The sequence below is a fragment of the Heteronotia binoei genome, chromosome 4 (genome assembly GCF_032191835.1).
Source record: "Heteronotia binoei isolate CCM8104 ecotype False Entrance Well chromosome 4, APGP_CSIRO_Hbin_v1, whole genome shotgun sequence".
In the NCBI taxonomy this organism is placed as follows: domain Eukaryota; kingdom Metazoa; phylum Chordata; class Lepidosauria; order Squamata; family Gekkonidae; genus Heteronotia; species Heteronotia binoei.
The window spans coordinates 23,915,456-24,030,486 of NC_083226.1; the positions used below are offsets into that span (position 1 = coordinate 23,915,456).

The window sequence follows — 115,031 nt, forward strand, 5'->3', positions numbered from 1 at the left end:
TGTGAAGGGTTACATTCCATTGTTGCCAGACTTCAGTGCAAATGATTGCTAACGAACATAATGAGCTACCCAGGTTAATCTTTCCTGTGGGGTTGGAAGCAGTGGAAGCTGAAAGGGAATGATGCAGAATTGATAAGTGTGTGGGAAATTAACTGTAGGGCAGGGCTTTTTCTGTAGCACAAACTCCTTTGCACATTAGGCCACACACCCCTAATGTAGCCAATCCTCCTGGAGCTTACAGGGCTCTTAGTACAGGGCCTACTGTAAGCTCCAAGAGGATTGGCTACATCAGGGGTGTGTGGCCTAATATGCAAAAAAAAAAAAGTCCTCTGTGGGGTATGTGTTGGATCCTTCCTGGACTTCTGCTGGCAAAAGAATACGGAGGTGCCACTTCTTACCAATGAAAAGGATATGACAGCAATTGTAGGATTACGTAAGGTGGACAGCTCCAGGCTGGGAAATACCTGGAGATTTTAGGGAAGAGACTTCAGCGGGCATAATGCCATATGATACAGTCCACGTTCCAAAGCTGCCATTTTCTGCAGATGAACGTATCTCTGCTCTGTCTCCTGGAGATCAGTTGCAATCCCAGGAAATCTCCAGCCATCACCCGGAGGTTGTCATCAGTGGAGAGAGGGACCACGGAGGCAAAGGGAACTGTGAAATAACAACACTCACACTCAGCACAGAAAAAATTTTCAATATAATCCACAATTTGTTTCTTCCAAAAATTCTCAACAGTGATACAAACAAAAAACCATCTATTGCCCACAACACGCCCATATAAAAGTCCAACGAATCATAAAAGAACCGATCCAAATTCATTTCGGGAAGACCCTTGGGAAGTGCTGCAAGGATAAGGATTGGCAGTGGCCAGTTTGGTGTAGTGGTTAAGTGTGCGGACTCTTATCTGGGAGAACCAGGTTTTATTCCCCCACTCCTCTTCGGAGTGGAGGGCGGGATATAAATCCAGTATCTTCTATCTTCCTCTTCTTCATTCCAACAAGAGACTTTAGATGAGATTATCAATGGGAAAGCCAAGATATGAAAAATGGCACATCGACACCACAGAACCCATAAAAGTAAAAGACGGTCCCCTGAAGAAGGGTCTTCCCGAAACGAAATTGGACCGGTTCTTTTATGATTCATTGGACTTTAATAATACATGATTTTTCCGGACAGTAGGCGTGTTGTGCAATAGATGGTTTTTTGTCTGTATCATTGTTGAGAATTTTTGGAAGAAACAAATTGTGGATTATATTAAACATTTTTTTCTATGCTGAGTGTGAGCACTGTTATTTCACATCACCTGGAGGGTGGCAAGTTTAGATCCACTTGGACAAAACCCGCGCAGGACAAGGGGCTGCAGAAGGAAATCAGAAAAGATTGAGGAGGAAAGTTGTTAGGATCCAACCCAAGCGACTAATGCATGAGAAATGCTGAAGGTTCTTACTGTGAAAGCAACTTAACCACTTTAGGCAACATTTGGACATAAATTGTTTTTGTTTACAGATCGTGATTTGTTATGCCATGTGAGCCATCCTGAGCCTGCTTTGGCGGGGAGGGCTGGATACAAATGAAAGATGATGATTATTATTATTTGATCCAACCCATTTGCTGCGTGCCCTCTGAAAACAGAAAGTCTAAGAAACAAGGAGATGTTCATTATTGTCAAACTGGGATTTCAAATGAGGCTTTTAAGGCAATTTGTTAAACACAGTTTGTACTGCGCTGTGGTTGGCTGGGACACTGGAATTTGCAGATGGCTGAGTAGCAAGTGGAGTTGCCAAGCTCCAGGGGGTGGTTGGAGACCTCCTAGGATTACAACTGATCTCCATGCAACAGAACTGATCCCTGGAGAAAATGGCAGCTTTCGAAAGTGGACTCTATGACATCCTATCCCATTGAAGTCCCTCCTCTCCCTAAACCCCGCCCTCCTCAGACTCCACCCCCAAAATCTCCAGGTATTTCCCAATCCGGAGCTAGCAACTCTAGTAGCAAGTGCTCCATCCATACACCTGAACACATATAGCAATATAGGATGCACATCCTCCCTCTTGGGTTAAGTGATATAGTTAGTTCAGTTCCCATTGACCAGTTTAGCAGAATGCTTTAAGCTACACATGCAGCAGCTTCTTTGTTCCAGGTATCCAAGCCAAGTTACATAGTTATCCAGAGCCATTCTTCAGTATGAAGACGAATCATGGCCTCTTTATTTAGGAAATACATTCTAGCTAGAAAATCGTAGAGGTAGGATAGTATGAGAGGAGCATCTGCATCATAATTTCAAGATGAAGATAGTGTGTCCTCCCTCTTGGCTTGTGGAAAGAGAAGTGTGCTATGGGAGAGGAAGGAAGGAAGGAAGGAAGGAAGGAAGGAAGGAAGGAAGGAAGGAAGGAAGGAAGGAAGGAAGGAAGGAAGGAAGGAAGGAAGGAAGGAAGGAAGGAAGGAAGGAAGGAAGGAGTTCCCTGAAAGTAGCATTCTATATATCAAAGGGACGGTGGCAGAAGAGTAAAGACAGGAAGAAGGAAGAAGGGTTGCCAGGTCTTGTCAATGCTCTGGTGGGGGGTGGGAGGGCGCCTTCTTGGAGTGGGGTGGGGCTCTACTCCAAACAGCAGCATCGCACAATGTCTCTGATGTGATGACGTCAAACAGAAGTGACATCATTACATCGGGGACGTTCGCACAATGACATTCCAGCTTGAGACAAAACTCTACTAATTGATACGGATAGTTTTTTTTTTTAATTGCCTTAATCTATTGTTATTGTCATGATCTTGGGTGACTTTGTAGCCCACCCTGAGTGGGGAGGGGGGGGGACAGAAATAGAATCAAATAAATAAATAAAATTGCCCTCACACCATAGAGTTTTGCCCAAAAATACAAGCGCCATGCAACATTCCCGACGTGATGGCATCACTTCTGTGTGAGGTGATGGTGTTGTGGACATCACTACATCGCCACATGACATCACTCTTTGGGCATGGGGCTGACTGGTAGTGGGCGACCCCCCCAAAAAACTGTGGAATCTCCTGCCCTCCTGGGGAATGGGAACCTTAACAGGAAGGAAGCATAGCCTGACTATTTAGCTGTCTGACTCTCTTGCCATGCAGTCTGGAGGCTGAGACAAGAGACAGCGACCAGCCCTTCAGTTCCAACACTCCCTCCCGAGAAGCAGAAAGCACACAAGCAGCACACAATCTGGGGATTTACACGCAAACTGGGGATTTGCCGCCTGCTTCCAGAAGACTCATCAGAATTTGTTGCACAATCCACGGTGTAAGCCAAGTGACCATTTACCTATGATGTCTAAATGCAGCCTGAGTCACATGCATCGAAGCACAAAAATGAACCAAAATGTTCTTTAAGCAGAGGTGCTGGTAACGTTCCTACGTCAAGGGAGGTAATTGGCATTTGAACACAACCAAGCTATTTCTGAGTTTTTCAACAGTTAACATAACCGTGCCATGGGTCTGAATTATCTGCCTTTTCAGCATGTCGCAGCAGAAATCTTCTTCCTTGCTTAAAAAAGGAAGTGGCTGCTTTGCAGCTTGACATCCACAGGAACAGGAAATGGTTATTCGATAACCGGGCTTTCCAGCCTTTCTTTTGCCACCATTCTGGAGAAGTGGTCACTGTGGCTTGATTTTTTTTTCTTGTTATTTCCTTCTTGAACCCTTGGAGGTTGGATTAGGGAAATAGCATTGGGCAATGAAAAATGTAGCTTTTATTCTCTGCTGCACTCTGTCTCAGATTACATCATCCCACAAACGTGGGGGTGGTCCAGATATCTGTATTTTTCCTAAGTGGGACGGAAGGAAGGGAGGGGGATGGGCTCAGGTAACTTCAGCATATTCCCTTCAAAAAGTTGTGTTCTTCAATCCACAACCTGCTTTATGGCTCCTGACCCCCAGAATGTTCAGCAGGCATCCACCAAGATCAGGGCCTTTTTAGTGATGGTCCCATCTTGGTGGAACTAGCTGTCAGACAGATCCTGCTGGATGCATCTAAACTCCAAAGAACCTGCAAAGCAGAGCACTTCCATGTAGCTTTTCACTAGTCGGGTCTGTTTATGCGGACTGCTTTTTAGTTTTATTTGTGTTATGTTTTTAATTGATATCTGCAGGGCTTTTTCTGTAGAAAACACCCAGTGGGAACTCATTTGCATATTAGGCCACATCCCCTGACACCGAGCCAGCCAGAACTGCATTCCTGTGCATTCCTGCTTTAAAAAAGCCCAGATATCTGTTAATATTTTAGCTGTTGTTAGTTGCTTTGAGACCTCTGGGCAGTGAGAGGCACCATATAAATTTAAGAATAATAATAATTTAATGATGATGATGTTCCCCTCCACAAATGTGAGACTTAAACAGGAAAGGGGAGGTCTGTGTGTCTGGATTCTGAAAGGGGCAGTCGTCATCTGTGGAGGGGTTCATTCAGGGGTTTTTTTTGTAGCAGGAACTCCTTTGCATATTAGGCCACACACCCCTGATGTAGCCAATCCTCCTGGAGCTTACAGTAGGCCCTGTACTAAGAGCTCTGTAAACTCTTGGAGGATTGGCTACATCACGGGGGAGTGTCCGGACATGCAAAGGAGTTCCTGCTACAAAAAAAGTCCTGGGTTCACCCATTCTTAAACCAGTTCACCCTTTAAACTGCCCAGGGTGAGTTTTAAGGCAAAGATGAAATGCACACACACACACACACAAACAAACAAAAAGTGTGTACCAAAGCAATTCACTCAGAACAACAAATCCGCACAGGCAAATCAGTACTGACATGCAAAGTGTGCGTATTTCTTTAATTTGTAGTGTGAATCTCTTTAGTTTTAAAGGAGTAGACATGGAGGGAATGGGAGAAGTTTCCCAGTTTCCTTTTGGATGGTTCTTCTGGGACTTTTATTTGTGTTCTGAAAGAAGAAAAAGAATATATTATAAGAAGTTTGCTTTGTGCCAGGCAGGGAGTATTCTAGCTGCAAATATCATTTGAAAGAAAGGAATTTCTCTGCAACATTTAGACAAAATGAAGGTGATGCAGGGACAGTATCCTTGTTTTCTTCTGAAGTGAAATCCACTGAGGGAGGGGGCTGAGGACTTCACTGCAGCAGTGACAGAGGAGTGCTCACAAGATTTGGGTTTCCCTCCAAAAATTGCCTTCCTAAAAAAAAACTTCTTTCCTGGAAAGGGAAGTATCTTTATCCTGCAGGTACCTGGGCTCTAGGGGGAGATTCTTTGTTCTTTGAGGTAGGCATCACATTTTCAGCACAGCATCCAATGCCTCTCCTCAAAAAAACCCTCCAAGTTTCAAAAAGGTTGGACCAGGAGGTCCAATTCTATGAGCCCCCAAAGAAGGTGCCTCTATCCATTATTTCCAATGGGGGGCATTTAAAAGATGTGCAGTCCCTTTAAATGTGATGGCCAGAACTCCCTTTGGAGTTCAGTTATGCTTGTTATAACCTCGCTCCTAGCCCACCCCCAATTTTTCCTGGCTCCACCCCCAAAGTCCCCAGATATTTCTTACACTGGACCTGACAACCCTGTTCATAACTTTATTGATCCAGCCAGGCCTGATTTTTTTTACCCAATCAGGATCCAAAATGGCTTAGAACATTGTTCTCTCCTCTTCCATGTTATTCTCTGAACAGCCCTGACCGGTAGGTTAGGCTGAGAGAGAGTGACTGGCCCAGGGTCCTTCAGAGTGCTCCCACAGAAGGCTGGGGATTCCAGCCATAGATTTCCCCCCAGAACTACCTCAACACACTACAACGGCTACACTATGCTGGCTTGCCCTGATGAACAAGTGAATTCTCATTGCTAGTGGCAATAAAGCTTTGAGTGAATTCTCATGGCTTTATTGCAGAACCCAAGAATTTATGTGAGGCTTTGCTTAAGTAGCAACGGAGCTTTTTTTGTAGAAAAAGCACGGCAGGGACTCATTTACATATTAAGCCACACCTCCTGACATCACATTGTTTCACGCAGGGCTTTTTGGTAGAGAAAGCCCAGCAGGAACTCATTTGTATATTAGGCCACACACCCTTGACATCATCATTGTTTCGCATGGGATGTTTTTGCAGGAAAAGCCCAGCAGGAACTAATTTGCATATTAGGCCACACTCCCTGACATCACCATTGTTTCACTCAGGGCTTTTTTGTAGAAAAAGCCCAGGAGCTCACTTGCATATTAGGCCACAGAGCTTTTTTGTAGAAAAAGCCCGGCAGGAACTCATTTACATATTAGGCCACACCTCCTGGCATCACCATTGTTTCACGTAGGGCTTTTTGGTAAAGAAAGCCCAGCAGGAACTCATTTGTATATTAGGCCACACACCCCTGACATCGCCATTGTTCCACATGGGGGTTTTTTGTGGGAAAAGCCCAGCAGGAACTCATTTACATATTAAGCCACAACCTCTGACATCACCATTGTTCCACATGGGGCTTTTTTGTGGAAAAAGCCCAGCAGGAACTTATTTACATATTAGGTCACATCCCCTGACATCACCATTGTTTCACACAGGGCTTTTTTTGTAGAAAAAGCCCAGTAGCAACGCACTTGCATGTTAAGCTACACCCCCTGGCGCCAAGCCCACCAGAACTGTGTTCCTGTGCATTCCTGCTCAAAAAAGCCCTGAGTAGCAAAATACATTTGAAGTCCCTGGACTGGTGTCTGATGAGAACACAGGACTAGGCTGGTAGAAAACAACACGATGGCACAATTGAACACACCAAAGCCGAATTAGGGGAAGTGGTGGGGCTGGAAACGCTTCATCTCTCCTGGCAGCTGGTCAAGAGGCACAGGTCTCAGGCACCTCATCCCGCACCCAGGAATTGCACAGCACTTCATTTCCCCTAAGCAGTCTCCATCCATCTCACAGTCGGGAGCCCTGCAGAGACTCGGCGGCTTCCGGAGTCCACGGTGACGATAGGCGTAGTAGTGACGGCCGAAGCCTTCTCTCGACTCGGAGCGGGACTCTTCAGAGGAAGAAGAGCTGAACCCCAGCTTGAATTGGGCTTTGGGAAGTGGGCCAAGGGGGAGATACCCATCATGAGGTTTGCTGTGAGAAACGTGTACCAGGAAGCCCACAATAGGACAACGGCCAGGCTTTGCCATCACAGTGGGAGGCCCTATGGTCAAAACAAGTCCGGAACAAAAAGTTACATTTAATTTATTTGTTTGTTTGTTTAGTAGGCTTCTATTCCCCCCCTTTCCCATCAGAGCAGATTACAACATAAATTGAACAATAAAAACAATACAATAAAAACCAAAACAATAGAATGAAATAAAATGCATCATCGGCGGGAAGGGCACATTTCACAAGATACAGCAGTTTTGGGCCCAAGAAAAGTGATGGTATTAATAATAAAATTCAGCACCATAATAAGGCTGTAAAATATGATGTCCCAACAAGAGAGGCCAACTGATGGAATAGTAGCTGGGATAGGACGCCTGCTGCCTCAACCAAAAGCCCGGCGGAGTAGCTCCGTCTTGCAGGCCCTACGAAATGGTAGTAACTCAGGTAGAGCCCAGATCTCCATAGGGAGTTGATTCCATCAGGCAAGGGCCAGAGCCAAAAAAGCTCAGTACTATGAGGCTTAGAAGGACTCAGTTGAATGGGCATATATGGAATATTGGAAGCCACCAGAAATTGGGGCCTAGGCTACTTATGTCACTCCCATCTGTGTATTTCCTCACCCCCAATATATTTGTTCAGACCCATATCTAGAATTAAAACTGAGTTTATAGCCTGCAACAAACTCAGGGCTTTCCCACATTCTCATTTTCCTTGCTTGTAAATTCCTGTAGGGTTTTTTGGGGAGGGAGGGCTTGGGGGGCTTCGACTTATGTTTCACTCCCTCTAGTGGTTGATTCAATATTACAATGCATAACTCCCTGCAGATTTAAACAGCAAGTTTTTATGATGGACATAAAGCTGTGTGATATCAAATTGACCACTAGAGGGAACAAAACAGGTGTACAATAGAACCCCCCCCCCACCAAGAAACAGGAAGTTATGAGGAAAATGAGAATGTGGGTAAGCCTTTAGTATAGTTGCATGCAGAGTTCCTCTAAGCTGAGCTCACAGTTTTTTAGCCTCCAGCTCACACACTGCAGTCTTTGCTCAGGGAAAAATGGCCCCAGAGCAAACTAATTAATGCAGTAGCTCACAACTTTAATGCCAGTAGCTCACAAAGTAGAATTTTTGCTCACAAGACTCCACAGCTAAGAGGGAGCATTGGTTGCATGCTAGGGGAGGAAGCCCCTATGTCCCTGGAATTTTTTTGTAGGTATGGAATGCGGTGGTAATTATGAAAATCAGGACCAGTTCCAGATTTTGGGGGGCCCTGGGCAGAGAGTTCCCAAGAACCTCCTTTATGCCTACTCACCCATGTGTCTCACTAGCTCTGTGGGCATCCTTCCTGTGCCCATGCCCACCACCATTGGCACTGCCCACAGCCCTTTCCCTGATGGCACAGTAGCATCGGTAGGGCATTCTCAAGTGAACAAGCAGGGATAGAGCATGTTGGGAGGCCAACAGCAGTGGCCCCACCAGAAGCCGGCAACTGCCACACCCAGCTCCTTTGCATATTAGTTCCTTTGCATATTAGTTCACACACCCCTGATGTGTGAACTAAAGCTCCTTTGCATATTAGTTCACACACCCCTGATGTAGCCAATCCTCCAAGAGCTTACAAGGCTTTTTTTTTTTTGTAAGCTCTTGGAGGACTGGCTACATCAGGGGAGTGTGGCCTAATATGCAAAGGAGCTCCTGCTAGAATTCCATCCCTGACCACACCTGAGCATAGATGGATGCTAGCCCTTATGAAAATGATATTTTTGTAAGAACATTGAGGAGAAATGCAATTCGGATGCGGAAATGCGGTTCCACTCAACTTGTCTGAGCTAGTCAGAAATAAGGAACTTGGAAAGACCACAGAAGAACTTGTGATATTTACTCCCGAGTGGTCAAAGCCCTAAAAAAAATAGATTGGGAAGAAATAGATTGCTGATGGCAACTAGTTTTGTGTTTCATGCAAAATGGGCCCTTTTAATTCAGATTTCCACTGAAATCAGCCTTTGCAACACTGAAATTCCCCTCTCCCCCCCCCCAAAAAAGCCCCACCAAATTTAAATTGTGAGCTTACTGTGTGTCTGTGCTGACGATCCCATAAGGAGTTGGAATTTGGTCTCTAGGGAAAAGTTTCAAAAGGGAGAGAGTGCAGTTGGGAAGAGTTCTATTTCATTCATTCATTCATTCATAGCCCAGTCCCTCTTAAACCGGCTCAGGGCAGGTGACATCTTATAAATATGCAATTAAAGGCTTCCTAAATATAATGTATAATTACTCATAAAAACCGTGAAAGCAATAAAAGCAATACAATAATTTTTGTAAAAAACCAAGATGGCATAAAAATCCATACCAGGGGGTAGTATGCAGAATGACTAATAAGAGAAGAAGGAGGAAACGGGGAGAAGGGAAGGCAGGAGGCCAGACTCTAGCTATACTCGATCAACTAGGGGTCTAGTACTGCCCTCAACTGTAGGCGTAGCAGAGCAATTCTGTTTTACTCAGGCCCTGAGGAATTGTACCAGATCCCGCACGGCTTTGATCTCTCCTGGAAGCGTGTTCCACCTGGCCCGGATCAAGGACTACTGGATGCTCTTTGGGCCAGGGATCACCAGCAGATTTTGATCACCTTAGTGGTCTGTGGGGGACATACCAGCAGGGGTGGAATTAGAGCAGGAACTCCTTTGCATATTAGGCCACATTAGGTCTGATGTAGCCAATCCTCCATGAGTTTACAAGGCTCTTTTTTGTACGATTAGCTACATCAGGGAGGTGTGGCCTAATATGCAAAGGAATTCCTGCTACCAAAAAAAAAAAAGCCCTGGTTTTTCTGCATTCTCAATTTCCTTGCCTGTAAGTTCCTCCCCTCCACCCCAATTCTCAACATGTTTTGCTCCCCTTAATGGTTGATTTAATGTTATACCAATATACATTTGGAGGGAGATATGCCAGACATAAACCAGTATAATATAGAATTAACCAGAGAGAGCAAATAGGGTTGCCAATCCCCAGGTGGGGGCAGGGGATCCCCCGGTTTGGAGGCTCACCCTCCGTTTCAGGGTCATCAGAAGGGGAGGGAGAGAAATAGCTGCTGGGCACCTCATTATTTCCTATGGAGACCGATTCCCATTAGGACTGCCAAGCCCTCGGTCCACACTGGGCAGGCGGGGAGAACCTCCCTTGATGTCACCAGTGCAATGACATCACCCATGAGTGACATCGTGCCAGTGACATCGCACGCTAGCTGCTCTAGGTGTTTCCGGGAAAACTCTATGGTTTTCCCGTATGCTCTAGCAATTTGGGAGGGAAAACTCTATGGTACAATAGGTACCATAGAATTTTTCCCTCCCAAAATGCTAGAGCGTCTGGGAAAACTCTATGTTGGGGGACTTGGCAACCCTAATTCCCATAGATTATAATGGTGAATTGATCTGCAAATATCTGGGGCTCTGGTGGGGCTGTTTTTCGAGGTAGAGGCACAAAATTTTCAGCATAGCATCCATAGCATCAAAAGATCCTCCAAGTTTCAAAAAGATTAGACTAGGGGGTCCATAAGCTCCCAAAGAAGGTGCCCCTATCCTTCACTATTTCCAATAGGCCCTGTAAGAAGAGCCCTGTAAGCTCTTGGAGGATTGGTTATATCAGGGGTGTATGGCCTAATATGCACAGGAGTTCCTGCTACATCAAGTTCAACTTCACAATCAGATGGTATGGCTCTAGGATTTTACTCAAAAATACAAAGGAGGAATCTACAGCACCAAAGGTCAGAAAACCAGACAGTGTGGAAAGTGTGTTTAAAAAAAAAAAACACTTACTGGTAGTGACTTCAGTCAAAGTTTCCTCAGTAGAACTGATAGCATCTAAAGAAACCAAAGGAAAAGAGTGATTCCTAAATTCTCGGGCCAGGTGGGGGGGGCTTCATGGCCAAGAATGAAACACCACTGCTGGAGAAGAGGACAATTCAGTCACTGATGTGGGCTGCTTTGAACAGTACGAAGCATGCTGAGAGGCCCTTGGCACATTGTATGTAGCAACCAAACACTGAAACTCAAAGCTTACCTCCAGGATGGTTCGTTGCATTAAGAGCACTCGAAGAAAAAATCCCTGCAGACATTGAGACAAAGGATAATTTTCAGATCAAGTCAGGGGGCTCGCATCCCAAATAACCATGGTGGGAGGCCCTTAGCACATTATATGTGCAACCCCAAGCACATTCTGAATAAAACTATGTTGGTTTTAATGGTGCAACTTGATTCCTACTTTGTTCTACTGCTTCAGACCAACATGGCTGCTCACCTGGATCTATGTAGCAACCAAACACTGAAACACAAAGCTTACCTCCGGGATGGCTCGTTGCATTAAGAGCACTAGAAGAAAAAATCCCTGTAGAAATTAAGACAAAGGGTAATTCTCAGGTAAAGTCAGAAGGCTCACACTCCAAATAGCCATATCCAGGGCTTTTTTGTATCAGGAACTCCTTTGCATATTAGGCCACACACCCCTGATGTCGCCAATCCTACAGGAGCTTATAGTAGGCCCTGTAAGAAGAGCCCTGTAAGCTCTTGGAGGATTGGCTACTTCAGGGGGGCATGGCCTAATATGCAAAGAGTTTCTGCTACAAAAAAAGCCCTGGCCATGTCACACACAACCAAACAAAAACAAAAATAGTGTGGGAAAGGTATAAAATAAACACTACAGACACGAAATTTGCTACATTAACCCTTGCAGTGGCCAAATACCTATCCGAACAGTGTGCATAAAGATGCGGCGAGGACTCAGAGCTGACATAGCCGTGAAGAATGAAAAGACCCTGGTTCAGATGTTACCTTCGCTACTGATCGGAGGGGAGGGGAGAGGCTCCACATGCTGTTTCTTGTGTGTAGCCAGGGCTCTTTTTTTGTAGAAAAAGCCCAGCAGGACCTCATTAGCATATTTGGCCACACACCCCTGACACCAAGCCAGCCAGAACTGAATTCCTGCTCAAAAAAAGCCCCGGGTAAGTCTATGGGGAGATGTCTCACAGCGTCATTTATGGCTGTATTGGAAGGGGGGAGAGGCCAACACAGTAATCCTAAACAGAGTTATACCCTTCTAAGTCAATTGGCATCAATGGCCACTGTTTCTTCCTCATAAATGCACTTCCAGACCCTATACTGGTGTGCAAAGTTCCTTCAAGCCACAGCTGACTTATAGCAACCCTGTAGGGTTTTCAAGGCAAGGGACATTCAGGGGTGGTTTGCTGTTGCCTGCCTCCGTGTAGCATCCCTGCCCTTTCTTGGTGGTCTCTTCTTCAAGTACTGATTCTGCTTAGCTTCAAGATCTGGTGAGCTTGGGCTAACCTGGGTCATCCAGGTCAGGAAGCCCCTCTATTAGCACTACACCAAAACCCAAGACTGGAAATGCTTTCCCTAGTACCTGCCCCATGCCTAATAGAGACCTTTCTTTCAAGTGAGCCATAACCAATGTTGCAATCAGCAACTGGTAACATGCACATGTATAATGGGCAATCAATGAACATGTATCTGTGATCCAGGACTCAGACCAATTTCCCACTAACCTTACCTCGCTCTCGCTCTCACTCTTCTTCTCAGCGGGGCTTCCTTCAGATTTCACACGATCTGCCCCGGGGCTGCAACTGGCTTCGCCTTTTTTGCGCGGCAAACAGAAACTGGTTTTAGATGATCTGGTTTGCTGCACAAAAGGGGCAGCTTGTGCAAAATCCAACGGAAGCCCCGCTGAGAGAAGAGGTGAGTGAGAGTGAGGTAAGGCTAATGGGGAATTGGTCTCAGACTGGGGATGTCAGGCTTCAGGTAAGATGTGAAGATCCCCCAGCATTACATTCATCTCCAGTACAGAGATCTGTTGCCCTGGAGAAAATGGATGCTTTGGAGGGTGGATTCTATGGCATTGCACCCCACGGAAGTCCCTGTCCTCCATTCCCAAATCTCCAGGAGTTTCCCAATCTGGGTTGCTCAACCCTATCCCCCCATCCCCTGCCAGGAGCCAGGGGAAGACATGGCCACCGTATTGCATACCTTTGAAACCCTATTGGTTCTATGGACTCACCTGCCCCCAGGAGCAGTAAACAGGCCACAAATGGAATTCTGGACATCTTGAAGAGGAGACGGCCGTTTCTGTAGAAGCTTAGAGGGACTTCTTTCCTTATATATGTTCCAAGCAGTTATACCTGTACCCTCTGGCATTAAACTTCAGTTGCATAATTTCAGGAAGCCCATCTCTCCACTGTAACTGCCTCTTGGGTAATTTTGTCTGGCAAGTGACCCATAATCCCTTGATGTCCAGTGGTACCTCGGACAATAGCTCAGGTGTTCTGGAAGGTACAAACTGTTCATTAAATGCAACAAACACAGCTGTGTATTGGGCGGCTGAGCAAAACAAAACGGAGCTTGTTAGAAATTAATTATTTTGAACCAGGTTGTGACCTGTTCCTTGTTCCTGAAACGTGTATACCGCAGTAGATAGGACATCGACAGATCTTCAGAGCACAGCATGCGGTGTCTATTTCATGCCATTTCTGGTATGATAATAATTGCTGGCACGATAGTTCAGTAATTGTCCTGCACATGGGCTGAAGGTTCCGGTCCCACTCACTCCTCTGCACCAAGGCCTCTTATCTTTGGAGGGATTATATCTCAATGGTAAAGTAGATGCCCTGACCAGGATGGCTGAGGCAAGCGCAATCTCACCAGATCTCAGAAGCACTAAGGAGGGTCTGCCCTGGTTACTACTTGGATGGGAGACCACCAAAGAAGTCCAGGCAATGACAGAACCACCTCTGTTAGTCTCTTGCCTCTAAAACCCTGCAGAGGTTGCCACAAGACAGCAGTGACTGGACAGCATTTTTCTCCACTACCAGAGTGCGTGCATATGGTCCCAGGTAGGGTTGCCAGATGGTTTCAACAAAAATATTGGATGCACTTTTTTTGTAGCAGGAACTCCTCTGCGTATTAGCCTACAGTAGGCCCTGTACTAAGAGCCCTGGAAGCTCTTGGAGGATTGGCTACATCAGGGGGTGGGGTCTAATATGCAAAGGAGTTCCTGCTACAAAAAAAGCCCTGAGCACACTCAATTAAAATTGATTGACTGCCTCCCACACAGCATGCTTGTACTTTAGGGACTTACTTCTGAGGAGACTTACATAGGATTTTCCCCTCGGTAAAGTAGGAAGGCAATGGCAAACCACACTGTTAAAAAAAAAGTCTGCCAAGAAAATGCTGTGATGTGACATCACCCCATGGGTCAGTAATGACTCGATGTTTGCACAGGGGACTACCCTTACCTTTTTTAAGTAAGCTAGGCTGAGAGGCAGTGTTCTGTCTAAGCTGAGTTAGTGTGAGCTAGTTCACCATTTTTAGCCTCCAGCTCACACATTTTTTGTCTTAGCTCAGGAAGGATAGCCCCAGAGGCTCTGAGCAAACTCTTTTATGTAGCAACTGAATGGCTCACTCACAACTTTAATGCCAGTAGCTCACAAAGTAGAATTTTGGCTCCCAAGACGCCACAATTTAGAGGGAGCATTGCTGAAAGGATGTGACTGGCCTGAGGTCACCCGGTGAGCTTCCATGGCAGAGTAGGGATTCGAACTTGGGTCTCCCAGGTACTAGTATGTCTCTCCAACCACTGCACCGACAGGCTCTTAGTTTTAATGCTCTTGGCAGCAGTACTCTGCAAAGAGAGCCCCACAAAACTGCTATTGCCAGCCCAGGGTTCCTTGGAGATGTGAGGCTAGCTAAATTGGTATAAATCTGAGCATAGGTTTGCCTTTACTCCACTAGGCCCTACTCCCAGAAGCTGATCAGGGTGATCAGGGTGGCTGGGTGGGGGGAGACTTACCAGGAGAAAGAAGGGCCCAGAGGAAAGATGAATGAATCTAAAGGATTTTTGACAAGTTGTTGTCAGAGACTTTCTTCAGTAGGAGATGCCAAGGATGGAGCCTAACATCTTGCACATGGGGGAGTGGGGGGAATCAGGGGTCATTGTGCAGAAAAGGAGGTGCCGGAGCTCATTAGCACAACTCATTTGCATATACAACTATATTTAGAAAGCACATTCATAATATCAGGTGGTGAATCACCAGGTGCTGTTCCATGGCAATAAAAAGGATCATGCAAATTTGCTTTTGGCAGGGCACTTTTTTTGTAACAGAAACTCCTTTGCATATTAGGCCACACCCTCCTGATGTAGCCAATCCATCAGGAGCTTACAGTAGGCCCTGTAAGAGCCCTGTAAGCTCTTGGCGGATTGGCTACATCAGGAAGGTGTGGCCTAATATGCAAAGGAGTTCCTGTTACAAAAAAGCTCTGCTTATGAGACTGAGCTGAACACAGTGCAAAGGAAAGTGCTTACCTCTCTGGCTCCAGTGGAAGGCGTCTCTAGCAAAAGGTCACTGCATGGCAGCTACCGGGGAGCACTTCCCAAGGCAGGGAGGGACAGTCAGAGAATAGGGTCAGCCACAGGCCTCCCATTCCATTGGTTCCTCTTGGGAAACAATGGAAAGGGAAGTCTGTAGCTGGCATGTCCCTGTTTCCCTTTCCTTCACCACCCCCAACCACTCCCTATTTCTCTACCACCCCAGCCATCGGTTGAGGCCAGGGGTGGAATTCTAGCAAGAGCTCCTTTGCATATTAGGCCACATACCCCTGATGTAGCCAATCCTTCAAGAGCTTTCAAGGCTCTTTTTTGCAAGCTCTTGGAGGATTGGATACATCAGGGGTGTGTGGCCTAATACGCAAAGGAGCTCTTGCTACAATTTCACCCCTTGTTGGGGCAGTGGAGGGACTGGAATAGGGAATGGTGGGGCTAATGGAGGGAAGTAGGTACAGCAGGGACAGGGGTGGGTAGGTTAGTGGGAGAGGGTTAGTGGGAGTGCAGGAGGGAAGAGAAATGGGGATGGTAGGGGTAGTGAAGGGAAGGGAAGAGGGGATGAGGAGCAGTAAGAGTGGTGGGAGAGAGGAAACAACACACAGTGGGGATGGTGGAAGTTATGAGTTAAAGGGACACGGTGGAGGTAACAGATTAGAAGACACGGCAGAGCTAATGGGTCAGAAGACACGGTGGAATTAACAGGTTAGAAGACACAGTGGTGGTGGCAGCCAAAAAAGAGATATAGTTAGTGGAGCTAGATAGAGACAGGAATTAGTGGAGTAGAGTAAGGGAAGTGGAGGGGACAGAGTGGGAGACCCCAGTTCACTGCCTCTTCCTTGCACTCTTTGCCGATCTTGCAGTTTCTGGAGCCTTTGAAACAATAGAAAGAAAACGACCATTATAAAAAACCCATTCAAAGTCACCATGAAAAACTCCACTTTGGACTGTCAGCCATTCAAAACGAAACCTGTCAAAGGCAGTCCTTCAGTAAAACTGTCTTCAACTGCCTCCTACCCACCTTCTGCTTCACCACCTCCGGCCTCCTTCCAACCATCCTTCCCCCCCACCAACTTCCACTTTAAAATTCATCATTGGCCCTCCAGATGACTTGCCATTCGCCCAACGGTGGGCCTCTCAGTTTTCATCCTCTGCTTTGAATCCAGCTGCTTTTTGCCTCTGCTTTGAATGCCACTGCCAAGCTTCAAGCCTGTGTCTACATCTCTGTCTCCCTGGAGCTTTGTGATGCTGGCATTGTGACATCAGCGGAAGGAAGGCCCAGCAGCATCTGGGTCACAGGGACTGGTCTCTGCAGCATGGCAGGTGGGGGAAGGAGGAGGAGCTCATGGGTCAGACATTGCCTCCCACTCCATCAGTTCCTCCTGGGGACCAACAGAAGGGTCAACTGTGTTGCTTAGATAGTCAAGAGAATGGACTAAGGAATGGTGGGGAGAATGGATGGAAGGGAACTGGAGACCTTAAAGGTGGTTAAAGGGAAGGAAAACATGTAGATGGCATGGTGGAGAGTAAGGAATTGGCGGCTATGGTGCTTGTGAAGGGAGAAGAAGCTGCCACTCATTCATATATCAGGTGATGGGCTTATGGGCATTGTTGAAGGGTTATGAAAGTCCTCCTTCCCTTTCATGAGAACTACTAAGAAAAAGGTCGTCCTCAGACTCCTAAACCATCCTACCATCTGAGGTCCCCATTTTAAAAGGTAGGGTTTTGCTTTGTGAATGGCTTGCTCTTGGGCGATGATTATAGAAAGGATGGAACTGACACACCAAAGAAAAGTTACCAGCAAGGAGCTGATCTCCACCTGCCTTCTGCCTCCTGAGCTCTGCCATCTTCCCTCCAAACACACTTCTGCAGACTTCTTGAGATCTCCTGCCTGGAATCACCTTCTTTGACTCTGGAAGTTGATCTCTAGCCTGCTTCATCCCTGGTCATGCTGCATATCTCAGCTTCCTCCAGATGTACGGTATATCCACATGGGCACGTTTGAAGAGAAGCCCTGGAAAATATTTCAGAAGAACTGTTCTTTGGGAGAAAAGCCTGCTGTGTGTGCACTCCCCCTCCCATAGATATGGATTCATTAGCATGACATACCAAACTTTTCTTCACCAACCTCGACTGTTAGTTTTGCTTTTTCCCAATGGAGTGATCAATATTCTAGCAGCCGTCAATAAATTCAACACTGAAATCCTGGACTTGTTTGGAATAAACAATTGTTCTGCTTATTCCCCAAATAAAGACAGTCCATCCAAGCCAATGGGTTGCGCTGGGATGTACTAACTGATGCCGATCTGGGTCATAATCTTGCCCCCTCCAGTGCGGGCACCATACCGACCAGCCTGCCTGAGGCATGCCATCGTGATGGGCTCCCATGCTCTGGCCGTGACCATGAAGCAATGATAATCCCAGAGATTTTGTTGAATGTCTTTACAAAACCCAAAGCATCAGTGACCTTTCCAAAGGGTACCAAGGAGAGGCCAAGTGCTCTTAGAGATGAGACCAGTCCCCGTGACCCAGATACTGCCAGGCCCTCCTTCCACTGATGTCACAATGCCAGCATCACAAAGCTCCAGGGAGACAGAGATGTTGACACAGGCTTGAGCCTTGGCAGTTGCATTCAAAGCAGGGGCTGAAAACTGAGAGGCCCGCCGTTGGGCTACTGGTAAGACATCCAAAAGCCCAACAATGACATTTAAAGTGGAAGTTGGTGGGGGGAGGGATGGTTGGGAGGAAGCAGGAGGTGGGTTGAAGCCAGTTTTACTGAAGACTGCCTACGACAGGTTTAAGTTTTGAATGGCCAGCAGTCCAAAGTGGAGTTTTTAATGGTGAATTTGAATGGGTTTTTCAAATGGTTGTTTTCTTTCTGCTGTTTCAAAGGTTCCAGAAACCACAAGACTGCCAAAGGGTGTGCGGAAAAGGCAGTGAATTGTGGTCTCCCGCTCCATCTCTGTCCCCTTCTCCACTAACACTATTCCTATCTCTATCTGACTCCACTAACTATATCTGTTTTTTTAACCACCGACATCATTGTGTCTTCTAACTTGTTAACTCCACTGTGCCAGGACCTGTCTTCAAGCCTGCTCATGCCATACCTTGCCACATATCCTGCAGCGGTGGTGCTTTTCTATACCCTGTCCTATCTCCTTCACCTGTGACCAGTGTTCCCTCTAAGCTGAGTTAGTGTGAGCTAGCCCACAGATTTTTAGCCTCCAGCTCACACATTTTTGTCTTAGCTCAGGAAGGATGACCACAGAGCGCATTAATTTATGCAGTAGCTCACAAAGGAGAATTTTTGCTCTCAAGACTCTGCAGCTTAGAGGAAACATTGCCTGTGACAGGTGCTTCATGTTCTGGACCCACAAAACACGTCTCTCCATCCCTTCCCCTTTGGATTAACTTGTGCGTGGAAGCTCTGAACCTGTGTAGATATAGCCTGGTCTGCCTTCTTTGGCCTCCCCTTTCCCCTTTTTGAGCAGAATGTATTGCACAGTGTGTGAGTGCTTTGGAATATCTCACTCCTTGGAGTGAGCTTTCTGCTGTGAGAGGAACACTTGATGTCTCTGACTGCTTGAGTCTGTGCTTTGGAACCATGTTTTTTGTATTGTTGTGGCACCACGAATCCATGGATGCATGATTTTTGTGGTGCTGGCAATATACTACGACATGGCCTACGGTATGATGATGGTTTTATTTCATTTCAGCGTAAAAAAAATCATATGGATTAATGAGCATCTGTTTAGATACAACTTTTACTTTCCCTAACTATGACTCATAAGTAACAAGGAATCAGCTGGACCTCACAATGCACTGCTGTGGCCCCAACAAAGCCCTGGAGGTGTGATTTTTGTGGGGCTGCCTATAGACTAAGCTCCAATCTACAGTACAATGATGGTTTTATTTCATTTTCAATGTCAAAATATTCCACACTAGACTTTTAAGCCTGGTTCCGCCCTGTCCCCAACCTGATTTCCTGCCCTAGAATCACAGAATCATAAACTCATAGAGTTGGTTTCTCTGATTCCATAATTCCAGTATAGAATGACAGTTCAATTTCAATTTCAGACCTTTAATGGCATACCATAAGATACAGAAAAACAGAATGATAGTTTGGGGACAGGGCTGAACCAGGATTAAAGGTCTAGTGCAGAATTGGCATAGGAATTCCTGAGGATCAGTCTAAAATCCTCTAGATTTATAGGAGAGCCAGTTTGGTGTAGTGGTTAAGTGTGTGGGCTCTTATCTGGGAGAACCCAGTTTGATTCCCCACTCCTCCACATACACCTGCTGGAATAGCCTTGGGTCAGCCATAGCTCTGGCAGAGCAGAGCTGTCCTTGAAAGGGTCCTCTCAGAGTCCTCTCAGCCCCACCCATCTCTCAGGGTGTCTGTTGTGGGGGAGGAAGATAAAGGAGATTGAATGTGAGCCACTCTGAGATTCAGAGCGGAGGGCGGGAGTCTTGTGAGCAAAGATTCTACTTTGTGAACTACTGGTATTAAAGTTGTGAGCTACTGGCATTATAAAGTTGTGAGCTATAGCATCAATTATTGTGCTCTGGGGTCATCCTTCCTGAGCTAAGACAAAAATGTGTGGGCCAGAGGCTAAAAATCTGTGAGCTAGCCCACGCTAATTCAGTTTAGAGGGAGCACTGGCCCAGTGGCAGTGAATCCCGCCGGCTAACGCGGGCTGGGCGCCCAAACGCTGCCCTTCGAGTGACCCCCTCCCTCCCGGGCCCAAGTTTTCCCTCTGGGCGAGGCCTCCCAGAAAGCAGGCGGATCGAGTGGGAGCGGGCGCGGGGGTAGGTGGAGTTTCCCGGCCAGGCCCTCTCGCCCGTCGTCCGCCCGATTCCCACCTCCCTGCGTGCAGCGGCCGGACTGCACCAGCCCTAGTTCTCCGGCGCCCTCGCTCAGCTTCCCCGACACCATGGCCGGGCTCCGGCTGGCCGCTTTCGGCTTGCTCTTCTCGGCCTGGGCCGGCAGCCGCGCCCCGCTTGCCCAGCTCGACGCCGCCTCGGCCGCTTGTCCGCCCTGCGCGCCCGCCCAGTGCCCCGAGCTGCCGGCCCGAGGCTGCCCGCTGGGCCAGGTGCTCGACGGCTGCGGCTGCTGTCCGCAGTGCGCCCGGGGCGAGGGCGAGGCATGCGGTGGCGGGGCCGGCGGCTGGGGTCGCTGCGCGGCCGGCCTGGAGTGCCGTCGTCGGCGCAAGGGCCTGCCCGGCTCCTGCTTCTGCAAGAGCCGCTACCCGGTGTGCGGCAGCGACGGCCTCACCTACCCCAGCGCCTGCCAGCTGCGTGCCGCCAGCCTGCGCGCCCAGAGCCGAGGCGAGCGCCCCGTCCAGCAGCGCAGCAAGGGGCCCTGCGAGCAAGGTAGGAGCCAAGGGGTGGCGAGAGGCGTGGTGGAGACACCCTAAGGCTGCAGTCCCATGGAAGGGGGCACGCTTTGCACTGGTGTCAGTCTCATGCAGCGGTGGCCAAACTTACTTAACGTAAGGAAAAGGAAAGGTCCCCTGTGCAAGCACCAGTCGTTTCGACTCTGGGGTGACGTTGCTTTCAGAACGTTTTCACCGCAGACTTTTTACGGGGTGGTTTGCCATTGCCTTCCCCAGTCATCTACACTTTCCCCCCAGCAAGCTGGGTAATGTAAGAGCCACACACAAAACAACACCAGATGTTTGAGAGCTGCAAGACATGCATGTCAGGTTTTGAGAATTGTGGTGTTGTGGTAAATATTGTGGTGTTGGAATACTTGAAAGACCACCCCACCCCTTTGACCAGGCCAGCAGCTAAGATCCTCTTCTCAAGCCCTGTTCTCTGTGCCTCTCACTTGAAAAGGTGAAGCAGGTGGTGCATGGCTTTTGCAGTGGTGGCCCCCTTCCTTTGGCATGTCCTCTTTTGTCTTGCCCAGTGCTTCTCTTTATTGTTCAGGGTTTTCACTGAAATGTTCCACTTTTTTAAAGCTCTTCTTAGGATGGTAAGCAGCCAGATGCTTATAGATGCCCAAAAGGGCAGGGTGTGGGGAGAAAATAGATCAGGAAGAGCACAAGCAATTCAAAATTCTGTCAAGTAGCACGGAGGAAAATCCTGTGAAATAAACACATTGGGTGCATTCACACTACACTGAATAATACGTTTTGCAACTGGATTTTTGCTGTTCTCACACAGTAAAAATCCAGTTACAAAGCATATTATTTAGTGTAGTGTCAATGCACTTGTAGAGCCTAGAGCAGATCTTTTTGTGACCTCCTCCTGGGTCTTCCGGGGGATGTAGAAGCGACTCTGCAGTGGTCTGATTCTTTTCTCCAGCTGTCAAAGTTAGTGGCCGGTGCTGCTCCTGCTGCTGCTGAATCCCCTGATTGCATTAGGAGTTAGTCACGAAATCCTTCCCGTTGCCTCTCTCGAATTGCAGCCATCCAGCTGCCCTACTTTCCAAATGTCGAAATAAGCTGATACTCTTCCCATGACTTGGCATTCACAGCAGCAAGAAAACACCAAAGTGCTCTTTGTACCAGAAGGGAGTTCAGAATTGTTCCTTCTAGAAGAGAAAGCAAGTCTCCGGAAGCTCTCATGGGATTTAGCTAGCACTGTTTCCCTGACTCTGCATCTCCAGTGCCTTTTCTCCAGGGCCCCAAGAATCGCTGCATGTTTATCTCTTGGCATGTAACATCTGTCAGTACTGCTGGCCCTTAAAACTGCCTTACAGTTTCCAGGCTCTGGATTGGGAACCTTTAAAAAATAAGGCAACTGCTATAAGTACTGGGGGATTGTACTGACAAGCCACAAGCAACTTATGGCAGTCTGTAGCATTTTGAAGGCAAATTTCCAGGACGGGCACTGAAGTCTTTTCAAAAAATAAGGTTAACCAGTTCCATTAGCTATCATTCACCCCTCTAGAAGGGAGGCTGTGGAGAAAACACAGGCACTGAAAATATTTCAGATTTCTACCAAGCAGTCCTGCAGAGTTAATCCAGTCTTCAGAGAGCTGCTCGTCACGGTTGCCTTTTAGAATTTCCAGTCCCTTTGCCCTGACTTGACAGGCAAACTTTCTGTTGTTTTTGTGATGCTTTTCTCTTATGCAAGCCGTTCACTTTTTGCACCCTTTTGTCATTCTGTCTGGAATCCCATCTTTTTTAAAGAACTCTACCAGGGAATTTGATGCCCTCCCCATTGGTTTTTCATGCATCCCTCCACATGATGAAGGAGGTATTGCCAAGAGAATTAAAGGGGAAAGGGAGGAGTAAGGGAACCTCAAATCTGATTGGTGGATTACAATTAGCTGAGATACAGCAGAAAAGGGGAGAGTGTTGTTTGGGGAGAAAAGTGGGGTATAAATGCAGTAAATAGCTAAAATTAAAAATGTACTTCTACGTTTAATAGGGGCAGGAGGAACAAGGGGGAGGGAAGGTGTGACAGGGTACAGACCTATCTTCCATGGGGGAAGGGGATCCTCAAATGTGCCCCTCACACACAAACACGGTCCAGGCATCCCCAGTTTTGCTACGGAGCCATTGTGGTACAGTAGCTGGGGTATCAGTTGAAGATTTGGGAGACTCGAGTTCAAATCCCTGCTCTGCCATGGACATTCCCTGGGTGACCTTGGGCCAGTCGTTCTCAGCCTGGCCTACCTTCTAGGGTTGCCAGCTCTTGGCTGTGAAATAACTTGGAGGTTTTGTGGGTGGATCCTGAAGAGAGGAGGTTTGAGGAGGGGAGGGTCTTCAATGGGGTATAATGCCGTAGAGTCCAATGTCCAAGGTGGCCATTTTCTCCAGGTGAACTGATTTCTGTCACCTGCAGATCAGTTGTAATAGTGGGAAATCTCCAGCCACCACCTGGAGATTGGCAACTCAGCTGCCAAGTGAGATTATTATAAAGTTATAATAAGGAAGAAAGTACCACGTATGCTGCCTTGAGCTCCTTGAAGGAAGGGTGGGATTAAAAGGATACTAAATACGTGACAGATTCATTGAAATCAGTGGTCACAGAGGGCAGAAAGTACTAATGGAGGATTGCCATAATGAACCTGTGAGTTGGTCTCCCGCTTAAGGCATCTTGCCTGACTGCCAGTATTTCCCCACCCAGAGCCTGCTACAAAAGGACAATTCTACAGGCACTCCCCCCAACATAGGTGCGCCCTGAGTTGAGCACTGATGTCTGGACATGAGACAACAGCTGCCTTTTCAAGAGCCCGCTCGCATAATTCTTTGGAACTTCTGTTGCTCTGCTTCTTTTCCACAGGAAGCATGACGAACGGGCTTTCAAGTGCAGAAACCCTCTTTTTTATGAGAGCCAAATTGTTGGTTTTTTTCTTTTCAGTATGTTGATCATGCTATGGATTTCCAAAAACAGCTGGTGCTGGAACAAGGCCACTGAACTCTCAGAAAACAGTACTTGGGGGAAAATACATTTTGTCTTGAACTCTCCTCCTGTTAAAGACTGTGCCCTTGATTTTTAGCTGATCTGTCTTTTAACGAATCAATCCATTAAGTCTAAGCACATGGGCATGTTATCAAAGCTTCCATTTAAGCAATACCCCCTCTAAGCTGTGGAGTCTTGTGAGCAAAAATTCTACTTTGTGAGCTACTGGCGAAGAAGAAGACAAAGAAGTAGTAGTAGTTCTGTTTTCTGTATAGCCGGTTATATCATGAACACGTTCTTTCTTGTTATGATATTGTACATTTGGCTTGAGACAAATGGTTTCAGAGGAGGGGAGGGAAACTTGCTGTCCATCTTAAGATGTACATAGCCAGCCCTAATAGAAGATAGAAGAAGATATTGGATTTCTATCCCGCCCTCCACTCCGAAGAGTCTCAGAGCGGCTCACAATCTCCTTTACCTTCCTCCCCCACAACAGACACCATGTGAGGTGGGTGGGGCTGGAGAGGGCTCTCACAGCAGCTGCCCTTTCAACAACAACCTCTGCCAGAGCTATGGCTGACCCAAGGCCATTCCAGCAGGTGCAAGTGGAGGAGTGGGGAATCAAACCCGGTTCTCCCAGATAAGAGTCCGTGCACTTCACCACTACACCAAACTGGCTCACCAAACTGGCAAATATTTGTGCCATTTGCATTTAGGGAAGATAACGGATCTTTATTTTATAAAATGTAGATGCATTAGCCCATGTACAGTTAATAAGCCTAGATATGAGCCTGAGGAACTTGTGTACAAGACCTTCTGTCTTGGGGGTGGGGATGAATATACTATCTGCTCCATGCAGAGCATAATCCTTGAAAATGAAGTTTAAGCCTTCAAAAGCATAACAAAACGAAATCAAAAGTTTATGAATTATATTGGTCATGCCTTTTCATCCATGGCTTGGGAACAATGAACTCAAAGGAAAAAGGTGGGTGGAGAACCACACAGGCTGGAGAGTTGCTTTAAGGTTGCAAATGAAAAGGCTTTGAAAGGTCACTGAAGAAACACTTGTTGGTCTGCATGGGCTGCCACTCATGAGGCAGACCAAGAAAGAGAAGGGGACTCCTCATTTCGGCATCCCAGAATGTCTTGGCCCATAGTCAGAAGAAAGTAGGAGTCAGAAAGCTTTTGATAAAGTTCCTCATCAAAGGCTCCTTAGAAAGCTTGAGAGTCATGGAGTAAAAGGACAGGTCCTCTTGTGGATCAAAAACTGGCTGAGTAATAGGAAGCAGAGAGTGAGTATAAATGGGCAGTCTTCGCAGTGGAGGATGGTAAGCAGTGGGGTGCCGCAGGGTCCCATGCTCTTTAACTTGTTCATAAATGATTTAGAGTTGGGAGTGAGCAGTGAAGTGGCCAAGTTTGCGGATGACACTAAATTGTTCAGGGTGGTGATAACCAGAGAGGATTGTGAGGAACTCCAAAGGGATCTGTTGAGGCTGGGTGAGTGGGCGTCAACGTGGCAGATGCGGTTCAATGTGGCCAAGTGCAAAGTAATGCACATTGGGGCCAAGAATCCCAGCTACAAATACAAGTTGATGGGGTGTGAACTGGCAGAGACCGACCAAGAGAGAGATCTTGGGGTCGTGGTAGATAACTCACTGAAAATGTCAAGACAGTGTGCGTTTGCAATAAAAAAGGCCAACGCCATGCTGGGAATTATTAGGAAGGGAATTGAAAACAAATCAGCCAGTATCATAATGCCCCTGTATAAATCGATGGTGCGGTCTCATTTGGAGTACTGTGTGCAGTTCTGGTCGCCGCACCTCAAAAAGGATATTATAGCATTGGAGAAAGTCCAGAGAAGGGCAACTAGAATGATTAAAGGGCTGGAGCACTTTCCCTATGAAGAAAGGTTGAAACGCTTGGGACTCTTTAGCTTGGAGAAACGTCGACTGCGGGGTGACATGATAGAGGTTTACAAGATAATGCATGGGATGGAGAAAGTAGAGAAAGAAGTACTTTTCTCCCTTTCTCACAATACAAGAACTCGTGGGCATTCGATGAAATTGCTGAGCAGACAGGTTAAAACGGATAAAAGGAAGTACTTCTTCACCCAAAGGGTGATTAACATGTGGAATTCACTGCCACAGGAGGTGGTGGCAGCCACAAGTATAGCCACCTTCAAGAAGGGTTTAGATAAAAATATGGAGCACAGGTCCATCAGTGGCTATTAGCCACAGTGTATGTGTGTATATAAAAATTTTTGCCACTGTGTGACACAGAGTGTTGGACTTGATGGGCCGTTGGCCTGATCCAACATGGCTTCTCTTATGTTCTTAAGTGGCGCCTTTAAGACCAACAACGTTTTATTCAGAATGTAAGCTTTCGTGTGCTAGAAACTTTGTTGGTCTTAAAGATGCAATTTGACTTCTACTTTGTTCTATTGCTTCAGACCAACACAGCTGCCCACTTGGATCTATCTATCAGGATAGGCAGCGCCATAATTTCAGGCCAGGGAGAACCTGACCTGCGTGGGATATTTTTAAAATCAACTAGAAGTTTTAAAGTCAAAAGAAAAAGTTCAGGAGGCTACATGACAATCGAGGCTGCGACTAAGAAAATTAGCTCTAAGTGTTTGTGCGGAAGCCGCTCCTGTTTTAAATATTTACACGAAAGGTCATGCGTATTTCCTTTTCTGAAGAGAAAACAGCTAGTGGCTTTGAAGGGAGCATATCTCAATTTTATTATTACACAGATCTGTTTCCACTGCTGGCTTTTTCGCAACCGTTACACTGCTGGTCTCCTGCAGTACAGTTCATACCTGTACCAAGGAATTCTGGATCATGGCCTCTGTTTGGGCTGGGAAATACCTGGAGATTTGGGAGAGGGGGTGGAGCCTGGAGAAAGTAGTGTTTGGGGTGGAAAGGGATCTTAGCAGGATACAATGCCATAGAGTTAGTCCTCCAAAGAAGCCATTTTTACCAAGGGGAACTGATCTTGAATGCCTGGAGATCAATTGTAAAAGTCTAACAGATGGCCAGCTCAGGGCGGCATCAACAGATAGACAGCTCAGGGTGGCATCAAGCCGACCCAGAATTGAGCTGACCAAAAAAGGAGCACCCAGGAGCATCCCAATGGCCACAGAAGAGGGACTGGCTACAGGTGCCTTGGGGAGCGTCTGGACCAATCACACGCCCTGTCTGTGGCTCCCCAGATGCTCTCCAGGTACTTCCCAGCTATCCAGACAGCCAGGGAGGCACCTCAGAGGCGCCCCAGCGAAAAGGCAACATTTTCATAGTGGTGCCTTTCTGAGCTGGCTCCCAGCAAGCCAGCGATGGCTCAAGGGTAAGACAGGGACAGCAGGTAGATGTGTGTGTGTAGATGTGCTTTTCAGATCTGCCTGTCTGCTGTCCCTGGGGCAGCTTTAACCACCTGTCTGTAAGCAACCTAGGTGTCACCTATCCTGTCCTATTTTCCCCATAAACTTATAAACTTCCTTCCTTCCGAAAATGAGGGCTCTTTTATGTTACCATTGTTCTCAGAGTGTTGAACTCTGGGCCTAGGCGAACAGCTTCCAACTGACCTAGCCCTACATTTCACCAGTCTGTCATGTCCTATGGGGCTAGGTTGGGGGGCTAAGTGAGGGGTATCATGTATAGGGGAGAACATTTTTCCTCTGTACTGGAAAATTGGGGGAGGGGGTTCATCACTTTGCTCTCTTTGCTTTGTTTTCACCCTTGTCCCCTTCACAAATGAAAGCTTCCTTGCAGAATGAGGCTGAAATGGGTTCCCACTTCCTCAGTCACATTTCCTAGTTCCTTATTCACAGATTCTACTGCAGACATTGATAATACTTGAAAAGCTCTGCTACACCTCAAAATAAGCTTAGAGTCACTGCAAATCAAACAGGTTTTTAACCTGCTGGAAGAGGAGTGGCGGGATTGCCAGCCTCCCAGAAGTGGCTGGAGATCTCCTGTTATTACAACTTATCTCCTGGTGACAGAGCTCAATTCATCTGGAGAAAATGGCCGCTCTGAGAGGCAGAGAGAGAGGGAGGAAGGAAGAAGGGAAGGAGGGGTAGAAAGAAAGCACCTTTAACTTCAAATGCATTCTCCAAGCCACCGGCTGGCTTGGCGAAGTGATTTAAAGAGACAAATGCCTTCTCTAAGCCAGCCAACGTGGTGGTGGTGGTGGGGGCTTTGAGAGCTACACAATGTGTGTGAAAGAGCCACTTGCGGCTCCCAAGCTGCTGTTTGGCCATCCCTGCTCTGTAGCATTATAGTCCATTGAAGTCTCACCCTCTCCAAGCCGCACTGCTTCAAGCTCCACCCCCCAAATCTCCAGCTATTTCCCAACGCAGAGCTGGAAACTCATAAGTAGAGAGCCTTAACCTTTTGAAAGGCTTCCAGCTGCTTCGTAATGCTATTGGGTCCTGGTCACTAGAGGTTGTAGTCCCAATAATCCTGTAAAACTGTGAGTTAACTCCACATGTAATCATTCCTGATTTAGGACTTCAGAATTACACCCACTTTCTAGACTCCTTAGGAGCTAAGGAGAGCCAGTTTGTAGTGGTTAAGTGTGCCGACTCTTATCTGGGAGAACCAGGTTTGATTCCCCACTCTTCCACTTGCAGCTTGGGTCAGCCATAGCTCTCACAGGAGTTGTCCTTGAAAGGGCAGCTGCTATAAGAGCTCTCTCAACCCCACCTACCTCACGGTTTCTGTTGTAGAGGGTGGGGGGGAGGTAAAGGAGATTGTGACCACTCTGAGATTCTGAGATTCAGAGTATAGGGCAGGATATAAATCCAATATCTTCCAATACCCAAGATTGCACTGCCCTTTCTTTGCCTCATTTGATCCATGCTGTGTTTTCCTCATGATGAATAATTTGGCAAAAATAGAGTTTAAAAAGAGATAAGAAGCAAAGAAATTTGCCTTTCTCTGCTCTGCGAGGCAGCTGATCTTGTTTGCACAAAAGCAGTTCCATAATTAGTTGAGGCTGGGATAACCCCAACCACCACGGTCTAGTCTTGCTGTCTTTCCACCCAGTGGCACATCACAGGAGAGCGCTGTGATGGACTCGACCTCCCGGGTTCCACAATGCGATCTATCCATCACAGGACCCTGCAGATTAATCCAGGCGCTTGTGTTGTCTGTGGGTCACATGATTTTGCATGCTATTCTTAGGTGGGTGTGATTCTGGAATGAAAACTATGAAAAGTTCCCAGGAATCTGTTGTAGAAGAAGTAAGCAGTTTGCTGGGAACGTCTCTCTGCCTTCAGCAACTGGAGTTGATTTGCCAGCGATTTTTTTCTTTTTTGCTACTCCCGCTGAGAATCAGCAGCTGAGAGGGGGAATTCCAAGAAAGATTACTTTGCACCACCTGCAAATGACTTCTAGTTGGGTCTCTTCAGTTTCTTCAATGAGGCATTGTTTACACTAGGATGATGTGTCTGGTTGCAAGATCACATTTAGGGTTCACATCCTTTTAATTTGAATATGATATCAGTTTTCATTGATATAAAAAAAGCTTACAGGGCTTTTTTTGTAGCAGGAACTCCTTTGCATATTAGGCCACACCCCCACTGCTGTAGCCAATCCTCCTGGAACTTCCAGTAGGCCCTGTACTAATAGCCCTGTAAGCTCTCAGAGGATTGGCTACATCAGGGGTGTGTGACCTAATATGCAATGGAGTTCCTACTACAAAAAAAAAAAAAGCCCTGGATATCATTGATGTGTTTTGCACTAGCTTTTCGCCAGTTTTGATTTTTCACTTGAAAACTGGCATGATAGAAGTTTCTCCTGACAAAAGATTGTGCCAGCATTTACCAGTTTGGTGTAGTGGTTAAGTGTGCGGACTCTTATCTGGGAGCACCAGGTTTGATTCCCCACTCCTCCACTTGCACCTGCTAGCATGGCCTTGGGTCAGCCATAGCTCTGGCAGAGGTTGTCCTTGAAAGGAGAACTGTTGTGAGAGCCCTTTCAGCCCCACCCACCTCACAGAGTGTCTGTTGTCGGGGAGGAAGGTAAAGGAGATTGTGTGCCACTCTGAGACTCTTCGGAGTGGAGGGCGGGATATAAATCCAATATCATCTTCTTCAATATCTTCATTTCAAAAATGGTTGAGCCCGATTGTTTCCCTTGGCGCCTTCCTTTACCCTTCACAGTACCTAACTTGATCTCGATCTCGTCCAATCTCCGAAGCTAAGCAGAGTCAGCCCTGGTTAGTGTATTTGAATGAGAGACCTCCAAGGAATACCAGGGTCAGATGCAAAGGCAAACAATGGCAAACCCCCTCTGAATGTCTCTTGCCTTGAAAACCCTGTGGGGTCTCCATAAGTCAGCTGTGACTTGATGGCAAACCCCTCTCCCCCCCCCCAAAAAAACCCCTTTTCTCTTTTGATTAGTCATGTGAGTGATCCCACCCAATGAATAATCATCTGATGTGGAGATTATCTCTGAGGGTAAGTAGGGTTGCCTTGTCCCCTGGCCACCCATGGGAGATGGGGGTAGGGTCACCAGATCCAGGTTGGGAAATTCCTGGAGATTTGGGGATGGAACTTGGGGAGGACAGGGCCCTCAGTGGGGTACAATGCCATGGAGTCCACCTTCCAGAGCATCCATTTTCTCCAGGGGAACTGATCTCTGTAGTCTGGAGATGAGCTGTCATTCCAGGGGATCCCAAGATCCCACCTGGAGGCTGGCATCCCTAGGGCACTAAAAACATAAACAAATATGTACGGAAGGAGTGCCAAAAATCACCATAAATGAGAGGATTTCTTACATAGTATTTTAAAAATAAGCTAGTTTTTGCTTAGTGTTGCTTTCTACTAAAAGCTTTCAGCCGTAAGGATTTGGAATTTATTTGAAGAGTCTGCTTTTCTCCCCTCTGCCCGTAGTGAAATTAACTGTCTTGGATTAACTTTATGTAATGAAAGTTGTCATATGAGAAGGAGAAACACAGAGTCTGTTGTCTGCTCTTTGTCTTGGTACAAATCCCTTCTGTTGAAAAAAATGAATGGAGTTTTCCAGTTCATCAGAGGAGCTGCAGGGGATGATAGGAAATGACACCCCCTGATCTTGGTATCTTTTTATGGGACTTTGTCATCACAGTGGAGCCAGGGAGAGTTTTTCTACTCTTGCCTGCAGCATCTTCCGTGGCCCCAGCCAGAGACATAATTTCAGGTGGTAAACTTTCTGCCTCTGCCTTTGGAGTGGGAAATAATGTCTGTCTACTATGATAAGTATGCCGTCTATTTTTCAGGAAACCAATGGAATTGCCCCATCTATGCAGACCACCTCTAGCTCCTTAGAACAGGTATCCCCAATCTTTTTGAGCCTAAGGCACCTTCAGAATTCTGGCACAAGATGGTGGGCACAATCACAAAATGGCAACGTGCAGAAGGTGGAGCCAACTACAAAATGGCTGCTGCAGGAGGTGGAGCCAACCACAAGCTTTCAGAGAGTGAGGTTATGCATAACTCTAATAGTAACTTTTTAAGATTGCAGGAAGAAGTTCTGCTTAACAGGATGCCTTTCGAAATGAATATAGTTCTTAAAATATTTTCTTGCATATACACAGTTTACTTTCAGTCACAAAGTAATGATCCTTGTGATGTGGTGACACCTGCTGCTGAAGCAATTTATTTTAAAAAGCTCCACAGTCAATCAGATCTCCAGTGGCCAATGAGAAGCCCTGCTGGGCAAAAGTCCCACCTGTTCCTGCCCACCTTCTAAATCCACTTGGTGGGCACTGGGAAGGGTGTTGGCAGGCACCACAGTACCCACCATGGGGACCTTCACTTTAGAGAAAGGGGAAGAATATAAATAGGGAGGCTGAAAGCATCATAATCTTTCCCAGTTAGGCGCACCTGACCTCAGACAATTCAAAACAATGGACATGAATTGGCTATGCATTCATAGGATGGTAGATAGGATCACCCTTATTTCTGGGACAGCCTGGGACTGATGGCTGCAGAGTTGGAATTTGGCATTCCTTCACTCACTTGGTTGGCATCATCCATTGTGGAGGCAACCCATTCAAAGATGGATCATAGCTCTCCTGGCCCTTAAAGGGAAAAACAGGCACCAGCAGGCCGATTCACAAGACACACGTCAGCTGGACCAAAAAGGGGCTGTTTCCATTTCCTCTGTCCTACAGCAGAGCAGCCTGCATTGTGGAACAGTGTCGCCTTTCACAGCGGGACTTTGAGCACAACCCGACAGGATGCACACGCTCCGCTAACATCCTGTAGATTTTTGGACTGTCTCATAGACACAGACTATAATTGGCATTTCCTGTCCCATAAAGATACTCAAAATGCTTTCTGACGCATGGAAAAATAGCTCCAAATAACGTCTGCATCATTGTGAACTATTTTGATGACATATTCACTTCCTTCAAAGTAGACCCATATATTTCTATATATGAGGAGGAAACATACTTATAAATAATCATAATAGCATCCAGGGCTTTTTTTTTGAGCAAGAACACACAGAAATGCAGTTCCGGCTGTCTTGGCCAGGGCTCCAGCTCAAAAAAAGGTCTCCAGCAGAGGGAAGGCACTAGGCAACCACGTGCTCCCAGATCATGCCATCTGTCCTCTCTGCCGCCTCCAGCCTCCCAGATCATGCCCTCTGTCCTCTCTGCCGCCTCCAGCCTCCAGTGGACTTGTGAAAAGAGCAAGAGACATGGAGCCACCCATGAGCGCCCCCTCCTGGGAGAAGCTGGGCCTGTCGCTGCCCATTCCACAGCACATTGCGCGCGCTCGCTCGCTCTCTGTGGCCATGTTTTGGGAGGGAGCAAAACAAAGTCTCTCGTTGGGCTGTGTGAGAACATGCATTCATGAAATACAACTGATGCCACTGTACTGTTCTATGTCAGTATCCAGAAAGTAACTTACTGAATGGGTGATGTCGCTTCCAGTGATGTCCGGGGGTGTGGCCTAATATGCAAAGGAGTTCCTGCAGGGCTGATAGTATAAAAATACACTTTATTGCAAGAGTCAGCTTCTCAGGATCCAATATTGGAACTGGTCAAATCTTCTTCTCCATCAATTAGATTGTTTTCTATTTTTTTTGTTTAAAGTAAGAAGGAGACAAAACACCTTTTGATAACAGTGTACCATTATGAAAATAACTTCCCCCACTTTCCAGCATACACAACGTCCATTTATATTGTTCCATCCATCTTCAGCCTTCTTTTCAAAGAGCAATGTTGATAACAGATTTTTTTTTTGTAATAATGAGGGGATACAGAGAGAGAGAGCGTGTAAAAGAAGAACGTGGAAGATTAGAGAAGAACCAGGGTGGCCAAGCAGGTATATTAACAGCCAAGTGTATGGTCAAAACATTCCAAAACAGGATTCCAGATTCTTTTTCTCTCTGAATATTTGTAAAGTTTGTCTACTTTCTGTAAGCAGTCTGCTTCTCAAAAGCCAAACATACCATTTCCACTCCCTCCCCACAGAGCTGGGTTTCTGGGGGGTCCTGGCTGGGCTTCCCAAGCTCTAAGAACCAGATGTTTGGCAGGAACGCCAGCAGGCCAGCACCAAGCCATCAGAGAGCCCATCCGGTGCCCACGCTCTTGGGACTATAGCTAATGGTCCCGATCGTGAGTTCGTGGGATCCTGAGACCATGATGCAATTCATTTGCTCAGCCTCTTTTGATACAAGTTTCCCAGGGACCCCACAGGACTGGAAGAACCACATGAAGGACAAGACACTTCCTTTCACTGCATTGCCAGGAATTTGACAGCAGTTGCTGTCTTCATGTATGCAGAGCTGGGAACCAGTGAATGGACATTAGGACGGATGCCATGGTTTTGTCTCTTTCCCATGGCAGAAGGTGCCTTCCCCTGGTAGTGTTAGGCAGGGGTGGAATTCTATCAGGAGCTCCTTTGCATATTAGGCCACACACCCCTGATGTAGCCAATCCTCCAAGAGCTTACAAAAAAGAGCCTTGTAAGCTCTTGGAGGATTGGCTACATCAGGGCTGTGTGGCCTAAAATGCAAAGGAGCTCCTGATAGAATTCTACCCCTGGTTTTAGGTGAGGAGCTATGTTGAATGTAGCTTTGACTCTTTGAAGCTCATACCCTGGAAACCTGGTTGGTCTTTAAGGTGCTGTTGGACTTGAATGCTTCTCTTCCTCTGATATCAGTGGCTTTTCTGGACATCTATCATCAGGGGTCATCTCCTCACCCTGCACCTTCAATAATTTCACCAAAATGAAGATGATGATGATGTTGGATTTATACCCTACCCTTCACTCTGAATCTCAGAGCAGCTTACAATCTCCTTTACCTTTCTCTCCCATAATAGATAGATACCCTGTGAGGTGAGTGGGGCTGAGAGAGCTCTCCCAGAAGCTGCCCTTTCAAGGATAGCTCTGCGAGAGCTGTGGCTAAACTATTCCAGCAGCTGCAAGTGGAGGAGTGGGGAATCAAACCTGGTTCTCCCAGATAACAGTCCTTAACCACTTAACCACTACACCAAAGTGGCTCTCGAGGTTTGGGTAGGTGCACAATCCAGGTGTGTTTCTTACCTGTGGGCATAATCGGTGCCGACTGTTTTATTGCTATGTAGAGATGAATTATTTGTTTACTCTTGTCTTGGCTTTCCAAGAAAAAGTAGTAGGCAAGAGAGTCCATTTGTAAGACAAATGCAGACTCCTGGAGTTAACCTGCAAACCCACAACATCCAACTTGTCTTTGCAGACCAGAAGTTCCGGTGGGCTCAGTTAAATAAAGCACCACACCCCCATTTTGTCCTTCATCACCAGCAATTTTTTTCTCAGCTCAGGCTATATGCAGAATCTCTGTATACTCGGCTGGATTGTCAACCAGATGAGACTGCTGGTCGCAGCAGGGCAAGAGAAGACTCCAGGACCTCAAGGGAGAAAAAGATCACAGTGTCCATCTTGCAGGATGCATTTGTTTCCCAGTGTAGATAATTTCTCGATTTCCCAGATATTAATGTGGATTTGAGTTTCCCAGAGGGGTCCCATCAAGTCCGCATTCCTTTCTGCCTCCAGAGAGCGAGAGAGACATGCTGCAGAATGAGGGTTTCTTGCAGTCTTGCAGGGGAAACGGAGCCTGGGGGGTCTTTGAAGTTTTTTAAGGAACATCCTTAGCTGTCTGAACCTTTCTGGAGCTATCAGAAGTTGCACTGAAGCTGATCATAACTGAAGAATGCTTTCATGTATAGTTTTTCAGCAGTTGTTAGAATTTCATGACCGAGGGAGGGGTTATCCTCTCCTCCCGCCCAAACACAAGAAAGCAAAGCCAGCCTGGGGCAGTAATTATTTAAGGGACAATTCCCAGTTGCTGTTGCATTGTGTGGGTCTTCAAGAGGGGCCTAGTGACTTAGCATCTGCTTTTCACGTAGAAGATCCCAGGTTCAGTCCCTGACATCTCCAGCTAAATAGATCAGGAAGGAGGTGATGTGAGAGACCTCTGCCCAAGACCCTGGAAAATCACTGCCAGTCTGAGTAGACAACATTGGCCTCGAAGGACAAAGTATCCGATTCAGCAGGGCTTTTTTTGTAGAAAAAGCCTAGCAGGAACTCTTTTGCCTATTAGGCCATGCCCCCTGAAACCACCATTGTTTCACAAAGGGCTTTTTGTAGAAAAGGCCCAGCAGGGACTCATTTGCACATTAGGCCACGCACCCTGATGCCAAGGCAGCCGGAACTGCGTTCCTGTGCGTTCCTGTTTTAAAAACCCTTGCAATTCAGTATTAGAGAGCTTCATGTGTTCACAAAGGGGATTTGTTTGATGCTTAGACACAAATGACTTAGAGTGTTAGACACTCCTTCCAGTAAAAGTGCACGTACAGGGGCTGCATTTTATGTGGAAATGTCTCAGGCCATCCCTGCTTGCAGGATCGATCACTGTTGGACTGCTGACCATAACAGAGTTTTCGAAAGTGGACTGAAAAGCAGTCAGAAATCTCTCAACTTGCTTCAAGTTAGCCAGACTCGTAATGGCTGGGAGGGCCCAGAGCTGGCACAGTGCTTCCTCGTGGGGAGAGTAAGCCATGTCTGACTTGAGTCTGAAGGTCTGTTTCTTCCCATGGCTATTATGCACCCCCGGGGACACATTTCCTCTCCAGCGCTAAAGCAGTGGAACAAAGGGTCACAGCATATTCAGCTTCAGCTCGCCAGAGAAAGACGCCTGCAATTCTAGCCCGAGATCAAAACTGCAGCAGAAGCCATTGAGCTTGCATAACATCTGGGAGCAGTGCATTGGCCCGAAATGGGGCGTTCTTAAGGTTGGAAATACATTATCGGCAGGCCGGTAGCTTGCATCGGGAACAGTCTCCTCTCAGGGATGGCATTAAAGCTAAGGCCAGGTTTCCCCTGCTTGAAAACTGCAGTCTCTCTGTCTGATTCTTCTCTATGGGTTAAAAAGCCCTATGGGGGCTCTCCCCTCACACCACATGCAGAGGAAGATTGTATCTTGGATTAGGTCAGCGGCCCAGTGGTGCTCACAAACAGGAAGCAGCTGTTTCTCAGGCCACTGCCACTTGGATGAAGTTGACATTTTGGACCTAAGACACTGTTAATTTTTTTTTCCCAGTGCACAAGCAGGGGTGTTTCAAATTACAGTGAACACACTGTACTCCAGGGTCTCAAAACCACCTTAAGATCCCTGGACCGAAAAAGGCTCAACTGTCCACCAGAGCCCGAGCGTTTTCAGTAATAGTCCCTGCTTTGTGGAACAAATATCAGGGCCCTGTGGGACCTGCCACAGTTCCACAGGGCCTGTAAGATCTAATTATTTAAACTCACTTTTAATGGTTGAAGGGAGATAGCTATTACTCCGCAGCACCGATAATCCCACTGAATTATTATAACTGAAACAAGAACATCAGATTTAAATCCCGGTAGGCAGCCGTGTTGGTCTGAAGCAGTAGAACAAAGCAGTAGACAAGTGCACCTTTAAGACCAACTAAATTTTATTCAGAACGTAAGCTTTCGTATGCTCTTAAGCAGACTTCATCAGACTTACTTGGTGGTCTCCTGTCCCAAGTTTTAGCCAGGACCAACCCTGCTTAGCTTCTGAAATCAAAAGAAATTGGGCTAGCCTAGGTCATTCTGATCAGGGCCAGAGAAACTAGGCCAGTGTTATTTGAAATTTAACTATAGTTAATCTGTTTGTTTGTTTGTTAAAACATTGCTGTCAGCTGCCCTGGGCAGTGATCTTAACTGCTGCATTCTGAACCAGCTGCAGTTTCCAAGCTGCCTTCAAGGGAAGCCCCAACATAGAACAGGTTACAGTAATCCAACTGTGAGGTTAGAGAAGCTGCGTGACAGTTGGTGAAGTAGACGAATCTGATAGATGTTCCTTGCCACTGCACTGATCTGCTGCTGATATTTGTTGCCTGATCATCCCTTTTTTTTTTCTAGGACCATCCATTGTGACGCCCCCTAAAGATATCTGGAATGTCACTGGGGCACAGATTTACCTGAGCTGCGAGGTCATTGGAGTTCCAACCCCAGTACTTACCTGGAACAAGGTTAGTTGCCTTCAGGACAGATTTTGAAAATGATCTATCTAGAGATGAGTTGAGATCCCCATCTTCTCGCACCTGCAGGTGATTTGAAATTTTAAGAAAGGGTACAAGTGTTGTCATAAAATGGCTGCCATGGTGGTGGAACCAATCACAGAACAGATGCCAAGCCAAATGTCTGAATGGATGCTTCAGGAGCCCTTCTTTAGTACTGAGGAGAACTGAGTTTCAACTCTTTGGAGGAAGAGAACCTGTTTGGTTTTTTGGTTCTTAAGAAAAGAGGGGTCTGTCTCCCTTCAAAGATTTTTAAGGCCAGGGATATTACCAAATCAGAGGATCATATATCTGTATATCTGTCTTTCTCTCTGCCTATCTAATGAATTTTTATCATGCCTTTCCTCCAAGGATCTGAAGGTAGTATTTGTGGTTCTCCTGTTCCCCATTGTATCTTCCCAACAACCCTATGAGACAGGTGCACCTGAGATAGACTAGTCCATCATCATCCCATGAACTTCATGGCAGAATGGAGATTTGAATCGGGATCTCCCAGATCCTGATGCAGTGCTAATCACCATACCGCACTGGCAAATGGCTGTAACGCACCAGGCTGGGATGAACTCTATGCTTTTCTTGTTAGTCAGCTGACAGGAAGTGGCCCAATGCTTGCTGTTTTCCTGTCCCATTCAAGATCCTTCAAGTATTATCTCAGGACTCAAGCTGGTGTCAAGAAACATGGCAGGTGCCATGGTATGGGCCCACTGATCTTGAGGTCCTTTTCTGCAAGCTCCGTTGAACTGAACAGGCATTATACTGGAACACTACCCAGCTCTGCTGCACAAGGATCTGTTCATTTCAACCGGACTTTATCAAGCCAACAAAACTTAATGGTGAATTGTGCCCTTGTAGCAGCACAGTTTTGAGCTAGAATTAGGTAAAGATCATAGGCTGAGGAGCAGGAGAAATCAGGCAGCTGTAAAAATAATTAAGCTGTCACTCACAGCAAGAGCATATCATAAAAGCATTCTGGTTACAAGAAGGGAAGGGATTAAACAAGTCCAGGGAGGGGAGGTATCAAGTGTAAACTAAATGCTCCCTCAGGGCTTTCAAGAATAACTATGATGTCTAGAGGGAGAAGTTCTTAAAAACAGTTATCAGCAAAATGAGAAGTAACAGGATTGGGTGGTGTTGTGTATCAGCACAAGGGAAGAAATCTCCCTTTGCTTTCTGGCTCCCTTTTTTCCCCCCTCAGCTCCCTCCCCCCTTCTGACTGCCTTGCCCTCAAGCTTTAGACAACAAACTCCATTGCACTTTACCATATTAGGCCTCAGCTGGGAGAGGAATGTGTGTGCTCCAGCGCATTTGAGAGATTTTGAAAGCATTTTAAATACCCAAGGCAGAGTTCTAGGCAACCTTCACTGTTCTCTTGGGTGTGTGATAGTGTGAGGGGAAAGGAGGAGGAGGAAAAGGTGGGAATTTTTTGTCACTTTGATTTCTAGCAGAGAGGCTGAGAACCTAACTTGCGTCTTGGGAAATCCCTGACTTTTTGCTCAGCCATCCTTGTTTCTACCATGAACTCATCAGAAGATGCTTCTCTCCCATCCTTGGCCTCTCGGTCGTAGTGTGGGAGAAATATTTCCAAGGGAATGGGAAGGGTTTTATGGCTGCAGGAAGCAGTTCTGTAAAACATAACCAGTGCCTTTTAGTGTCGGCTTTTTCCCAAGGGAACCTTATAGTAAGTAACAAGAGGGAGCCACTGATACACTGATTCCATTTGGACATCACAAACTAACTGGAGTTGACTATGAGACATGCAAGCTTTCTTAACTGCCAGACTTGTATGCCCCTATCTTTGTCCCCTACTCTGGTGTTCAGAGACAGAAGATGGAATCCAATTTGCCATGATGCTCCAAGCTTGGCAACGAACCAGGTTTGTGCTTCTCACAAACCAACAACAGTTTGTAAGATCTGACCAGAGCGGCTGTCCCTGGCTGTAACGGACTTCATTTTTAAGAAGCTTAGAAGTGCTGCGCAAACAACTAATGGACTGTGAAAGGTCAATTCTTCACAGGAACAGAGAGCCTTAACTGACAGGCTGCTCCAGGCAATCTGATTGGTTAGAATCAGCTGAGCAGAGAGAGACTTGAGAGCTGCATGCTGAGGTGAGAGTTAGTCAGATTTCTGCCTTGACTGAGTTGAGTCTGATTTCAGGCTTAGGTGAGAGCACACAGATGGAGAACTGAGGGAAAGTTGGCAAGGAAGTTTGGGAAGTATGCAAAAACTAAGAGAGGGACTAGATCTTCTAGTGAAAGGAGAATTTCCCTACTTAGTCAAATAGAGAGTTAGCGCAGAAGAGTGCAGAGATCCCTGGTCTGGGGTGGTTAGAAACAGCCTAGAGACCTTAAAAGTTAGTTAAAAACTCAAGATGAGTACTGATGGCTCAAAAGAAGGAGTTTGGTACCAGAAAGAGTGCACCAGCCTTCTGGAGACCAGAAGTCAGTACTGGAGTTTTTGCAAACACTGGCACAAAGGCCTCTCCTTTTAAAGATTATAAGCATCTGTGAATAACTTAAGAAACTCTCAGCCTGAAATATAAGAGCTAAAGTCTGTGCTGCCCATGTTCTGGTCTTACGTCAGAAATTTCAACATCCAATTTCACCAATCTTTTCCCTCAGTGTTAAATGAAATATTTTATTTTTGAATTTCAAAATACCTTGAACGCCATTTAAGTTTAAGTTAAACGGAGCTCCTGATCCTTCCCTCAATTTCCTGAGCTGAGCCAACAGCCAAAATATTGTACTGTGACAGGGTGGGACAGCCAGAGTTCTTCAGCAAAGAAGAAAACACATTACTAGGGCAGCTCAGTCAGTAAGGGGAAGAAAACAGAAAATCTTGCCTCTGAAGGAGGGATATGGACGGGAAGTGTCATACTGGCAAATAGCTTTATTATATTGTGTCTTACTTTCAGTGACAACAAAGCTATTGGAAGGAACAGTGGCTTGTAGTTTGGTCTTCTGCATTGCCTACTTCCTTTCCTTCACTGCTGAGGCAACAGGGCTGTCCTTTGAAAACAAATCCTCATGGGCTGAGGGAAGTAACTTCTCAGTTCTTTGGAGAATCTGTAAATGTAAACTTCACCGAGACTGGAATTAGGTTGTCGTTGAACATTTGGAAGAAAGCCCCTTAGATCTCAAAATATTTGTTAGCTTGTTCATATAATTGGGCACTTACTAATTAGAGGGTCCCTTCCTTGAACCCTGCCCCCTTCTCCTTCTGTGCCAGATAGTGAAGGGCCAAAGGACAGAGCTGCTGCCAGGCGATCGGGAGAATTTAGCCATCCAGACGCGTGGGGGTCCGGAGAAGCATGAAGTGACAGGCTGGGTATTGGTAAGTACTGGCTCCCTTTCTAACTAAGGCAGTTCTGTATACTTGTGATGGACTGCTAGTTCATTTCAGGGAAGCAGTTGATATAGCAGGTTTGGGGACTAATTAATGACACAGGGATATTTTAATAAATGAAATAAATAAATAAAATTCATACTGGAAGGCAAGTTCCTGCATTTCTTAGTCCACTGGATGTCTACCTGTGAGCTGGTGTACTTTTTTTGTAGCAGGAACTCCTTTACATATTAGGCCACACACCCCTGATGTAGCCAATCCTCCAAAAGCTTACAGTAGGCCCTGTAAGAAGAGCCATGTAAGCTCTTGGAGAATTGGCTACATCAGGGGGGTGTAGCCTAATATGCAAAGGAGTTCCTGCTACAAAAAAAAGCTGTGGCAGCTCATGTCCTTCTAGAAACGTTTGACGTTTCCCTCTCTTTTTTCCCCATTAAGTCACAGCAGACTTGTGGTGACCCCCAAGGGTTTTCAAGGCAAGAGACTTTCAGAGGTGGTTTGCTACTCTGCCTCTGTGTCATGACCCTGGTATTCCTTGGTGGTCTTGCATGCAAACACTGAGCAGGGCCAACCTGATTGAGCTTGCCTGGGCTATCCAAGTCAGGGTTTCTTCCACTGAGCATTATGCAAAGTTGTGGGTGGGAGGAGATAACAAAAAACACCAGATAATCACCAGTTCATTTCAGATCACATCTTACAGAGTTTTTCTTGTCCTGGTTTTGCTTTTGTGTCCATCCGGCACTTCCTGTCTTACATTTTCAGCAGGTTTGATCTTGTTCTAAAACTAAGATAACGATGGCTGCTTGCTCCACTAGAACAAGGTTTGAGTCCTTTAGGACCAACAAAGTTTTATTCAAGGTATATAAGCTTCCGTGTGCACATAGTCTTCTTCAGATACATTGAAATGAAAGTTACTCATACATATAGGCAGAAGGTGAGGAGAAATGAGCCTCAAAGAGCACTCCAATCAAGTTCACAAAATCTCCTCATGATCCCGGGGCCAAAAGAAGCTCGACTGACCACCACTAGAGCTAGAGACTTTTCGATAGGAGCCCCTGCCCTGTGAAATGCCATCCCCGAAAACATCAGGGCCCTGCAGGACTTGCCACAATTCTGCATGGCCTGCAAGACAGAGTTATTTAGGCTGGCATTTAACATCTAATGGGGAGGTGAGCACTATTCCACCATCCCACAACATTGGTATTTGAACTCATCCCAATATAAATGTGAAGCACCAAACAACACCTAACATCATTATTATTACGTGTAGCGCTCAGTAAGAACTAATGTAATGTAATGTAATGTAAAATTTTATTTATATCCCGACCTCCCCCGCCAGAGCAGGCTCAGGGCGGCTTACAACATTTAAAATGAACAATACAATAATAAAACATTAAGAACACATTAAAACCAATCAGTGATTAAAACATTCCTAGACTAACAGTGGCGGTAAGCATTATTAATTTAGCAGTAAACATTGGTACCATCATTAGTGAACGCCTGTTTGAAGAGGGCGGTCTTGCAGGCCCTGCGGAACTGATCTAAGTAACCACGCCATCCTGGACTCTAGGGAATGAAACTGAAAGGATTGTTTTTAAATTGTACAAAATTGTATGAAATGTTTTTAATGATTTTATTGTGATCTTATTTTAGCACTGTGTTGTTTTATTTGTTGTTCGCTGCCCTGAGCCCATCAGGGGAAGGCGGGATACAAACGTAATAAAATAAAATTAGCATGCATCTTAATAAAGGTGTGTAACAGATTGGAATAACAAGCTTAGTTTATACGGTCATCATTTGTTTGGGTTTAATTCCAGGGGAGGACATAATGAAGGAACTAAATATATCAAAATCAGAAATTGATGGGCAGGTGTACCCTTCTTAATTGCAGAATGCTGAGAGTCATTAACTGAGACCCTGCTATAAGGCTCCATCCACCTCCTTTCAAGCATGAAATTGATCAGTGGTCAGTTTTTATGTTTTCCTGTAGTCTCCTCTGATATGTAAGCTTCATTTACCCATGTTAAAAACCTCTGCTTCCTCTGTGCTTCTTCAGTACAAGGAAGTTTCCTTCCCCCATCCTTTTTCTTCCAGGGTATGCGTAGCACAAATAAAACCTTCTGCAGATTATTATACGCCCACATGCGGACATCTGGCTGGGCAAGTTCAGCCAGCGGTGTGTGGGAATAAAACACAATCTTCCCACCCCACCCCACCCCAAATCAATCTCTCTCTGTTGTGAAATTTGCGCAAAGTGACTCCTTCAAAAAAAAAATTCAGTCCCTTATGAAATGAAACACCTTTTTTTTTTTTTTTTGGTAGTATCACTGGCTTGCAAGCCACACTGATTCCACAATCCCTTATTTGGCCTCAGCTTTTGTTAAAGCCAGTGGCACAGTACTGCAGTCCTAAACTCTGCTCATGACCTGAGTTCGATCCCTGGTGGAAGCTGGGTTTTCAGGTAGCTGGCTCGAGGTTGACTCAGCCCTCCATCCTTCCGAGGTCAGTAAAATGAGTACCCAGCTTGCCGGGGGGAAGTGTAGATGACTGGGGAAGGCAATGGCAAACCACCCTGTAAAAAGTCTGCCATGAAAACATTGTGAAAGCAACGTCACCCCAGAGTCGGAAACAACTGGTGCTTGCACAGGGGACCTTTCCTTTCCTTTTCCTTTCTTAAAGATGGGTTCATTTTCATCTTGGTTGAGAAGTCATATATACAACAATCAATTTTCCTATCCTGGTTTGTAGGCTTGCTTTTGTTAGATAGACAGACAGACAGACAGACAATAGGTGTCTATGAAGCTACCTTATGCTGAATCAGACCCTCAGACTGGCAGCAGCTCTCCAAGGTCTCAAGCTGAAGTCTTTCACATCACCTACAACCTGATCTTTTCAGGCTGGAGATAGCAGGGTTCGTATCTGGAGCCTTCTGCATGCCAAGCAGAGTGCTCTACCACTGAGCCATGGCTCCATCCATCTCTCAATGAGCCCCTGGCGAGCTAGAGTGAGCCCTTCTTTTCAAAGCACCAGCAGTCTCTCATTGACGGAAGCTAGCCAGCCAAGTTCAAAGCTGAAGGAGCCTTCCTCTGATGGACAGAAAGTTTCAAACTTGGCTGCTGGAAGTGGTAGGAGAGGAGCCAAGGTTTCTGGCCTAAGCCTGCCAATTCCTTCACAGCCAACATTGCTTCAGTCTGAATTTGTCTTCGCTTAAGAGCACAATCCTCAACCGTATAATTCCAGTTCTTATCAAACGAGTACCAAGTAGCAATAAGCTCCAGACAAAATACAGGGCGTTTTGTTGGCGGTATGTTTCATAACAGTGGTTTTCAAGCTGGTTTACCTGGAGGCCCAGAGACTCTGCTTTAGTTATTTCTTAATAACAAGATTGTTAATTGAGAAGAAACTTTTTTTTAAGGATTGGTTTCCCCCCCACACACACACTACTGTACTTCCTTGAAGAGCACTGTGCAGCCACAGAAGAGCCCTGAGTGCACTCTAAGAATATAAGAGGAGCCATGTTGGATCAGGCCAGTGGCCCATCCAGTCCAACACTCTGTGTCACGCAGTGGCCAAAAAAAACAAGTGCCATCAGGAGGTCCACCAGTGGGGCTAGAAGCCCTCCCACTGTGTCCCCCCCCCCAAACATCAAGAATACAGAGCATCACTGCCCCAGACAGAGAGTTCCAACGATACGCTGTGGCTAATAGCCACTGATAGACCTCTGCTCCAGATGCTTATCCAATCCCCTCTTGAAGCTGTCTATGCTTGTAGCCGCCACCATCTGTGGCAGTGAATTCCATGTGTTAATCACACTTTGGGTGAAGAAGTACTTCCTTTTATCAATTCTAACCTGACTGCTCAGCAATTTCATTGAATGTCCATGAGTTCTCGTATTGTGAGAAAGGGAGAAAAGTACTTCTTTCTCTACCTTCTCTATCCAATGCATAATCTTGTAAACCTCGATCATGTCACCCTGCAGTCGACGTTTCTCCAAGCTAAAGAGCCCCAAGTGTTTTAACCTTTCTTCATAGGGAAAGTGTTCCAACCCTTTAATCATTCTAGTTGCCTTTTTCTACACTTTTCCTAATGCTATAATATCTTTTTTGAGGTGCAGTGACCAGAATTGTACACAGTACTCTGAAGAAGTGTGCTTGCACGCAGCAGCTTATAACTTGAATAAAATGCTGTTAGTCTTAAAGGTGCCACTGGACTCATACTTTTGTTAGAGTACAACATAGTTGGTCCATGACCAACTATGCAGTTCCAAAGACTTCTAGGCACTTCAGAGGGAGCGGCAGATTTTGCTATTCCCCCCCTTCCCCGCCAAAGCCCCCTGAAATTTTGTTCTGGGTAGTCAGTGAACTCTCAGTGTTATGGACATCTCCAATGGAAAGAGGAAATTAGCAGAAATCACCATCTTAAGAAAACGTTAAGTGCCCTTAAGCAATGTTCCCTCTGAGCTGCAGTCTTGTGAGCAAAAATTCTACTTTGTGAGCTCCTGGCATGAAAGTTGTGAGCTACTGCATAAATTAGTGTGCTCTGGGGTCATCCTTCCTGAGCTAAGACAAAAATGTGTGAGTTGGAGTCTAAAAATCTGGGAGCTAGCTCACGCTAACTGAGCTTAGAGGGAACACTGCCCTTAAGTACTCTGAATTGTGGCTGGACGCAGGCCAGTTTTGCATAGGCTGTGAACAGCTTGAGCTATCGAGGTTGGATGCACTGCTTTCATAGAAGAGGCTCCTTGCATACATAAATGTCGTCAAGTTGCAACCGACTTCTGGCGACCCCAGCAAGCGGCTTTCAAGACAAGTGAGAAGCAGAGGTGGCTGGCCATTGCTTTCCCCTGCAGAGCCTTCCTTGGTGGTCTCATGTGCAGGGGGGATTTTGTAGCAGGAACTCTTTTGGTTTATTGACATTCATTACAGAGATCTCATGATCAATGCTTTGCGCCTAAGAGCCATAGGAAAACATGAAGCAGCTGGGCACTGTGAGCTTCTGTACAGAAGCTGCTTCATGTGCTAGTCAAGAACATGTGAAGGCACCATGGCACAGACTGAGGGCTATTTGCTTGTCTACAAAACTATAGACTTCCTCAGAAAAATAACTACAACTCCTACGTGGCAGTGCAGGAATAGAAAGATGGCCATGTACAGTACTCAGTATCAGCCTACTTACTATCTGGGAAGTTTAAGTTCAAGATCACCAATCAAAGGAAAATGCGAAAGAAAAATCAAGGGAAATTTGCTGAGTAAACCTGGGCTGCACACACATTCTCAGCTTAATGGTGGCTTGTTATTGCTCTTCTAAATAGTTCACGTGCTTTCCTATGAGAAAGACTGGAGGGCATGAATAGAGTGAAAAAGAGGGCAATCCAGTTGTACTCATAATAAGCCCAACAAAACTCACTCTCTGTGTAGCGAGGCAAAAAGCTCATACCTTCAATAAAATGTTGCTAGCCTTAAAAGTGCTTTCTTTGTATCTCTCCCTATGCTGGGGACTGGGCATAGGAAGCTGGAGCTCTTTCCTTCCTTCCCCAGGGGTTGAGAGGGAGGAGCTTCAACCACTAAAAGGAAGAGAGGCTCGGCTCAGTAGCTCTGCAGGATGGTTGGCAAATTTAATCAACACAGAGCTATAGAGCCAAGCTCCTCATTGGCTGACGCTCCTACAAAAATGAAGCCAAGTCATTTAGAAAAAGGTTAAATAACAGTGGAGCTAGAATGCATCCCTGCTTGACCCCCACATTTATTGGAATTTTGGGGGTTAGAGTCCCATTACAAGACCATCTAACCTGGCATGCTGTTATGGTGTAGCTTTTTGATCAGAAATAACAGTCTCCTATCTATCTCAAGGGCTATGAGTTTTTTCCAGAGTAATTCTCTTGAGACAGAATCAAACACACCCTTAACATCCAGAAAGGCCGCAAATAGCTTAGAGCCCTGTGCTTTTTTATATTTACTGACAAGATGATCAAGAATTATGCAGTGGTCTAAAGTAGATTTCCAATGAGAGAACCCAACTTGTTTTGGACCCAAAATTTGGCATTCTGTCAATTGTGCTCTGAGTTTGTTAGCCAAATGTCCTGCATAGAGTTTCCCAGCGATTGGTAGGAGACTGATAGGCCTATAATTGCCTGCTTTGCTGACTGACTTATGGCAACCAGACAAAGCAAGCAAGGGAGAATGAAGCAGACAATAGCAAGTTGCAGGAGGGCCTGATTGGAACCCTCTGGGGGCCAGATCTGGCCCACGGGCCATATGTTTGACACCCCTTTATTAGAGCAGCAGTATGTGAGTGTTAAGAGAGGCAGGCATGCACTGCAGAAGCCAGAAGGAGCATCAATCGGGAAGCAGTTCCTGGAAACTCAGTAGGATGATAGAAAAATGGAAATGTCATCTGAGAATCAGCTTCTAGGGAAATTGGGGCTAGCTTATCTAAAGGCAGCTCACTGCTATAAATTGGGTTGAATAAAGGTTAGGGATAATGAGAAACACCGTTTGCTAACCATGGTTGTGTTTGGTAGATATCCCCTTTGAACAAAGACGACAGCGGAGAATACGAGTGCCACGCATCGAATTCTCAGGGAGAAGCAACAGCGTCGGCGAGAATTACTGTGGTTAATTCCTTGCAGGAAATACCCACTGTGAAAGGTAGGCGGGTGGTGCGTTCACACTGCTTTGTGTTAGGGCTGGTACAAAGAGGAATGGAATAGAGACACCAAAGGGGTGTGTTTGGCTGCTGTATAGTGGCCAAACTTGGCACGGTTCAACTTTAAAGTTTTGGACAAGACTTTAGAAGATGTTTGCTAGGGCTTAAGTGGACATTTCAAAACTCAGGCGCTTGTAAACGGACAACATCCATAATGGACCACAAGGCTGAGGAGACGAGAGAAGTGGGAATGACTTCCGAGGTCTGTCTCTTCACACCCTGTGTTTGGAGCCATCTCCTTTCTTCCTTGGCCAAGTAACTCAATGAGAAGGAGAAGGAAGCTGGTAGCCTCAGCACCATCTGTCAAATACAGCCTTGATGACTGCAGTCTGGCAGGAGATTGCCACAGACTTCCCCAGGGCTTTTTTGTAGCAGGAACTCCTTTGCATATTAGGCCACACACCCCTGATGTAACCAGTCCTCCAAAAGCTTACAGGGCTCTTAGTACAGGGCCTACTGTAAGCTCCAGGAGGATTGGCTACATCAGAGGTGTGTGGCCTAATATGCAAAGAGGTTCCCGCTACAAAAAAAAGCCCTGGACTTCCCCAAAAGAAGAGGAATGCAAGAATATTGATTTGCGTAAGATTCAGTATTGCTTGGTAGGCGCCCCAGGTAGAGAAGATCTATATAGGGGCTATGAAGCTGTAGGTCTTTGATTTACTACTCACAGGTGTAGAAAAGAGCAAGTGTCCAGTAGCACCTTAAAAGGCTTTAAAAATGTGTGCAAATTTTTTGTCTGTAAGGTGCTACTGGACGTTTGGGCTTTTCTGCAGCTACAGACGGATTAACATGGCTACCCATCTCGATCTACTAACAAGCAGAGCTTTTTTTGTAGCAGGGACTCCTTTGCATATTAGGCCACACCCCCTGATGTAGCCAATCCTCCAAGAGCTTACAGTAGGCCCTGTAAGAAGAGCTGTGTAAGCTCTTGGAGGATTAGCCACATGAGGGGTGTGTGGCCTAATATGCAAAGGAGTTCCTGCTACCCAAAAAGCCCTACTGACAAGTGTGGGAGGGTTTGAGAGTTAATCATTTTTATATCTTCCAAGAAACACAAAGTTAACTAGTCCTTGGGCTTCTCTAGAGTACGTTTCAATGAAAAACATGGCTGGTATTAAGAGACCTCCTGAATTTCTGAAATTGTGCCATCTTCTGTTGCAGGTGGCGAGGCCGAGCTATGAAAAGCAAACAATCTCTGTCGTGTGCAGAGAGGGAAGATGCTCTCATCTACATCAGCTTCGGCTAGTCTTCCAGAAGTCTACAGCTTCCGTTCTTTACTGCTCCTCTGTGACCAGTTATTCTTCTTCCATAATTTTTGCTAAGGTGCCAACAGTGGGAAAGGGGTCTATTGTGGGGGATCAAGGGTAATTCTTGGGACCAGTATTTCCATGGGGATTTCCCACACTAATGAAGAACAGTGCCACGGTTCAAATATGCACATTATTCAGTGCCGTTCTGGTTACAAATATGGCAATACCCTTCAAGATCAGCCCCCCCCCCACAAGGCCAAGTGTCCTTCCTTGTGTAGGTTTAATAGTGTCCTAAGAGGCAGACAAGTAAGGAAATATTATTGCCTGCAAAGGTCTTCTTAGGTGATGGTTCACAACTTGCTGTGGCCTTTTTGTTTTTTGCTCTCTCCACGTATTCCGCTGTCCCACCCCACATTCCAGTCAAAGTACTGCCTTTTCTATTAACTTTGGTGAGAGTCCTGCCAGACTGAGCTCGGCATTCCTCAGGACTTCGGAAGGCCTAGTCAAGATACACTTCGTGTAATGCCGTATCTCCCTGCATTGTGCTATCTTATCTCAGTTTGCATATTTCAGTAGCAAAGAGATTCCACGCTAGTTCAGGGTCAGAACGCCCTCGTTATGGCTCTGGCCTTTCAGCAGTCCCCCGACTTAGTTCACTTCAGCTGCTGTATCAGCTGTTGTCTAAACAGTGAGTTCTATCCAGACTGAATTGGCAGTTTGTACCATTCCTTTCAGAGCCCCGTGGCGCAGAGTGGTAAAGCTGCAGTACTGCAGTCAGAGCCCTCTGCTCACGACCTGAGTTCGATCCCAGTGGAAGCAGGTTCAGGTAGCCAGCTCCAGGTTGACTCAGCCTTCTATCCTTCTGAGGTTGGTAAAATGAGTACCCAGCTTGCTGGGGGGAAAGTGTAGATGACTGGGGAAGGCAATGGCAAACCACCCCATAAAAAGTCTGCCGTGAAAACGTTGTGAAAGCAACCTCACCCGAGTCGAAAATGACTGGTGCTTGCACAGGGGACTACCTTTACCTTTTTTACCAGGGGTGACCAGTGGTAGCTCTCCAGATGTTTTTTTTGCTACAACTCCCATCAGCCCCAGCCAGCATGGCCAATAGCTGGGGCTGATGGGAGTTATAGGCAAAAAACATCTGGAGAGCTACTGTTGGCCACCTGTTTTTACCATTCCTTTCATCCAACTGCAACCCACCCCCCCCCCATATAATTTCTCAGGGTCCAGGTCACCCAGGAGCAGTATTTTGTGGAATTCAGTGGGGTGTTTTGGGATTGGGAAGCAGGACAGTTCTGGTATGCTGATGGATAATTTAGTCTGCTTAAACTCACTTTGTTTACCTTATCAAAAAGAATAGGAGTGTCTTAAATTCATATATAAATTACAAGTATGCACAATTAAAAAAATTTTGGTTATGATATTTTTAGGGGTGGTTGTCTTCTTTTTGGGTAAATGCAGTATATGCTAATGGGGAAGGCCATGGCAAACCACCCCATAAAAATTCTGCCCTGAAAACGTTGTGAAAGCAACGTCACCCCAGAGTCAGAAATGACTGTTTGCTTGCACAGGGTACTACCTTTACCTTTTAGTATATGCTAAAGATGGGAATTCTTATCTGGGCTCTCAGTACATCAGAAAGGAAAGTGGGGATTGTAAGAAGATTCAGGTGGAGTAAAGTGGGATATAAAAACCTGCTCTTTCTATAAAGGATGAACTGACAGGGATGTATTTTTTATAGCGAAGATTCACAAAGCAAAAATATATGTAGTAACTGGAGATCTATATGTACTGTATATGCAATAAACAAACTATTCACATGTGGTGCATATAGGTCTAACAAGGATATAGGTTACATGCCTATCTGTTACATACCTTTGTGGCCCAGATCCAAGAGCGCTTGTATTCCTAAATGTCCTTACTCTGGGCTATGGAGGCCTGTCAGTAGATGTGCAAGGCCAGGTTCAGCACTCCTGTGTTTGTCAGACTTTATCCCCATACTAGCCTCTCACCATAGTGCCCTGCAACTACCACACACCCCGGAATGTGTAAGGTCTCTTCAATGTTATATAGCACTCTTGTGATATATAATTGCACTGGATGCCTGCGGTCTCCAAGCACTTGAAAGAGTTCGGGATGGATGAGGAACTTAGGTTACGTAATTATGTTAAGAACATAAGAGAAGCCATGTTGGATCAGGCCAGTAACCCATCCACTCCAGCACACTCTGTGTCACACAGTGACCAAAACCCAGGTGCCATGAGGAAGTCCATCAGCAGGGCCAGAACTCCTCCCATTGTTGCTCCCCAAGAATACAAACCATCACTGCCTCAGACATAGTGTTCCATCTGCATCTTGCAGCTAATAGCCACTGATGGACCTTTGCTCCATGTATTTATCCAGTCTCCTCTTGAAGCTGTAAATGCTTGTAATTTCTAATGGTGGGACAGACTTTGTTGTATGAAAGGACACCTTTCCATCAGAACACTGTCCACTCAGGACTTAAAAACTTATCAATGGACTACTGAGCTTATCAATGGACTACTGATTTATTGACATCTGATTTATTGACATCCATTGCAGAAATCTCATGGTTAATGCTTTGCCAGGGGAAAACAAATATGTTTATTCAGATGGGAAGATACTTTTTTTTTAAAAAAAGGTGATTCCTATTCGCATGGACCAAAAGTGGCACAAGATTTGGGAATATTGATCTAATGTTAGCAAGAGACATATCAGAGGGTTGCTGGGATAATGTAGCCATGCCAGATGACTTTTAAGGTGAAATTGGCGGGGGCCGCCTTGCATTTCAGGGACACCATTGGTTTTGCCTCTTAATTTTCTTGACATGGCTTTAGTTTCTGTGTTTGTAGGAGTAAGGATATGGACAGAGCCCTAGGGATGTTTTAAGAAAGAAAATGCCCACCAGAGATGTAATAAGGCTGAAAGGCCTGGGGAAATCTGTCTCCAGAGATTGTAAACCAGTGGTATCCACTAGGACAGGAGTGTCAAATGTGCTGCTTGAGGGCTGAATCAGTCCCCTAGAGGGTTCCTATCAGGCCCATGAGCAACTCACTGTCATCTGCTTCCTTCTCTCCCTCTTGCTTCCTTCTGTGTCACTTGCTTTGCCAGGCTTGCTTAATTGCACAAGAGCTACAGAGCAAGACCTCTATTTTCTCCATTGGCTGGCCAGCACACAAAGCAACTCATGTACAAAAGCTCACAGTGACCACCCATTTCATGTTTTCCCCTGGCAAAGCATTAACCATGAGATTTCTGCAATGGATGTCAATAAATCAAAAATAGGTTTGCAACTTACAGGCACACACCTGAACAGCGTACTCAAGACTGCTACATCACAGACATTGTCTCCAGATTTTGATTCAGTAATTCAGAGCAAGAGGTGTCAGTTATCAGAAACTGTTAAATAAACAAAATATTGCAAGAGTGCCAATCTTTTAAACATATTTTAAGGTGTTTTTTTTAAAAAAATCTGTGTTTGTGTCCTTTATAAAGTTTTTCATTTAATTTTATTTGATTTATATCCCGCCCTTCCCACCGAGGCGGCTCAGGGCGGCTTTTATCTCCACTACCTGGCATTATATTTTATGACACACATGGCCCAGCCCAACAAGGTCTTATTTATGTCAGATCTGGCCCTCATAAGAAATGAGTTTGTAGGCTCTTGCACCAGGAGGTTCTTTAATGAGATGAGACAGCTTTCCAAAAAGAAGAGAATGGCAAGGCTTTTGATGCCAGGCACGACAGATCAGACACAGAGATGAAAGAGTGGCCATCAACATTCTGTCTGGACTAGAGCACAGTCACCCCAGGAGGACCTGGTGCCATTTTTTAACCTGCGTTCAATAGAAAGAAGCAGAGTTGTTTCCCCTTTGCAGTGTTTCCTTTTGGGGATGGGAAATGAATATAAAAATGAAGGGTAGCAGGGTGGTTTGCAGAGACAGAAAAAGGGCAGAGAGAGCCATAAAGGATTGGGAATCATAACCAAGATGACATCAGAGAGCTGCTATAACACCCCACCTCATGGATACTGTATTGGGGTGGAAAGGGCTGCCAAGTCGCATTTGACTTATGGCCATCCTGTAGGGTCTTCAAGACAAGAGATGAACAGAGGTGGTTTGCCATTGTCTGCTTCTTTACAAAAACCCTGGACTTCCTTGGTGGTCTCCTATCTAAGTACTAATCAGGGCTGACCCAACTTTGCTTCTGAGATCTGGCTAGTATGAACAATTTAGGTCCAAGAATGATACTATGGGTGAGAGCCAGTTTGGTGTAGTGGTTAAATGTGTTGACTCTTATCTGGGAGAACTGGGTTTGATTCCCCACTCCTCCACCTGCAGCTGCTGGAATGGGCCATGGGTCAGCCATAGCTGTGGCAGAGTTGTCCTTGAAAGGGCAGCTTCTGCGAGAGCTCTCTCAGCCCTACCTACCTCACAGCGTGTCTGCCGTTTGGGGTGGGGGAGAAGGTAAAAGGAGATTTTGACTGCTCTGAGATTCAGCGTATAGGCGGGATATAAATCCAATTTCTTCTTCTACACTAAATAATGAGTTTTGTAACTGGATTTTTGCTATGCTTACACAGTAAAAATCCAGTTGCAAAAAATGTTTAATTTAGTGTAGTGGGAATGCACCCTATATTAAGCCTGGGTAAATTACTAATAACCTCGTGAGTTGAAGTACAGTGCTGTGGCCTTCCTTGGTTTGAGAATCCACTGGGTCAACACTGATTCTCAGGAACTGTCCCCAAGACCCCTTTCCCACACAAATTTGACAGGCAACTATCTGACCGAACAGTTGTTTATTTGTATTTACAAAAACATAAAAACCAGTTTGAGACCCTCAAGCCACAAAGAATTGTCATGATTTTCAGTGAACACGCACATCTCAGAACCACCACAAAGGTAAAAGTCACAGCAGCTAACCGGAGGAGGAACTTCCAAAGGCTACATGCTCATCATCCGAGGTGCGATGCTCATCGACATCAATTCCTGGAAGAGGAGCTTGCAAGCGTATGGCATTCTCACCAGAGAAATCTGAAAAGGGGGAGATATTTTGTTAAAAGTATCCGTAAAAAGAAAAGCATTGCAACAGAATGCTAAGAGCAGTCACTGACAATCCTATCCAGTACTTCTAAATGAAATACTACCTTGAACCTGTATAGAGTGTTTAAAGTTTCACCTTCGCTTTAGTAACACCCTTATAAAGTTAGTGGTGCCATTAAGTCACAGCTAGCTTATGGTGACCCCGCAGAGTTGTCCAAGCGAGAGACACACAGAGGTGGTTTGTCATTGCTTGCCTCCAGGTATTCCTTGGAGGTACCATCCAAGTACTAACTTAGGGCTAACCCTGCTTAGCTTCTGTGAGCTGACAAGATTGGGATATTCAAGTCAGGGCCTTATAAAGGTACGTCAGCCATATTCCCCCTCCCAGACTGCAGATGAGAGAAGTCACGATCCTACTCCGAGAAGTGACATCAGACATTTTGGACCTCATAACTCATGCTCTGCTTTGTTCGACGTGACATCTGCATTCTAGCAAATGTATCATGGAATAAACTTTCACAGGCTGCAGCATACTTCATTGGATGCATAAAGCTGAAGAGGCGTCTGCGAACAGCACAGCCAAGAGCCCCTGTGCATTTTGTGGCCTTTGGGCTCCAGGTTTTCATTGGGCCTTCCACCAGAGGATACTGTTTTCTATGTCCGCTGAAGATTCCAGCTGGAAAACCAGACCGTGACAAAAAGACGAATCCTCTAGAAGCAATACAGTAGGATAAACGCTAACAATTACCAGGGCTTTTTTGGTAAAAGACCAGCAGGAACTTATTTGCATATTAGGCCACACCTCCTGATGCCAAGCCAGCTGGAACTGTGTTCCTGAGCATTCCTGCTCAAAAAACAAAAGCCCTGACAATTACTATACATGCGTATAGTGAACACTTAATGCATACACAGGAATATTACATAACGCTGCAACAATTCACCATCCTACAGCTAGAGAAGCAGTCTCCAAAAACAGTCCCAAGCACTCCAAAACAATATTATAATCCAACGTCCCTTTTTTATTAAGTGTTTGCTGCCTTCTCTGGACTTGGAGACTTGTCTCCCAAAGTTGAGATGCAGGAACCTTGAGCTCAACGATCATTTCATCTCTGTCAAGAGCCGTGGCTCATCCTGCTATATACAGCCTCTTTAAAAATGTTTACATTCATTTCAAAACTGAACAGGATGAAGCCTTCACTGTTTTCAAATACTGTACTGCACGTTCTTCTAATCGGAGATACATTGGATTATAATATTGCTTTGGAGTGCTTGGGACTTTTTTGAGACTATTTCTCTCTACCTGTAGGATGGTGTTGCTGCATTACGCAATATTCCTGTGTGTGTGTGTTAAGTGTGTTCACTATATATGTAGTAATTGTTAATGTTTATTCTGCTTCATGTACCGCTGGAGGAGTCCGTCTTTTCGTCACGGTCTGGTTCTCTAGCCGGCTTTGTGCTGCACGGAGCGTGTTTCCCTGTGATTGGCGTGCCTCGCCAAGGATTCTAGCCGATGGAAAGCTTATACTGTGAATGAGTTCATCCCTAACAGACCACGGGATTGTTACCAAACTAAACAGTCTGCTCTTCAGGATTCTTTGTGCAAAAAATGTACAAACACTTTGCTGTGCTGTTCTGAAAGAAGGAAAGGTCCCCTGTGCAAGCACCAGTCGTTTCCGGCTCTGGGGTGACATTGCTTTCACAAAGTTTTCATGGCAGACTTTTTATGGAGTGGTTTGCCATTGCCTTCCCCAGTCATCTACACTGGGTACTCATTTGACTGACCTTGGAAGGATGGAAGGCTGAGTCAACCTCAAGCTGGCTACCTGAAAACCCAGCTTTTGCCGGGGATTGAACTCAGGTCATGAGCAGAGCTTAGAACTGCAGTACTGCAGCTTTAACACTGCGCCACTGTGCTGTTTGAAACCCAACTTCAAAATGATGCCAGTACTTTTCTTTCGACATACCTGAGTCTTATTCCGGCAGCCCCGACACTCATAGGTGTGTGTCCTTGTGTTTGCGATGGCCATCAGACCACATAAGTTGCACACGTGAACCTGATAGGGGTCTGAAGCTTCAAATAATCTTTCCCTTAGGAACTGTGCTGCACCGTGAGCAATCTGACAGTCACGCTCCATCTCCCCAAAACGAAGGCCACCATCACTGTGAGAGAAAAATATATATACATTTCCACATTTTTCTGAGCTGGCAGCTACTGATCAGGCTGATTTCCACCCCCACTCCCAATATAAGCAAAAAACCCCGGAGCAGAATCTGAGTTGTACACAATAATACTTCGAGGAAAAAACACAGTGAAGGCCATTTTCAGGTCATACGCTAGACACAACTTTAGTCTCCTTTGTGCTATTTGTGCTATCTGTGAAGTTGCTGGTGCAGGATAGAATGCCAAAGAAAAATCTCTGAAATATAGTTTTATGATCAAATTATAACTATATACACATGCCATGATTTCATGGAAGAATAGAAAAGCCACAACCTGGCTTCTTAAGAATGGTACTTTTTTATTTTTAAAGCAAAGATTCTAGACTTTATGAATATATGCTTGAAAGTTTTCATGGCAAAAGATCATGACCCAGAGAGGCTGGAGTAAAATTTCTAGTGATGGCGGATCAGTCTTCAGGGTTTATGCGGTTCCTTCTCTTTCCTTATGTACAGCTAAAGCAGACTGAATTCTACAACACAGTCAAAATTGCCCAACCAAGTATGCTAAACAGATATATGCTATGAACCTGCATGATTTATTCAAGTTATAAAAAATGGCTTTTGATATCCCATTTGTTTAAATGTGGCACAGAATACTTGGGGGCATGTAACTGTAAATAGGCACACTGGTTTAAATACACATAAACACACTTTCAATAGCCAAGGGGAAGAAACGGACACAAAATAGTCAACCGACTTGTAAGGCTCCCTTGAATGGAACTTTTCTACAGCCGTGCAAACAGTAGTCATCCTCCTTGCACATGCTTCTGTCATGGGTCCTTTTCAGCATCTTGACAGAAAGAACCAACCAACCAACGAACCTCACTTTTTCTGTCAACAAAAGCTTCTATATCTGATCCCCTGAAAAAGATTCTGGCTCACCTCAGGTGAGCGGCTACAGAGAACAAGCCATTTCATTTTGAGACTCTTCCGTTTAGATTGCTAGTTGCCCCATTCTGGGTTAGTGGGATAGAAATTTTTTTAAAAAATAAGATCCCTAACTTGAATACTGAGCACTGCCGAAAAGCACCTGAGCCGGCATCTATTCTTACCGAGATCGACCTTCCATAGGCTGCCTGTTAAGGATCTGAATCGGCCCTCTTGCTCGAGAATGGATTTTATCGTCCACCATGTGTTTGAGCCGCTGGTAGTAAGTCGGGCCAATGAAGATTTGTGATGTGATTTTGCGACCAGTGAAGCCATTGTACAAAACCTGTAGGGAAAAAGAGGGTCAGCAAAACCTTGTAGAGCCATGCCCAACACGGAGAACAAACAACCTGGGCTCGTAACCTGCCACTGGGAACATGATGTACCTCATTTCCTCTCAGATGATAACCGTAGTCAGAGAGCAAATTGGAAATCTTCTGCACGTTGACGGCGTCGTTGAAAGGCGTGGCATCACCTATTTCTCCCTTGTTTGCAGATACCTAGACGGAAAAAGGTTTCATGAATGACAAATGTTTGCAAAATGTACCTTGGGGAAAAAATCTGTAACATTTGCTATAACGACAGCCTATACATCCACTAGTGGAGGAGAGCTAGTGAGAGCCAGAGTGCTGCAATGGCTTGAGTGCTGCATTAGGATCTGGAAGACCCAGGTGTGAATCCCCATTTTGCCATGGAAGCTTTCTGGGTGGCCATGAGCCAGTCGCATATACTGAGCCAAACCTACCTCACAGGGTTGTGAGACTAACATAGAAAAGGTGAATGATGGAAGCACCTTTGGGTCCCTGCTAAGGAGAAGGGTGCGGTATAATGAAGTGCATTAACTTGTAGGCCTCTCCTGCTTCCTCCTCCCATTGCAGCCTGCAAAGCCTCTCAAGATTTGCTCCTAGAGGGGTGGGCCAACAAAGGGAATAAAGTGTGTGTGGGGGTCTGCAGTGGAAAAAGAAAGAAGTAGAAAATCACCACCCCTACCAGCAATGGAAGAGCCTGTCCATCATTGGGAAAGGGGTAGGTTTCAAGCCACTACCAGGAACTCAAGCCTGGCTCACGCATGCAAGAGAATGAGATGATGAAAAGAGCTGTACCAATCCAGGCCACAGGGCATGGAGTCTTGCTTGGAAGGTCACTTTGCCTATAAAAGCCTCCATCCAAAATGAAAACCAGGACAGCAGAGACAGAAATCACTTTCCCCCTCTGCTAGTTGAGCGGGTTTTCCAGATGTGTTTTTCTAGCCAGTTTTTAGGACAGATGCATTCCAAACTGTGGTCTTCCACAAACAGCCGCACCCACTGCTGCATAATGCCTGGTGGGTTGCTGTGCTGGTCTGCAGCAGAAGAGCAAGATTCGAGTCCAGGAGTTTTCCCGGGGTAAAAGCTTTCAAGAGACAAAGCTCCTTTCATCAGGTATTGCTTGCCTTAGACCAAGGGAACCCTGGCTATCAAAAGCTTATTCCCTGGAAATCTTTTAAGTCCCATTCTCATATGCTTGCATGAACTAGGCAGTAGAAGAGTTTCAAATACAATTACAATGCAGTGGACAGTGCTGGATCTGGACTCAAACCCCTGTCCAGGCATGAAATGCACTGGGGGACTGTAGGCCAAGCACTCACACGTTCAGCCTAACCCACCACGCAGGCAGATTCCTAAGAATTCCTTTCTCTGACCAGCTATGTGACTGTAAATCCAGCGACTTGGGACACTATTTGGCATCTTTTTAATAGATTGTATTAAGGCTAATTTGGCTTGTGATAATTACAATCTGTATCCAAAAAATTGGGTTCTGCCACAAAGCAAAAGGTTGTAGCAAGATTATTAGCAGACACTGATCCAAATGCGACTCTGGCAACTGCAAAATTTTTGTCTATAGCACTTAATGCTATCATTTCCTAATGTAAAATTTTGTATTTATGTTTTCCATACTGTATATCTATGTTCTCTATACTGGTTGTATATTAATATAATCCTTTTGTACACTTACAACTTGTTGGTCTTCAAGCATTAATAAATGACGGAGGTACTCAAGAAGTTCTCCATACAAGTAGCCACATGTCCTTACCTTACCTTGCAGACACTCAATCAAGTGACCAATGGTCATACGCGAAGGGATGGCGTGGGGGTTGATGATGATATCAGGGGTGATACCCTCACAGGTGAATGGCATGTCCTAAAGACAAGAAAGGAAGAGCGAGGTGTGTTTTCCCACTTTCAAAGTAATCTTGATTGCAGTAATTTCTTGAAACTGTTTGAACTGCTTTCCTTCATATTTAACTTCTCAAATTGATTACCACGATACGTTCTAGACGTGACTGCCCTTGAAGCCTATCCGATGCATCAAGGTTACTAAGAATTTTTCTGCCCAGTTCTTAAAACAGGGATTGGCTGCAAAAAATGTATTAAACCAATTCTTTTATACACCCTCCCCCATCACAGTGGCTTCCTGTGCATCTCTTGGTCCAAAGGAAAATGCCCATTGGCCACCTCCACTGCCATCAAAGGAACAAGGTGCAGTGTACCAGCAAGGCAGTCCCTTTCCATAGGAATATCTCAGTCCTGAGGCTTTCAAGGAGGTTGTACTCCAGGATGGGTGGTATTGAGGTGGGCCCTTATCAGCAGTGGTGCCAATTATGGAAAATGCTCCCCGGAGAAGCCCGTCAAGTGGCCTGGAGGTTCACATATGCCAGTATCATTCAGACCAGTTTTCTGAGATTAAGCCAGGGCTGGAGTTTTGAAAGCTACTGTCACTGTTTTTATAAAAATGATACAAAAATATCTCTCCCCTTAAGACGGGGTGGCCAAACTGTGGTTCGGGAGCCACATATGACTCTTTCACACATATTGTGCGGCTCTCAAAGCCCCCATTGCCCCACTGGCTGTCTTGGAGTAGGCATTTGTCTCTTTAAATCACTTCTCCAAGCCAAGCTAGCTGGTAGTTTGGAGAATGCATTTAAAGTTGCTTTCTTTCCACCTCTCCCTATTTGCTTTCCTCTCTCCGTCTTGCGGCTCTCAAACATCTGATGGTCACGTCTTGTGTCTCTCAGAAATCTAATGTTCATATTTTGCGGCTCTCAGACATCTGACGTTTATTCTATGCGGCTCTTAAGTTAAGCAAGTTTGGCCACCCCTGCCTTAAGACGTTAGAAAGGCAATTGATGCATTCTAAATGGGAAGGTTGGTAACTTGTTTCTAACATGCTTTTGTTAGAAGTTCTTCATAGCGCTAAGTTCTCTTACCTCTTGCCTATACTGGATACCGCAGGTACCTTTCTGACCGTGTCTACTGGCAAATTTGTCTCCGATCTGGGGGATTCTCACAGAACGCACCTGGAGGCAAAAGCAGACATTGGTCAGCTCCTCAAGCCATTCCGGAGCATGGGTGTTATTGCCGTCAGCCAGCAGCACTTACCCGAATTTTGCAAAACTTGTATCCCTCCTGGTTCAAGGTGACCATGACCTGATCTACGATCCCGGTCTCGCTAGTCCGCAGGAAAGTACTGCAGTCTCTCTTGGTGTAACGACGATTGGTGCCCTCCAGCTCATCTTCGTTCTCGGGTAGGGTCACCGTCTTGCCGATGATGACATCGTCTCCAGACACGCGTACGCCAGGCGCGATCAAGCCGTCATCTTCCAGTTTGTCATAGATGGCGTGCCGCATCCCTGGAAAACAGAAATGGGTTGGAAGATTAGATCAGGCAGACATAAGCCACCAAGCTGGAGACAGCCCACCTAGCCAGTCCAAGCAGCCCAACAAGAGGTTGATAAAACTTCTCTGAATTCATTTTGGGGACTGCTGAAATGTACACTGGGTCGGGCTACATATAACTGCAAGTCCGACAACTTGTGTAAGTCTGATCTAGTCTCTTTAATTAAGTCAGCACGGTGGTTCTCAAAGTTGGTACTATCTGGGATGTTTCCTTATAGCAGCTGTGCGGCATAGCACATAAAAGGCTTTGAATTCGAACTTCGCTTCCGCGTTTTTGTCCCTGATTTAACCACATCATGGTACAGGACAGACCCATTCGCACATGTGGGTGTTTTGCAGTCACTTCTGCTGCAGCCCCTTGCACTGCTGGAGAGGCAGGCTGCTGATCAGTTTCCAGGCCTAAACAATGTGCACTTTCCCCCAGCAGATAAGAACACGGAGGAGTCAGGGAATTATTACTGAGTAGCTACCCATCAGCTCAGGCTTCAAAAGTTGGTGGTAGGTAGTACCTTTGGGGCATTTTTAGATCAGACAGAAAGAAGACTGAGATGGAGAGAAACTTTTCTCCCTCTTGCATAATCCTAGAATTCAGGGTCACTCTGTGAACCACAGATGGTCATTCTCACTAAGTAGAGCTACATATCCACGGTATTCCAATGTATTTCTCTTTTAGAATAGTGTATCAGAATAATGATTTTTGTATTAACATACTCAAATAAGGGATATTGGCTGTTTATTTCATTATATATACACTAAACCCACTTTCACAATATTTTAATGTATTCTTTTTTTTCCTAACGGGAAACGAGAATTATATTTATAATGTACGTTACATGTTAAAAAATAAATTAGGTGGACAGGAACATCACTAGGAAAAACAAGTCCTTTGTTTAATCCAGACTTGTAAGCCATACCATACCAAACCTTTAATGGCATAATAGATTCAGATAAAAATACACAGAATATGAAAATTTAAATACTGGAGATAAAATCAAAATAAAACCGAGCTTACAGATGCATTCAAACATGGTCAGAATTAAATTTAAGGATGTCAGCCAGAAATTTTGCCGCAGCCTCACTAACCACCCCCTCAGTATCACTCAATACATAATAACAGGGTGGCAGAATAGACAAATCTGGAGAAAAAGAAAGCTTGCCAAATAAATCTTTACGGAGGTTATGGTATAAAGAACAATCAAGCAATATATGCTGGATTGAGTCAGGAGTATTCGCTCCACAGGAGCAAAGTCTGTCGGCTAAAGGGACAGACCTGTAAGCAACAGAGCAATTAACAGGCAGCTTTTATTACCTTTTATTGGTTTCCTACACAAATGCTATCCAGGTCAAATGTTCTTTCAATTTGTTCATTTCACTATTTTGCCACTGGATTCTAACTTTGTACCACTTTGCATTTTTAACCACTGCCCACCAGCTATATCTAGCTCCGCTCACTGCACCCCATTCCATTGTCTGATGAACGTCTGAAGTGCAGCTTTCATGTATCAGGTTTCATCTTAGCCTGCATGGATGCTAGCCTGCTAGATTTACTTCAGGGAGCCATCATGTGCAAGGGGAAGGACTATCTTGGAAAAGTCTTAGGTAAAACTGTGTGTATTTTCCAGCTTGGTGGTGAATGTTGTGCAGAGAGACTCCATCCCCACAGAAGTAGACTATGAAACCAGACAGGGAGTTTATTCCATCTGTTTGCAGCTGGCAAGGTATGTGACAGACTTGTCAAAGGTAGATATATATAGTAGTATGTATATAGTAGATATATGTATGCACTTCATACATGCATACAAAAGCTTACATTCTGAATAAAACTTTGTTGGTCTTAAAGGTGTTACTGGACTCCTACTTTGTTCTATTGCTTCAGACCCACACAGCTGCCCACCTGGATCAAGGGTCACTCTATGAAACACATTAGCTGGAGATTCAGGATAGATATCGAGATGGATATTTGTCTTGGGGAACTCATTGCAACAAGATGCTCTGCCAGTTTGGATGGACATCAAAAGCAGGCATGCAGACAGCATGCAGGTCTATCTGTGGCTATTAGCCATGCTAGACGAACGAGATCCTTGAGTTGTTGTCAGGTACTCCTGAGAAATCAAAAGAGCTGCTGTCTGTCGGGCCCTGCTCGTGGGCCCCCTGTGGCACCCAACCGGCCACTGTTGCAGACAGAATGCTGGAAAGGATGGAGCATTCATCTGATCTAGTGTGGCCTCTTGCATGTGCTGCCTATCCTTACCTTGACAAGTTTCCCGTGTTGGCTTCTCAAACACTTCTTCCTGATCAAAACCCTTTTTCGACTCTTGTTCTTTGTAGGAACGATAGAAGACAGATCTAAAGGGGGGGGGGAGTGAAAACAGCCATCAACTACAAATTCCACACTGCTCTTCCCATCGGGTGGTAAAGATCAAAAAAGGAGAATGCAAGGCTGGCATTTCAGTGAGCTGAATGGAGTGCAGAAGTCAGCAACTGGAGGCCCCTCTCCTGTAGTGCCAAGAGGCCAAAAAAGGGTGATGAAAATAGCATTTATAGCAACTCAGTTTAGAGGAGACAGCGGTACTGGCCTGCCGTCTCTGCCTTCTTGACTAGCCAAAGGGCTCCAGAGGCATATAAGAAACGCCCCCCTTTGCAAGTTTAGGTCATAGCAGAGGTGCTGCTCTCCAACTAAGAATCAGGAAGGCCAACTGCACAAACCTCACAGCACTTGTGCAGACAAGGCACGCTGCCCACAATGCTGCCAGTCATGTCCATGCAATTGCAGCTTTGCCACAATGTCATTCTCCCCTCCAATGCCTGGTCACACACACAGAACACGAAGACTAAATGCTTAAGCAATGGATTATGAAGGAAAGGCGACAGCAATTCCCTTCACCTGTTTTTTCTGTTCTCACGTGCCCCGCATCAGAGGGTTTCCAGCTCTGCCCCTGAGATCCCCAGATGAGACAGGAGTTCTCTGGCAAGATCAGCAATGACGGGCAGTTTCTTTGGCCAAGAAAGCCAGATTGACCTTCATGGCTGATCTGTGCAGTGGCAGGGAAGCACTGGGAATGCTTTAAGGCAGCGATACTCAATGGTCCAATGGTCTGAATGTGCCACCTGTGGCTCTTCTGAGGTCCATTTCCCAATGTGGTACACCCATGTTACGTTTCAGGAAAGCGGACAAGACCCTTGCCTGCTGGGTCATCTTGACTGACAGGTGGTTCCCACCTTGAAACAGCTGCCGCCAAAGGAACAGGTAAGCTGGAAACATCCTTTAGAGGTAGGCCTCATGCCAGGAATGGAAGCAAGTACCACTGTTTTAAGGGGTACTCTCAGGTTACAGTAAGCACTAAGCAGGACTCACCAAGAGCCCCAGATGTCCTTCTGGGACACTGAGGATTTCCTAGCATGTCCCACAAGCCTCCAAGGCACAGCAGCGCAGGAAATAACCTGCTGATTCTAACGGTGACAAAATGAACTCACAGAAGATCATGGCACTTGGTGAGCCCCACCTGAAAAAGCCTCTGTCGACCGCAGAACGATTCATGATGACCGAATCCTCCTGATTATACCCGGTATATGAAGCGATGGCCACAATGGAGTTGATGCCTGAAAGAGATTGAGGAATGTGTGTCACCCATCATGCATCCTGTGTCCCCCTCTGCCTTGGCGTTGCTCTCGTCAATGTTTACTTGGCATTTCTGCACTGCCAGATGTTCTGTACTGAAATGAACATTTTCCTAACATGCACCCAGAGACACCTGGTGGAGGAACACGGTAGTGTCACTGGGAAGCAGAAACTCCCAATTCTTCTTAAAAACTGAAGTTTGCTTTCTGCTACTCCAGTGCTCCTTCCGCCCGTTTTTTCATACAGCCCTACTGGCCACCAGTGTTCCCTCTAAGCTGAGTTAGCGGGAGCCAGCTCACATACCTTTGGCCTCCAGCTCATACATTTTTGTCTTAGCTCAAGAAGGATGACCCCAGAGCGCACTCATTGATGCAGGAGCTCACAACTTTCATGCCAGCAGCTCACAAAGTAGAATTTTTGCTCACAAGACTCTGCAGCTTAGAGGGAACATTGCTTGCCACTCACAGTCCACTTGGAACCATAAGCCAAAAGAATCTTGGCTGATCGCTGGCTGAGTCAGTTTGGTGTAAAGGTTAAGTGCGTGGACTCTTACCTGGAAGAACCGGGTTTGATTCCACCCCCCTTCACTTGCAGCTGCTGGAATGGCCATGGGTCAGCCATAGTTCTCACAGAGCTGCCCTTGAAAGGACAGCTTCTGTGATAGCTCTCTCAGTCCCACCTACCTCACAGGGTGTCTGTTGCGGGGGGGAGGAAGATAAAGGAAATTGTGGCCGCTCTCTGAGATTCAGAGTGGAGGGTGGGATATAAATCCAGTATCATCATCATCATCCTCAGAGATCTAAAACCTGTGCAGAACTCAATACCCAATGTTGAACGATGAACAGGCTTCCAGTGCTGCAGAAGCGCAGCCCCACAATGCTTTATTCGTTACCTCTCACCCAAAGAAATATGTTAATGGCCAAATGCTCACCTGTCCATGATTTCCTTTCTGATCCTTTTGTGCCAGAAGTTAACAACTGGAGGCACCACGAACCCAATTCAGCCTCCCTGAGCCTACCCTGACCCAAGTGCCAATCGAGAAATTAGAAAATCTTTGCGCTGGGCAGGTGGTGGGAGACTGAAGCCTCATTCCTGTCCCAAAGCAGTCCTCCAGGGAATTCTGCATTTATCCATCCACACAAGGGAACAATATCTCTGTCAATTTATACCCTCCCACTGCATATAAAAGAGCCCCGTGGAACAGAGTGGCAAGCTACAGTACTGCAGTCCAAGCTCTGCTCACGACCTGAATTTGATCCCGGCGAAAGCTGGGTTCAGGAAGCTGGCTCAAGGTTGACTCAGCTTTCCATTCTTCCAAGGGTGGTCAAATGAGTACCCAGCTTGCTGGGGTTAAAGTGGAGATGACTGGGGAAGGCAATGGCAAACCACCCCGTAAAAAAAGTCTGCCGTGATGCAACATCACCCCAGAGTCGGAAACGACTGGTGCTTGCACAGGGGACTACCTTTACCTTTTACTGCATATAACCTTCCTTTCCCTCAGTGTTGTTTCCCATGGTTTGTGGATTCCCCACCCCTGCCCCAAAACAACACTTTGTGGACTTTGGTAGGATACAGTGGGAAAGTTCTGGACTGCTGTGTCTACAGACGGCTGGAAGGAGCTGGACAATAAGGAGCGCTTCTGCAACACTAAACAGCAGCCTGGGACATACCTGCGGGCAACTCCCTGAACCTGAGGTACTCCATCGAGCGTGTGGTCACCAGGGGTTTCTGAGGATAATACAGGACGTGGGCGAGGGTGTCCATACGGACGTGGAAATTGGTAATGTAAACTCCCATAGCCTGTTTGCCCATAGCGGACTGGTATGTATTCCTGGGAGACTGTAAAAGTCAAGAGAAAAGGGGGGGGGGGGTTAAGGAGAATAAATGTCTATTTTAACAGAGAGACCAGGCCAGACAGGCCTCTGAACATATGAACATATGAACATATATATGAACATATGAAGCTGCCTTATACTGAATCAGACACTTGGTCCATCAAAGTCAGTATTGTCTTCTCAGACTGGCAGCGGCTCTCCAGGGTCTCAAGCTGAGGTTTTTCACACCTATTTGCCTGGACCCTTTTTTGGAGATGCCGGGGATTGAACCTGGGACTTTCTGCTTCCCAAGCAGATGCTCTACTACTGAGCCACCGTCCCTCCCCTCCAGCCATGAGCCTGATACACCAATTGCAAAGCAAGTCCTACAGACCTGATTGTGATCAGGGAACGGGATGATCGACGCGCAGACGCCTAGGATCATGGACGGATGGATCTCGCAGTGCGTGTAGGTCGAGCAATAAGCAACACCCTTCTCCTGCAAGTCATCTGGCGTCATGGCCAGCATCACGGTCTCTTCTTCGAGGGTGTCGATGTACTCCACTACGCCGCTGGCCACCAGATCCTGCCAGCTGAACAAAGGGCCTTGCTTAACTGAGTTGAAAAAAACTACTCGTTATCAAAAACAGACCCAGCCCATTTGAAGATCTTACTGTCTTTTGCTTTGTAGAGGTAGCAGAGTTCTATGAAGACTGACTACATGAGGGTCTTTCGCAAATGAAAAGCAGAGATGAGCATCGCCTGAATTTTCTACATCTACTCCTGAGCCTTTTGGCTACCGGCCATCTCTTTAGCAAGAGCCTATAGGGGTGTCAAACTCGTTTCGTATGAGGGCCGGATCTGACATAAATGAGACCTTGTTGGGCCAGACCATGTGTGCCATAAAATGTAATACCAGGTAATGGAGAAATAAACTTTATAAAGGACACAGATAAACACAATTTTGTATCTCTCCTGTGGGGTTGAAGGGACTGGGCAAAGGAAGCTCTGGCTCTTTCCCTCCCTCCCCAGGGGACCAGGAGGAGGAAGAGCCTCAGCCAATAGAAAGAAAAGAGGCTTTGCTCAGTAACTCTCCTCTGCAACTGAGAGAGCCTGGCAAAGCAAGCTCTTCCTGCCCCCCCCCCTTCTTCCCCAAGGGAGGACACTCAGCCAATGGAAAAAATAGAGACTTTGCTCTTTAGCTGCTGTACAACTGAGAAATCCTGGCAAAGCAAGCTGTGACACAGAAGGAAGCAAGAAAGAGGGAGAAGAAAGCAGACTTGCTAGTGGGTCTGAAAGGAACCCTCCAAGAGTCTAACCTGTCCCCATGGCTGCATGTTTGACACCCTTGGCCTACATGATTTCTCACACCCAGCTGCACGTAAGACCTGTGAATTGGAGCTCTGGTGTTAGAAAAGAACAGGGCATCTCCGATTCTCCTGTGGCTTCCATGCTCTCCATCTCTCTGCAACAGTTACAAGAGCACCACATCCATCCAGGCTGCTATGCTAAACCTGTGCTGCAAGAAAAGAGCTTCTATTCCTCCCTAGGATTCAATCATTCCTGCTGGGCCAGTTGGTCTTTCCTACATAACACGCCTATCACATGTTTGGAAATCACCTCTGTGGCCAGCCTCCTCTTCCGCAGCACAGCCAAGACCCTTGGCCAATCCTCTCCTCCGGAAAGCACAAAGCCCCTAGGGTACGTCACCTTGACCTGATACCCTCGGAAGTCACTCTAGAAAATCTAGAAGCACACATCCTTATAGAAGTACTTCATAACCCCATCCACTGTGTGAAAAATTTGGTGGGTGACAAGAGATGCCACTGAACATTAGTCCAGGGCAGTATTCCCTCTAAGCTGAGTTAGCATGAGCTAGCTCAGAGATTTTTAGCCTCCAGCTCACACATTTTTGTCTTAGCTCCGAAAGGATGACCCCAGACCACACTAATTTATGCAGTAGCTCACAGCTTTAATGCCGGTAGCTCACAACTTTAATGCCGGTAGCGCACAAAGTAGAATTTTTGCTCACAAGACCCTGCAGCTTAGAGGGTACATTGGTCCAGGGGGCATTGCCACCGTTAAAATCGCACACAATGTTTTGCCATCCTTGCTACGAAAAAAGATAGGAAAGAGTCATGTACACGTAACTCCGGAAGAAAATTAGAGGTTTTCTACCTGTAGTTGTTATATTCCCGCTCTTTCAGTTGGTCGATGTGCCTCTTCTTCAGCAGCAGCTTCTGTTTTTCCACAATCAGAAGGGGGCGGCAAATCCTGCCGGCATCAGTATAGATGCGGATTTCTCGCTCCCTGATGTCCCTGATCATGGACACCTGCGTGCACAAACGACACACTCAGAAACAGCGGAGAGCCATTTCCTAAGGGTGAGTGCTTACCGCATGCAACAAACAATGCTTTTTTTAAAAAAAAAAAAGCAAGGCATTTTAAATCCAATTTTTAGCACAGATCTGGCCCAACTATCCCCAAGCCTAGCCATATAACAGTCCCTGGGTCTCAGGCCAAATGTACATATGGCACACCACTTTGTAAAGCCAGAGTCATGACCCAATATTTACCTCTGACACAATAATGTCCATCTGACGCCGCAGTTTCCTCAGTGTGTTCATGAGCTGCTCTGGGTCTTTGTGTATCCCAACCCAGCAGCCATTCACAAAGATCTTTGTGGCACTTCAGGTAGGGGAGGAAAAAAAAATGAAAAGGTTAGGCAAATGTTCTACTGGTATGAAGCCACACAAAAGAACTCTTATTCCAATTTCCTTGTGCACGTACTCCGCAATGGCAGCTGGAGAGATTTCTTCCAGGTTTTCCATACTCCACTCTTCCAAAAATTCCAGAATGGGGGAGGGCTGGGACCCCACAGAGATGTAGGCCATCAGAGCAAGGTTCTTCACGAGCCCTACAGCATGACCCTGGGGACACACAGAATTGCTTTTTAACCTCAGCTTTTCCTCATGATCGTGTACCTGGCAAGTGCTGGTTAACAACATTATGCATGGGATGACGAAGGAAGAGAAAGAAGTTCCTTTCTCTCTTCCTCGCAATACAAAACTGAGTTGTGGGCACGCAATTAAATTGAGCGGTAGGCTTAGAAGGAAGTACTCCTTCACCCAAAGAGTAACTAACACGTGGAAAACTCACTACTGCAGGAAGCGGTGGCAGCTACAAGCACAGAGAGGATTGGATAAACATATGGAGTAGAGGTCCATCAGTGGCTACTAGCCACAAGGTGCAGATGGAACACTGTCTGAGGCAGTGATGCTCTGAACTCTTGGTGCTTGATGGGCAACAGTGGGAGGGCTTCTGGAGTTCTGGCCCCACTGGCGGACCTCCTGATAGCACCTGGGTTTTGGGCACTGTATGACGCAGTGTTCGGATTGCATGGCCTAGTCCAACACGGCTTCTCTTATGTTCTTCTATCCGTTTATGTCAGGACAAGATTGTTCACTGCAGAGGTTTTCAGACTTTCCAGGTTCAAGAAAGCCACAGCTGGACCTATGCACGGAGAGGCAGCCGACTAGTGGCTACTAACCATAATGGGGGAAAGGCAGCAAACAGTGAAAAAAGGAGGAAATAAAACCCTGAACACCATTGCTAGTAGGCATCGTAAGGGGAAGGCTTTGGTCACAAGGCTGCCCTATTTAAAAGGGCTTTTGTGAACAGGTAACCAAACAGAAGTACTTTCAAGCTGTAAATACTTCTATATGGTTATGTGTGTTTCTAACTACTGCAGTGCCAGTGCTTACTGGTTTCTGTAAGCTGCCTTGGGATATCCCCACCCCCACCTTGGTGGCAGGACAGGCAGGACGTAACTATATTAATCAACAAAAACATAACCCGATTTGTGCATTACCTCTGGAGTCTCGGCAGGACAGACCATTCCCCACAAAGTGTTGTGCAGCTGCCTGGGCTTGGCTAGTTTTCCGTCTCGACCGATGGGGGAATTCAGGCGGCGTAAATGGGAAAGCGTGGATGCAAACGTCAGGCGGTTCAATACCTTGGAGGAATGCAACGAGTCATGTTTGAAGCCAGCTCATGTGACAGGCAGTACAGAACTTTCATCTCCTGAACGTAATCAAGATTTACTTATCCAGCGGACTCAATCGCGGAATATCCTACCATCCTTCTGTACTCATTTACAGCATTTGTCATGGATCATTTAGTACAAAGTGCGTTATTACAGTACAAAAGTTCCCAGAAATGACCTAAGGTTGCAGCTTTCAAACAAGCATATATTTCAGTTATGATTGGGAGATCACTAAGAGCAGGGGGTAAACCTAAGGAGCTTTAGAAGAAGATGATATTGGATTTATATCCTGCCCTACACTCTGAATCTCAGAGTGGTCACAATCTCCTTTATCTCCTCCCCCTCCCACAACAGACACCCTGTGAGATGGGTGGGGCTGAGAGAACTCTCCCAGAAGCTGCCCTTTCAAGGACAACTCTTGCAAGAGCTATGGCTGACCCAAGGCCGTTCCAGCAGCTGAAAGTGGAGGAGTGGGGAATCAAACCCGGTTCTCCCAGATAAGAGTCTGCACACTTAACCGCTACATCAGACTGGCTCTCAAACACACCCCATGAATTCTATTAAACTTGTTAGCTCATTTAAAGATCGATGATGAAAACTCACAAAGATGGAAGGGAAACTCAGCAAAGTTTGCAGGCATTAATAAAATAAATCCAAAAGATGCTTGGAATTCTACAGTAGCTTCAGCCAGCCAGCCTCAAGCTTGGGCTACACGACTCAAGATCAGAAAGAGATGCTGCAAAACTAAGGAGCCCTGCTGTGCAGAAATCTCCCCATGGCCTGCTGCCCTCATAACCTTGGCAAAGCCTGCTGAGCTCCTGCAATGTCATGCCGGGCTCATGTTCAATTCTGCGGGGAAAGGCAGAGTCACAGGGCTGAAAGAGTGCAGCTGCTTAGCAGGGAAGAAAAAGACCACGGGGAAGGGGGCCTCCGAGGAATTGGCCAAGGAAGAGAGAGGCCAGTGGCTGAGGCCCTGAGAAGGGGAGCGCAAGCAAAAGAAACACAGGAAGCCATGGGTACAGAGCTGGGAGGGGCCCTGGTGGCAGTAAATTTGGGAAAGGAGAGATGAAAAATCCTCCAGCAAGGTCAGGGTATGTATCGTAGCCAGGAAATAGCAGGCCAGCTTTTTGAGAGCAGGGAGATCTGGAGGAATTGCACATTGTGAGTTTACCCCAAAGGTGGCCAAACTGTGGCTTGGGAGCCACATGTGGCTCTTTCACACATATTGTATGGTTCTCAAAGCCACATCAGCCAACCTGGAGAAGGCATTTCTCTCTATAAATAACGCCTCCAAGCCAAGCCAGCTGGCAGCTTGGAGAAGGCATTTAAAGTTGCTTTCTTTCCACCTCTCCCTCCCTCCTTTCCCCATCTATTTGCTTTCCTTCCTTCCTGTCTTGCAGGATGTTCATGTCTTGCAGCTCTCAAACATGAAACATCTGACATTTATTCTACGTGGCTCTAATGTTAAGCAAGTTTGGCCACCCCTGCTTTAACCTGTAAGCCAGATGGAAGCTGGGCTTGAGTAACACTGGAGAATGGGTTCCCCTGGAAGTCAATAAAATGGCAGAACTCCAATTCGCTGCATGCAACCCAGGGGAACAAGGGCTCCGAGAGTGTGGGCGAATGCCTACCTGAGACACCCCAGCTCTGGCCTGGTGAGCCTTCTTCTGGTCCCCCCAGTTCCCTGTAGCCAATGAGTACTTCAAACCGTCTGATATTATCCGGGTTTTGATTGCCAGCTCCAAGTTAAAATCTTTTCCCTGGTCGATAAATTTCTGCGCATATATTCTCACTTCTTTCAGCAGGTTCTTAAACATCCTGTTCAGCAAGAAATCGGAAAATTTAAACATCCTGGAGACGGAAGTAGCTTTCCATCTCCCCACAGAAAACTTATTGGAACATTGTGAACACTGAAGCCTCCATCCAGAGGAGTTATTCCTACTTAATATTCTACCTCTTCCAATGGATTCATCTTCTCAGGATTGGTGCTTGAGAAATTGGTTATCACTGCAAGATATGGTTTAATGTTCTACCGACACATACCAAGTCAGTGGGGGTGGATTCCATGGATCCATCCTGCTTGAAGCGTCTTCCTCCACCAGAGGAAACTGCCTGGGCTATTAGAATGGATCCAGAAGACCCAATGCAGTATTATTGTAAATTATTGTAAATATTGTAAGTTATTGTAAATATAAAGTACATCAAGCATATTAAGTAAAGGCAAACGCAGTCTCCCAATCACCGGCTTGTACCCAATGAAATCTGCACGCGGAGAGGAACTTTCCCACCTCCATCTCCAAATGCAGCTCAGTGCGCCCTTTCAAATAATTTGTTCCTGAGAGCTAACAGACTCTCTTGAACAGTATAGGAAGCAAAGCATGTGAGCGGCAGGGAGAGGAAATCTGGGGGGGGGGGGGGAACCCTGACCTTCCTCATCCAAGGACAAATATGCCCTTCCGTCACTGCATCAAGTTGGCAGGATACAAGCCATTACTGCTTCAGGAACAACTCGCAATCCAGCCTGGATGTTCAACAGCCTAGAAAAGCTCTCCAGTCCTGCTCCATGCTCATTTTCCCTCCCTGCACAGAAAATGAATTAAGGCTGCTAAACACAGCATCTCCCCAGCTGGAACCTGAAAGCAAGGGGAGTTGGGTTACGGTCAAGGGGGATGCCATGGTCCAGTGATGACTGTGCAGATCACTTCACCCGGATTTTTCTCCCATGAGGAGGAAGGCTTGTCATAATGTGCATTAGCCTGAATATTCCCAGCAGGAATGATCCCAGCACTACTGAGAACAAATAAAAAGACTGCTGTTTAGCCTTTGGAGTACCAACACTCAAGCTACAGGAACTTAACACAATCCTCACAAGATATGCTCACCCCAGAATCACCTCCCTTTTCTACATTTCTCACACTTGTGGACCATGAAGATTTTTCATACCAACCACAGCTGGAGTTGGATCTAAGAAAGCTTAGATGAAAGCAGACCTTTTGGCACACAAACAGCTTGAGTAAATCACACGAACGCATGAATCTGCCTCATAATGAATCAGACCCTTAGTCCATCTAGATCAGTACTGTATACTCAGACTGGCAGCAGCTCTCCAGGGACTCAGGCAAAGGTCTTTCCCATCACCTTTTAAATGAAGATGCCGGGGACTGAACCTCATACCTTCTGCATACTAAGCAGGATAGCCTACCACTCAGCCATGGCCCTTCCCTGCAGGGATGTGTCACACTCACCCTCTGAAGAGGAAGGCAAGCAGTGGCCCTGCCAGGTCCAGACGCTTGTTGCCATAGTGATCTCTGTCGTCCAGCTCCCTTCTTCCCAACGCAGCCAGGAGCAGCCTATGAACCATGTACCTTACCAGAGATAAGCAGTTTAGTGAGTGACAAATGGACATGTAGGCTAGCAAAACATATACATTAGAACATCCCAATGGGTCAACCATAGCTCTGGCAGAGGTTGTCCTTGAAAGGGGAGCTGCTGTGAGAGCCCTCTTAGCCCCACCCACCTCATAGGGTGTCTGTTGTGAGGGAGGAAGGTAAAGGAGATTGTGAGCCGCTCTGAGACTCTTCGGAGTGGAGGGTGGGATATAAATCCAATATCATCTTCTTCTTCTTGAAATGGCAGCAGTCTTCAAGGCCCGAATGTCATGGGACACTCCTCAAAACCCAGGGTCCTTAAATCCCCATGCTCAAGGAAAAAGGAAGCATAAATAGACCTGAATATTTAACAGCTAAAGGTGCCCCACTACACTCAATAGGCCACCAGGGGCTATAAGACAGTCTCTTGAAAGCTAGTGGGGAAATCCTAGGTATGCCAAAAAATCTGGGGCATTCTTATGTGTTCCTGGGGATGCAGCTCTCCTAAAAAGGAGGCAGTGACATCTTGGGATGTGCCAAGTTTGCAGAGGAGAAAAAGGCCTTGGCATTCAAAAGCAACCAGAATGGCACCTGAAAATGGCGACAGCACAAGGAAGAGGCAAAAGGGAGCAAGGAGGGAAAAGCAAGAAGTAGCCGGAAGAAACACATCCACTTTCCTTGACATTTATTTTGGACTGCAAGTTCCTTGGTTGTAATTGTTTTTGGTTTTTTATCTGCTGAATCTCTGAAGTGCCATATACTCATCAAATTGCACCATATCAAAATAAAGGAGAAATGCTGATCTAGCCAAGGGATGGAGTAACAGTGTTAATTTTTTTTTTTTTAGATCAGCATATTGCTGACTTGAAACAATTTTTCCTGCCAGCTGTAACAAACCTATGTTCTGTTCTTGCCAAGGTTTGCATTCCTCTAGCCCGCCTCTAATCAGGCAACGCTAGATCTCATCCAATTCTCAGTGCCATTTGCAGCACAGTGTGGGGACAGACAGATCAACATTCTTCTGACTGCTCATCACACCAAGAAGGGAGAGTCTGAACTGTTCCAGAGCTTTGCTGGAAGTCCTATGCAGCTCAGGCCCTTCGGTTTAGGCCATTCTTCAAACACTTGAAAGTTACACTTTGTTCATGTAATGGCTTTTAAAAAAAAAATCAGCCAGCATATATGGTCCAATTAGGCTCCAGTTCTTAACTATGTCTGTTTTTTTGAACAGGATGAGGTCTTTTTATTCATGCTGTTCAAATTAATCTTACCCATTAATCTAATACACGACCTGTCAAACTGTGGCTCTTTTACACATATTGTGTGGCTCTTGGAGCTCCCACTGCCCCATTGGCTGGCTTGGAGGAAGGCATTTGTCTCTCTAAATCACTTCTCCAAGACAAGCCAACCTGTAGCTTAGGGCAGGGGTCCCCAACCCCTGGTCCATGGACCAGTACTGCTCCGTGGCCTGTTAGCAACTGGCCCGTGAGTTGTATAATTTAATTATATATTACAATGTAGTAATAATAATAATAAGTCAACATTGGATTTATACCCTGCCCTCCACTCCAAATCTCAAAGTGGCTCACAATCTTCTTAATCTTCCTCCCCCACAACGGGCACCCTCTGAGGTAGGTAGGGGTGAGAGAGCTCTTATAGCAGCTGCCCTTTTAAGGACAGCTCTGCGAGAGCTATGGCTGACCCAAGGCCATTCCAGCAGCTGCAAGTGAAGGAGTGGGAAATCAAACCCAGTTCTCCCAGATAAGAATCCGCACACTTAACCACCACACCAAAATAAAGTGCACAATTATATCATCCCGAAACCATTCCCTCTGCCCCAGTCCATGGATAAATTGTCTTCCACAAAACTGGTCCCTGGTGCCAAAAAGGTTGGGGACCACTGGCTTAGGGAATGCATTTAAAGTTAGTTGCTTTCTTTCCTCACCTATTTGCCTTCATTCCTTTTCTTTCTGTCTTTCAGCTCTCAAAACATCTGATGTTTATTCTACATGGCTCTTACATTAAGCAAGTTTGGCCAACCCTGATCTAATACATAAATTATCTTGGAAAATAGCAATATGGCTTTTAATAATACATATTATTATGTCAAGAAAACAGTAAATCACATGCCAGCTACCACCATGGAACAATCCCACACACAAAGAAAACCCTAACAGGCCCCAGAATACTGAGACTTGAATCCAAAACACATGAAAAGTATCCATGCCAAGAATTTTCTGGCCTTTGTGCTGCACTCCCATTCCCACCCCCACCCCACCCCCCACACAGGAGCTGGTGCTAGGGGTTGGAGATTCAGATGAAAGGTATGGGATGGGACACTTTGCCCTCAAGCTTCCTACCCAACAGTGACTGAAGTTAACAATAAACACTATGTGAATAAATATGAAATAAAAAAAAATGTTTTCTACTGTCAACCAGTTTCAAGACTGTCATACTATTCCAAATCATGCCAAACTATTTACATTGCTAAGTGCTATGCGTCGTTACATACCCGAGAAAATAAGCCTTTTTGGTTTCACAGAAGTCGCTGACGCCGACATGTGGAAGCATCTCTTTCTGCAGAACTTCTTTGGCGTACTTGATTCTTTTCTCTTTCGTGACTCCGGGCTTTGCGCCTCTTGAGCCAATGAAGTTCAGTGCGACGTTCTGCTCCTGAATAACGAACGCTTCATCCAAGGAAGGCTTAACCTATCGCATACAGACCAGGCACGTTATCAGTAGACCAGTCACTTGAAGCTGCCTTGTGCCAAGTCAGATCATTTGGTACATCAAGTTCAGTGCCGAGCAGCATCTCACAAAATCAACAGCTGGATCTTTTTAATTGGAAATGCTGGGGACTGAAAGGGGATCTTCTGCATGCAAAGCACTGAGCCACAGCCTTTTATTTAAGCTGCATTATACTGAGCCAGACATTAGCCTATCTAGGGCTTTTTTTGTAGCAGGAACTCCTTTGCATATTGAGCCACACATCCCTGATGTAGCCAATCCTCCAAGAGCTTATAGAGCCCTGTAAGCTCTTGGAGGATTGGCTACATCAGGGGTGTGTGGCCTGATATGCAAAGGAATACAAAAAAAGCCTTGAGCCTACCAAAGGTCAGTATTGTCTCCTCTAACTGGCAGCTGCTCCCCTATGGTCTCAATAAAAAAAAAATCAAATGAATATTTATTAAATAAATTCTATCCAAATACCTGTCTGTATGATTGTTTATTATATAATATAATCATATATAAACATATATTCTCCTAATATTTTCTAAAATATACAATACTTTCTTGCAAAATGCCAATATACCATTATCAAAACAGCAATATTGCCATCCTCTGATGCCAGGGTTTAATGACTCTTCAGCAAGTGCTCTATTCCTGAGCCATTCACTCTCAGAAAAGGATTTGCCAGCATTAATAAATATAGAAAATCATGGATCTCTTGTAAATGTCAGATTAGCTCTTTCCTTTAATATATGTTCCCATAATTTGGACCACTACTGGATGTCCCTTGCAAATTGCTTCTCTTCTGGGATTCTTAATCTTCTCAGAAAGAACTGTGGTTGAGCGAAACAAGATCTACCAAGGGTCTCATCAGGAACTAGGAAACGTTATATTAAGAAGCCATTACAGGAATTAAGTATTCTACCTGATGAAGAGCCATTGAACCCTGGTATCAGAGGACTGCAGTATTAATGGTTTGTTAATGGTATATTGGTATTTTGCAAGTTGCATATTGGTTTCAGAAATATTAGGGAAATATTTGTATGTGTGTAACTCTTACAGTTTCAGGCAGAGGTCTCTCACATCTCCTATTACCTGATTCTTTTAACTACTCTGCCACGGAACCAAATAGCCTCCTGCATCCTGAAAATGGGAGAAATTAGACATTGATCAGAATCCCCATATTGGCTAGTCCAGATCAGCAAGTCATGGTGACTTTGAAATGAGAGACTTCTAAATCTAAGCTTCCCTATAGATACAACTGCCCCACCCGAGTGGTGCTCTGCAAAGAACGGATTTCAAATAAAATTTTGATTTTCCTAAAGCACCTGCAATCAATTCAGCACTGCATTACAGAAGCCACGGGTTTATAAAAATGACACATTGCTCAAACTGAGCCCAAAACACAAGGATCAATGCGTTACCATTTCCATCATCTCAGGATCTTCAAAGTCATAAATTATATGCTCCAGGATGTCTCTGTCGGACACAAAGCCCAATGCACGGAAGACGATAATGATGGGCACCTCCTGCTTGATATATGGCAAAGTTGCCACAATGCGCTGACCTATGGCACTCTTCTTCGCGCCCTGTAAAAGTAAGAAAGAAAAATTTGAATGCAGCTGCCTTACCAAGGCATGCACCCATTAATTTCAAATGCATTGTGATTTTAATGGAAAACCGTGCCTTTGAGAAAAGTCTATTTTCCAAGACTCTTTAAGGATACCAATAAAAACCATTGCTACAATGCCAGTTCTGCCTTTACAATGCCATTCATTACCAGCATGCCAGAGCTACGATAATGTCTAAGCAAAGAAATCTCCCTATCAGGGATCCCCAAACTTTCTGAGCCTTTAGGCACCTTTGAAATTCTGACACAGGATGGTGGGTACCACCTCAAAATGGCTGCCATGGGAGGTGGAGCCTACCACAAAATGCCAAGGGCGTGAGGAATGCTTAGCTGTAGTAGTAACTCTTCAGCTTTCGAGACAAAAGCTCTGTTTAACATGATGCCATTTAAAATAAATATATTATTTAAGAACCCTGTGCTGTGAAGGCAGCTGTTGTCAAAGCAATATCTTTTAAAACCTACACAGTTTATCAGATCCCAAATGGCTGAAGCAGGGAATGGTGGGAAATGGCAAAAAGCAAAGCAAGTGAATAGCCCAATGCCACTTTGCAGGTTGCTTTAAGTTGCCTGAAGAAAGCACTACAGAGAATGTAGAACAGGGGTTCCCAACATGGTGTCCTTGGTTGCCATGACACCCACCAACACTTTCCCAGGTGCCTGTAAAATGAGGGTGGAGCCAAATGGGGCTTCTGTCCAGCAAGGCTTCTGACTAGCTGTGCAGATTAAACAGTTTCCATATGAAATGTTGCAGAGTTACTATTACAGTTCTGTATAGCCACAGTCTGATATTTTGCGGTAGGTTCAGCCTCCTGTGGCAGCCATTTTGTAGTTGCGCCCACCACCAGTATCTGACTTCCAAAGGCACCTGCAGGCATAAAAAGTTCGGGGATCCCAATCTAGAGACCTATGAAAAGTTAAAAGGGCTGCTTTACTAACTATCTCACTCAGAAGCAGCACTGCACCGTGACAAAATTAAAACAAATGTAAACCGTGCATCCCTTTGAAATCAAGCTGAACACAACATGGGGGAGCAAAAAGTCAGAAAGGAGATTAACACTTAAAAGTGCAGATAGCAAAGCAAACCTGTTGCCCTTGGCCAAGGTCAAATCTTTAAGGAAATACTCACCTGCCCACCTCTGGCCAACATGCTCACCCATATGGTACTGGTTGGCCGAGAAGAATTCTCCAAGCAAGACCTACACTCTCCTGTGTAAGCGTATTTGGAATCTTTCTTAGCAAACACATATACTGTGTTTGTAGCCATTTTCTCTTGAGCGATCAGAACCTAGGAAGGGAATACAAGCAAGCATAAACTGTTTATTTTGGAGCTTTGGTGTTAAGACAACATATACGATTTTCTGAAACATACCAAACAACTTATCAGGGGAGAACAGTGCAAAAAATTATGGTACTGCAAGCATGCTGGGTAAACTTGGACAAGGGGATTTGCGTGGCTCTCTACCTTACCTGTGTCCAGCGAAATTAAAAGGAAACAATTACTATGAATGCAACCCAACCAACTACATACCATCGCTGGACTCTTGAAGGAACACATGGGATACAAAAATATCAACTGTGTAAAAGGACTTTCGAATACTATATGTAGAAGAAGTGACACAGGAATAATTTAGATTCTGCTCAGGGGCGGAAACAGCCAACTGATATTGATCGTTAAATTGAAGAAAGCCATAGTAAAAAAAATGCAGGTTGCATTGCATTCCTACGGTAAATTGTAATTTCTACAACAGAACATTATTAGACAAAAGTAACACATCCCAGCTTGTGCATAAACTCCTTTGCTGGGCTCTTGCCTCTCTGTTACGACGTTCACCCTACTAGGCTGTCTCTGTGATCAGGTGATTATTCAGACTGCAACTGGGGAATCCAGACGCTGCAACAAATCATGCTTCGTACCTTCTGTGGTTAACAAACCTGCTACAAAAGCTAACTTGAAATCCCAGTTTCTCAGACCGCCAGCATTCAGACACCCTAACATTGACCATAATTTATTGCAACGTCTGAATGCAGATGCAATAATATGGGAGTGTAGGCTTTACAAAGAAAAGCATGGATTTCAAAACAGGAGAGATACTAATCCAGAGATACTGAAGCAGAGGCAAGAATTCAGCCTTTTAAAGGACAAATTAGAAGAATTAAACAGAGTGCAGTATCATACCAGCTTTTCCAATAGTGAAAAGTGTACCATGAGATATGCACAGACAACTAAATGCACAAAGGGTGGTGATTATACTGAGGAGGGAAACTGGAAGAGAGTGAGCAGAACAGCTGGCAGGATCTCACCTGGAGTGCTATTTCTGTGTTGTTTCATTAAAAGCAAATGGTTTGTTAAACTGATAAAGTCTGACAGCAGGGATCAGAGAACTTTGCCAAAACCTGCACAGTGCACTGGGGAATGCACTGGAGGGGAGGGGGGAGAGCAGGGGTCTACCATGATTATACCCTGCACATAGAAAAGAAGTATATCCATGGTGTCTAACACTCCTGGCAACACTCTTGATATATCCTTTGATGTAACCTTATGAAAATAGACATTAAAAAAAAACAATCAAGCCATTGTGTAGCAAACCCATGAAGTTATTTCTTCATGCATGCTCCTAATCCTTGCCTTTTCTGATCCATTAATGATAAAGTAGCCACCAGGGTCCAGAGGGCATTCGTTCAGCTCGCAAAGATCACGATCGGTAAAGCCGTTGAGCAGGCAGTACGTGGACCGCAGCATGATAGGAATTTTGCCTATGAAGGTCTTCTGGTGCTGCGTCTGCAACTGGTCCTCACCTTCCTTAATGATCGTCTTTGTTATGTCCACATACAATGGAGCAGAGTACCTACGAACAGAAAACACCACACGGCATGTAAGTTTCCAGCATCAGAAAGATATAAATACATCTCACGCTAGACAATTACAAAGTTTTAAAGCGAATGTGCTTTCCCCACTGTACTTTTGCATAGCATATCGCAAGCAACTGAGGCTTCATCAAACACCCTTCTAAGCAGATGTATTTCTTACGTAAGATTTCTCAGCCTGGCTTCATTTGGTGTCATGGGTGAAGGGGCACCATCTCTTTCCCAATGCGTAGGCTTGGAGAGATAAATCTGTTCAAATTTCAGTAGATAACGTGGCTGTAAACAAAACCAAAGCAGGTGGCTTTAATTAGAAAGTTGTTTTGAGAAGTGAAAGCTTTTTCAACCATCCTCATTATCCCATGGCAGGGCTGCTGGTATGCCATCATATTGTGCCAAACAGATAGTGAGCTGCAGTATTCAGTGCCTGAAGCTCTCCATTTCGATATACCCCTTATGAGTGTAAAGCTATCCTTGGCAGCATGTGCCAATTGCTGCAAAAATCTCATAGCCAGAGTGGAGGAAGACTAAGATTCCAAGCTAAGGAAGAAACTTTAACACCCTACCAGGCTCCAAGCTCCTTTACATTATTAGCAAATCAAGAAAAATTACACAAAATAATTATGACCATCTTTTCCATGAACATAATTTAGGTTTTCTTGGCACAGAATCTGAATTGTTCTGGTGCAGAATTTCATTTTTTATGTGTGCAGTACATAAAGGTAAATGTAGTCGCCTGTACAAGCACCAGTCATTTCCGACTCTGGAGTGATACTGCATCACGACATTTTCAAGGCAGACTTTTTACAGGGTGGTTTGCCATTACCTTGAGTCAACCATAGCTCTCGGAGTTGTCTTTGAAAGGGCAGCTGCTGTAAGAGCTCTCTCAGCCCCATGTACCCCACTGTTGTGGGGGGGGGAGGGAAGGTAAAAGAGACTGTGACTGCTCTGAGATTCAGAGTATAGGGTGAAATATAAATCCAATATCATCTTCTTCCCCAGTCATCTATACTTTACCCCAGAAAGCTGGGTACTCATTTTACCGACCTCGGAAGGATGGAAGGCTGAGTCAACACTGAGCCAGCTACTTGAACCCAGCTTCCGCCAGGATCAAACTCAGGTTGTGAGCACAGCTTGGACCGCAGTACGGCAGCTTACCACTCTGTGTCACGGGGCAGTACATATACACCTGCAATCTGCACAGACATAGCCTTTATTTACTTCATTCATACACTGCCGTTCTCCCCAATGAGGACCCAAAGCAACTTACATAATTCTCCTCCATTTTATCTTCACAACAACCCCAAGAGTATGCAACTGGTCCAAGGTCAAGCAGTAAGCTTCCATGGCAGAGTAAGGATTTGAACCTGAGTCTCCCAGATCCGAATCTTGACACTTTAACCACTATGTCACGCTGGGATGGCTTCATCTTACCGGTTCTTCCACTTCTCCGGTCGCGTGCTGAGCTTCTGCTTGCAGGTCGATCGGTGGAGCATCTTCCACAATTCTCTGCACGGACATCTGAATGAACTCATCAAAAGAATCCAACTGCTGGCGAACCAGGCCCTTTTCATCAAAATAGGAGCTTTGACGAACGAGAGAGAAGACGAGGAATGAGAACAGTCCCTCAAAAAGGCATCACTATAGACTTCAAATATTATGAGCAATGTAAAAATACAAGTATTTATCTTCGGTTCTCTTGGGGCAATTCCTGAAATAATTTTCCTACTCATATACATACAAGTGCAGACTGTATTCCGTGCCAACAGACCTGAGGGAGGAAACCGTTTTTGTGGTTTTAAACAGTTTATTGATAACATATGGTTACAATATTTAATTATATCCTTTCTATCTCTAACCCATATGTTATTTTCGATCCCCCCTCCCTCCATTACTAGACTTCCCCCAAAGTTATATATTTAAGTTCAATTATAAAGGTACCCCTAGCCAATCAGAGTTCAATGTCTTTCTCTTCCCATTCATACTAAAAAATTGTCCAATGTCTTTTTACGTTCCACTCTTGCTCTATATATCCTTTAAATTTCTTCCACTCATTTTTAAACAATTCTAAATCATAATCTCTTAAAGTTCTTGTTAACTTATCCATCTCACTCCTGGGAGGAAACCTCTTTTGACAACCCAACGGAATATTTTTCTTGAGACATCTTTTCTCTGCCCTTGGAGGTAAATGTTCAAATACTGTGAGCATGGGCTGGAAGAATCCAATATACATCTCTCATCTTTTAATAACAAGGCTAAGTTTATTTACTCAGGAATACGAAAAAGATTAGTAAGTTTTAAAATGAAAACCTAATGAATCTGCTCCATTTTATATTCCTAATGCATTTTTCTGTGTGACTACATGCATTCAAAGCGCAGCTGACTCATGCAATTCACTGCCACAGGATGCAGGGACGATCACTAGTTTGGCCAGGTTAAAAGAGAAATAGACAATTCATGGCAAGGAGGTCCACCAAGAGTCATGATGACTACTGCGCAGCCTCCATACTCAAAGGCAATAAGTCTGTGAACAACACCTCTGGGAGGTAACAACTGTGAAAAAGTTTTGCCCTCCTTGCCTTGCTTGAGCAAGGTCTTCAGGGGCATCTGCTTGTACTCTGTGAAACAGGATGCTAGACCTGTGACCCAGCAGGGTGTTCTTGTGCACACAGTATGCAGAAGGTCTGCAGAAGAACACAGAAAGTTGTCATATCAAATCTGCTATTGATCTCTCTTGCCCAAGGCAATCTACTATGACAGAGGGCAATTCTCCAAATTCTAGGTGGAATCTCTTCCACCCTTCTGACCCGAGTTCTTTCTTAACTGGAGAAGCTACTAGAGGGCTGAAAGCCAAATATTCACCATGTGCATGAGCCATGGGGGAAAATCAGCCTCTCCTTCAGTTCCTTTTGGAAGGAGGAACCAGGCTATTACGTTAAAAGGCAAGTTAACCTGCTTCTGTGCATTCTGCAAGAGACCTTGCGCATTCCCAACATAAGGCAAGGACTGAGTGGTCTCTCACCCGTAATGGTGGGCAAAAAAGATTCAGATGCAACAGCACTTATTCCAAAAGAACACCAGGGCAAACTGCAGTAGTGCAATAAGAATGGCCACACCCCCATACTAATTTTCATTTGTTCAGACTGTTAAACCACAAGTATCCAAAATGTAACCTGCACAAAGAAATGAGAAAGTTTAGACTTTTAAACCTCTCATTGTAGGGAATGATTTCCAAAGACAAGAACACAGTAATTGCAACCAGCGATGTGGCTTTTCTGGGAAATCTTTCTTCCCAGAAGCTTAAATAAATAACTCAAATATTTAAATAATGGTAGCAAAAGAAAGGAAACACAGCAAGTACATGCACTAAGGGTTGTCCATGCTTCATTTCCCAAATTACTCAACCTAATGTGATTCTTTTGCAGCATGACTGTCCCAGCAAGTATTGAATATATTTACACGCATGGGCAGAAAATATTGCAAAGAAAAATACAGTGCTGACAAATCTGCCCCACATCACTGAATGCAACATACAGCCATCAGTAACATAATATGAATTAAATTCTCTAAATTTAATTCTCTAAAACTACTAAACATTCATAGACAAAAATTCTCCTACTATATTTCGTAAACTGTTATTTGCAACCTTCATTATGTTCTATACTAACCTGTCAACAGTTCAGTTAATAAGTACAGCCACCAAGACAATACTGTGCACCGTCTGACCCAAGTAAAATCCTTTAAGGCTGCAAGCCAGTCAGTGCTGCACAGTGGTTAGAATGTCAGGCTAAGATTGGAAAGACCTGGGTTCAAACCCCCCACTCTGCCACAAAGCTCATAGGGTGATCTTGGGGCAGCCACAGTCCCTCAGCCTAACCCGCCCATGGAATGGTTGTATGGGTAACAGAGAGCCATGCAGGACTTGTTTGTAGCAAGAACTCCTTTGCATATAAGGCCACACCCCATGATGTAGCCAATCCTCCAGGAACTCACAGAGCTCTTATTAAAGGGCCTTCTGTAAACTCTTGGAGTATTGGCTACATCAGGGGGTGTGGCCTAATATGCAAAGGAGTTCCTGCTACAAAAAAAGCCCTGGAGGCGTGTGTGTCAGCTTGAGCTCTCTTGAAGAAGGGAGAGACAGAAATGTAAGAGTGTGAATCCCTTGCACATTTACTTGGGAATTAGTTTCACTGAAGTTATTGGGACTAAATAAACAGAGAGCCTGTTGCACTGGTTATTACAGAAAAGACTATGCATGTGCTTCTCGCTCTCCCCATTGAAATCCATGAGAGTTAAAAGTGCCTTTCTATGGCTAGAAGGAGGGTTGGCAGCCTAGCACTGGCAAGCCCTGGAAGATTTGCAGGGGGGAGGAGAGAGTCTGCAGTATTGACACTGTACCAACAAAGCACTTCCAGCACAGACACAGAAGAGATGCCACCAAATCAGAACAACCTCTAGGACTCACCAAAAATTCTAGAATCCTACAGCATGGCCCTGATGTGTTAACGTCTGGTTTCAAACCAGAAGTGACATCACAGCATCTGTGTGACACCAGTTTCCACCAATCTTTCCCCAATTTTGCTTCAGCTGCTCTGCAGGGCAGCAACAGGATCAGCAGGGCATAAGGCAGGTGGTCTTCCACTATAGCATCCCTAGCTAAAACACATTACCATTACAATCTGGAAACTTACCTAATAACAATCCAACATGCTTCCTGCCATAAGTCTGGAGTGATTTCATCATCATCTTCATCATATTGCATATCTGCCAAAGAAGAGGGAAAAACACACCTTTACTGTTATTTCTTCAGCTCTTACCACAGAGAGACATGCACAATCCACCTTAAAACAGTAACTAAGAACAAGATAAGGCATTCAATAAACAGTGGAATGGCAAATATGCACAGCGAAAAAGTAAAATAATACATACAACAAACAGTGAAACAAACTGCAGTTATGTTCCCTTTATTCAAGAGCCCTCCATTCCATTTGAACTAGAGCAGGGGTAGCCAAACTGAGGCTCGGGAGCCACATGTGGCTCTTTCACACATAACGTGTGCCTCTCGAAGCCCCCACCACCCCACTGGCCAGCTTGGAGAAAGCATTTGTCTCTTTAAATAATTCCTCCAAGTCAAGTCGACTGGCAGCTTGGAGAATGCACTTAAAATTAAAGTTGCTTTCTTTCTACCTCTCTCTCCCTCCCCATCCATTTTCCTTCCTTACTGTCTTGCAGCTCTCAAACATCTAACGTTCATAACTTGCGGCTCTCAAACATCTGACATATATTCTATGTGGCTCTTGCGTTAAGCAGGTTGTTTGGCCACCCCTGAACTAGACCTTTTAATTACTCCCTTTAAAAAAATGCTCTCCTGGGTGTAATGATGCAGAGAGCTTTAACACTCAAACAAAACAAGCACCATTTATAGATTGCTTCTATTAAGCAGCCTGAAGGAGACTTCCCAAACCTGGTCTTTCCAGGCCCAAACACTCCCCCCACCCCCGCCGAGCTAAGAGCCGAGACTCAGAGAGCTCAGGGAGCACCTGGGCCACCGCTTGCCAGAGCTCACCTTCGTCGGCGTCGTACATCTTGGCGAAAATGCCTCAAAGCAAGCCCAGACCCAACGGAGACAAAACAACGACGGCCACTGCTCGTGCAGTCTGCAAGACACTGAGACAAGAGCAAACGTCACGGAGAAGCAAAGCCGCTCAGGAAGCAACTGCGCCTGCGCATAGCTAAGCACTTCCGTTTCCTCTTAACGTTGACCCGTAACACGGAAGTGCTCCCTAGTTTTCTTGACGACGGGGTTCTCTGAGCTTCTAGCCTCAAACTTTTTTCCTTTTGATATTTTGGTATTTTTTTCATGTATCTGCACCTGGAAGCCATGTCGACTTCTGACCAACTTAACCGTTTTTCCTCCTCTCATTCAAAGTAGTATGCACATCTTGTGTCACCGACACCACCGAGAGACCAAGGCCTAGAGCGGCACGACCTGGTCATGGTTGTTCATTTCCGGCTCCCTTTTTATTTTTAGCCCGGAGTTTTGCCGGTCGAGTCAACAACTGGTTAGGATTTGGCTGCTTTGGAGCTGCCTTGTAATGACCCCCCCTCCCTCAAATGTCAATCTTCTGAATACTTTGCAGTAGTCTTATTCCGCCTTTCCTATCTAGGACCAAAGCGGTTTACATAGGGTATTTTTTTTTTTAAGTCAGCGTCTGAAGGTGGGGTCGGTATTTGCATAAGGCTGAAGCCACATATGTATTTATAAAATGTATGTGCCGCCTCTCCAGACTCCAGAGCAGCGGTGGCCAAAGTATGGCTTGAGAGCGGCATATGGCGCTTTCACACATATTGTGTGGCTCTTGAAGCCCCAACCACCTCACTGGCCAGCTTGGAGAAAGCATCTCTCTCTTTAAATCACTTCTCCAAGCCAAGGCAGCCTGCAGCTCAGCGAATGCATTTATAGTTAAAGTTGCTTTCTTTCCACCTCTCTCCTCACTACATTTGTCTTCCTGTCTGTCTTGTGGCTCTCAAACATCTGACATTAATTCTATGTGGCTCTTATGTTAAGCAGGTTTGGCCACCCCTGCTCCAAAGACTTGCGGAGACTTTCAACACATCCTAGGGAAAACTTGACCCTGCCAAGTAAATGTGCTCTGTTCCCATGCTGAGGGTCAGGAACCAAAAGCGAATCATGACTCCCTTGCAGGTGGATTGTAAGGCCAGGAAGGAGGAGTAATCAGGTGAGCTGGAAAAGGAAGCTCTGGGAGGCTTAATGTAAAAATTGGGTTTGCTTCTGCTTTTCTTATTTATTTTTGCCCTCAAAACAGCTGATTCATGGTGATCCCACACTTTTTTTAAGGCAAGAGACGTTCAGAGGTGGTTTGCTATTGCCTGCCTCCCTGCCATGGCCCTGGTATTCCTTAGTGGTCTCCCATCCAAATACTGACCAAAGCCAACACCCTGCTTAGTTTCTGAGAGCTGACCTGATTGGGCTAGTCTGAGCTATCCAGGTTGGGGTTTGCTTTTGCATACATGTGGAAAATGTCTGAAACAAAAACTGTTGCTCAAATACAAACTTTATTCAGTGCTAACTGATGTGAGATTGTTGTGTTTTTTTGGTTGGAGAAGGGTACGCTAGTGTGGAGATTTTTTGCAAGTGTGACCCAAAAGTACGATCAAGTATTAACATGATTCTTGAAAAGAAGAGTGAGGTTAGAAGACAGGGCAGCTTCCACATGAAGTTGTCCTTGCAGCAGTCATTCCCACACAAACGCTCCTGTGTAGACGAGTCAGTCCAGTGTATGACTGTTTACCATATTTTGAAAAGCAAAAAAAAGGATATATTTCCCAACTGTCTATTGCAAACAAGTGATCACTGACAAATCTCATTTTAAATACTTCTACTCTCTCTCTCTCTCTCTCTCTCTCTCTCTCTCGGCTTGGCTTCGCGAACGAAGATTTAAGAAGGGTGCAATAGCCCACGTTTGCTGCAGGCTCGCTGGTGGCTGACAAGACCAATGTGGGACAGGCAGGTCCGGCCACAGCGGCTGCAGGGAAAAGTCTGATTTAGGGTTGGTCCTGTAGCAGTGCGATTCTTCCTCAATCTCCTTTTGTCCTCAAGACCAGCTATGCGTGCGTTCTCAAAGGAAGAGACAGCCTGGTGGATGGTGTGCCTCCATGCTTTGCGATCTGAGGCTAGGTCAGACCACTGGTGATGGTTGATGTGACAGGTGCTAAGGGATTTCTTCAAGGAGTCCTTGTACCTCTTCTTTGGTGCCCCTCTATTTCGATGGCCGGTGGAGAGTTCGCCATACAGGGCAATCTTGGGAAGACGGTGGTTTTCCATCCTAGAAATATGCCCTGCCCAGCGCAGCTGCGTCTTCAACAGCAGTGCCTCAATGCTGGTAACCTCCGCCCTCTTGAGGACTTCAGTGTTGGTCACAAAGTCACTCCAGTGGATGTTGAGGATGGTGCGAAGGCAGCGCTGATGAAAGCGCTCAAGGAGTCGCAGGTGATGACGGTATAAAACCCACGATTCGGAGCCGTAGATGAGGGTTGTCATCACAACCGCTTTGTAAACATTGATCTTTGTGCCTTTTTTCAGATGCTTGTTGCTCCACACTCTTTTGTGCAGTCGGCCAAAGGCACGGTTTGCCTTTGCCAGCCTGTTGTCAATCTCCTTGTCGATCTTGGCATCTGAGGAGATGATGCACCCCAGGTAGCTGAACTGCTGGACTGTCTTCAGAACTGATTCACCCACAGTGATGCAGGGAGGGTGATAATCTTCCTGGGGTGCAGGCTGGTGGAGAACTTCTGTCTTCTTCAGACTAACTTCTAGGCCGAATAGCTTGGCAGCCTCTGCAAAGCAGGACGTCATATGCTGCAGAGCTGATGCCGAGTGGGAGACGAGTGCAGCATCATCAGCAAACAGTAGCTCTCGGATGAGTTTTTCCATTGTCTTGGAGTCTGCCTTTAGTCGCCTCAGGTTGAACAGGCTGCCATCGGTGCGATAGCGGATGTATACACCATCGTCATCATCTAGATCTACTGCGGCTCTTTGAAGCATCATGCTAAAGAAGATCGTAAAGAGAGTTGGCGCGAGAACGCAGCCTTGCTTTACACCTGTGCCTATTGGGAAGGGCTCCGAGAGGTCGTTGCAGTGTCTGACTTGGCCTCGCTGGTCTTCGTGTAGCTGGATGATCATGCTGAGGAACCTTGGGGGACATCCTAAACGTTCCAAGATTTGCCACAGGCCTTTCCTGCTAACGGTATCGAAAGCTTTGGTAAGGTCGACAAAAGTCACATACAGAGCCTTGTTCTGTTCCCTGCATTTCTCTTGGAGCTGCCTGAGAACAAATACCATGTCAGTGGTGCTCCTGTTAGCTCTGAAGCCGCACTGGCTCTCTGGGAGGAGTTCTTCTGCAATGGTGGGCACCAGTCTGTTCAGGAGTATTCTGGCAAGGATTTTGCCTGCGATGGAGAGCAGGGTTATCCCCCGGTAGTTGGAGCAGTCTGACTTTTCCCCTTTGTTCTTGTATAGGGTGATGATGATTGCATCGCGAAAGTCCTGTGGTAATTTGCCTTGTTCCCAGCAGGTGACAAGTACTTTGTGAAGTGAGCTATGTAGTACTGTGCCCCCATGCTTCCAGATCTCTGGTGGAATTCCATCAACTCCCGCTGCCTTGCCACTTTTCAGTTGCTTGATGGCTTTAACAGTCTCTTCTAGGGTGGGGATCTCATCCAACTCTGTTTTCACCGGTTGAAGTGGGGTGAGGTGGATTGCTGAATCTTGAACGACGCGGTTGGCACTGAAGAGAACCTGAAAATACTCCGACCACCGGTTCAGTATGGATGCCTTGTCTGTGAGGAGCACTTGGCCGTCTGCACTATGCAAGGGACTCTGAGCCTGATATGATGGACCATATACTGCCTTCAGGGCTCGTTCTGAATGTCTCGAAGCTTGCGCTGGAGGTTGCTACATGCAGCACGAAAGGTTGCTTTTTTCCCAGGACAGGAGGGCTGAGCAAGATGTGCTTGGTAGGCAGATCTCTTTTTTGCCAGTAATTCTTGGATCTCTTGATTGTTCTCATCAAACCAGTCCTTGTTCTTCCTTGTGGAGAACCCGAGGACTTCTTCAGAGATCTGCAGGACGGTAGTTTTTAGGTGTTCCCAGAGTGCTTCTGGAGAAGGGTCTGTGGGGCAACTGGGGTCCTCAATTCTTGACTGGAGTTTTGCCTGGAAGGCAGCTTTAACTTCGGCTGACTGGAGGCTGCCAACCTGAAACTTCCTCCGAGGGATACCTCCTCTCCTGGGTGTGGGTTTAAAGTGAAGACGGAGATTGCAGCACCCCACCCCCACTTCTACTATATAATCTGTTATAATTGCTACTAACTAGGAATATTTCTAACCTTTCCAGCCCCAAAAGAGGCCGTTTTTAAAAAGAGACCAAAACACACACACACACAAGGACATGTCCTCTAAAAATCTGACATCTGGTAATCCTAGTATATGAAGAAGTGAGTGAGCAGTGGCTCATGAAAGCTCATGCCCATACATTTTGTTAGTCGTTAAGGCGCTACTGGGCCATTCTTGCTCTTTCCTACTGCTGCAATCAGACTATCACAGCTATCCATCTTGACAAGTCATGAATGACTGCTGAAAAATAGAAACAGGCCTTGAATTCAGCAGGAGCTCACAGGAGTGCAGCTTCTGAAATCTGAACCTTTCTGAGTGTTCCCTCTCCTCCTCCCCACCTACCTAACTTGTCTACTGAACAGCAGGTGCAGCTGCGTAACCATCCCTGGATGAGCTCCACCACCTATTTTTCTACAAAATGACCCCTGCCTATATCCAGCAATACATATACAAATCACTGTCATGTGAGATCCCGCAGAGCAGCACCACTACCAAGCAGCCGGCCGTGCTTCTCCAGAAGGGGGAGGATCGGGAAGCGAGGAGGGAAATCCCATCCATCCTCGCCGACTCTATCATCCCCTTCTCGTCTCAGCCTTTCCGTTCAAATGCCCGAAACAAAGCTTCGGCCACGGAGCTGTCAAATCCTAGAGCGGCAACTCCTTAGGCGCCCTCACACCTTCCGCTTGTCACCGGAAGTTCTCGCTGAGCGGCGCCCTCGCGTGCCTGTCTCCCTGTCCGCGCGGCGGTGGCGATGAACGGGCTAAGGCGAGCGTTGGGGCTGGGCCTCAAGGGCGGTTGCCGTCGCTGGCCCGTTGGAGGCCCGCGGGCGGCCCCCGGCGGCTTCTCTACCGTCCCGAGCGTGGAGCGGCCAATGAGGCGCCGGGGGGCAGGGGCTGTCATAGCAACAACCGCGAAAGACCCGCGTGAGGAACAGGAGGAGTTCGTGTTCCCCGAGTACGCCCCGGAGGAGCCGGACGCCGAGAAGCTGTTGAGGCGGGCATTCGAGGAAGAAGAGGAGAAGGAGGCGATCCCGCGGGTGCCCCGGGAACCCGGTCCGCTGCAGGCTCCCGACGACTTCCGTCCGAAGCCGCCCCGGCGGAGGAGGCCCCACAAGGCTCCGGGGACTTCGGACCCCTCGATACCGTCGAGCGGGGTGAGCTGCTCGGGCTGTGGCGCGGAACTACAATGCCGGGACCCTGCTTTGGCCGGGTTCCTGCCCAGCACCAAGTACCTGAGCCTGTTAGGGGAGCCGCCCCAACAACAAGGCAAAGAGCAGGGGAAGGCCCAAGCTGGGGAACACCCCGAGAAGACTCTGGAGGATGCCATCTGCCAGCGCTGTTGGTTGCTGATCCACCACCAGCAGGCTTTGCGGGTGCAGGTGACCCACGAGGAGTACCGCAGCGTGGTCAGCGACGCCGTGCGTAGCTCTCTCCGCCATGGCCGCCCGCCCCTGGTGCTCTGCATGGCGGATGTGCTGGACCTGCCCGACTCCCTCCCACCTGATCTCCCTGAGCTGGTGGGAGACCAAGCCAATATCCTGGTGCTGGGCAACAAGGTGGACCTGCTGCCTGGCGATTCGCCTGGGTACTTGAAGCGCCTCCAGAAGCGCCTGCTGGAGGCCTGCGCCCGTGTCGGCTTGAGCCAGCACCGTGGAGGCCCAAACCAGCGAGTGGTTGATGTGCACCTCCTCAGCGCCAAGACGGGCTACGGGGTGGAAGAGCTGATCTCCAAGATGCAGCGCTCTTGGAAGTTCAACGGGGATGTGTACCTCGTAGGGGCTACCAACACTGGGAAGTCAACCCTCTTCAATACGCTGCTCCAGTCAGACTACTGCAAGTCCAGAGCCTCAGATGTTATCAGCAGGGCAACCATTTCTCCTTGGCCAGGTCAGAGAGAACTGAGGAATTGCACTTACTATGTGTTTATTCTTTGAGGCCAATAAAGGGAAGGCAGTATGGAAGCTGGTGGCCGTTGGGGGTTGTTGCACTATCCTGAAGTGCAGGAAGTGGCCTGGAAGAAGCTTTTGGTGTTTCCTTGGGGTTCCCTACTCAGATGCTTACCAGGGTGAGCTGATTGTGCAGATAATGTGGTCTCACTGAGTTCTTTGGCACCGAAAAAACCCATGCATGCATGGTGGCAGCTTTTGAGAGCAGTGATTTAGATGGAGCAAGCATTTTCATGCAGAAATTCGAGTCTGTTGCAGAAAACACACCTCTTCTGGAGCTGATCATGCAGTCTCTAACAGCTTTGTAGTTGAAAAGGAGAACAGTAGAGGCTGAAACCCTGGAAATTCTTTGGAGTCATATGAGAGAACTGAATATTATTTGGCATGTCTGCAGTATTTTAGACCATGCAAAGTATTTCAGACATATTGTCTTATTGTTTCCATATTGTAGATCTTCAGCTGAGAATGGCCACCTGGGGAGCTTGTGGCAAAGGTGAAGTGAGAGAAGATTTGTAGCTCAGACTTTTGAGCACTACCCCAGCCCTCAAAGGTTGTGTGAGCATGCTGCAAGTTTGCCTTCCCCCACCCCATCACCTTTAGCAAATAAGAATCTGCCTTGACTACTTTTTACAGAAAATGTTTTAAAAGGGTAGTAAATATACACGTGGCTTCCAATAACAACCAGATGGGAGGGTTCTGTATACTGGAGAATAGCACAATAGCGGTTTAAGTTCTTACATTATAAACGACTAACAAATACACAGGTTGGCAGCTCTTGAGGACTTGCAGTGCTTGTACAGTGCTAGCTTAAAGAGGGAAGATTCCCTGTTTATTTTGCAGGCATTTGGAGATGAGCCATCAGCCCTTGGCTCTGTTTAGGATTGGCCTGACCTGACCAAAGGAGTCATTTTTTCAAAATTTCCCCAGGCTGGCTGCATGAGTCATACCTTATCACACTCCCAGTGTCATTGAGAGTGTAACAGTATTCACATGTCTGTTCCTGTACCTCTGATTTCCCAAATTCCTGTATCCCGATGTGCTCCCTTATACCTAATCTGGCTGTCCTGAATGCTGAAATGGCAGCATCCCTGTCATTGGGACCCTGAAAGACTACTTCTAAAGCCCCTGCCCTACATGCAGGTCCTAGTATCTTATCTACAAAGCTGTTGCTTTAAATTAGGAGCCCACATGTCAGGAAAGGGTTATAGTACCAGCTCTTATCATGCTCAGAGCCACATTAGAATGTTGAAGGAGAATTTATAATACATCTGAGGATTACAACTAGACAACGACATATTCTGAACCAGGGAACTGAATTTTGATTACTGGCAACCACTTCCCTAAATCATTTGCAATGCTGGAATGTTACTGTTTTTTATATTTGACTGGCCTAGTAGTTAATGTGTCCCATCATATTGTTTGTACACGTTTATGTATGGACAACGTAACTGTAACATACAAGATATTCTTGAGATGTTGGCAATCATTGCAGCCAGTTAGAAAAGTGAAATTCAGGTCTTGCATGCCACAGATATTGCATGAGAAGAGCAAAACTCAGCCCAGTGGTACTCAATTTGCTGTAGAATGCATCTTGCAGTACTGTTTGAATTCTTCTCCTAGCACTTCTACAGTCATTTGTAGAATTGGTGTAACAAGGGTTCCGCAGCAGGGTGCCCACAAGCTTTTCAGGAAATAGGCGGGCTTGTTACTGGCTGGCCTCATTCAAATGAATGGGTTTTCCACTGCTGAAGCCACTTGTATATTTACTACTTTTAAAACACACTTTCTACAAAAGGCAGGTGGTTATTTGCTAAAGATGGGGAGGTAAACTTGAAGCATGCTCTGACAACCAACATTTATTTGAGAGCTGGTGTAGTAGTCAAAAGTCTGAGCTACAAAATCATCTCTCGGTGGAGGATCCTATCTACAAAATGGAAACAGTGGCTGTATACAGCCATTGTAGTATCAGGATAACTGGTAGGCACCTGCACTTTCCTTAGTGATTCCATTTCACTATCTGGTTGTCCTTCCTTTTAGTCCCTCTTTTCTTTTCTCTCCTCCTCAGGATTTCATTCATGTATTATTCTCCTTCTAGGTTTTTTTTTCAAAGTAAGAGGGACATATTGTGTTTAGCTCTGCCTTCTATGGCAGCCATTTTTGGTCCTTCTCCGCCTCCTGCAGTAGCCATTTTGAGGTGGCACTCACCACCTCCTCTCAAAATTCCAAAGTTGCCTGCAAACTCCAAAAGGTTGGGGGGCCTCTGTTGTAGCAGAGATTTTTCTCTTCTGCTCAACAGGTTTAGTCCGTGGCCTGCAGGCGTAATACTGCCTTTTCAGCTTGCATGGTATAAGAGCTGACAGAGTCCCTACAGCAAAAAGTCTGCTTGATCAGACCTTGGGATGGAGAAGAATTGGACACTGACATCTTGGTTCACTTTCCACTTGGGACGTTTTGCAGTAGAAACCCACTGCTTGTTGGAGATGCATGTTAGAGAAAACCTCAAGTCAAAAAGCAACCAAGGTTTTAAGGCAAGGTATTCTTCAGTAGGAACTTTGAGAAGCATTTTTAATTATTGTTATCATTCCTGACTAGCTGTTTCAGCTGGATACACAGCATAAGACGGGGGTGGCCAACGGTAGCTCTCCAGATCTTTTTTTGCCTACAACTCCTATCAGCCCCAGCCAGCATGGCCAATGGCTGGGGCTGATAGGAGTTGTAGGCAAAAAGACATCTGGAGAGCTGCCGTTGGCCACCCGTGGCATAAGAGATATGATCCTTGTAGTAATAGAGCTTGGAGACTAAAGAAGGATTCATAGAACCCTCTAAAACTAGTGATTACAGCTCTGATCCATCCAGCTTTTTAAATCAATCTTACTCAGTTCATTTTCTTACTAGAGCTCCTGTCATACATGGCTTTTGTCCATGCAGGTCCCTTGACTCCAGCACATCCTTTTTGGTACTTTGGGGTGGAAAAGTTGGTTGGATCCAGTCTTAAATTTATCAAAGCATATAGCCATGTGTATTCTCATTTGAGTAAATAGTTTGATAATATTGAGAGTTGCCCAAGGTAATCCTTTTTATTTCAGTAAAGGTATGTTCAAATAGGTGCTCAGTTGATTTTTGTGTGTGTGTTCCTTAATTTAGTAACGAATGGAACTTGTAGGCCTACATTAAAGATGTGTTTTACAGTAGAAGCAACCAATGTGCATACGTGTTTTTGTTTATTACACATTACGGGGGGGGGGGGGAGGAAATATCTGTGGCACCATGAGCTGCTTGGAATAAGGATTGGATAAAAAATCAAATAAAGGGTGTTTCTCATAATTGCTGTAGAATCTTGATCCTATACTGATTTCATATATGTGGAATTTTTCCGTTTATTTTCCCAGGAACTACTTTAAACCTGCTGAAATTCCCAATTATAAATCCTACACCTTACAGAATATTCAGAAGAGAAGAAAGACTAACAGCAGATGCAGCAAAAACTGAGGAAGACCTCACTGAAGATGAGCAGAATCATCTGAAAGCCCTCAAGAAGCAAAGCTACTTGATTGGTGTGTATTTTTGGGGAATGATACAAGTGCTCCCCCATTCAAATTTAATTATGATATCGTTATCATTATAGTATCTGAGAGACCCAGGTTTAAATCTCCACTCTGCTTTGGAAGCTTGCTGGGGGACTTTGAGCTCTCAGCCCAGCCTACCTCACAGGGTTGTTGTGAGGCTAAAACAAGGGACTGAGAATGATGTGACCCACTTTGAGTCCCTGCTGTGGTGAAAAACTGGGTATAAACTGGGTAAATTAAGTAATTTCTAGCATCCATGACACAATCTTTGTAATAAGACAGCATCTTTGTAATAAGACATGTGCATCCATCCAAAGCATTCTTGTGCATTACCTTCTAAAGTTGCACTTGGACATCACATGTAGATACCAGTTTAAGGAAGAGTGTGACTTCTCTTCTCTTCCTTGCTCCTCCCTTTTTTCACCAGTGCTCATATTGTGACTTACAAATACAGACATGCAAGTTAATCGAAGTAAGATCTCTTCTCACACGCACACACTAACTAGGATCCTACACCAGGGTTCGGTCTAAGTTTAGAATATTGGTTAGTTGGAGAAAGAGGAGGAGACAAACTTGAGTTTCCAGCATGGTGTAGCGGTTATGAGTAGCAGGCTGTAATGTGGAGAACCGGCTTTGATTTTTCCCATTCTTCCTCCACCTGAAGCCTGCTGGGTGAACTTGGACCAGTCACAGTTCTCTCAGAACTCCCTTGGCCTTACTTGCCTCACAAGGTGCCTGTTGTGGGGAGAGGAAAGGAGGGTAATTGAAAGCTGCTTTGAGACTCCTTCAGGAAGAGAAAAGTGAGATATAAAACCTGCTTTTCTTATCAGCACAAAAAGGTCAGGGGGAGGACAGAAGCAAGCAAGCCCGACAATACGCTGGCATTCATCCATGTTCCCCCTTAACCCCAGTTCGGTGTGATGTCTGAATGCTGCCTAAGATCGAGTGAAGGGCACATCCTGTGAATGTGTAGCTTATTGTGGTTATTGTGGTCTGCCATAGTTATTTAAAAAATCAGTATCAAAAGTACATGCAGCTCCCTGTGTCTCCTTTTGATCTAAGGTTGTTGGCTGCCAGGTGGGGAATTAGAACTGATCTCCAGGCAATGGAGATCAGTTCCTCTGAGGGGAAATGGCTGCTTTGAAAGGTGAACTCTATGGCATTACAGCTTGCTGAGGTCCCATCCCTCCCCAAGTCCCTCCCTCCTCAAGTTGCACCCTAGACTTGCCAGTCTCCAGGTTGAGCCTGGAGATCTCCGGCTATTACATCTTATCTTCGGTCAGTAGAGATCAGTTCCCCAGGAGGAAATGGGTGTTTTGGAAGGGGGACTCTGTAGCATTGCACTCTGCTGAATTCTCTCCCTTTCCCAAATCCTGCCTTCCCCAGACTCCAACCCCAAATCCCCAGGTATTTCTCTGCTCAGGTCTGGCAACTCTGCTCCATTCTCCCAGATCTCCAGGTATTTTCCAACCTAGAACTGGCAAACCTGTTTTGATCTTTTGAGGTTTGTAAAAAAAATCCCTAAATCTCAATCCAAACCAACCCAAACATTTGTTTGCAGTGCACTTTGTGACTCACCACTGGAAGTTTCCTGAAAGGTTTGAGCACCAGTCCTGTGTATGGAGTTCAGTCTGTTTTAGTTCAGAAGGCCCCATGTGGATTCCTAGTAAAGTCAGCTGTAATGGCAACATGTTAGCAGCATGCCAGGTTATTGTATGTGATAGAGGGATAGGAACAAATGCATTACCTTCACAGCCTCCTCCTGGAAGTTGGGAGGATAATGCATGTATTAATCTCTCTATCACACAGATACTGACCAAATTTGCAGAATTGTTTTATTTCAAGAAGGTAGCCTGTGAGGTTGTTATCACGCCATAATATTCCCAGCCAGTTTTCCCCTTGTTTGCATATTTTCCTTGAGTTGTAGGATTTGAGGATAAATTCTTCAGAGAAGCTTAGCTTATTTTTTCTGCATCTTTTCTCTCATGGCCATACATTTAGCTAATAGCTCCTGAGTTTCTTTGTTGTGCCAAACCTCACTCTCAGGTTCTTCTTCCACACTAATTCCTTACAGTTGGTTGTTCTCCCCAGATGCAGGAATCAAACGGTCTTTCAGTGAAACAGAACAAAGTTTGAGTCCTGTGGCACCTTTGAGACCAACAAATTTTTATTCAACGTATAAGCCAGGGGTGGCCAAACTACGGCTTGGGAGCCACATGTGGCTCTTTCACACATATTGTGTGGCTCTTGAACTCCCTGTTGGCTGGATTGAAGAAGGCAGTTCTCTCTTTAAATCATTTTTCAAAGCCAAGCCAGCTGACAGCTTAGAGCAGGGGCAACCAACGGTAGCTCTCCAGATGTTTTGCCTACAACTCCCATCAGCCTCAGCCAGCTGGGGCTGATGGGAGTTGTAGGCAAAAAACATCTGGAGAGCTACCGTTGGCCACCCTTGGCTTAGAGAACGCATTTAAAGTTAAAGTTGCTTTCTTTACATCTCTCCCTCCCCCATCTTCCTTCCTTCTCTTGCAGCTCTCAAACATCCGATGTTCATGTCTTGTGGCTTTCAAACATCTGATGTGTATTGTATGTGGCTCTTACGTTAAGCAAGCTTGGCCACCTCTGGTATAAGCTTTTGTGTGCAAGCGCACTTCATCAGACACAGTCTGAAGAAGCATGCCTGCACACAGAAGCTTATACCTTGAATAAAAATGTGTTAGTCTTAAAGGTGCCACTGGCTCAGTTCTGCTACCACAGGCCCAACACAGCTGCCCACCTGAATCTGTCCTTCACTGTCCTTCCTTTCCACTGTCCATGGGAAAGGTGGTACAATAACCAGCCTGTTTTAAAACTTGTGGATCAGGAAATACCTTGCCCATTGCCCATGCAGCTTAAAAAGAAAGGGTCCACCCAGAATGAATTTGGTAGCTTTACTGAATCATATTTTTCAAGGCTTGGAGTACTATAAGTCCAGGCTAGGAAAAATATAATTAGGATTGCATTAGGATTTCTTTATTTTGTATACTCCTGTTTGTGTGTGCTCTCTCCCCACCCCTCCTTTTCTCTCAGTTACACTTGGATTCTCTAAAATTGCATTTGAACTCTTGTCTAAATAATGCTCTCTTTCCACCACCACCCCTCTCACCTGCTTTGGATCGCTGAGTGAATTCACAGTCGGTAGGTTCTAGGCTGGCTGTGGTCATCGATGAGGTGTGAAAAGATGGCAGAGCTTTTGTATGATCCTCTGGGGCAGCCCAGGCTTTGCATGTGGGTTAATGCCCCCGATTATTTTGCAGCCGGGGGGGGGGGGGGGAGTTGTATTGCTCCACTGTCCATGTGCAATCCAATCATGACAGATGTGCTTTGAACATTTGAAAAGGCCATATAAAGGCTATGGGATTTTGAAGTAGGATGCATTTGAAAATGCAATATAAACATTGAGTGCTAGCAAAGTAAGAGGCAGCAGTAAAAGACTAGCCATGCATAGGGCAGACGCAGAAGGAGGAACTTGTCCTGAAAACTAAATCCAGATGTTAGATCTTTCTTGTAGAGCTGCAGCCTCCAGAATGCCATGGGGCGGGGAGGAAACTCAGTTGAAGAAACTATGACAAATGGGGTGTATGTTTTCCCTCTTGATGCAGGAAGAGTTGGAAGAACCTTTAATCTCTTGCAGAAGTTGAGAAAAAACTACGAGATCGACTTTGATGCCGAGGCGCTCTCTTTCGGTTCTGAGGAAGAACCTGTGGTTCCATCCAAAACCACCAAGAAAGCTGAACTCTCATACAATGAAGTGAAAGACGCCCGCTGGTTTCATGACACACCAGGAATTATAAGAGAAGGCTGCGTAAGGACCTCTTCTGTTTTCTGACGAGTTTCGTGTGCGGGAGAAAGAAGCAGGGCAGCACTTGATCCCCAGTCTGGCAGCTGAAGATAAGGCCTTCTTTGTTCCAGTCATCATTTTCATAGAATGCACCATCTGTGCATAAATTTGGCACCTGGCTTAAACAGTTCAGGCCCAATGCAGAGAAGAGGCTGCTTCTCCCCCCCCCCATCCCCCCAATGTCCCACAGCATCTCCCAAATTAGTGAAAAAGCTCCCTTCATTATACTGTGTGTGTACCTGGTTTGTACAATGATGTGTAGAAAAATGTCCTCTGCTGTTATGGGGACTTGTGGTCCTCTAACAAGTTGGTCTACATGTGCATCTTTTCAAGCTCACCAGACTCTGCTTCTGCATGATTATAAAAAATCCACACAGCCCCGTGGCGCAATCCGCACGTGGTAAGCTGCAGTCTAAGCTCTGCTCACAACCTGAATTCAATCCTGGTGGAAGCTGGGTTCAGGTAGTGGGCTTGAGGTTGACTCAGCCTTCCATCCTTCCGAGGTCAGTAAAATGAGTACCCAGCTTGCTGGGGGGAAAGTGTAGAGGACTGGGGAAGGCAATGGCAAACCACTCTGTTAAAAAGTCTGCCGTGAAAACATTGTGATGCGATGTCACCCCAGAGTCGGAAACGATTGGTGCTTGCTCAAGGGACTGTCTTTACACAGAAATCTAAAATAGCAAGAATGAATTTTTCAAACAATCTTTGGAAGCGTGCCCTGTGTGTGCTTTTATTCATCTCTGTTATGTCTGTGCACAGCAGATTGGAACCTGCTACAGAGAAAGCAGAGCCTTTTGCTGCTTTGCAGTCTCCAGTGTGATTGTGTAGGAGAGGCCTTGTACACAAATAAACCTGACAAAGCTTAGCAGCCAAAGCAACTGCTGTAACCTGCGTATAATACTTTTTTATTACATGAGGCTATTGCTGATAGGCATGGCTTTACTGTGGCAGGGCTCCAATAGTGATGGTCTTCTGGTAGAATAAGTGCATACTTCAGAGCCACAGATCTGAGGCAGGCCTTCGTGGCCCTGATTGGGCAGAAAGGCAAGATAAATAAATACTCTACTCCCGCTCCTTGAGTTCTACTGGAACCCAAGTGCTTATTTGCCTGTTTTCAAAATGACTAATGCAACATGGGCAGCTGGATTCAGATTTTCTTTGTCCCTGAACAGGCTTGATAGAGCCTGCCTAGGAAAATTTGCTAAGGCAGCTGAGCATAGGTGGTGTGCATGGTTCCTCTGTTACACCAGCTGTGGAGAATCTCTTAATCGATGGTGGGCTTTGTGTTGTTGTTTTTTTAAGAAATCCTAGGCTTGCTTTTGCCTGGCCTCTTGTGATATACTCTAAAATAATTTGATTGAATCTAAGACTATTTTCAAAACGTAAGGAATGTCAGAATGCTTTCCACTGGTCACACGATCCCGGGAAAAACTGCTTGCTAAGTAGCTAATCCGAATGATACCTAGTGAGGTATCAGTTCTGAGCGGTGGCCTGGATTTTTTGCAGACCAAATCATCAATTATTTTTGTCCTGACCAGACTGACTTCAAACGGATGTTGGGTCATGCCTGTGGGTATTCAGAGTAGGCAGTTTGCGTATCTCATCCGCATCGTATATTGCACATTGTATTTTACCGTTTGTTGGGGTATATCCATTTTTGATCTTTGTTGGGTTTTTTAGTTTCTAGTTCTACTTTCCAGAGTCTCTGAGGTTAGGGTAAGTTAGAAATGATATACTTGGAAGTATTTTGTGATCTGGCAAAACGAATCCTGTCCCAAAAGTGTAACCAGGTGTCCAGCCCCAGTAGATGGAGGAGATCCAGAGCAAGAAAAGAGGATAGCAACTTTCTTGACAACTGGAAGTACGTTTTATATGTAACTGAACGCGGCAGCCTCAGAATGCCGAGAAATGCCAGGTCACTTTGGAAACCAAAAGATCGCAAGAAAGTAGGGGGGGGGGGGAGTCTGCAAAGAAATGAAATTTCTAATTAAGGCTGGTTAATGAACAGCTTGTTAGCACAAAGCACATCTGCTTACTTCAAAGCAAGACAACTTTTTTTTTTTTTAAATTCCCACAGCTTTCCACTGGGTCTAGTAATGACGAAGGGATTGGCACTTAAGGGCTCCCTGGGAAATAAATGGCAGGGCTTTGAACCGCTTCACAGGGAGTGGCTATTGATTACACTGAGTTCTTTTGTTTGAAGCCTTCCGAAAGGGACAACAAGTTGAGTGAATTGGTAGAGTGAATGGAGCTCTTGGTGGCATAGTCATTTCCAATAACTGGGCCTGCCTATGATTGTATTTGGAGCATGCTGAGCAGGACAGGGACGTCACACTTCAAAATTCTCACCCTTTCAGAATTAGCTGTTCCTGGCTGGAGACAGTGTAAGAACAGCTGTGCTGAGTCAGCCCAAAGATCCATCTTGTCCCAACATTCAGTGTTGCGCACTATCTAACCAGATCCCCCTGAAAATCAGCAAGCACAGCCTGGAGATTAAAGGCTCCCATTGCCGTTGCCCTTCTCTGCCCTCCCAGCACTGATATTCAGAAAGACAGCTGCCTCCGAATGCAGAGGTTCTGCTTAGTAGCCCTGAGACCCATTGATGGGCCTATTCTCTGTGAGTCGAATTTACTCCTCTCTTTTGCCAATGTGACATTGTGCCAGTGTTGTATGAGAGAGCTTAGTCAGTTTAGCCCTTCTCCTCTTCGAACACCAGGAACTATGCTAAGCAGAGTTATGTCAGCATGGCACCAGCGTTACACTTACCAAGGAGGATTGGGTTTTTTTTTTAAAGGTAATAAATTGAAGGAGGGGAGATCAGTGTACACTCCTTTGGGTCCCCATTTGGGAGGAAAGCAGGGTATAAATGAAGGAAATAAACAAATGAAATAGTTATATGGGTAATTCAGTGCCATTGGATGTAGTGATGGCCTCGAGCATCGATAGCCTAAAAAGATTAATTGAAGAGAAGTCCATCAGTGACTGCCAGACATGGGAGAGTACAAAAATCCCTTCACATTCAGAGGTATCAGTCCTCTAAAACCAAATTCTAGGAAGCAACATCAAGGGAAGGCCATGGCCTCTTTTCCTTGTTTACTGGCTCCCTAAGGCAGTTGGCTGGCTACTGTGTGAGATAGGGCGCTGGATGAGATGGACCACTGGTCTAATCCAGCATGGCTTTTCTTGTGTTCTTAAAGAATTGGAACTTGACACCTTGGGCTACTCCAGCTGGTAAAGCAAGACCAGGTGGTTGCTGGGTTAGTCCTGCAGTTTTGCAGGCATTGGCTATGATCCAAATAAGCTCTGTGTGCAGATGCAGCAGGAACCTTGCAGGCATCTGGGGCTTTCTCCAGCATTTGTCATCTCAGAGCCAAACCAGCCCACAAAATCCCTGCTCAGCCAGGAAGTTCCCAGTGTGGCCTTGGGCAGTAACTGCCTCTGTCTAACAAACCTCCCAGCCCCAGGTAGTTGGTGGCTGGACTATCACTGTGAGCTCCTCTTAGAAAGTTGGCAGACCAAGTGCAGGTTGATACTGAAGGAGCTACTTGAAACATGTTCCAAGATTTGGGCCTGCCCAGTGGAATGCTGGTTTTTTGAAGAGCAGATGGCTCATGCCATATCACAAGGTAAAAGCGCCCCTCCCCTCCCTTTCAGGAACAGTTTGCCATTCTTTATTGGAATGCTGCAGTATGTGAAACAGCACATTCAAGGGTACTTTCAATTTCTGAACCAGTTGCAGTTCTCAGTAAGCAAATACAGGTGAAAACCATTTGTTGCCTTGTCATTACCCTGTAGAGAGCTGCAGCTTCCTTGCATTCCTGTGCTTTGCTCCTTTGGCTTTAAGCCATTCTATATTGTTCTCATTGATTCATATTTAGCTAACCTGCCCAGCGTTCTAGCTGCTGAATAACATTCAGGTGGCAAGTGCTGTCCTGCCATCAGTGACCTGAGAAGTGTTATTGTAATCACACCTTTTCCCTCGCCCAGCACATTTCAAATAATTTTATGCTTTATGTTGCTGTACAGCTGTTCAAGATACTCCTCTTTTTTTTGCTAGAAAATAGGTACATTTGCCTTGAGTCATCTATAAATTTGCCTCTGCTTTCGTGTTTAGGTTTTAAGCCTCCTAAATGAAAAGGAAGTCAAGCTTGTCTTGCCAACCTACGCCATCGTTCCAAGGACATTTATCTTGAAACCTGGGATGACCTTGTTCCTGGGTGGATTGGGGCGCATTGATTATGTACAGGTAAGGGACTGGTGGGGGTAGTTATTTATCAAGGTATTATCTGCATTCAAGAGGGCTTTTTTGCAGAGGTAATAGGACTGCACTGTACAAAATGGTACACAAGCTCACTTAGGTAATAAGAGCAGGGACTGTGGTCTATACTGCTGTATATAGCTGATTGCAAGTAGGATCCTGTTATGTAATTTCTGTACCACTTTCTGTAGAACAGCTACAGTGCGGCATCTACCTGTTAATTCTTCTCTCCCTCCTCCCCATCTGGCCTGTACAGGCACAGCCTCTGTTTGATGAAATGGAGCTTTGCTACAGCCTCCAAACAGGACAGGCCTGCTTTGTCATAAGCACATCTGAATTTGTTCATAGCACATCATCAGAGCTGCGTGGTGTATCCTCTGCTGGAAGATCACACAACATGGAATATTTCTTCCTATTGTTGCATTGCAGTAGCCTCCCTCAGAAGCTAAGCCACTGCCCCCTGGTGGTGATGGAGAGCTACCAGACAGCTTTAAGGTTAATTTGTTTGACTACATTTAGTATATCCTGTGTTCCTCCCGGTGGTCTTGTGACAACCGTGTTCCTTCAATCCAGGCCAGTGTTTTAGACTGCCCTAGTCCACACCAGAACTTGGGGTGGGCAGGAGCAAGGAGGAAAGAAGTTGTATTCACTGTAGCTCCAGGCAGAGAAAGGACTAGACTTTTAAAACTGTGCTCCTGTCTGAAAGCTGCCTCATAATTCTGATACCAAGCGTTAAGAACACAACACTCCGCAATGGGGACCCAAAGCTGCTTCCGTCATTCTCACCTCCTCCATTTAATCCTTAACAACAACCCTGTGAGGTGGGTTAGGCTGCAAGGATGCGACTGGGCCGAGGTCATTCGGCACATCCAATCTGCTAGTTCTCACCTCAGTACACTAGATCCTCATCCAACATTCTAACCACTACTTCTGAAGTGCTGGATTGTTTTTGCAGCCTGCATTCCAAGTCATTATCAGCCTCCTTTCCTCTTCAGGGAGACCGGTCCTCTTGGTTTACCGTTGTGGCCTCTAACCTGTTGCCCATACACGTCACGCTGGTCGAGAAAGCTGATGACATCTATCAGAAGCACGCGGGCCATAAGTTGCTGAAGGTAAGGGCAGCCCTGCCTGTTCATCATTTGGAGACCTTGAGGGCAGATGCCTTGTGATCTCTCTCATTTCACAGCCATTCATCGTGGTGCCTCTAGGGCCCAGCACAAGGCAAGCTTTGTTCTGCTCTCCGCCAGCACTGTGGCTCCCTTGTCTCAGGCGAGTTCCTCCTATCTTGGTGGTCTTCTCCTGTGTAAGAAAAGAAAAGAATACTTTGCATTGTGTTTGCTTCTCATTGGCTTTCTTGAAAGTAGACGGTAGAAGTGGAACACTTTCGGTGTGTTTGGATGCAACAAGGTTGGCCCCTCTTAAAATCACACCTCTTAGAATGGATACAAGCTCCTTTGTAGATTTAAAGTTATTATTGTTAATAGTTTTTATAGCTTTAAGCACAAAGGCCGCACCATCTGCATTTGAAATACTGGAGAGGAACAGTGGAGTGCCACAAAGTCACCAGTGTTCCCTCTGATTTTTCCCCCCCTGCTGTGTGGAGCAGTTCACATCCTGAGCAGAACAGAACAGCTGTCATCTTAAAATAGTAGGAGAAACAATAAACTGTGTACAAAAAAAAAATAAGTATTCTAAACTTTAATGGACTCTGCATCAATTTCTTAAGTACTTTAGAGATACCAAATCACACAGTAAGAAACAGTTTCATGTGGGAAGGTTCCACTACAGAGAAGCAGCAGTCCTTTTGTACATATAGTCCCATTCGCAAGTCTTTACATTTTTCCAAATGCTCTGTGTGGAATCCAGCACTCCTTTTTGATGGTATGGCTCCAAAGGAAAAATAGTGTTTCTCACGTGTCAGTCGACTTCAGATCACGTTTCGCATTAGAATGCTTTTTCAAGAGCCTCGCTGTTCCATAGTATTCACAATTGGACGTCAAATCAAAAATTCTTATTGCGTTTCCATTAGGCACAAGCTCAAGCATCTTAAAAATCGTCATCTCAATCATCGTCTTAAAAATCATCATCTCAAAACAGGCAATGGGGAGTGCAAGTCCCTGCGCGACTCCAGGTTCCCGTGTTAATGAGCGGCCACTCACATGCCCGGCTTAGAGGGAACATTGAAAGCCACACAGCAGTTCTGTGTCTGATGTGGGATCTGAACCCAGCAATTCCATATCCAAGGTCCCCCGTCTATCTTCTATAGCACATAGCGCCACTCAGACCTTTCCTAAAAGTCTCAGATGATCTCCTACTGAATAGTTGGCAGCAGCGTTCCCTCTAAGCTGAGTCAGTGTGAGCTAGCTCACAGATTTTTAGCCTCCACCTCACACATTTTTGTCTTATCTCAGGAAGGATGACCCCAGAGCACAGTAGCTCACAATTTTAATGCCAGTTGCTCACAAAGTAGAATTTTTGCTCATAAGACTCTGCAGCTTAGGGGGAACATTGGTTGGCAGTGCAGCACATCATATTGAAACTGTCCAAATGAATGTTTGACCTCAAGCCAAGAGAAATCACTGAAGGCTTGTGTACATCTTGTTCCAGAGTAGTTGGTGAGACTGATTCAGGAGTAGGGTGGTAATAAATAGCACGAAAGTAAAGGTACTGTGGCCTGTACACTTGCTCATTATCTTGATCAGACAACTCTTCCAAGTGTCCATTATTTTTATTGTTTGAACTGGAGGCTTTTTTTCTGTCTTGTAATACAAGGTCCCCATAGGAGGCGAAGAGCGAATGAAAGATTTTCCGCCGCTTGTTCCTCAAGATGTAATGTTGGAAGGAGCCGGTGACGCTGAGGCAGTGGCTGACATCAAGCTTTCATCTGCTGGTAACTTCACCTTTTTCTCAAACATTCTCTTCCATAGGCTGCTGTCCAGTGGAATTCATCGTGTCAAATTCCTGAAGTGGATTGAATCTAGTATGATGCAGTGGTAGTAAGGTTTTGACACATATATATATGAACATATGAAGCTGCCTTATACTGAATCAGACCTCAGTCCATCAAAGTCACTATTGTCTACTCAGACTGGCAGTGGCTCTCCAGGGTCTCAAGTTGAGGTTTTTCATGCCTACTTGCCTGGACCCTTTTTAGTTGGAGATGCCAGGGATTGAACCTGGGACCTTCTGCTTACCAAGCAGATGCTCTACCACTGAGCCACCGCCCCTCCCCCACTGGACACGGGTCCTGATCTCCTCAGATCTCTTAACAAAATCATATTAATTACTGAACGCCAGGACTTTTTAGTGGGCAGTCAAGAGAGCCATTTCTGAAGGTACCTTGTTTTAGTGTTTGAAAAAGGGAACTAATTTGGCACGGCCTTGCTTTGACCAAGCAGAAAGCACCTTCTGTGATCAGTTCAGTGTTCATGATCATCTTCTTTGGACAAATTGCATGAAACTTAATATTTCTTCTCCACAGGCTGGGTTGCCGTCACAGCTCATTCTAACACCAAACTACATCTAAGATGCTACACTCTGGAAGGGACAGCACTGACCATACGGAAACCACCTCTGCTGCCGTACATTGTTCAGATCAAAGGGAAACGTGTGAGAAAAAGCGCAGTCTATAAGACTAAACAACCTCCTCCCTTTGTGGAGAATTTGGACAAGAATGTTAAAAAATCGGGGGAAACTGGCATCTAAACGGTAAGAAATTGCGGATAACAGAAGCTCTTGGGCATCACTTTACTCAACACGGCAAGGCTGCTTCCTGTTTTTAGAATGAGTAAACTCTTTGAGGGCTTAAAGACAGTGGGCCCTGCATCCCTGAAAGGAGGCAGTGGCTCAGTAGTAGAGTATCTGCTTTGCACGTAGGGAGTCCCAGGTTCAATCCCTGGCATCTTCAAGGAATCATTTAGGAGGGGATGTGAACAACCTCATCCTGAGACCCTGGAGAATCAGTCAGGGCAGACATTTGCCTTGACAGGCAAATGGTCAGCTTCAGTATAACATCGTTTCATGTGCTTTGGGAGACTCCAAGCATGAGAGAGCTCTCCGATTAACATATAACTTGTTTCCACTAAATTTTTATTATGGATTTTCAATAGGGATACAGAAGAGGAAAAGGGGAAAACATATAATATATGGGCAGTTTTACTAATGAATACTGAGGATATTTCTTATTCATTGTACAATTATATAAAGATAAAGGTTGTCCCCTGTGCAAGCACCAGTTGCAGACTTTTTACGGGGTGGTTTGCCATTGCCTTCCCCAGTCATGTACCAATCTTTCCCCCCAGCAAGCTGGGGACTCATTTTACCGACCTCGGAAGGATGGAAGGCTGAGTCAACCTTGAGCCAGCTACTAGAACCCAGCTTCCGCCAGGATTGAACTCAGGTCGTGAGCAGAGTTTGGACTGCAGTACTGCAGCTTTACCTCTCTGCACCATGGGGCTCTCTTATGTAAGAATAGCTTGGTCCAAATATATTAGCATAACATGAGAGCATTTCATGAGAAAGTGTGTGTGTATATATATAAATATAGGAATGTATAATGTAATGTGACTATTTAAAGATCCAATATAGCCTCCTATTAAAGCCTTTATATATATTTTTATATATATCTTATAATCTCTTATTTTCTTAACATTGTTATCCTGATCAATTTGATTTGTAGAATATATTTCCTTCACTAGGTTCAAAGTGCAACAACCAGCTCACTCAATCAATTTTCATAAAGCAGTTGAAATACAAGACATAAAATAAACAATATAATATAGGTAGCCTCATCAGGACCATTATGAATTTTTCATTCTATCATTTGTTATCATATACCAAACTACTAGCTACACATTTAATTATGGTCAGCACAGAAGTGAGCTTTGACCAGTTCTATTTCAGAATTTAACGACAAAAAGGTAAGTTGTGATAATCATAAAAAAAAACTTTCCAGTTGTTTTCAAATTCATCATTTGGTTTTTGGTTAATATAATTTGTCAATTTTGCCATAATTGTATATTCTTGCACCATCAATCCAGTTCTCCAGGGCTGGACACATAAATTGTTTTCACAAGACACTTGTCCATTTTTGGTTGCAAACAGCAGCTTCCAGCAGGGATTGCTTTCAAGACCATGCATGGATTTGGCTTTAAGGGAAGGCGCTGTGGCTCAGCAGTGGCTTGGCATGTAGAAGGTGCCAGGTTCAATCCCTGGCATCTCCAGTTAGGAAGGCCAGGTAGGAAGTGAAGTGAAAGACCTCAGCCTGAGACCCTGGAGAGCTGCTGCCAGTTAGAGTAGACAATACTGACTTTGATGGACCAGTGGATCTGATTCAATATAAGGCAGCTTCATGTGTTCATATGTTTGATATTGTGCTGTTTGTGTGGCAGTTTACATAGTTATCATTTGCATTTCTCATGCTGTTTCAGCAGACCAGCTTGGAGTCCTTTCCGTCTGATTTCCTTCACTTTGGTGAACGTTACTGGATGAGGAAGGATGGTCTCAGATAAAACTACAGCAAGCTTTGTACACAGAGAAACAAGCCATGGATGGCTATTGACCTGTAGTGGGCAGAAACATCATCGAGAAGGCAGGCAGCATCTGAACAGCCTTATTGTGGGGGAGGGGAATATCTTCTGCTTTCCTTTTTCCATTATGCATTGCATAGGAACTGACAGATCTAGCAAAACACATGCATTTTCAGTATTGTGTTTCACATGGCACTTTGCAAATGGAGTCCCATTGCCTTCTGAGAACTCATTCCTTGCTGCAGAAATGACTGGACCTGGCTGTTAAAAAAAAGGGTAGATGGGTGTCCAGGGAACTGTGGGGTGAAATCCAGAAGTTAAGGAATGGGGAGGCAAAGCCAAGATCCAAAAAGGAGTATGAGAGTGCAGGTGGACCCAAAGGGCTTCTGTTTCACAGCAGGTGAATCATTATCAGCTCTGGCCACTGTGAGAATGTGAGGCTTAAACTGAGCATGACAGCAGCTCAGGCGAAAGCACCTTTGCCTAGGACTTTCCATTTGCAAGTGACTGAGTCCCATGGGGAAACCATGCTTGCCTCAGCCAGTGTCACACTGAGTCAGTTCCGAAGGCCGAGCTGTGTTTTACTTTTGAATTGTGATTGCCCTCGAATAAAAATGGACTTCCAGAAGGAAGTATTTTGGAATATATATTTAAAAGCATTGTGTGCATTTGTAGTGAACTGGCAGCCAAATGATAATGCAAAATCAAGGCGTTGGCACATGTACACTTGTTGGTAAAAAAAGATTTGAAGCACACAGACCTCCAGTCGACACATAAGCCTTGCTGATACCCCAGGGAGTTAGCATTGGTCCTGTTACTCTTAGTGTCAAGGTAGTCCTTAACCTGTTTTCTGAAACACTGGGAAAGTGCCACCTGTGAGAAAGCATGTAGCTCATAGAGTGAAGCTGTTGATAGATTTACACAAAGGCAGTGTAGCTCCATTGATGATGAGAAGTGGGGTGCAGAGGGCACCATCTGTAATGCATGGTTGTCCCACTCCAATAAATTGTGTGTTGGGAGCATGATAAGTTCTGTGCTTTTTAAACTTGTTTATGTCCTGCCTTTCTCCCCATTGGGGGACCCAAAATGGCTTACACCGTTCTGCTGCTTTATCGCAACATAGCTGGGAGGTAGGGCGGACTGAGTGTCAGTGACTGGCCCATGGTCACCCAGCAAGCTTCAGTGGCAGGGGGGCGGATTTGAACCTGTGTTCTTCTTGTCTGACACTTTAATCACCGAACCACACTAACTCTTTATGTATACTGGGTTGTGTTTCACTTAGTGTAGCAGTATTTATTGTCCACGTATTTTTGACATGTGAAGCTAGCCTTGGGAATTTCTGTACCGAGTTACACACGGATGCTGGAGTTCATGACATTAAAGGCTGAACGTGTCAGCAGCGGCCTCCTATTGTGTTTGGATTGTCTGCTGGCAAAGACTCTAGTCTCATTCTGAGTGCTTGAAGACAAATCTGCAGCATCTCCAAATTGGGGGGTTTTTTAGTTCCTGAAAATACCACTTCACTGCAGACCTGCTTCAATATGAGAGGCCAGAGTGCTATAGGGCATACAGTTCTGAAATAGGAGGAAATGAGGCTCAGTGGCAGAGCATCTGCCTGTCATACAGAAGGTTCCAAGTTCAGCCCCCACCATCTCCAGCTAAAAATAACCAAGCAGCAGATAATGTGAAAGACCTCTGCCCAAAACTCTGGAGAACTGCTGCCAATCTGAGTAGGCAACACTGACTTTTCATAAACCAAAAGTTTGATTCAATATAAGGCAACTTCATGTGTTCATGTTAATCTGGGAAGCCAGGTTTAAATCCCACCTCAGCCTCACCTATCTCACATTTGGATAAGGTAAAGGAATGAGACAGTGATCTTACCTGAAGGTTCCTTCTCTTCAGTGGAGGAAAGTTATCCAGAAACTGATTAGACCACGCCTCTGCTCACTCAAATAGGGCTATTCAGGGCTTTGGTAGGAAAAAGCCCAGCAGGAACTCATTTGCATATTAGGCCACACCCCCTCGCACCAAGTCAGCCATAACTGCATTCCTATGTGTTCCTGCTCAAAAAAAAAGCCCTGGGGCTATTCAAACCTTTTGCCTGACCCCTATTGGAGGGATTCTAGGCTGACCTCTCCAATTCTGGATAGCCCTACAGCTCAGCAGGAGTCTGTGTTCCATCCAAGGTTTTTTTTAAGTCAGGTTTAAATCCCACCTCAGCCTCACAGCCTTGTCATTTGGATAAAATAAGGGAAAACCATGTACACTGCTGTATTAAGAAGTGGGCAAGATCAAAAGGTGCTAGATACAGTTAAAGACACAATGTGCTACTAATAGAACACCAACAAGTGTAGAAAGGTTCCCCTCAGCAAACATCTCCACTGGATGATCCAAGTAAGGACTGCCTTCATATCAGAGGTCCTGCCTCACAAAACCCTGCCCTCTGAGGCCAGATGGATGCAACCTGAGGAAGGGCCTTCTTTGTTGTGGTGTCAAGAGTATGGAACTCCCTCCGTAAAATTAATCTGTCTTCCTCTAGTGTTGTCTTCTGCCACTGGGTGAAGACTTTTGTGTGTGTGCCCCTAGTAACGGATTGGCTGCCTCGGTTTTGGTGTTGTGTCTTTGTCTGTTTTCAGTAAATCATTTTATATTTGCTGGGCTTGAGGGCCTTAATTGGGTGGAAAGGAAACATAAAGATGTCCAAAATAAATTCCCCAAAGGCAGATCATTGGCCTCCGCCCATCACCTCTGAGCCTCATCTGTTTGTGAAATTTCCTATGAACAAAATGCACACTAGGGAAACCTGTTGTTCAGCGCAAGTCTGCCCACCCACAGGAAGAAGGCAAACCAGGCAAAGGCACAGCTTACCTCTGTGACAATTGTTTGTTTGGCTGTTGGGTGGAACTGGGAGGCTGTGGCCCTTTCCCTCTGTCTCTTCTCCATCAGACTGCAAAACTGGAGGTGATAGGGAAAAAGCCAGACATTTGAAAGAAACTGCGGACTAGCAGCATCAGCATCTATGCAAGGGCTCTTCAAATGAGGATTGAGTTGGCATTAAACCATTACAGCGCAAACTATTCTGCAGTAGGCTGAGATCACAGATGAGGCTGCCTTGTATACCAAATCAGACCACCAAGGTCACAACTGTCGACTCAGACCAGCAACAGATCTACAGGGTCTCAGGCAGAGAGGTCTCTCGTATCAACTATTGCCTGGTCCTTTTAACATGCCAGGGATTGAACCTGGGACTTTCAGCATGCCAAACAGATTCTCTACCACTGAGCCACAGACCTTCCCCATCGTCTGCTTCAAAGTGGAAGAAAAGCCTCAGCAAAAGGTCTCCCAACCCCACTCCACCCTTTTTTTCCTTCACCGTTCCCAAGCTTCAAGGAGTAGCTGTTTCGGCTACTGCGTTCATTTGAGATTTAGAACTTGTACGCCCAGGATGCATTTCCATAAAAATAGCATTGGCTTACCTGGGGGACACAAACTCCTGTGAAAGGTAACAAATGCCCTGAATGTTGTGAATGCCTTCCATGAGCCACAGAACACTGAGAGCAGCTGAGCAGCTGCAGAAAAGATCTCGATGAAGCTCACAACAGCATAGAATGTGTTCTGGGGAAAATTGGAATTGGGGAGTCCAGGCGGTGAGACAATTGCATCCTTCAGCCCCAGTTCCTAGCTGCTTGTATGAGGTTGGGTTAGACCAGGGGTGGCCGACGGTAGCTCTCCAGACGTTTTTTGCCTACAACTCCCATCAGCCCTAGCCATTGGCCATGCTGGCTGGGGCTGATGGGAGTTGTAGGCAAAAACATCTGGAGAGCTGCCGTTGGCCACCCCTGGGTTAGACTAATGACTGAAGGAAAAGTGCATCCTCAGAGCATTATTAACAGCACCTCTTGCAGTTTAAATAATCCCCGCAGAGTAATCCTATTAGTCTAAGCAGAACTGCCGTGGCATTTTGAAGACATTAAATCCAGCATAAGACTGGTTAAGAATTAAGAGTTCATTGATTCAGATGCATCAAGTGTATATCCGTAACAGAAATATTTGTAGTTTAAGGTAACAATTTGTGGCATTGTGAAATTGGGTCTGGTGCGGTGGACTGCAAGTAGCATACTCCCTCAATCCCAATTCAACCACCCCCTCCAACCTTCATACAAAGGAGCAAGCTTAGTTCTATTTATGGAGATCAGAGTACATCTATGTCCCACACATGTTGCTTTACTCTTCCCCTCCCCACCCCATGGAAGAGGATTGAATACTTGTGTTAAGAGCAAATCCTGTCCTATTTGCTGTATGTGGGCCTACCTTTGTGCTTGACCCAGAAGCTCCAACCGATCCAAAACGCAGCTGCGCAGATCCTCACGAGTACCCCTTGGATGGCCTATACCCAGCCTGTGTTGTGTGAGCTGCACTGGCTTCCAGTGGAGCACTGGATCAGGATCAAATGCCTTTGAGGTCAGGGGCCCACATACCTTGAGAACTGCATCTCTCTGGATGCCCCCAGAAGAGCATTGCACTTTTGAAACAAAGACTTCCAGATGGTCCCCGGCCTGAAAGAGATCTGGCTGTCCTCAACTAGCAACCACCCCCCCCCCACCCAATGAATCTCTGCCGGAGAACATCCGTGCCTTACAGGATTTATTACCTTTCTGCAGGGCATATAAGGCAGAGATGTTCTGCCAGGCATTTAGTTGAGAACAGCATAAAAACCTGGCACTCTCACCCTCCATAACCCACCCTCCAGGTGGCCAGTGGAAGCTAAAGATTGTTTTCTGCCATCTTGAGAAGTGCACGGCTTTTGCTGATATGTTTTTAAGGTATATTTTTAACACTGGTTTTAACTTATTTATTGAATTTGTTCCTGTTGTAACTCACCCTGAGGCCTGCTTGCAGGGAAGGGCAGCCTAATAAATCTAATTTAATAAATGAAGGGCTGAACAGGGTGTATCTGCATCGTTTCTGGACAGGAGCTGCAGTCCTGGGTGCCCTTGAAGTAGGCAAGTCTGTCTTTTAAGCATACAGGCATTTTACTGATCGGGGGCAAGAGATATCTGCTTCTTTAGATAATCAGGGCTCCTCGTGAGATTACCGCTGCAACTTTTAAGCAGAAACTACCTGCAAGGCCATCGAAGGGACCCGAGCGTTTCTAAACCTGGAATTTATTTAAATAGCCTGCTCTGAAATGCGACATGGATTAAATAGGAGGGGCCAGATTGCCGTTGCTAGGGCCTGCTGTTGTCTCTGGACAGGCATTTACATAGTGGTCCATT

The 115,031-nt window shown here is 45.7% G+C and overlaps 3 protein-coding genes across 3 annotated transcripts; 2 read left to right on the plus strand and 1 right to left on the minus strand.

The window, feature by feature from the left end:
* Positions 1 to 20,357: 20,357 nt before the first annotated feature.
* IGFBP7 (insulin like growth factor binding protein 7) lies at positions 20,358 to 48,764 on the plus strand. Its single transcript, XM_060236358.1, has 5 exons — positions 20,358 to 20,824; positions 37,215 to 37,324; positions 40,598 to 40,702; positions 47,232 to 47,358; positions 48,578 to 48,764. The coding sequence occupies exons 1-5, from the start codon at positions 20,386 to 20,388 to the stop codon at positions 48,595 to 48,597; spliced, it is 801 nt and encodes a 266-aa protein (XP_060092341.1). The 5' UTR covers positions 20,358 to 20,385; the 3' UTR covers positions 48,598 to 48,764.
* A 4,709-nt stretch (positions 48,765 to 53,473) lies between these two features.
* POLR2B (RNA polymerase II subunit B) lies at positions 53,474 to 86,381 on the minus strand. Its single transcript, XM_060236934.1, has 25 exons — positions 86,230 to 86,381; positions 85,355 to 85,427; positions 82,098 to 82,248; positions 80,830 to 80,942; positions 80,428 to 80,647; positions 78,928 to 79,086; positions 77,596 to 77,760; positions 75,954 to 76,150; positions 73,319 to 73,438; positions 71,705 to 71,891; positions 69,900 to 70,043; positions 68,819 to 68,958; positions 68,605 to 68,716; positions 68,207 to 68,361; positions 66,423 to 66,621; positions 65,885 to 66,053; positions 64,099 to 64,195; positions 62,847 to 62,941; positions 60,299 to 60,549; positions 60,127 to 60,216; positions 58,953 to 59,060; positions 57,266 to 57,379; positions 57,005 to 57,165; positions 55,697 to 55,892; positions 53,474 to 53,723 (listed from the first exon to the last, which is right to left on the minus strand). The coding sequence occupies exons 1-25, from the start codon at positions 86,246 to 86,248 to the stop codon at positions 53,634 to 53,636; spliced, it is 3,525 nt and encodes a 1,174-aa protein (XP_060092917.1). The 5' UTR covers positions 86,249 to 86,381; the 3' UTR covers positions 53,474 to 53,633.
* Positions 86,382 to 91,298: 4,917 nt separating this feature from the next.
* Positions 91,299 to 110,399, plus strand: NOA1 (nitric oxide associated 1). Its single transcript, XM_060236935.1, has 8 exons — positions 91,299 to 92,464; positions 95,913 to 96,077; positions 99,728 to 99,930; positions 104,081 to 104,212; positions 105,220 to 105,336; positions 106,997 to 107,114; positions 107,706 to 107,932; positions 109,657 to 110,399. Exons 1-7 carry the CDS (start codon positions 91,330 to 91,332, stop codon positions 107,927 to 107,929), a joined length of 2,094 nt encoding a protein of 697 aa, XP_060092918.1. The 5' UTR covers positions 91,299 to 91,329; the 3' UTR covers positions 107,930 to 107,932; positions 109,657 to 110,399.
* The last annotated feature ends 4,632 nt before the right edge of the window (positions 110,400 to 115,031 follow it).

Bases quoted from the DNA above. Each gene is read 5' to 3' on its own strand.
- NOA1 (XM_060236935.1), top strand. From the start codon at position 91,330: ATGAACGGGCTAAGGCGAGCGTTGGGGCTGGGCCTCAAGGGCGGTTGC. The intron at 99,931-104,080 runs GTAAGGACCTCT...TTTCGTGTTTAG, and splicing joins GAATTATAAGAGAAGGCTGC to GTTTTAAGCCTCCTAAATGA. The intron at 107,115-107,705 runs GTAACTTCACCT...TCTTCTCCACAG, and splicing joins CATCAAGCTTTCATCTGCTG to GCTGGGTTGCCGTCACAGCT.
- POLR2B (XM_060236934.1), bottom strand. The intron at 62,942-64,098 runs GTGGGGCTCACC...CCCCCCCTTTAG, and splicing joins GTCGACAGAGGCTTTTTCAG to ATCTGTCTTCTATCGTTCCT. The intron at 60,550-62,846 runs GTAAGGATAGGC...TCTGTTTTCCAG, and splicing joins AACACGGGAAACTTGTCAAG to GGATGCGGCACGCCATCTAT.
- IGFBP7 (XM_060236358.1), top strand. From the start codon at position 20,386: ATGGCCGGGCTCCGGCTGGCCGCTTTCGGCTTGCTCTTCTCGGCCTGG. The intron at 40,703-47,231 runs GTAAGTACTGGC...TGTGTTTGGTAG, and splicing joins AAGTGACAGGCTGGGTATTG to ATATCCCCTTTGAACAAAGA. The intron at 47,359-48,577 runs GTAGGCGGGTGG...CTTCTGTTGCAG, and splicing joins GGAAATACCCACTGTGAAAG to GTGGCGAGGCCGAGCTATGA.